Source organism: Lemur catta, chromosome 2 (genome assembly GCF_020740605.2).
Source record: "Lemur catta isolate mLemCat1 chromosome 2, mLemCat1.pri, whole genome shotgun sequence".
Taxonomy (NCBI): Eukaryota; Metazoa; Chordata; class Mammalia; order Primates; family Lemuridae; genus Lemur; species Lemur catta.
This window is the reverse complement of record NC_059129.1, coordinates 52,845,346-52,989,524: the sequence shown is the minus strand read 5'-3', so window position 1 is coordinate 52,989,524 and position 144,179 is coordinate 52,845,346. Positions and strand designations below refer to the sequence as shown.

Here is a 144,179-nt window from a genome sequence, read left to right as displayed (position 1 = left end):
GGCAGGATCTCCGGGACCTGGGTGACAGCCCCAGAGGGCTTGGGGGGGGGCCTTGGCTGCGGATTCCAGCACCCACTAACCCTCTGAAGCTCCGGAGTGCAAGATTCCATCCCTACCTGCCTCCTTGGCCCAAGAGCCTGGACTCTTTGGCGGAGGTGTTGGAATCCTGGCACGGAAGCGACCATCCCCCGACACATCCAAAGGCTTTAGCTGTCCCAGCAACTGCCACTCTCCTGGCGTCGCCCCCACACGGCCATGTGTGGAACTGCAGCCTCTGAGCTAGGAGGGGTGGGAGAGCAGGCTGCCGGGCAGCGGCTTGGCAGGCGCTGGTCAATGCTGCCAGTTCTGACAGCATGGGGCACCCAGGAGACAGGAGGAGGGGAGGCAGGCACAGGTCCCTAGGGGCAGTTGGGGGCCAGAAGTCCCCTGGGGTATGTAGGTCCCTCTTCCCACAGTCCCTGTCGAATTTCACCTCCTTTTAGTGGAACAGGTGTTAAAATGTTTAGCACCTGCCCCTGACTGGCATTAAGAATCCGAATTTAATTAATTAAAATGAGAGCTGACACTTTCGTGGTGATGCTCACTGCTGAGCACCACTTTCAGTGTGTCATACCTCACTAATTGCCATCCCTATCACCATCATCATCATCCTCATTTTCCCAAATGAGGAATCCCAGGACAGAAGTATTTAAAACTGAAGTGCTAGAGCTCAGGGTTCAAAACCAAGCGGCCCGGTGACAGAGCCCAGGCATTTAGCGCCTCCTCTCATCCGCCTGAAAGATTAGACTTGATCTAATTAGACATTTCAAGGAGGGAGTTTCAATGATTTCACCACAGAAGTATAGACTATATGGAAACTTCAGACATTTTTAGGAGGCCTGGAAAATGTTTGATTTAATTGGTGTTAGTTTAGCAGAAGCTAAGTCAACACCATTTACAATATCATGTTCGGAAAGATTTTCCTCTTATTGAGGCTAAAAGTTACCTAATGACTAATGTCACAGGGAAATTGGTGGAAGAGTTTGCCGCCATTTCCTGTATGAAAGCATGACCCAGGCCAGTTCAATGCATCACTGAACTGGAGTCAGCGACCTCCAACAGAAGCTGCCACCAATTCCTAAAAATTAACAAACAATTTGGAAATTATAAGATTTATTTGGTGAATAATTTGTGCTACAATTTAGAGAATAAAAGAGAATATTTTTTAACTTTTGGATGTATTTATTGAATTATGTGATTTACATTATCATTCCTGTTAAATATTTGAGCATCAACTCCTGTCTGTACCCAAGAAAAAAAGTTTTACATGCGGGTTAGATTTTCATAGATACTGTCTTGCCAAATGTATCATTCTGTGTCCTCATTTTTCTCAGTGGTCCTGTTTAACTACTGCACAGCAATTCCTCTTGGGAACATTCTACATTGTATTTATCCTTTCTCTAATGATGGATGCGCACATTGTGTCTAACCTTGTACACTTCTTGTGTACATGCTGAAGAGCTTCTCTTGAATGTAAATGCAGAATTAGAATTGTTGGATCCTAGGATACACACATTTTCTATTGTACTAGATTCTGCCGGGTTACTTTCTCCCACAGTATATGAGATTACATTTTATCCTCATCGATACTTGATATTGTTAGCCTTTAATTTTTTCAATCTGATGAGTGAAAATGGCATCTCAATGTTGTTCTCATTTTTATTTCCCTTGTTACTGGTGTGGCCAAGCATCTTTCCATATGTGTATTAGCCACTGAGACTTCCTCTTCTATAAATTGCCTATTCGTATTTTTTTCTATTAGGCCATTCGTCTTTTCGTTTTCATGCGGTAACTTTCACCATCCTGAAAATGAAATCAAATTTATTATTCTTTCCCTTTGTGGTTAGGGGGCGGTAGGGAGTGGTAATCTTATTTAACAACACCTCTCTACCTGAGATCTCAAAGATAGATTCCTGTTTTTCTAATAGTTTCAGAATTTGCTTTTTATGTTAAGTTCTTAAAGCACATGGAATTTATTCAAGTGAGTGGTGTGAGGTAAGAAGACAAGGCAAGGGGCACACACAGAAGGGAATTTAGGAGCAAGATGGCAGCCACTAAAAATAGTATTTCAGGAAAAACACCTTAATTACACGAAAAGATTTGCCACATATTATTGCATTTTTAAAAATCCAGTCACAAAACTGCATGTCCATTACTAATGTATCTTTATTAAATATATGCATATGTTCAAAGGCCATATCCAGGTCACATTTTGAACTCTCCCCCCATTTCCCATTAGAGTCACTAAATCTCCCCCCACCCCACTTCTTCTCCCAGGGTGGGTCTTCCCTAGTCCCTGAGAAGGGAAGAAGACCTTCTTCCCCCAAGAACAGATTTCCCAATTATTTCTAACACCACCACCCACTCAGCATATTTGATACACAGAGTAAATCATATTTTAACACATCCCACTTTGTACATGTTAAAAAGTTATTGAGCTATCATTTGTGGTTATCAAATAAAAAAGTTACAACTCACAATTTGCACTTGCACTATTTAAATTTTGAATACAAATAAAAATTCCAAGTGGTCCCATCGAATGACAGAATTAAAGTAGCTCAAGTTCAGTTTCTTCATCCTTCTAATAATCATTGTGTTATCATTGCTCATTTCAAATCTGTTGTTTAAACTCAGGAGTACCCCACCAGGGGTGAGAGACGTGAATGGCTCACCAAGCCTGAATGACTTTGAATAGTTATGAACTTATTCTCCAAATAAATGTGTGAAACAGTCCTGCAAGGGTGTACCTTGATTAAAGAACATTTAAATAAATAAAAGTTGGTCTGCTTTCGTATCACCATACACCAGGAATCAGCAGTTCTGAACCATATCAGTGATAACCTACTTCTCCTTAAAAAAAAAATCTTTCGTTGATTTAAGCCCTAAACAATTGCTATGGTTACTGTTGTGATAATATACATGTAAGCTTCAAATTAACTTGTTGTAATTTCTTACCTTTTAACAAATAAATATTATACTTTACATGGCAGTTAATTTGGAAAATACCCAATTATACAGCTGAATATTTGTTTTTGCTTAGATAGGGGCAGGAGGAAGCAAAATGGCCCTTGAGGACAAGTGAGAGAGAAAAGAAGCTTGGATCTATGCAGAGAACAGCAGGTTAAGACTGTGAGGTCTTCTAGGTGGACAGAAAGCTGTCTCCGTGGGACTGCCACCCTGGCCCTGCTTCTCTCCTGTGGGGACATGTGGAAGAAAATGAAGCCTCTTGCACATGACAGCCCTTTGAATGTTGGAAAAGGGCTTGTTACAGGTTGAATGGTGTCTCCTCAAAAAAGATGTTGGGGTCCTTACCCCAATACCTCTGAATATGACCTTTTTGGGAAATAGGGTCATATTTGCAGCTGAGCAAGCTAAAATGCAGTCACCAAGGTGGATCCTAATCCACCACAACTGGTGTCCTTACAAACAGGGAGAATTTGGACACGGAAACCTGCACACACAGGGAGAATGCCACGTGACGATGGAAGCAGAGATGGGGGTGATTCGCCTGCGAGCCGAGGAACACCAAAGATTGTCCCAAACCACCAGAAGCAAGGACAGAGGTGTGGGACAGATTCTCCCTCAGAGCCCTCAGAAAAAGCCAACTCTGGTGACACCTTGATCTTGGACTTTAACCTCCAGAACTGTGAGACAATAAAGGCCTACTGTGTAAGCCACCCAGCGTGCAGCACTTGGTTGCTATAGCCCTAGGAAGCTGGCACAGGGCTCCTAAGTCACTTTCCCCCATATCCCACTGGCTCCTCCCCACCTGGGACTCCCATCTCACCTGTTTGAGTCTGTCCCCCCCCCTCCCCCGCCCCCGACGGTTCTATTTCTCCCCAAGTTCACAATTAAACTCAATTCCCCTTATAGTATTTGGGCCCAAAATCAGGCAAATTCTTCCATTCATCTTCACCTCATTTTTCCTAATGTTACATTTACTTCATCATTCTGTTTGGTCAAAATATTTTTTGTATCGTGTAATATTTTCCAAAATATCAGCTCTCCTGACTGGCTTCGAATCATCCCAGAATGTAGTAAGTATGCGTGTTTAGACTGTCATACAAGTTACTGTTTACCCTGGTAAGCTGACCAAGGTCAAGGTCAGAGCCTGGGGCGCACGGCCAGAAACCACCCTAGGGGATGATGCTGGTCCCCTAACCGCACACTTTATGTGCTGACCTTGGGCCTTTTATTTCTATAAATATCGTCCTATCTTGACCATAGTTAGGTCAAGTTTTAGAAAACAAAGTTTTATAAAAACGAAAGTAGTGATGTCGGGTTTGGCAATCTTGTTCTGTGCTGTCGGTTCTTGGTGTGCTCTTGGCCGAAGGCTGACTGGGCACACCAAAGCAAGGCAAGCACGGAGGGGGAGCAAGATAGGATTACAGAGCAAGATACACACGTCACAGATGACGATCGGACCCCTTGTCATAGCAAAAGAGACCTTGGTTATGGTCTGGGTCTTGTTTTATAGTGTCTGGATAGGGACCTCCCCGTGGTTCAGGTGTCATTGTGGAACCACTTTGACGGACAGTTGGGAGTTATATGACCTGAGTCTTACTGTATATGAGGATGTCCCTTGAGCCCCTCTGAAAACCCATTAGGGGTGGGGGGTGAACTGCAATGTAGGTTTAAGCTAATGACATGATAATTAGCCTTAGCCTTAGGCTGTCCTAAGTCACCTTCCAGACTATGGCACCTATGCCACTTGGCTGGTGGGCTACAGAGTCCTCTGCATTCTTCTGCAGCTGGCGTGCTAAGTTCTGATGGGTAGGTTGGTAGGGCGTTCCCTCCTCCCCTAGGTAGGGCAGTCGCCTGGGACAGGATTAAGGTGGGGCAGCACCAAGACGGGGCCTGGGGCCCGCCCTTGACCTTCTTCCCAGGTGGGGCAATTGCTCAAGGCAGCACCAAGGCAAGACACCCACTTTCATCCGTCGGAGATCCAGAATCCCTCACTTTCTACCTAACAGTAACTAAACGTTTCTCCTGTTTTACTGTTATTTAATTTGTTTAACCTTGGCTGGAGTATTTCCTCTTCCTGTTCCTCTCGGTTATTCACAGCTGGCCCCCTCATCAGGGGCCCCCACAGGCTCATCCTCTCTAGGGGTGTCTTTGCACATTCAGAAAGTCCAGAGGTGTCACCTGGGCTGGTGTGGCACTCCCCAGTGTTGGGGACCTGGGTGCCTTCTGTTCTTGCCCTCCCCCCTGCCGGGCTTCCCTTTGCAGTGTCTCCTTGTGGTGGGCACAGTGGCCGCAGGGCCAGCCATGGCATGAGCATCCCGCAGGCAGAAACGAGGACGGAGGAAGAAGGACGTGGCCTCTCTCACACACATCGTCTCTGCTTCTGTCCTGCTGGCCAGAGCTGGACACACCGCCTTTTCATATAAGCTTTGAACACAGACTGTTCAAAAGTGCGGAGATCGTCCATTGAGAGAGCTATTCTGGAAAAATCCTAAACAGGCTTAGAGGCTAGGCCATGTGTAGGAAGTTTGGGGCTTGTGACTTCGGATTCTTTTCCTAAGAGGAGTGGGGAATTTATTTGTAAAGTAAGCGTATTAGTCGGAATTAAGTTCAGCTGTAACAGAAAACCCCAGACTAGTAGTGGTTTTGTTGTTTCCCGTCTCTGAATGTATTAAGCGACAGCAATGCCTACCGCTGGCTGAGGGCCTGCTGCCTGCCAGGCAGGGCCCTGCGTGCTTCACATGTCGTCTTCACCAGGCCCGATGACGGAGGGCCCTGCTTTACAGGGGAGGAGACTACAGCTCAGAGAGGGGAGGTAACTTGTCCAAGGTCACACAGCTCCTCTCCACTCTTCCGACTGCCCCTCAGGGCGATGACAAATGCCATCCTCACGTCTCCCCCATCAGCACTGAGCAGGGCAGGATGTCACCCAACTAACTGTGCAGATGACAGAGCATGTTTTCCCAGACTGGCTTTCAAAACTATGTGTTAAATGGATGAAAACCAAAACCGAAATGTTTTCACACTCATCACCCCACACTGCTCTTCCTGTTAACTTTTTAAATATCAGAGAGCGACATACTTTGGTTATGCTTCTGGTTCACCAAGTCCACCATAAACCAGATACCAAACACAAACGGATGCCAAGGACGTCTGCGTCAAGACCCCACAGAATAGTGAGTCTCCAGGCGCGCCCGGCCTCCCAGCTAAGGCCCCTTCCTCCACAGGGACCAAGTTTTGGTCAAAACAAGCAAACTAATGACTCTGAATGTGGTGTGGGGCCACGTGCTCGGGTATCTTTCTCCGTGAACTGCAGTCCAGGATCATGAAGGACACGGGTGGTAAAAAGTTTTCCAGGTGCAGGCACGTGGTGGCTCACAGACTAACACCCTGACACGTGACACCCCTTTACTCGAGCAGTCACAGCTGCATTCCACACAGGGGAGTCAAGGTCAGAGACACCAAGTAATTTGTCTCGAGTCACACAGCCGAAAAATAACAGAGTCAGAACTTGAACTTCCAACTCTGAGAACAGGAAGTTCTTCCTCTACGTCTCACCTCTTCCCATTCCCTGCCATTTGGACCAGCAAAAGGAATTGTTTGGTAATTCCCGGAGTTAAGGCTCATGTGCTGGTTGGGTGCTGGGCCATTTGTGGGCCAGAGGTGCCAGGGACAAGTGAGAGAGGCAGAAGAGAGGAGGGAGGCAGAGACAGAGCGAGCGGCAGTCCTCTGTCTGGGCAGGTAAGTAGAAGACACGGTTTCAAGAAGCTTATGACCTAGCCAAGGAGCCAAGACATGACAGGAAGAAACCACAAGCGAGTCTGAAACATGTCACTGTGGGTCACAGCACCGGCGGGCACAGCCCCGCTGGGGGCTGGTGCTGGGACAGAGAGGAGACCAGCAGGAGCAGGGTGGAGGACTCCACCGCCAGGATGCTGCCGCAATGAGTTTAATTCACATTGGTGGACGTTTCTTTTGATAACACAGCACTATAATGAGGGGTTTCCCTTCTGTGGCTGGCGTATCTGTAGGTCAGTCCCTAAATGTGGACTTGCTCCCTCTAAGACTGAGCAGCTGAATTCCGTGTTGCAGGGTTTGAGAGTTTTTTCCTGCCCAGTTCCTCTCTGTCTCCTCAGTGCCAGGACAGCCAGCCCCAGAGCTCTCCTGCTTCTCTGCTGCTCAGTGAGGTGGTCATTTGTGCCCTGGTCATGTATGTGGGGAAATGTAGAGAAATCAAGGCGTACAAGCTTACTTTAACCTCTTCAAATATATGAAGGGGCCAGGGCTGGTTGGTGAACTCTGCATTGACTCTTGAATGCAATGAACAATCTTGCTCTCTCTCTCTCTGTCTTTTATGCACTTTGGGAAAGTGTCCAGGTTTTCAGATATATCATCATTTACAGGGCTTGTTTAAAATGGTGCAGGGAGGACGCTGTACTCAGCCATAACCTCCACACCCCCAGGCACAAGATGACGAAGCAGGTGGCAGACTGAGCACTGGGCGGTCACAGATGCTGAGCTGAATGGGGCTGCCGTCCTAATTTTTCTGAAATTGCTCGCCCTGCCTTAGGCATTCCTTACCTATCTCATTCCTTTCAATGTCTCTCAGAAGTATGTATCTGTGTTCACAGAGTATCTATAAAATGTGATTTCAACTGAGTCTGAAATATACTTTCAAAGACCAATGCAAAAACAGAGTTAACTCTTAGATGCTGTTTTACTTGCATGAGGAGAACCATTCAACAGTGCTGCCTAAACGAGTCAAAAGAAAAGAGCTTTCCCCTCATTGGCAGAAAAAAAACTGCAGGACCAGGGTGCTTTGAACTTCAGACACGAAACCAATAGACACATGTCATATGTGCAAACCCTTCCTTACATAAAATGTGCAGCACTATAAAAATGCAAATACCTTTCTGTTTCAAATATCATTTTGCTGCTCTGCCAAACTAAGATTCTGCATGTAAAACAGCCTGCACTGGAGTTAGTCCCAAATCAGTTAAAATTAAATCTCAAAAGCAATATCAAACTTGTACAACCTCATATTCTGATGCAATGCAGGAGCTGCTTACCTCTGGCACACCCACCCATGAATTTTTTCCTGGAGATAGAAATACACATAGCATCAGAAAGACAGGGAGACAGAAGTGTATTTTTTTGTTGTTGTTTAATTTCAGTGTTGCTGTTTTATTTAACTAAATGAGGATGCATAAATATTTCCATCTTCTAAGCAATTCAAAGCTGCACTGTCTCACTTGCTCGCCAGCACCCCTCTAGCTGGTGACAGACATCATCTTTGTATAAAGAGACCCAGAGTGTTACCAATTGTCCAGCGTGGGGCAAGACAGACAGTGAAGCCAGGACTGCTGGCTTGGGGCTCAGGGCATGGCCCACAGCTCCTTGTCAATTCACCAGAGCAACGGGTGCAGATGCCATTGTTTCAGTAACTGTTTCAAAGCATCGCAGAGTAAAAAAGACACACGTCCCCATCGTGCTTAGGGAGGACCATCCAGACTTTGAGATCCCTCTCAGCATGTGCAGTGAGTTTTCGAACTAGAAATAAATTACTGCAACTTAGTAGCCAATATGTCTTACAGCCCTGTACAACTTTCTAGAATAGTGCTGCCCAACAGAACGTTGGAAAAGTGGCTATGGTGACTGAGGAACTGAATATTTAAGTCTAGTTAATTTAAATTTAAATTTTCATAGCTACATGTACCTAGTGGCTACCATATTGGAGAGCAAAGTTCTGGAAGAACCAGCTCCCTTTTGAACTTTTATTTTTCCTTGGGTTTCTCTGCCTCTTTGTCAAAGCGCAAAAATAGGAACTCTGGATACAGCAGGAGCCCTTGTTCTCCCCTCCCTTGGCCCCAGCCTCCCCCGCCCTTTCTACATTCCCCCCCACCCAACTTCTTTAGAGTCTTCTAGGACCAAATATTATTTCTAATAACAGAGCTTTCTCATTCCAGTTATGATCACAAATCCCTCTGGGAAGAAAGTCTTATAGTGCAACAAATGGCCTATCCAAAGATTTCAGAAAATTGCTTTTTAAAAACTCTTTGGAGTGGACTATGCAGGGAAATTAAATAAGTCTCAGCTTGGCTTGAGGAAGTTATCACATATGCCCCGTGAGCTTCAGGGCATGTTTTGAGAAGGCCTTTTTCACTGGTTCCAAATAACAGACAAATTGTTAATATAATGAGTGATCGAAGGAAGGGCTGGTTGCAGCCTTCAGAGCAGGAAGCCCTCTGCAGGGAGGAGAATATTAATCAAGCCTTCTCAGGAGCAGGGGCCAACGAGAAGAAAAACAGGCTTCTCCTTCCTGTACAAGGCAGCTCCTGGCTGAGGCTCCTGCAGCGTTTCCCAAACTTGACTGTGCGCGCACCCAGGGGGGCAGGGTGGTGCTGGCGCTGGTGTCACAGTGAGGCTCCAGGCCTCAAGGCCCTGAAGTCCACAGAGAGTGTCCACTCAGGACAGCCACCTCTGGCGGCTGGCTGCCAGCACCCTGACTCCCAGGCCCAACCCCGCCTGCCAAAGGCTGGGTTCACTTGAAATGAGCACCTTGGAGCCTGTCTCCTTCTGGGAATTCAGCCCTGCTTTACACACACACCTGCTGCAACCAGCAAGCAACAGGCCTCTGGGAAGCTGCCAGAACCCACCCATACTTACAGGACCGAAGCCCTGGGAGACTAGACTTGGGAGATACATATAGAAAATCTTCCTGTGTTTCCCACGTAGGCAAGAAACCTGGACAGCATCCATGATGCTGCCTGTTCCTGACTGCCCACGACAAGTTGGCCGCCCTCACCGTCACACCTCTCAACCCTGTCAGCTCTCCCTCAGCACCGCTGCCCTCCAGGCCTCTGCTGCCTCTCCACCCGCCCCCAAGGCCGGCCTCCAGCAGTCCTCTGCCCGTGCCAACGCCATCCTCCTCACGCCTCTGCTGGAAACTCTCCTTCTCATCCTCTAAGGAGAGCTTCCCACCACTTTTTTCCCCTCAGTCCTTGATCTTGGCATTAGCTGGAGGGGTTTGGTTCCAAGTAACAGAAACCAACACAAGTTACCTAATGTACAGGGGGTCTTGCAGGGACCAAGGGAGGTCTGCAGCTGGTTTTCAAGAAGATCCTAAAGCCACCAGAGTCCTCCCCAGGTCTCGCCTCTGCCCCTTTCTGGAGACAGCTTTCTTGGTGCTTCATCCCTGTGAGGAAACATGGCAGCCGCCCTTCTGCTCCGGCTTTGCACATCTGTACAGCTGCTGCTGGAGATTCTGACCTTTGTTTCAACTTCAGTGTCCTGGCAGAAAAGATTTTATTTGGCCAGTTCGGGTCAAGACTATCACATCAACAAGGAGGCAGAGGCGTGGGCACATCCACAGCTCTCAGTGTATCATCCCCCTTGGCTCCAACCGCCTCCTGCATGTCCACTCCCTCCCCCATTACTGGCTCCCCACCAGGATTCTTAGTTGCAAGTAACAGAAACCAATTCTACCAGTTTCAGCAGAAAGGGGGTTTATAGCTCACACTATCTCAGGGAGGCCCAGAGAACCAGGCGCGGTGTCTACAGTGCCTGGAGCAACATTGCCGGCAGAATGTTCTGCACCCACAGGGTAGACACCCTGAGGCTCTCCCCACCCCACCCCTGCCGGACATTCCTCGGGTGGCTCCGGCAAGCTGGAAAGAGCGGGTCCCACACAGCCCGTGCTCCTCTGCCTCAGAGTCCAGCAGCCTCTGACTGGGGAGTCTCGCTGCCAGGAAGGAGGGGAGAGCAAGCTTTCAGCTTCCATAGTACAGAGCAAGGGAGAGATGCCACCAACATAGGAAGGGGCTTTATATACTATGAGGCCAAAAGGAATGGCAAGTGTCTCGTCCAGCCCTGAGATCTGCCTCCCTACCGCACTCACCCCTCGCGACCTGCTGTGGCTGTCCACGTTTCCCTCCCCCACTCACCGTCACCTGCAATGAGCCTCTCTCCTCTCTTGCTGGTAAAAGCTGATCCCTCCTTCGGGACAACAAAGGTAACCCCAAGTGGCACGGTCTCCCCCCACTCCCTGTCCAGTCTGCAGCGCCCGCCTTCACCTCCCCATGGCCCTCGGTCCTGAGCTCTACTCTGCGACTCACCACATGAGATCATCCCCAAGTTCCCGCACCTGAGCTCCCCTCCCGCCACCTGCGGACCAGCCTGAGCGCCTCTGGGTGAGGATGCATCTTTTGAATGCAGCGCCTGCATCACGCGTGCCCTCTGCGAGTCCGGATCTTACTGCGAGGGCCCAGAGAACACTCCCTCCCCATCCCTCTGCTTTCTAAGAGAAGGGTTTCCCCTAAATTCTCCTGGCCTCCTGTCCCGAGATGGAGGAGTAACCAGTCCGGTGGGTGACAGCCAAAGTCCTCAAGTCAGGGAATAGGCCTCTTTCTCCTTTTCCTCCTGCTCTGGATGGGGGTGGGGGCTCTGGGAAGCCACTGCCAGCATGAATCCAAGCCCCACGCTCCAGTCTGCTTTTACCCGTAATAATGTTGATTTTTTTCACCTGTTTCTTCTTGTTTCCTCATCTTACTTAATTCAGCCTTAGGTAGGGAGGAAGTGGATATAACTTACCCTTTCAAACCACTTTATCTCCATCTCTAAAGGGAAGACAATAGAGCACTTGCCCCCTGTTCTGTGAGGCTTAAGTTGGGCAGTGCGCAGAGGGGCCGGCAAGGATGCTTACCAAATGCGAGCCGTTAGGCTCCCAGGCACTTAGGAGGTTTGTTCCGTGAAGAAGCGCAGATCAGTCTCCAATAACAACCTTCAGATCCACATTTTCTAACAGCTGCTTGATATTTCTACTAAAAACAAATGTTTCATCTTTTCTCCAAAATCAGTTTCTATTGCCATCTCCATGAGGGGTATCATCATTGACCCTGCGGGAGGCAACTAACCCAAAGCCAGTTTTTACCTCCGTATCCAGGTACCAGCACTTCCAACTCTGCCTTCACAAAGCCTCTCGGACACACCCCTCTTCCTTCCCCGCTGCCCCCAGCCTCAACGTCTGCTCTTAGACCCCTGCAGGAACTTCTCGAAGTCCTCCTGCCTTTCTCCTCGCCAGCCCGGCTGCAGGCGCTGCCCCCGGGTCAGTCTTTCCCGAGCACCTCTGGGGGTATTCAAAACAGTCCCCATAAGCAGCTCCAAAGACTTTTTTCTTTTTGAGCAGTGGCAGAATTATTGAAGTAAGTGCATGGCTTTCTAGGGCACTGCGTGGGAAAAGGCCGCACCCGAATGTTTATGAACTTGCTCTAGAATCAGTCGTGGTACTTTAGAGCCGCACCCCAGTTCCTGTTGGAGGGGGTCCTTCACCCACACCCACGGAGCCCCCACTCGGGCCGGACCCCGAGGCTTCAACAGTGAGTAAGGCAAGCCCCACCCTGCACAAGCTCAGTCCGTTGAGGTAGACTGAAATCCTGGATGGATGAACCTCTGTTTCTCAGAGAACATTGATTTGTTTAGTTTTTTCCTTCTACATATTTGCTGTAGTTTTTGCCACCAAGAAAAATCACTGCTTTTGTTCCTTCATTTATCTGCTAGGGATTTGAGGACCTAGTATTATTTTGGAATTCATCTAGTTCAACATAAAGATTTCAAAAGAGAAAGCAAGTTGCAGGTTTGCTTAAAATGAGTGGTAACACTTGAGAATGAACAGGTAGGTTATCCTCAGATTTGAAGGTCAGTCCTAACCCAGTTGTTGGTTCCTCGGTTAAAAGCAATTCCCCAGTTTTGCCACCAGATGGCACTGGAGCTGTGCGGGGTGGCGGGGGGGGGGTGGTGCGGGACCGAGCTGAGCCAGCCGGCTCCAGGGTTAGGACCACACCCCAGGGGGACCCTGACAGAGAGAGGGATGGCATCTGGAAGAAGTGTGCCACCACCTCCTAACCACCCCTACAGGCATGTCACTTCAGAACCGGTGCTTACTAAAGGCAAGGACACTGCATTACCATCAAAGCAACAGCGGAAAGTAAAACCCAACAGGTGATTTAGTAAATAGTATGCCATGATTCTCCTGCGGTCCACCCGCTAGTTCCCCGCGCCCCTCCCCCTTGGAAAATGACAGCTGCTACAGGAGAAACTGCAAAAAACCAAAAATCCCTCTAGTTTAGTTCCTGTCCCCATAGGCAGGCTCATCACTGCTAAGATCCTGCCCTCCCTCCGAGCTCAGTTGCAAATCCCTTAAGCATTCAGCCCTGCTCATCCGCCTGCGCTCCTCCTAACTCATCAAGCAGAGAAGAGGCGGCTCGCTCAGCCAAGCCTCTCTGTTCCCTGCCAGCCCAGCACGAAAATAAAACACGGTTGCCGTCCTCCTCCTTCCACCAGATTTTCCGAACCAATTAAGAGAACTGTGGGGACAGACACTGGACACTTCTGTCTAAAAATATGCTTAAAACTTGTAGTCTAGATTTCTCAAGCAAGCAAATCCAAAACCTGGGCAGGTTTTCTTTCTTTTTTCTTTTCTTTTTTTCTTTCTTTTTTCTTTTCTTTCTTTCTGTTTTTTTTTTGAGACAGAGTCTCACTCTGTTGCCCAGGCTAGAGTGCTGTGGCGTCAGCCTAGCTCACAGCAACCTCAAACTCCTGGGCTCAAGCGATCCTCCTGCCTCAGCCTCCCGAGTAGCTGGGACTATAGGCATGCGCCACCATGCCCAGCTAATTTTTTCTATATATATTTTTAGTTGTCCATATAATTTCTTTCTATTTTTAGTAGAGATGGGGTCTCGCTCTTGCTCAGGCTGGTCTTGTACTCCTGATCTCGAGCGATCCTCCTGCCTCGGCCTCCCAGAGTGCTAGGATTACAGGCTGAGCCACCATGCCTGGCCAAGGCAGGTTTTCTTGACCTCTCTTTCCTCAGGTAAAGAGTTTTAAAACCAGAACTGTAATTGGCAGACTTTCTTATGGGAGCAGGGAGTTCTCCTTGGAGTGATCAAATACCATCACCCACATATTTTTTTTGTCTTATAAATTTTGTTGTGTATATTTAATGTATACAACATGTAATGAGATCCATATAGATAGTAAAATGGTTACTATAGTCAAGCAAGTTAATATATCCCTCACCTCACAGTTACCATTTTTGTGTGTGGCAAGAACAGTTAAAATCTACTTCATTTAGCAAAAATCCTGAATACAATATTAACTATAATGCTCATGTTGGACATTAGATTTCTAGACTTGTCCATCCTATATATCTGCTACTTTGCATCCTTTAACCTGTCTCCCCATTTCCTACCTCCATCCCTAATAACCACTGTTTTATTCTGTGTATTTGACCTTTTTTTTAGGTTCCACATATAAGTGAGATCATGCAATATTTTTCTTTCTGTGTCTGCCTTAATTCACTTAGCATAACGTCCTCCAAGTCCATCCATGTTGTGGCAAATGGCAGGATGTCCTTTTTTAAGTCAGAACAATATTCCATTGAGAGAGGGATAGAGTGTAATATATATTTCACAGTTTCTTTATCCATTCATCTGTCGGCGGACACATAGGTTGTCTCCATACTGTTGCTATTGTGCATAATGCGGCAATGAACCTGAGAGTGCAAATATCTTTATGAGGTGGGGATTTCATTTCTTTTGTGTATATACTAGGATTGCTGAGGCATATGGTAGTTCTATTTTTTTTTTCTTCAGGAACCTCCATGCTGTTTTCCATAATGGTTGCACCAATCTACATCCCCACCAACACCATACAAGTATTCCCTTTTCTCCACAACCTCACCAGCACTTGTTATCGCTCATCTTTTTAACAGTACCTATCCTAATGGGTGTGAGGTGACAGTGGTTTCGATTTGCATTTCCCTGATGATTAGTGATGTTGAGCACCTTTTCATATGCCCATTGGCCATTTTTATGTCTTCTTTGGAGAAATGTCTATTCAGGTCCTTTGCACATTTTTTAATCAAGTTATTTGTTTTTCTGCTATTGAGTTATTTATAAATTTTGGAGATTAACCCCTAAGCAAAGATATGGTTTAAGTACCTTCTCCTAATCTGTAGGTTTATTTTTATTTTGTTGATAGTTTCCTTTGCATACAGAAGATCTTTAATGTGACATAGCCCCATTTGGTTATTTTTGCTTTTGTGGACTGAGCTTTTGATGTGATATCCAAAAACTCAACACTAAGGCCAAAGTCAAGAAGATTTCCCCTATGTTTTCTTTTAGGAGTTTTATGGTTTCAGGTATTACGTTTAGATCTTTTATCCATTTTAAATTGTTTTTTGCGTATGGTGTAAGAGAAGGGTCCAATTTCATTCTTTTGCATGTGGAAATCCAGTTTTCCCAGCAACATTTACTAAACATACTATCCTTTCCTCAATGTGACTTCTTGGGGCCCTTATTGAAAATTAGTTGACCATATATGTTTGCATTTATTTCTAGGCTCTTGTCTTAGTTTGCTTTGCATTGCTATGACAGAATACCTGAGACTGAGTAATTTATAAAGAACAGAGATTTCTTACAGTCCTGGAGGCTGAAAAGCCCAAGAGCATGGCACCAGCATCTGGCAAGGGTCTTCACACTGCATCACTCATGGTGTAAGGCAGAAGGGCAAGCAAGCACACAAGACAGGAAGGGGCCAAATGTGCCCTTCTTATGAGGAATCCACTCCTGCAATAACTAACCCACTCTCGAGATAATGGCATTAACCCACTAACCCATTCACGAAGGCAAAGCCCTTGTGAACTTGCCACCTCTTAAAGGTCCCACTTCTTGGTACTGTTGCATTAGGGGTTAAGTTTCTAACACATGAACTTTTGGGGGACACGTTCAAACCACAGCAGCTCTCTATTCTGTTCCATTGGTTTATGCGTGTTTGTATGCCTGTACCATACTGTTCTGATTACTACAGCTCTGTAATATTTTAAATCAGGAAGTATGGTGCCTCCAACTTGGCCTTTCTCAGAATTGCTTTAGCTATTTGGGGTCTTTGTGGCTCCACATGAATTTAGGATTTTTGTTCTATTTTTGTGAAGAATAGCTTTGGCATTCTGATAGGGATGGCACTGAATCTGTAGATCACTTTGGGTAGGATGGACATTTTAACAATGTTAATTCTTCTGATCCATGAACACAGAATCTTTCCATTTATTTGTGTCTTCTTCAATTTCTTTCATCAATGTTCTATAGTTTTCAGTGTACAGATCTTTCACTTCCTTGGTTAAGTTTATTCCTAAATTTCTTTTGTTTTTTGATGCTACTGTAAATGGGATTGTTTTCTTGATTTTTTCAGCTAGGTCATTATTTGTCTATAGAAATGCTACTGATTTGTGTGTCAATTTTATATTCTATAACTTTACTGAATTCCTTCATTAGTTCTAACAGGCTTTTTTTGGTGGAGTCTTTAGAGTTTTCTGCATATAGGATCATGGCATCTGCAAATAGAGATAATTTTACTTCTTCCTTTACGATTTGGATGCCTTTTATTTCTTTTTCTTGTCTGATTGATCCTCCTAGTATTTTCAGTACTATGTTGAATAGAAGTGGGGAGAGTGGGCATCCTTTCCTTGTACCCAATCTTAGAGAAAAGGCTTTGAGTTTTTCTCCACTGATTATAATGTTAGCTATGGGTTTTCCATAAACGGCCTTTATGATGTTAAAGAACTTTCCTTCTATACCTAAACTGTTGAGAGTTTTACCATGAAAGGATGCCGAACTTTGTTGAATGTTTTTTGTGTGTCAATTGAGATGATCATGTGGTTTTCATTTTTCAGTCTATTAATGTGACATATCACATTGATTTGCTTATGTTAAACCAGCTTTGCATGCCAGGGATAAATCCCACTTAGTCATTATGTATAATCTTTTTGAAGTGTTGTTGAATTCAGTTTGCTAATATTTCATTGGAGATTTTTGCATCAATGTTCATCAGAGATATTGGCCTGTAGTATTCTTTTCTTGCAGTGTCTTTGTCTGACTTAGGTATCAAGGTGATGCTGGCCTTGTAAAATGTTTGGAAGTATTCTCTTTGGTTTATTTTTTGGGAGAGTTTAATAAGTATTGGTATTAATTCTTTGAGTAATTTGGTAGAATTCAGCTGTGAAGCCATCTGGTACTGAGTTTTTCTTTGTTGGGACCATTTTTTTGTTGTTTATTTTGTTGAGATGGGATCATGCTCTGCCATTTTTTTAATGTTTTGTCTTGCTATGTAGCCCAGGCTGAGCTCAAACTCCTGACCTCAAGGGATCCTCTTACCTCGGCCCCCAACGTGCTGGGATTACAGGCATGAGCCACTGTGCCTGGCCTTTGTTGGAGGTTTTTAATTACCACTTCAGTCTCTGTTCATTACTGGTGTGTTCTGGCTAATTCTTCCAAATTCAATCTTTGTAGGTTGTATTTTTCTAGGAATTATTCATTGTCTTTCAATTATCCAGTTCATTGGCATGTAATTGTTCATAAGAGCCCCTTATAATTCTTTTTATTACTGAGGCTGTTGTCATGTCCCATCTTCATTTCTAATTTTTTTTTGAGTTGTCTTTCTTTTTTTTAGTCTAGCTAAGGGTTTGTCAATTTTATTTTTTCACAAAACCAACTCTTAGTTTTATTAAATTTTTCTATGGTTTTTCTATTCTCTATTTCTGTTCTGGTATTATTTACTTCCTTTTGCTAACTTTGGGTTTAGTTTGTTCTTTTTCTAGTTCCTTTAATTATAATATTAGGCCATTTACTTGGGATCTTCTTTTTAATGTCAGGGTTTATTTATAGCTATAAATGTCCCTCTACTTTTGCTGCATCCCATAGGTTTTGGTATATTGTGTTTCCAGTGTTGTCTCAAAATATTTTTAAATTTCCTCTTTAATTTCTTGCTTGACCCATTGGTTGTTCAGGGGCACATTGTTTAATTTTCCTGTGTTTATGAATTTTCCAAAATTCCTCCTGTTAGTGATCTCTCATTTCATACCATTGTCGTTAGAAATGATCTCCAACTTGATTATTTCAATCTTCTTAAATTTGTAAGACTTGTTTTGTGACTTAACATATGATCTATCCTGGAGAATGTTCCATGTGTGCTAGAGAATGTGTATTCTGCTGCTGCTGGATGGAAAGTTCTATATATGTCTGCTAGGTCCATTTAGTCCCAAGTACAATGCAAGTTCAGTATTTCCTTATTACTTTCTGTCTGGTTGATCAATCTGTTGTTTACAGTAGGGTTTTAAAGTCCTCCACTAGCCTGAGCAACATAGTGAGACCCTGTCTCTACAAAAAATTAAAAAATTAGCTAGGCATGGTAGTGTGCACCTGTAGTCCCAGCTATTTGGGAGGCTGAGGCAGGAGGATCACTTCAGCCCAGGAGTTCGAGGTTGCAGTGAGCTATGATGATGCCACTGCACTCCAGCCTGGACAACAGAGCAAGACCTTGTCATGCCCCCACCACCACCAAAAATGGTCCTCTACTATTATTGTATTGCTATTTCTCCCTTCATATACATTAATATTTGCTTTATATATTTAGGTACACCAATGTTGGGTGCATATATATATTTACAATAGTTATGTCCTCTTGATGACTTGACCCCTTTACATTAAATAATGACCTTTGTCTCTTGTGAGGGTTTTTGACTTAAAGTCTGTTTTATCTAAGTGTAGCCACTCCTTATTTTGAGCAGCTCTATTTTTAGTCAGATATTAAGTTACTCTGCAAGCAAAGAGTAAATTATACTGTCCATGATAAACCTCCAAGAGGCAGGCCATATGCATGGCTTTTAGAATTTGGTCCAAATGCTGTTTTTTAGCCACTTCACTTCATTTTACCACAGACTATATTCAGATGCATTCAGCCAAATATTCTCAGCAGGAAAAGGGGAAGAGAGACATCACGTGACACTTGGTGGGGAAGGAATGACAATTGCTAATTGCTCTTCCATGAATTCAGTTCCAAAGGCCTAAGTACAAGATATACTCCTGAGACAGACTCTCCATAATTATTCATGAATCAAAAGAGTGCATTCCTTTACACCTTCGGTTCATGCTGGTTTTCAGGGTGATAAGCCCCTCGGGTCTATTAGGAGCAGCAAATAAAGGGTTGTTTTATTTAGAGACCTGAAAGCGTTCTGGGGTTGGTCTGGTTTGAGATTTCAGATCCCGCAGCAGCTGGATATAATGGAAAACCAGGGCCTGGACTCTGGGCTCAGCTTGAACATCAACTCCATCATTTGGGAAAATCCTTTCCCCTCATGAGCTTCCAGTCACCTCATCTGCAAATGATATTTTAGTGCAACAACTGCTTCGGGTTTGCTCATGACTCTGTATTTTGAACACCTCTCCAGGATCAAGATAGAAAAAACAGCAATAAAACCAAAACAACAACAAAAATCTAACTGGTCACTTTCGCTGCTTATTCAAGTTGAAAAGCCTCAGAATCAGAGAGTAGGAATAAGAAAAGGACAGTGATTCACTGCACACAGAAGACACAGCTGCCACCACCCCTTCCCAGGGCTGGAAGGGACTTGGAGGGCAGGGCACGCCTTAACACTCCTGATCAGAGACAGAGACAGCTGTGGATTCCCTGGGCAGAAGATGTTACTTTCATCCAGCAAGTTTAATCTAAATTAGTAAGTTTTCAAATTTCTTGGTCTCAGGATACCTTTACATTTTAAAAAATTGAGGACTTCAAAAAGCTTTTGTTTGTATGTCATACTTACTGATATTTACCATATTAGAAATTAAAACTGAGAAAGTTTAAAAACATTTTGCTATAAATTCATTTTAAAGTAACAGGCCAAGCACAGTGGCTCATGCCTGTAATCCCAGCACTTTGGCAGGCCGAGGTAGGAGGATCACTTAAGGCCAGGAGTTCAAGACCAGCCTGGGCAATACAGCGAGACTCCATCTCTACAAAATTTAAAAAGTAGCCAGGCATGGCAGTGTGCACCTGTAGTCCTAGCCACTTAGGTACTTGAGCCCAGGAGTTTGAGATTACAGTAAGCAGGAAGCAGTGATCGTGCCACTGTACTCCAGCCCCAGCAGCAAGAAAAAAATAAAATAATAAGCACTTACTAGAACAGGGATCAGGGATAGGCAAGATTTTTCTGTAAAGAATAAGTTGGCAAATTGGAAGGTGGTCTTACTAATAACCTATCTAACAGAGGAAATAAACTATCAAACAGAAAGTAAGAGAAATAAATTCACAACACAACTACCCTTTGTTTAATTAAAACATGGTGGCCTAACTTGTTATCTCTGAGTTCTTTCTCAGCCTTGAAAAAGTTCCTGAGCGGACAGGACCACGAGCTTCCCCTGCTTCAAGAAGAGACAGTACCAGGTGCCTCCCGCTAGCAAGAGGAAACTAATTTCTGCTATCAACCTGCTGCGTGAGAAATGGAAAAGCCAACACAGTAGCCTCACAGCCGCTTTGGTTATCAATCCTCTCAAGCAGAGGAATAAAAATGTTTTCTACCCTTTAAAAGCACCAAGCAACTTTTCTCAAGACCACCCAACATTTCTTTCCCCGCTCTGTGTGTCGTAGCCAGTCTTTCTCTCTCTTTCTTTCTCAGGAAAATAAACTTTTACTTTTGTATATCCTAATCCCTGTCTGAGAATTCTTTCTCCTCCACTACAAACTTCGCACCCTAACATAAACATTTTAAGTTTGCAGGCTACATGGTCTCTGTTGCAACTACTTAATTCTGTTGTGAAAGCAGCCATAGACAATGCATAACAAATGAGTGTGGGCATGGGACATAGTTTGCTTGAAAACAAGCCTCAGAAGGATGAAGCCCATCTGCAAGTAAATTAACTGTGAATAAAGCCCAGTGTAATTTAAAGGAAGAAAACAACGGCCAGCAAGGTAACATTCACAATGTATACCATCCTTTGTAGGTACTAGACATGCAAAGAACTGGAAAATGACCAAGATCCAGGAGAAAAACCAGTCAACAGAAACACCCAGAAACAACAGATGGTGGAATTAGCAGACAAGGATATTAAAACATCTGTTATAAACATGGTATATTTGCTCAAGGATGTAAAGGAAAATGTGAATATAATGAGGAGAAATGATGTAAAAAAGAACAAAGGGCAAGAAAGAGCTAAAGAAAAATACAGTATCTGAAAAGAAAATTTCACAGGAAAGGATTAACAAATTAGACACTGCAGGAAAAAAGACCAGTAAACTTGAAAAACTGCAATAGAATTTATACAAAATTAAGAACAGAGGAGAAAAGGAATAATAATTTTTAAAATTATTTAAAAAGAACAGAGCCTCAGTGACCTATGGGATATCAAGCAGTCTGATACATGCCTACCACAACCCAACTACATATCTCTAGAAAACCCACTTAAACTATAAAGATACAGAGAGGTTAAAAGGATGAAAGAGAAATATCATGCAAACAGGAGTTACAAGATAACGAGAGTAGCGATATTAGTGTCAGACAAAGCAGGCTTCAGGACAGAGAATGTTGCCAGATATAAAGAAGGACATTTCATAATGACAAAAGGGACAACTCATCAAGACATAATAATCCTAAATGTGCATGCAGACAATAACAAAGCTTCTAAACAGATTAATTAAGCAAACTGACAGAACTGAGGCATATGCAAATCCACAATTACAGCTGGCGTTTGAACACACCTCTCTTGGCAATCTACAGAATGGGGAGAAAAAGCAATTAAGAATATGGAAGACTTGAACTCTATTGGTCAATTTGACCTAATTGGTATTTCTAGAACATTACAGCCTACAGAATACACGTTATTTTCAAGTGAACAAGGAACATTCACCAAGACAGACCGTACGCTGGGCCATAAAACAACTTTCAATAAATTTAAAAGGATTGAAATCATCCAGAGTATGTTCTCAAACCACAGTGGAATTAGAACTCAATCATACACACACACAAATTAGAACAGTGCTGTGCAGCAGAATTAGAATGCAAGCCACATATGTAATTTCAAATTTTCTATTAACCACCAAAGTAAAAAGAAACAGGTGAACTTAATTTCAGCAATACATTTTGTAACTCAACATATCCAAAATACAGTTGACCCTTGAAGAAAGTGGGGATTAAGGCACTGGCCCCCCCATGCAGTTGAAATCTAAGTATAACTTTTGACTCCCCAAATACTTAATTACTAATAGCCTCCTGTTGACTGGAAGCCTTATCAATAATACAAACAGCACATATTTTGTATATTACAGGTTTAAGTACTGTATTCTTACAATAATGTAAGCTTGGGAGAAGAAAATGTTAAGAAAATCATATAGATTTTCAATAGAAAATACATTTACTATTCATTAAGTAGAAGTGGATCATCACAAAAGATCATCCTCATCATCTTCACGTTGAGTACGCTGAAGAGGAGGAGGAAAAAGAGGTTGGTCTTGCTGTCTCAGGGGCAGCAGAGGCCTAAGAAAATCCACAAATAAGTGAACCCACATAGTTCAAACCTGTGCTCAAGGGTCAACTGTACTCGCCTTTCGACATGTAAGCAACCTAAAAAATTACAGAGTTATATTAGATTCTTTTTTCCTACTAAGTCTTCAAACCCCAGTATTATACACCTAAGAGCACAACTCAGTTTGAGCCAGCCATGTTTCAAGTGCTCAACAGTCTCATGTGGCTAGTGGCTACCATACTGGACAGCACAGCTCTACATGGTAAGTTAACCCATGTGTTACAGCTGGTAATTTTAGTACCCATCTATTACTAAGTTATTGTAATTTTTTTCAAAGAGAAATATCTTGCCTTGAGACACAAGGTTTTTGAAATATTTAAGCCCATCTAAAAAAATGTTTAATCTATTAATCAAAGAGATTAGTAACTTGTCTTCAAACTTGTATGCCCTTTCACTTACCCACTACTGGGATGGGCAAAACCCGTACCAGTTGTAGCCACTGTTCTCAAATTGGTCCATCACACGCTCCATGGATACCTGTTGACTACTTCAGGGTTCTCCCAAACCCCAGCTCTGTCGGATGCCCCACTGCTTCCCCCTGCTTTCTCCTGCACAGACACTGACAGCACACAGGTCCTGCGACTGTTGGTTTATCCCCACCCACTCTACTTTGGCGTTCCTGGAGATATACTGTCATCTAGTTATGTTGTACATATTACCCAGGGGGTTTTGGTTGCTTATGTTTTTATGTAAAGTAAAAAAATAAAAAAAAAATTCTAGCTATCGTTATCTTCTTAGAATTTGACTTTGTAAAACATATACATACATTGCTGACAAAAATTAATTTTTTAAAAGAGAGATATAGTAGTCCCCCTTTATCTGCAGGGGATATGTTCCAACACTCCCAGTGGATGCCTGAAACCACAGATAGTACCGTAGCCTACATGTAGAGTCATGCATTACATAAAGTCTTAGTCAACGATGAACAGCATATTATAACGGCGGTCCCATAAGACTATAATGGAACTGATTTATATCTGCTGCCTTAATGATGTTATGGCCATCATAACGTGCAATGCAATTACATGTTAAAAAAATAAACTTAGTGCAGCCTAAGTGTACAGTGTTTTTATAAGTCTACAGTAGCGTAATGTCCTAGGCCTTCACATTTATTCACCACTCATTTACTGACTCATCCAGAGCAACTTCCAGTCCTGCAAGCTCCATTCATGGAGTGCTGTATACAGGTGTACCATTTTTTATCTTTTATACCATATTTTTACCGTACCTTTTCTATGTGTAGATATGTTCAAGGACACAAATAATTACCATTAATGTTATCATTGCCTACTCAGTACAGTAGCATGCTGTACAGGTTTGCAGCCCAGGAGCAATAGGCTGGACCACCTAGGTTTGTGCACTATGATGCTCTCACAATGACAAAATCACCCAATGATGCATTTCTCAGAACACATCCTTCTCATTAAGCAATGCACGACTGTACTATGTTTTTTCCAATCGGGCAACAGACAGCTAATGGGCAGGTATTGTATACAGCATGGACACACTGGACAAGGGGATGATTCACAACAAGGGTGGGATGGAGTGGGATGGCAAAAGACTTCATCATGCTATTCAAAACAGTATGTAATTTGAAACTCATGAATTATTTCTGGAATCTTCCATGTAATATTTACAGCCCCAGTGACCACAAGTAACAAACCTCAGAAAGCAAAACCACAGCTAAAGGAGGACTAATGTAACATCGCCTGAACTTTCCTCCTTGGCCTTATCTCTGGCAGCAAATACGGAATAAACAGGACCTAAAGAAATACCACAGGACTGCAGGAAGGACACACAACCAAGGAAGCACTTCCAACAAATAATCCAAGCCTGAGAGGCTAGGCAGAGAGGAAAAAAGTAGACCCAACCCAATGACTGGCCACTAGGAACAACCAGATAAACAGCCTTGAATAACGAAATAGGACTCACCCCTGCAGATTCCCTACATAAAGTCTTCCAACCACGGCAAAAGGAGCTATTAATGGAATTAAAACTGGTTTCGAACACTGCTTCACCCTTGACTCAGAAGGTCAGAAAACTACAGGCTTGAGTGTGATTTTGAAAAACAATGGTTATCGTGTCAACTCCAAATTCACTTTTTCCCTGCTTTGTGATACTGCAGCCATAATAATCTAAAAAGATTTCCACTTTGCCAGTGGAAAAGGGCTCTGAGGGACAGAGATACTTTATGTGGGAGGGGCTTCACTTCTGGCTCTGGTGCTTTCCCTTCTTGTTCCCACTGCATCACTGTCAGCATGTGGCTTCCCTGCCAGCAGGAGGCTTCTCTGCGAGTGAGATGGGGAGACCCAGTGGTGCACACTTTGCAGGGTTTTGCTGGCGCCCCAGCAAGCAGCTTTCCTCCAAGAATCACCAGCACCCCAGCAAGTGACTTCTGGTGGAGTTTCACTGGCACCCTGCCTGCCTCCCTGGACTGTGGCACCTCAGCAAACTTCTCTACCCACACCCTCTTCAATGAGATGTGAACCTCAGCCTTGGGAGAGGAGGGAAAGGGCTCTTCAAGTCCTTTGTCGGTATTCTCCTTCAGTCACCAGGTAGCCGCTGCCCCCCACATCTGCTATACCTTCAGCGCTATCTCTGTCCCTCCTAGTAGTTCATTCCCTATTACTAGTTAGTAATTCTTCATATTGAATCTTCCTTGTTCAAATTACTGGTGTAGTTCTTTCTCCAGAATGGACCCTACATCCTACATCCTAAATGATACCATAATTATTTGTAAAATTTAAAAGATGATATATATTTTCTAGATCATTAAGAAAATTAATGCCAGGAAATTATAATCCATTCAGGGAAATCAGTGAGAAAGCATAAAACATGATCACAGAAGACCAAAGTCAGTAATTAACATATAAGCAAGTGGATTAGACCCTATTAAAATGCAAAGACTTGGTCCAAATGGGTTAAAATACAAAATCCAACAAGATATGCTGTTTAAGAGATAATTAAATTATATACAAAAGTTAAAAATAAAAAGATAGACAATTTATCAAGCAAATACAAATAAAAAAAGAAGAGAAATATTCTAATAACATTTCATTCAAGGCAAAATGCATAAGCAGGACAAAAAGGGTAACTTTAGTTAGTCTTCCATAGGAATTGTGCACAACACACAAGTATTTATATACTAAATAACAGTTTCAAAATATACAAAGCAAAAGCTCTAGATAAACAAATATAATTGAGAGAAATAACTATAATAGGAGACTTTAACACAACACTATTATTTTATGGTATTTATAGCTAACAATAAGAAAACTGAATTTGAATAATATAATTAAATTGGCTGAGTAAACACACATTCACCTCTGTCCTATACAAACTAAATAAAACTTCATTTAAAATATCCATAGAACACTTTTCAAAGACACTAGGCACCAAAACATCAATAAACAGAAACTACATACACCATGTTTTCTTTCCACAAGGTAAAAATCTTACAAGTAGCAAAAATTTTTTAAAAAGCCAACCACACAGAAATTTTTAAAGATTCTTAATTATTGAACCAAAAATTTAAAACGCAATGGGAAACTACTTAGAAAACAAGACTACTACACATCAAAATGGCTAAGATGTGAACATATTTAAACTTAGAGATAATTCAAAAACCTTCAACATACTCATTTCTATATAAACAAAAATAAGCATCAGATTCAAAAAGTTAGGGGAAAAAACTAGAGAAGACAAAGAAAATAAACATAAAATAAGAAATTAATATATTTTAAGACAAAATCACAATTGATAAATCAAAACACTCGTTTTTTGAAGAGAAAAAAGATATCCCTCACAAGTCTAATCAAGTAAAAAGTGGTAGAACTACAGGAAGGTAAATATCTTAGAACTAGGAGTAGCAAAATTAATAGAAAATAGAGTGTTAAATTCTCTACTAACAAATGTTTAAATTTCAACAAAATGAAAACTTTTCTTAAAAAGTATAAATTATTTAAATTCAGTAAATACCAAACATAAAAGGAGAAATACATTTTAAAACAAATTTTAGAGTTGCTTAAATTTAAAAATAGATAACATACTAATAATCACAAAAGAAACTGAGTTATCAAGAAATTATTTCCAAAAATGGCTCTGAACTCAATTTTATAAGCCCAGTCTTTCAATCTTTCACAGTACAAATCACTCCCATGCTATAATAGCTTACCGCACAAAAAAATATATAGTTATCCTATTTACTTTACAGAGTTAGCAAAATCCCAATGTTAAAATTTGTACAATAGCCCAAAAGACCAATCTTGCTCATGTAAAATTGTAAATTTCCTAAATAAAAGATTAGCAAATCAAATTCTAATGAATTTCTCAGGAGGATGCATGGCTGGCCAACATTAAGTCTGCCATCACCGTAGTGTAGCTTTTCTTTGATAATTGTTTTTTATTATCCCAGCATTATTTCTACTATTTCAAAAAGGACTCTTGCTCATAGTGGTGGTGTTTTTTTTTTTCAGCTCTTTATCACATTTAATTTCTGCTCCAAAGTTACTGAGACTTGAACATGTTTTCAACACTAGTTTTACCACCACCACTTAAGGAATGCCTGTGAGAAAACATGATCAATGTGAATGTTAAAATAGTAACCAAAATTGCTCAGAGTGGTGCTGGGAAAGAACCCTGGGTTTAACAGGATACTAACAAAAGATGATGGCGTGTCTGTTTATCAATTAAAGTGGTACTGCTTTGCGGCAAAAGCATAAGCAGTTTACAATTCACTGAGACTGCCAGGTTTTGAAATTTTGCAATCCTTAGTAATTTTGGGGGCCTACAAGTATGTCTGTTACTTCAAACTCTGAGAACAAAGCGAACCTTTATTATTACTATCATTATTAGATCAAATATTCTAAATCCATATAATTTAAGTCTACATAAAATGTAAGTAATTTTTTTTAATTTTAAAAAAATTAATCTATCTGATTCTAGGAGGACAAAGGTGGTTTAATGTTGGAAATAAGATGTTAACACATCAAATGAGAAAAACTATGTGAACATCTTAACAGATGCCCAAAATTCCAGAGCCATTTCTAATTTAAACTCTTTAAAAACTAAAAATAGACACTATCTTTCTAGATAAAGACTAAAACAGTCAACTTAAAATTAAAATACTATGGACAATGCCATTAAAATGAGAAACAAAACAAGAATGTCTACCACTTATCATTATTTAATATTATTCTAAACATTTCAGCCAACAAAACATGCAATTAAAAATGAAATAAAACTACTACAAGAAACATTATCATTATTCACAGATAGATGATAGTAAAGTTTCCTAGAAAACCCAGGAGAAATTAAAAATATACTAGGATTAAGTGACTAGATATCAGGAAAATACCAATTTATGGTCTGGTAAGACTACAAGAAAATATTACCTCTCAAATCTCTCTAACCTATCTCCAACACCACTGCCTGGACGCTAGTTTGAGCTGCTATTATTGTTTGCCTGGATTACTGCATCAGGCTCCTAAATTAACTGGCTTCCCTGTTTAGACATCACATAGTAAGGCCACAGTGATGTTTCTAAAACCAGATCTGATTGTGTCATTCCTTTGCTTAGAATCTTCTCATAGCTTTCCATGATCTTTAAAATAAAATCCAGATTCCTTACCATGGCCTTATATATGTGGCTCTATACAGCCAGGCCTTATATAAATGCCATTCTTGACACTTTAGCCACACTGTCCTCCTTTTTGTTCCTCAAACACACTAAGGAGGCTTTGTGGTAACTACTCAATCTGCCTGGAATGCTCTTTCCTTGAATCTCACAAGGATGGCTCCTTCTAAAATGTCAATCTCACATTATCTTAAATGTTACTTCTTCAAGAGATTTTTGATCATCCAATCTAAAGTCACCATTCAGTCCCTATCTCGTATCACCCTATTTAAATTTCCTCCATACAATCTAAACCTCATGACCAGATATTTTCCCTGTACATGTTCAGTATCTCCCCCAACTAATGTCACCTCCACGAGAACAAGAACTTTGTCTTAATAACTGCTCATCTCCAACATTTAAGTAAGTGTCTAACATGTAAGAATCACTTTAAACATTTGGATTTTTTGTTTTTTTTTTTTGAGATAGGGCCTCACTCTGTTGTGCAGGCTAGAGTGCAGTGCTGTCATCGCAGTTCACCCCAACCTCAAACTCCTGGGCTCAAGCAATCCTCTGCGTCAGCCTCCTGAATAGCTGGGACTACAGGGGCATGCCACCACACCCCGCTGATTTTTCTATTTTTTGTAGAGACAGGGTCTCTCTATGTTGCTCAGGCCAGTCTTGAACTCTTGGCCTCCCACATCAGCCTCCCAAAGCACTTGGATTACAGGTGTGAGCCATCACACCCAGCCAACATTTGGATTTTAATTGTCTGCCATTCTCAACAGACTATAGGCTCCATAAAACCAAGCCTATTTTATTTGTTGTTCTATCTCCAAGACTCTGGCACAGGGTATACATTCATATAGGATGGATGAATGAACAAACAAGTGAATGAATGAATTCCTCCTTCCCTCCCTTTAATCCCTAAGTATTCTAAGATTGGGCAAACTTTTTTGGTGAGCCCAACACATTGTTGGCCTATATTGAGCTTGTAGCCAACTAATACTGTACTAAATCATTTTATATGAATTGTTATAAAATTAGATCTCCCTACTTCTACCCATTCCCCAAATTCTACATTCGTGAGATTGACTTTTTAAGCTAAATGCAGAGCTTTAATGAAGTTTGATGGCCTTAGTGAAATTAACCTTTACAATGTCTTTGTCAAAAAAAAACACAAGAAAGTAACAGGTTAAGAAAAATTACACCTTTTAAGTCCTAATCCATAAACTGTGTAATAAGTAGCTGGCAGGGAAGAGACCTTCCCTAAAGTGACACTAAAAAAAAATTTGAGTACTAAAAAGTTTATCTTGTCAGTGTATAGAGAAATGACCATTCTGCGCCGAAACTTAACAAAGCCACAAAGGATTGCCTCCTAAGGATTTAAGCTAAGATACCAGAAGGCCATTTGATGACCCGAGTTACTCATTAAATATGACACAAAGTACACAGCTGCTAGTTTACAGGCACTCTAAGCATCTAATTACTTCAAACAAAAGGCTACATTTTAAATTTTTTATATTTTGTTTTTATTCAAGAGTTTACTCACAGGCAGCACTTTAAAATTAGGCTTTTTAAATTAAAGGCCAAAACAAAAAATTTTGCAAATATGACCCTGCTAAAAGAATGATCGTCTTAATAATTTAAATCCTAAAATGTCCGTCCTGTGGAGTTGAAGTCTTTATACATAGCATATGTAAGAGTGACATCTTTTAAAATAAACCAAAAAACCACAGATGGTGGGTAAATTTGTCAATGAAGAGAAACATAGTTTCAGCCTTCCAGAGTATGAAAACCAGCAATAATTCACCCTGTGACAGAATATAAACTATGCTTCAGAATTTTGACTTTAAATCCTCTTTCTCCAGCAGCAAATCAGCATATCTATGTTGAAGTTCCTTTTCTCTTTCTTGTTGTCGCTGAACATCTTCTTTCAGACACTTTGAAGAGACAAAAATATTAAATAATTATTTTATATGTAAGTACACTGAAAAAGTATCTCAGAAACAGCTGAGTTAATTCATGATTCTTGAGAGGTAAATATTCCCCAAAGAGAAACAAATATAGCAAAACCAGTACAGCCATTCTTCGATTTGGTCATGTGATTACCATCTTGATTACAATCTCTGTGGTTACCTCAAATAAACAAGCTATTCTTGTCCTATCAACGCCTACAAATGCTTGTAAATAAGCCCTGACTGCCCATTAGCACGGAGGGGCTCTCATGCACATTTGGTAGATAAATCTAACCCAAACCTGGCCAAAGGAATTTGATGCTTTGGGATAACTAGCTATGCTCCCCACATCCTAAATTACAAAACAAAAAGACACTGGTTTAGTTTCCCCTCATAAAGCTGCATGAATGAGATGCAATCAAGTTTCAGGGAGAAAAATGACAAGGGTTACTTATTCCATCTCAACCGTATATCTCTATACAAAACAGAAAATGAGTAAAGGGAAGATCTTTGTAACCACCACTTGCCTGGTCTATCCATCAACACACAGATAATTCTAGACTAGAAAGTCAAAAACTTTAGGCTCTCACTGAAAAAAGCCTGACAGTATCAACTTCAGAACAGCCTGCACAGGAAAAGAAAAAAAAGGAAAGCTCTGATAATTCTCTGCAGCTCTCTTTCTAAGCAACACTTCAAGGCAATACACAACGTTACCTCTAGCCTCCGGGGAATGGCAGAATCTTCATGTTTCTTAAGTTCTTCAAAAGTACGTAACTCCAAGTGAGCCTGCTCGATTTGGTCCCATAAGTCATTCAACTGTTTCATGAGCCCCATAGCACGAGACTGGTAACCCCCAAGCAAAATTTTCATCTTCTTTTCCATCTTTGCAGCTCTCTTGGCTTCTGTTGTCATGTGGCCCCTGTTTATCTGGAGGACAGGGAAGATCACATCAGCATACATGAGAAAAGCAGGCTATTAAATAACAGGGCTAGAAAGGTACCACTGATTCACTACATGCCCTGAAGCGAAAATACACAAGAACTCCTTATACTTCAACTACCATAACACAATTTAGACTTAGGAGGGATTCATCTTGCCCCTGAAGGGTTTCACAGTTTAGTCCCAGTAATTTATAATCTATTTGTATAATAACTTAACCCATGATTCAATGTCAAAGCAGAACTGAAATTCACAGTATGGGAAAAATTAACATCCATTTTCTGAAAATAGCTTCTGCTGTCATTCATCTGCATTTATTTTGGGACTATCAACAGCCCATCTTCATGATCTATACATCAAAACCGCTCTTCTGGGAGTCTGTCCACACATCAAGCACCCCAACTTTTACAGTTTCCACATGAGGGGCTGCATCCTAGCTCTAGATCACTACACTCCTAGAACAAAGAGCTTGCCTGATTAAGGCATGCAAGGCCAGGCATGGTGGCTCACGGCCTGTAACCCAGGCACTCTGGGAGGCTGAGAAAGGAGGATTCCTTGAGGTCAGGAGTTGGAGATCAGCCTGGGCCAAGAGCGAGACCCCGTCTCTACCAAAAATAGAAACAATTAGCCAGGCATAGTGGTGCTGCCTGTAGTCCCAGCTACTTGGGAGGCTGAGGCAGGAGGATCGCTTGAGCCCAGCAGTTTGAGGTTGCGGTGAGCTGTGATGATGCCACTGCACTCTACCTGGGGCAACACAGTGAGACTCTGTCTCAAAAAAATAAATAAAATCAAAAATTAAAAAATCAGCCATGCAAGTACTTTGAGGGGCTACACTCTTTAACAGCTGTGCACAGAAGGGCCTAAAAAAGTGAAGTTCCACGTTACTACCCAGAAGAGTTTATAGCTTAATTTTCCAGTGGCCACCTGACAGCCTGGCCTCTAACTTAAACTTGCATCCAGAAACAAACAGCAGCCCTCTGGCAACCTGAGCAGGAACTTGGCACATCCCAAGACTTTCCTCCACTCACTCACTGATAAATCCAGGTCTACCCATTATTCCTAAAAGGAGTTTATCCATGTACCAAGTGCCACAATTTCTATAGCTATCACACAAGGGACTATAACATCCTAGCTCTGGAAGTTGGTGAGGTTCTGCATTCCTAACTCTCCCTAGACCACACAAAACAAAAAGGTGGATATACAACAGGACTGCTGCCAGTAACTATCTCCCCAGGATCATGGGGCAGCCTGAACACCAGTATAGGCATGTCACAGAGCCGGGGAATCAAGCACTCAGCTTCAACAATCGGACAGAGGGAATGACATACATCCAATACCTCAACCTTTCCAGGTACATCTAGAGGGCTGGCTTCCACCTTACTGATCACAGAGAACTGACAGGACATGGCACACCCTAATCTCCATGAGGCCACCAAAAATAGAGACAGAAGTCAGGACAAATGGAAAGATTTGAGAGGCACCTTAAAATCTTGGGCTGGATGGATTGGTGAAATCCTTCTCCTACACAAGGCCAGTCTGACAAGACTGGGAGAGGCAGCTGTCTTATCTAATGTACAGAAGTTAACACAGCAAGCTAAAGAAAATGAAGAAAGAGAAAAATAAATTCCAAGTAAAACCAAGCTGAGTGAATTGGAGATATGTGATCTACCCAACAGGGAATTCAAAATAATGGTCACAAAGATGCTCACTGAGGTCAGGAGAGCAATGCAAGAACAAACTGAGAACTTCAACGAAGAGACAGAAACTATAAAAAAGCACCAAACTGAAACATATATCTGAAAAATACTATAAGTGAAATGAGAAATTCAACAGAGGGGTTCAACAGCAGACTAGATCAAATAGAAGAAAAGGATCAGTGAACATGAAGACAAGTCACTGGAAATCATCCAATCCGAGGAACAAAAAGAAAAAAGAGTGAGGCCCAGCACAGTGGCTCACACCTGTAATCCTAGCACTCTGGGAGGCAGAGGCAGGAGGATCACTTGAGCTTAGGAGTTCAAGACCAGCCTGAGCAAGAACGAGACCCTGTCTCCACTAAAAATAGAAAAATTACCCAGGCATCATGGCACACACCTGTAGTCCCAGTTACTCAGGAGGCTAAGGCAAGAGGATTGCTTGAGCCCAGGAGTTTGAGGTTGTAGTGAGCTATAATGACACCACTGTACTCTACCAAGGACAACAGAGTAAGGCTCTGTCTCAAAAAAGAAAGAAAAGAAAAAAGAATGAAAAAGTGTAAAGATAGCTTAAGAGATTTATGGGACACCATCAAGCAGAACAACTTACACATTATTAGCATGCCAGGAGAAGAGAGAGAAAAGGACAGAAAACATACTCAAAAAAATAATGGCAGAAAACTTCCCAAGCCTGGAGAAGGAAATAGAAACCCAGATCTAGGAAGCTCAAAAGACACCAAATAAGATGAATCCAAAGAAACCCACACCAAGACACACCATAATCAAATTGTCAAAAGTTAAAGACAAAGAGAGTGTTGAAAGCAACAAGAGAAAAATGAATCATCATAAATAAGGGAACCTCCATAAGACTATTTGAGCAGATTGCTCAGCAGAAACCTTTCAGGCTGAAGGAGTAGGATGAGATACTTAACACATTAACTGCCATGTGAGTTGTATTTAACTCATGATAGTTGTAAGCCCAGGGCCTCATGAAGCATATGTAACTCACATGTCTCTTCACCTTGGGAGCTGCGAGAACTATTTTTCAAGTTGCATATAACTCACACACAGAAAAAATAAAAAATAACAAATTTTTCATTAAATTAGAAAGGGTCATTTTATTTTTGAAGTTTTTATTCTATTTTCATAATAAAACACCGTGGCCCCAAGGAAATATTTTTTTTTTCTAGTGTGGGAGTCAATGTGTTAAAGCCTAAAGAAGGGCTGCGGAGGGGGGTGCTGTAAACCAAGAATACTATACCCAACACATATCTTTCAAAACCAAAGGGATGACAAAGACTTTCTCAGACAAAACAACTGCTTAGAGAGTTTATCATTATTAGACCTGCCTTACAAGAAATCCTAAAGGGAGTTCAAGCTAAACAAAGAGAATGCTAACTAGTAACATGAAAACATATGAAAGTATAAAACTGATTGATAAAAGAGAGGAAGGATCTACAAAAGAACCAGAAAACAAGTAACAAAATGGCACTAGTAAGTCCTCACCTATCAGTAATTACTTCGACTGTTAAATGGGTTAAACTCCCCAATCAAAAGGCACAGAGTAGCTGAATGAATAAAGAACAAGATACAATTATATGCTGCCTAAAACCGAATCACCTCACCTTGAAGGACACTCAAAAACTGAAAGGGATGGAAAAAGATATCCCATGCAAACAGAAACAAAAAGAGAAAAGGAATAGCTATACATATTTCAGATAAAATAGATTTTAGGTCAAAAACTATAAAAAGAGACAAAAAGGTCATTATATTGTGAAAATGGGGTCAATTCATCAAGAGGAGATAACAATTATAAATATATACGTACCCAATATCAGAGCACCTAAATATATAAAGCAAATGTTAAGAGATCTAAAGAGGGACACCGACTGCAACACAATAATAGTAGGGCATTTTAATATCCCACATTCAACAACAGACAAATCATCCAGACAAAAAAATCAATAAGGAAACACTGGACTTGAACTGTACTTCAGACCAAAGGGACCTAACAGACATGTACAGAACATTTCATCCAACAGCAACAAAATACACATTCTTCTCAAGTGCACAGAGAACATTTTCCAGGATAGATCATATGTTAGGTCACAAAAAGTCTCACCAAATTTAAGATCAAAATCATATCAAGTATCTTTTCCAATGACAGTGGTATGATACTAGAAATCTGTAACAGGAAGAATCAAGGAAAATTAAAAAATATTTTGAGACAAATGAAAATGGAGGCCGGGTGCGGTGGCTCACGCCTGTAATCCTAGCACTCTGGGAGGCCGAGGCGAGAGGATCGCTCGAGGTCAGGAGTTCGAGACCAGCCTGAACAAGAGCAAGATCCCGTCTCTACTAAAAATAGAAAGAAATTATCTGGCCAACTAAAAATATATAGAAAAAATTAGCCGGGCATGGTGGCGCATGCCTGTAGTTCCAGCTGCTCGGGAGGAGGCTGAGGCAGAAGGATTGCTTGAGCCCAGGAGTTTGAGGTTGCTGTGAGCTAGGCTGACACCATGGTACTCACTCTAGCCTGGGCAACAGAGCGAGACTGTCTCAAAAACAAACAAACAAACAAAAAAATGAAAATGGAAACACAACATACCAAAATTTATGGGACGCAACAAAAGCAGTTTTAAGAGGGAAGTTCATAGCACTAAATGCCTATATTGAAAAAGAAAAAAAAAGATCTCAAATCAACCTAACATTATACCTCAAGGAACTATTAAAAGAAGAACTAAGCCCAAAAAGAAGGAAATAACAAAGATCAGAGCAGCAATAAATCAAACAGAAGCTAGAAAAATGATATAAAAAATTAACAAAACTAAATTCGTTTTCTGAAAAGATAAAACTGACAAACCCTTGGCTAAGAGGAAAAGAGAGAATAAAATTAAATCAGAAAGGAAAGAGGAGACATTACAACTGATAACACAGAAATACAGAGGATCACAGGAGACTAACTACTATGAACAATTATATACAAATTGGACAACCTATAAGAAACTCTTTGAAACATATAACCTACAAAAACTGAATCACAAAGAAATAAGAAATTGCGAGCAGACCAATAATGAGCAAGGAGACTGAATCAGTAATTAAAGTCGCCCATGGAGGAAAAGCCCAGGACCAGATGGCTTCATGGCCGAATTCTACCATACATTTAAGGAGCTAGTATCAATCCTTCTCAAAAACTCTTCCAAAAAACTGGAGAGGAGGGAATACTTCCAAATTCATTTTATGAAGCTAGCATTACCTTGATACCAAAGCCAAAGCCAAAGCTACTACCAGAAAATAAAACTACAGGCCAATATCACTAATGAGCACAGATGTAAAAAATCCTCAACAAAATTCTAGCAAAGCACATTCAACATCACATTATTAATAAAAGGACCATGCACCATGATCAAGTGGGATTTATCCTGGGGACGCAAAGATGGTTCAACATATGCAAATCAATAAATGTGATTTACCACATTAACAGAATGAAGGGCAAAAACCATATGATCACCTCAATAGATGCAGAAAAAGCATCTGACAAAACTCAGTATCCTTTCATGATAAAAACTCTTAACAAATTAAGTACAGAAGAAAAGTTCTTCAACATAACAAAGGCCATATATGACAGACCTACAGCTAACATCACACTCAACGGTGAAAAACTGAGGGCTTTTCCTCTAAGATTAAAAATACAAAAAAGATGTCCACTCATACCACTTCTGTTCAATATAGTACTAAAGTGCTAGCAAGAGCAATCAGGCAAGAAAAAGAAAAAGAAAAAAGGCATCCAAATAGGAAAGGAAGAAGTGAAATTGTCTCTGTCTGCTGAACACATTATCTTGTTTACAGAAAACCCTAAAGACTCCATCAAAAAACTGTTAGAACTGATAAATTCAGTAATTTTTTTTTGCAGGATACAAAAAACATCAACATACATAAATCTGTAGCATTTCTGTACACTAACAATATATTACCTGAAAAAGAAATTAAGAAAACAACCCCATTTACAATAGCAGCTGTTGGGACCCAGCTTAGCCTTATGCAAAACGCCATCTTATACAAAGCGCCATCTTAAGCTTACATACTTCTTCTTCCTCCCTCTTGCACAAAGAAAGCGCGCGCAAAGCCTGTGACACCCCTCCCACTCCCTCGTCTCATATCACACCACCACCCTTCCTCCTATCAGCAGCTGCCACGAGTCCTTATTCCTACCCTCCCCCCGCTACAGTGCATATAAGCAGCCACCCAGCAATAAAATTTTGGGGCTTGATCAGAAGCTTGTCTTGCCCCCATTTTGTGTGTCTCTTGTCTCTTTTCTTTCACCAGCAGCAGGTAGTCCTCCTCGCACCCCTGCGTTGTATGCCCCGCTGGTCGGGACATAAACTGGCGCCCAACGTGGGGCCCGAGGCACGGAACAGCGCTGTTGGCACCTACTCGGAAGACGCCCCGGCCGGGCACCCCCTGAGCCCAAGAGCTCGCTTGGAGCCCGTGAGCCATCAGCCCACGGGATAAGACTCCGCGATTGCACCCCCTGAGCCCGAGAGCTCGCTTGGAGCCCGTGAGCCATCAGCCCACGGGATAAGACTCCGCGATTGCACCCCCTGAGCCCGAGAGCTCGCTTGGAGCCCGTGAGCCATCAGCCCACGGGATAAGACTCCGCGTTGATCGTCGCTGGATTGGCCGCCCCAGCAGACATCGGAATGGTGAGTAGGTGATCATAATGGGACAAGAATTGAGCTCGCATGAGCTCTTCCTTAATGGTCTTAAGGATTCCCTCAAGGCACGCAGAATTAAGGCTAAAAAGAAAGATTTACGTAGTTTTTTTAGTTTCCTGGCTGATGTCTGTCCCTGGTTCCCTCAAGAGGGCACCATTGATCAAAAGTGCTGGAGACGGGTTGGTGACTGCCTCAATGACTATTATCGCACCTTTGGCCCTAGCAAGGTCCCTGTGTCTACCTTTTCCTACTGGAACTTAATTAATGATATTTTACAAATTCATTCTCAAGATTCGGACATTAAACATATAATCCAGACGGGCGAAGCGGCTCTTAAAGCCAGCTCTCGCCCCCCCTCGGCTTGCCACTCGGTTACCATAAGTATGCCGGAAGAGCCTAACAACTCCAATATTGAACCCCTCAAAGAAACTCTCAAAAAGGTCCCCAAATTATACCCTCCCCTCACTTCCTCCCCTCCTCACGATGATCAGCTCCCTCCCGAGGACCAGGAAGTCTTAGACGACCAGGCGGCTCATTACCATGATGAGGAGGACCCCTGGCGGCTTACTGCGCCAGTTCTTCATCCGTTACCCTCCGCTCCCCACAACCCCCCCCTTATCACTTCCCTCAACCACTTCCACCGTTTGAAAACCTTTTACGCCCTGCGCCTGAGGCACATCCTCCAAATGACCCCCCGCCACAAATAAATTCTTCTCTAACCCAACAAATTTCCTCCCTTAGGGAAACACTCCGACAAAAACGGGAACACATTAGCGTAGTTAAAGAGCTTAGAGCCCTCGAGAGTGAGCTCGGCTCACTTCTTCTCAGCAACTCTAGTACATCATCCAAGAAACAAAAAATTCCCGATCTGCCATTGCTAGCCTTTCCAGTTACATGAAGTCGCGCCCCCAGACCCCCTGATCAAGACAACATAAATGAGGAAGAGAGAGAGGAACAAGAAAACCCTGACTCCCAGGACCCGCCCTCTGCGGAGGAGGCCTCTGACACAGAGGAGCCTGAGGGTGACTCTTCCCATAATTCAGGACAAAAATATCGCAGACTCAATCTTAAACATCTTAAAGATCTAAAGAGTGCGGTCAGTTTATACGGGCCTACTGCGCCCTACACTTTGGCACTTCTTGAGGGCCTTAGCGACCGATGGCTAACACCAAATGATTGGCTCATGCTAGCTCGTGCCACCCTTTCCGGGGGTGATTTTGTCCTCTGGCGTACAGACTTTGTTGAAAATTGCCGAGAAACAGCACAACGCAATGCAGAAAATAGAACTTCTAGGACCTGGACCAGAGACAAACTTTTAGGAAGACCCCCTTACCAGACTAATGAAATTCAAGCCGCCTTCCCTCCGGGGTTACTAGCCCAAATTCAAAATGCTGGCTTGAAGGCCTGGCGCCGTCTCCCGCCTAAGGGGTCCGCCACCACATCCCTAGCCAAAATCCGCCAGGGCCCAGATGAACCATACTGTGACTTTATCAGTAAACTTACAGATGCAGCAGAACGACTGGTTGGGGAAGGCGAAAACGAAAGTGTTTTTCTTAAACATCTAGCTTACGAGAACGCCAACCCCGCCTGTCAAGAAGCAATTCGCCCACATCGGAACGGCTCTCTTGCTGATTATATCAAATTATGCTCAGGAGTTGGGGCCTCCCACTCCATCAGTGTAGCCATCGGGGCAGCCCTAAAACCTCTTGTCGCCTCCGCACCTATAATTTCTTATCCAATGCCAACCCGATATTCTCAATAAGACTTTAGAAGTATATGTAAATGTCTGTTTTTCATAATTGCTCTTTATATTATGTGTTGTCAGACAAGATAGTTATTTAAGAAACATGGAAAATGCAGAAATGACTATAGACAATGTTTTCACAAAAGTAACTATATAATGGTACAATAGATGAAGGCAATGCATGGCCTTCCAATAAAAAATATTTAAAGATTATATTATATTATATTACATCATGTTATAGTGTGATATAATATGTGACTATAAAATTAATTATATAATTGATATATAATGATATAATGTTTGATAATATTTGATAATGTAATTGATAATTGATGTAATATCATGATCCTGATTGTAATTGTGATATTATATTATATTGTGTTATATTATGAAATAATTATTAAAATAATTATTAATAATAATATAAATAATAAATAATTATTAAAAAGAATTATTTAACATAATTCAGCCAATCCAGGGACAAGTCCCTGAGAAGACTTGTTTTCTTCCTTGCAGGCAATGAAGCTCTGCCTCTTTATCCTCCTCATATGCTCCTCCTGTATATACGCCGGCTTCGGACCCCCGCCAAATCCGCAAGAACTCATAAGACTCCTCTATGGGAACCCCTGTGACTGCGGTGGAGGGAGGAATTTGCTTAGCCTTGCAGGAACGGTGCTGTTTCTATGCCAACAAGTCTGGCATCGTCCGGGACAAGATCAAAAAATTACAAGAAGATCTCATCAAACGAAGAAAAGAATTATTTGAAAACCCACTCTGGACTGGACTTAACGGACTCCTCCCCTACCTTCTCCCTATCTTGGGCCCCCTCCTTTGTCTCCTTCTGCTTATAACCTTTGGACCCTGGGCATTTCGCCATTTTACAGATCTCATAAAAAGACAAATTGATGCTATCCTTGCTAAACCTATCCAAATTCATTACCAACGACTGGCAGTAGAAGATGGTTTTGGTGAAGATTACTACGGCTCCCTCCCTACGGGGACGACATGCTAACCAGAGACATGTCTACCCCCTCCCTTCACAAGAGAGGGGTATGAGTACCGGGATGAGTGCAAAACAAAGTATTGCAAGGGAAGGTCACAAAAATTTCGACTTTCTCTGGGTATCCCTGAGAGCATGCCTGGCTTGCATAGAGGTTGGTATCTACTATTCTCTGGAATAAGTTCGGCTCTGCCTCTCCTCCCCAAAAGATACCAAGAGCCATCACTGGTGGGCACCGACGACCCACGGGAGGAGCCAGGCCCCTGCTCCCTCACCCGGTTAACGCTCACCTTCCTTCTTGTTTTAAAACAGAAAGGGAGGAGATGTTGGGAGCCAGCTTAGCCTTATGCAAAACGCCATCTTATACAAAGCGCCATCTTAAGCTTACATACTTCTTCTTCCTCCCTCTTGCACAAAGAAAGCGCGCGCAAAGCCTGTGACACCCCTCCCACTCCCTCGTCTCATATCACACCACCACCCTTCCTCCTATCAGCAGCTGCCACGAGTCCTTATTCCTACCCTCCCCCCGCTACAGTGCATATAAGCAGCCACCCAGCAATAAAATTTTGGGGCTTGATCAGAAGCTTGTCTTGCCCCCATTTTGTGTGTCTCTTGTCTCTTTTCTTTCACCAGCAGCAGGTAGTCCTCCTCGCACCCCTGCGTTGTATGCCCCGCTGGTCGGGACATAAACTGGCGCCCAACGTGGGGCCCGAGGCACGGAACAGCGCTGTTGGCACCTACTCGGAAGACGCCCCGGCCGGGCACCCCCTGAGCCCAAGAGCTCGCTTGGAGCCCGTGAGCCATCAGCCCACGGGATAAGACTCCGCGATTGCACCCCCTGAGCCCGAGAGCTCGCTTGGAGCCCGTGAGCCATCAGCCCACGGGATAAGACTCCGCGATTGCACCCCCTGAGCCCGAGAGCTCGCTTGGAGCCCGTGAGCCATCAGCCCACGGGATAAGACTCCGCGTTGATCGTCGCTGGATTGGCCGCCCCAGCAGACATCGGAATGGTGAGTAGGTGATCATAATGGGACAAGAATTGAGCTCGCATGAGCTCTTCCTTAATGGTCTTAAGGATTCCCTCAAGGCACGCAGAATTAAGGCTAAAAAGAAAGATTTACGTAGTTTTTTTAGTTTCCTGGCTGATGTCTGTCCCTGGTTCCCTCAAGAGGGCACCATTGATCAAAAGTGCTGGAGACGGGTTGGTGACTGCCTCAATGACTATTATCGCACCTTTGGCCCTAGCAAGGTCCCTGTGTCTACCTTTTCCTACTGGAACTTAATTAATGATATTTTACAAATTCATTCTCAAGATTCGGACATTAAACATATAATCCAGACGGGCGAAGCGGCTCTTAAAGCCAGCTCTCGCCCCCCCTCGGCTTGCCACTCGGTTACCATAAGTATGCCGGAAGAGCCTAACAACTCCAATATTGAACCCCTCAAAGAAACTCTCAAAAAGGTCCCCAAATTATACCCTCCCCTCACTTCCTCCCCTCCTCACGATGATCAGCTCCCTCCCGAGGACCAGGAAGTCTTAGACGACCAGGCGGCTCATTACCATGATGAGGAGGACCCCTGGCGGCTTACTGCGCCAGTTCTTCATCCGTTACCCTCCGCTCCCCACAACCCCCCCCTTATCACTTCCCTCAACCACTTCCACCGTTTGAAAACCTTTTACGCCCTGCGCCTGAGGCACATCCTCCAAATGACCCCCCGCCACAAATAAATTCTTCTCTAACCCAACAAATTTCCTCCCTTAGGGAAACACTCCGACAAAAACGGGAACACATTAGCGTAGTTAAAGAGCTTAGAGCCCTCGAGAGTGAGCTCGGCTCACTTCTTCTCAGCAACTCTAGTACATCATCCAAGAAACAAAAAATTCCCGATCTGCCATTGCTAGCCTTTCCAGTTACATGAAGTCGCGCCCCCAGACCCCCTGATCAAGACAACATAAATGAGGAAGAGAGAGAGGAACAAGAAAACCCTGACTCCCAGGACCCGCCCTCTGCGGAGGAGGCCTCTGACACAGAGGAGCCTGAGGGTGACTCTTCCCATAATTCAGGACAAAAATATCGCAGACTCAATCTTAAACATCTTAAAGATCTAAAGAGTGCGGTCAGTTTATACGGGCCTACTGCGCCCTACACTTTGGCACTTCTTGAGGGCCTTAGCGACCGATGGCTAACACCAAATGATTGGCTCATGCTAGCTCGTGCCACCCTTTCCGGGGGTGATTTTGTCCTCTGGCGTACAGACTTTGTTGAAAATTGCCGAGAAACAGCACAACGCAATGCAGAAAATAGAACTTCTAGGACCTGGACCAGAGACAAACTTTTAGGAAGACCCCCTTACCAGACTAATGAAATTCAAGCCGCCTTCCCTCCGGGGTTACTAGCCCAAATTCAAAATGCTGGCTTGAAGGCCTGGCGCCGTCTCCCGCCTAAGGGGTCCGCCACCACATCCCTAGCCAAAATCCGCCAGGGCCCAGATGAACCATACTGTGACTTTATCAGTAAACTTACAGATGCAGCAGAACGACTGGTTGGGGAAGGCGAAAACGAAAGTGTTTTTCTTAAACATCTAGCTTACGAGAACGCCAACCCCGCCTGTCAAGAAGCAATTCGCCCACATCGGAACGGCTCTCTTGCTGATTATATCAAATTATGCTCAGGAGTTGGGGCCTCCCACTCCATCAGTGTAGCCATCGGGGCAGCCCTAAAACCTCTTGTCGCCTCCGCACCTATAATTTCTTATCCAATGCCAACCCGATATTCTCAATAAGACTTTAGAAGTATATGTAAATGTCTGTTTTTCATAATTGCTCTTTATATTATGTGTTGTCAGACAAGATAGTTATTTAAGAAACATGGAAAATGCAGAAATGACTATAGACAATGTTTTCACAAAAGTAACTATATAATGGTACAATAGATGAAGGCAATGCATGGCCTTCCAATAAAAAATATTTAAAGATTATATTATATTATATTACATCATGTTATAGTGTGATATAATATGTGACTATAAAATTAATTATATAATTGATATATAATGATATAATGTTTGATAATATTTGATAATGTAATTGATAATTGATGTAATATCATGATCCTGATTGTAATTGTGATATTATATTATATTGTGTTATATTATGAAATAATTATTAAAATAATTATTAATAATAATATAAATAATAAATAATTATTAAAAAGAATTATTTAACATAATTCAGCCAATCCAGGGACAAGTCCCTGAGAAGACTTGTTTTCTTCCTTGCAGGCAATGAAGCTCTGCCTCTTTATCCTCCTCATATGCTCCTCCTGTATATACGCCGGCTTCGGACCCCCGCCAAATCCGCAAGAACTCATAAGACTCCTCTATGGGAACCCCTGTGACTGCGGTGGAGGGAGGAATTTGCTTAGCCTTGCAGGAACGGTGCTGTTTCTATGCCAACAAGTCTGGCATCGTCCGGGACAAGATCAAAAAATTACAAGAAGATCTCATCAAACGAAGAAAAGAATTATTTGAAAACCCACTCTGGACTGGACTTAACGGACTCCTCCCCTACCTTCTCCCTATCTTGGGCCCCCTCCTTTGTCTCCTTCTGCTTATAACCTTTGGACCCTGGGCATTTCGCCATTTTACAGATCTCATAAAAAGACAAATTGATGCTATCCTTGCTAAACCTATCCAAATTCATTACCAACGACTGGCAGTAGAAGATGGTTTTGGTGAAGATTACTACGGCTCCCTCCCTACGGGGACGACATGCTAACCAGAGACATGTCTACCCCCTCCCTTCACAAGAGAGGGGTATGAGTACCGGGATGAGTGCAAAACAAAGTATTGCAAGGGAAGGTCACAAAAATTTCGACTTTCTCTGGGTATCCCTGAGAGCATGCCTGGCTTGCATAGAGGTTGGTATCTACTATTCTCTGGAATAAGTTCGGCTCTGCCTCTCCTCCCCAAAAGATACCAAGAGCCATCACTGGTGGGCACCGACGACCCACGGGAGGAGCCAGGCCCCTGCTCCCTCACCCGGTTAACGCTCACCTTCCTTCTTGTTTTAAAACAGAAAGGGAGGAGATGTTGGGAGCCAGCTTAGCCTTATGCAAAACGCCATCTTATACAAAGCGCCATCTTAAGCTTACATACTTCTTCTTCCTCCCTCTTGCACAAAGAAAGCGCGCGCAAAGCCTGTGACACCCCTCCCACTCCCTCGTCTCATATCACACCACCACCCTTCCTCCTATCAGCAGCTGCCACGAGTCCTTATTCCTACCCTCCCCCCGCTACAGTGCATATAAGCAGCCACCCAGCAATAAAATTTTGGGGCTTGATCAGAAGCTTGTCTTGCCCCCATTTTGTGTGTCTCTTGTCTCTTTTCTTTCACCAGCAGCAGGTAGTCCTCCTCGCACCCCTGCGTTGTATGCCCCGCTGGTCGGGACAAGCAGCAAAAAAGTAAAATACTGGTGAATAAATTCAACCAAAGAAGTGAAGATCTGTATACCAAAAACTGAACATGACACAAATAAATGGAAAGATATCGCATGGTCATGGATTAGAAGAATTAATAGTTAAAATGTCCACACTACTCAAAGCAATCTACAGTGTCAATGTGATCCCTATCAAAATTCCAATGTCATTCTTCACAGAAATTTTTTAAAAATCCTAAAATTTGTATGGAACCACCAAAGACCCCAAACAGCCAGAACAATCTTGAGCAAAAAGAGGCATTACACTACTAAATGTACTACAAAGCTACAGTAATCAAAACTGCATGGTACTGGCATTAAAAACAATACACTGACCAATGGAATAGTATAAAGAGCCCAGATTTCAACCCACACACCTCTGGTCAATTGATTTTTGACACAGGTGCCAAGATCTCACAATGGGGAAAAGACCATCTCCTTCAATAAATAGGGTTGAGAAAACCAGATATTCACATGCAGAAGAATGAAAACGGATGTCTGCCCAGCTAGCTCAGTTGGTAGAGCATGAAAAGAATGAAAATGGACCTTTAACTTACCCTTATATAAGAATCAATCCAAAATGGATTAGACTTCAACATAAGAACTGAAACTGTAAAACTACTAGAAGAAAACTCCATGACATTGGAATGGGCAGATATTTCTTGGATATGACCCCAAATGCACAGGCAATGAAAGCAAAAACTGACAAATGGGACTATATCAAACTAAAAAGCTTCTGCACAGCAAAGGATACAATTAATAGAGTGAAGAAAAACCCCACAGATTAGGAGAAAATATTTGCAAATCATACATCAAATAGAGGGCTGATACCTAAAATATACAAGGAACTCAAACTCCTCAATAAAAAGAAAACAAATAATCCTCTTTTAAAAATGGACAAAGGACCTGAATAGACATTTCTCAAAAGAAGACATACAAATAGCCAAGAAACATATGAAAAAAATGCCTAACATCTCTAATCATCAGAGAAATACAAATTAAAACCACAATGATATCACCTCACATCTGTCAGATTGGCCATTATCAAAAAGATGAAAGATAATAAGTATTGGCGAGGATGTGGAGAAAAGGGAACCCTTGTACACTACCGGTGATATGGCAAATTAGTACAGCCATTTTGGAAAACAGTATAAAGTTTCCTCAAAAAAGTAAAAATAGAATTACTATATGATCCAGCAATTCCACTTCTGTGTATATATCCAAAGGACTGAAATCAGTATATCAAAAAGCTGTCTGCGCTCCCACATTCATTGCACCATTATTCACAACAGCCAAGGTATGAAATCAACTGAAATGTCCATCAATGGATGAATGGATTTTTAAAATGTGGTATACATACACAATGGAATACTATTCAGGCTTTAAAAAGCAGGAAATTCTGTCAATTGCAACAATATAGATGGACCTAGAGGACATTATGCTAAGTAAAATAAGCCAGGCATAGAGAGCCAAATGCCCTATGTTCTCACTTAAATGTGCAATCTAAAAATGGCAATCTCACAGAAGTAGAGAGTAAAATGTTGGTTACCAGGGTCTGGGTGGTTTAAGGGGTAGGTAGGGAAAGGTGATATGTTGGTCACAGGGTACAAAGTTCCAATCGGACAGGAGGAATAGGTTCTGGTGATCTATTACGCAGTTTTGTGATACAGTTAATAACAATGTATTCTATATTTCAAAATAGCTAAAAGAATGAATTTTTAAATGTTCTCACTATAAAGAAACCGTAAGTATTCAAGATGATGAATATGTCAATTAGTCTAATTTAATCATTCCACAATGTGTATCAAAAACTCACATTTTCTCCATAAATATATGATTATTTGTCAATTAAAAATAAAATGTAAAAAAATGTACTTCTATATTATACATTTAGTATATTTTTAATAACTGAATGATATTCCATCCAATTAATAAACCACAGCTGTGATCAAAACATAACTCCTTGAAACTACAAAATGACTAGATTATTTTTATAATGTCATATCCTAAATTTGGCATAAAACCCATGAAAGGAAGAGAATACCAATATCACACTTAGCAACAATTTTTTTTTTAAATTTTGAGGAGTGAAAAGATACCATAAAATTAAGAGAAATGACAGTTTTCCTATTAAATATGTTTACTGAACACAGGTAGGCTGCCTTCACAGATAACTCTAAAATTATGGGAAAAGAAATATGTATAAACTCACAAAAAAACAAAAGGGACAACTAACAGAAGGAAAACTGAAACAAAATTCTGGAGCATGTAAACTGACCAACAGGGCAGAGAAAGCCCCAGCTTGGAGAATCCAAGGAGAGGCAGAACAGACGTGAAACGCAGAATCCCATTAGTATAACATCTTATCTAAGTATATATTCTGCATTCCCACAGTATAATCACTTAACATTTTAAAGTGATCTTTAAATGCTTGTTTTCAACGCACAACACTTAAAATTGTGAGATCAAAGCCTTAAGGATTATTAAATCTGTGCTAATTTCTTTGCGTCTGTCTGCTCCTCCCTTCCTCCCTTCTCCCCTCCTTCTGTTCTTCTCTCTCTCCCTCCATTCCTCTCTCTCTCAAACTGATTCTATTAAGTGATTTCTATAAGCAACCCAAACTGGGTAGTTTCAGGATAATGTATACCCAAATGATACTCTCTAATTCAAAATAATGTAACTAAGAACACCCAATAACAAGGAAGACAATGTGATAATGTAAATACTTTTTTTCCTAAGACACTAAATGTGGGGGGGAGGGAATAAATAAGCAGAAATGGTACCATAGAAAAAATACTGTCAAATGCAAAATACTGGTATGAAAGTTGTGTACCTAGGATGTTTTCTAAATGTTTGGAAACAATACCACTCTGTCTGAAAACAAAAACAAATATACAACTCTGAAACATCTACTTCTGATGCATAACATCTGATTTAAAAACACATTTTCAATCTCAATGCTTTATGGTTAGAATATGCAAGGACCCCCAAAGAACCGAAATGTGCCTCAAAATGTAAAGCACAGTACCTCTACTGGAAAAGTAGTACTATTAATATTTCACATCTGTACATCTCCATCTTAGTTTATTAAAAGGCAAAGTCAAATAAGCCTATGGGGGATGACAATCAGGGGTGGCATTGCATGTATGTAATTTACTAATATGAGATGGATCTAAAATTACTTTAAATACCTCAAAAAACTAAAAATAGAACTACCATATAACCCAGCAAACCCACTGCTGGATATATATCTAAAGGAGGGAAATTCAGTATATCAAAAAGATATCTGCACTCCCATGTCTACTGCTGCACTATTCATTAGCCAAGATATGGAATCAACCTGAGTGTCCATCAACGGATGGATAAAGAAACTATAGTACATATACACAATGGAATATTACATAGCCACAAAAGGAATGAAATCCTGCCATTTGCAACAATATGGATGGAACTGGAGAACATTATGTCGAAATAAGCCAAGCACAGAAAGACAAATCTCACATGTTCTTACTCATATGTGGGAGCTAAATGTTAAAAACAATTGATCTCATGGAGACAGAGAGTATAATGATGGGTACCAGAGGCTGGGAAGGATAGCAGGGAGGGGTGATAAGTGGGGATGGTTAATGGGTGCAAATATATAGTTAGATAAAATGAACAATATTTGATAGTACAACAAAGTGACTGTAATCAACAATATGTTAGGGTATACTTTAAAGTAACTAAAAGAATGGAATTGCAATGTCCCTAACACAAAGGCATATTAAACGTCTGAGGTGCTGGGTACCCCAATTTGATTAATTCACATTGTATGCCTGTATCAAAACATCACATGTATCCTACTTAATAAAAATATATATATATAACTATTATGTACCCATAATTAAAAAATTTTTTTAATTAATTTAAATAAAACTCCTTTAAAACTATTCATTTCTTTAGCATTTTATAGAAGTTAAGCTTTCATTCCTCTGCAATTTGCTGATAACAAAGCAAAGTAAGTTCCATGGCAATGCCATGTGCCTTCTAAGAGTCAGGAAATACTGACTGAAGGCAGGCAGCACAGTACAGTGGCAAAAGAGTGAGTCACTCTTACTACGCAGCACTGCCATCCAGGTGCTTTGAGCTGATGCAAGTTATTTAACCTGTGTGTCTCCATTTCTCCACCAGTAAAACTGCTAAAAGTTGTTGTGAAGCTTAAATAAGATCATATGCGTAAAAACCCTCAGCCTTCCAGTGCCTGGCACGGAATAATCAGTCAATAAATGTTAGCTCTGATGACAATTATTATTTTACAGATACTAAGAGTTCAAACGTTTACCTCTCCTCTCTAATAACTAAGGGACTAAGGATAAGGCTTTAAAAGCTTCTTTAAAATTCCAACTTTAATAAAAGACTATGGACCCCTTCCAGGAAACAGATCAAGGAAAAATAGCCCTTTCCTCTTTTAAGTGAGCAGTTTGCCTCTTGAGGACCACGAGACCGAACACCACACTGGACCTCTGTCCTACAACATTATCAGAACATGGAGTCATGGAGTTCCCCAATCCTTTGGGAAGATTTCCTAACCCTGAAGTTCAAATTAGGTGAAGAAAGTATCCAAGTACATTTGACCCAGCAATTTCACTCTTAGTATTTCCTGAGAGAAATGAAAACATAAATCCATACAAAAAGGTGCACACAAATGTTCACAGCAACATTATTCATAATAGCCAAAAGGTAGAAACAACCCAAGTATCCATTAAGTGATGAATGGATAAACAAAATGTGGTATTATCCATACAATGGGATATTACTCAACCATAAAATGAAATGAAGTACAAATACATGCTATAACATGAATGAACATTGAAAACACTACATTAAGTAAAAGAAGCCAGTCACAAAAGACCACATATTATGTTAGTCCACTTATTTCAAATGTCTAGAATAAGCAACCAGACACAAAAAGTAGACAGCTGCCTTACGGTACATTAAGGGCTGGGCAGGTGAGGGGGATGATTGCTAACAGTACAGGGTTTCTTTCTGGGGTGATGAAAATATTCTAATGATGGTTGCACAACTCTGTGACTTTACTGAAAACCAATTAAATTCTAAATGGTTGCCCTGTATGTAATTTTTATCTCAATAGGCGATCATAAAAATAAAGTATCCAAGTAGTAGAAACATTAACTCCACGGGGTGGGGGTGGGGGTCAATTCTTCTGGACATAAAAATCTAAGAATTATTTCCCCCAGAAATCAAAAGCAGTACTTTCTGAGTCTAAGCTCTAGAAAGGTGATGGAGGAAAGAGTGAGATTTTTTTTAAAAAGGCAAAACTTCCATCTTACAAATTTTACAACACAATCAAGGAGAGAAGATAGTAACTTCCATTCACCCTCTCCCACTTCAAATATTCCTGGAGCATGTCTTTTTAAGGCAGTGGCTAAACTTGAGAATTACCTGCGGAGCTTTTAAAATCTACCAGCACCAGTGTCCTAACCCCACAGAATGATTCAAATGGCTTCAGGCTGTTTTATCTTTAAAGCTCCCGGATGATTCTAATAAGCAATCAGGATAGAGAACTCTGTTTCAGACCAACTCATTACGTAAGCTAGTTATCAGCTGTTTTCTCAGCTATACCTACCAAAAAGTTCTCAATCCCCCTAAGAAACGAACAACTAAATTCCTCAAGTTATATCAAGTTCCTTACACCAGTGGCCTCCAACCTTTATGGCACCAGGGACAGGTTTAATGGAAGACAATTTTTCCATGGATGGGGGTGTGGTTTTGGGATGACTCAAGTGCATCACATTTATTGTGCAGTCAAACCTCTCTGCTAATGATAATCTGTATTTGCAGCTGCTCCCCAGTGCTAGCATCACTGCCTCAGCTCCACTTCAGATCATCAGACATTAGATTCTCATAAGGAGCACAACCCAGATCCCTCATATGCGCAGTTTACAGTAGAGTCCCCACTCCTATGAGAATCTAATGCCGCGGCTGATCTGACGGGAGGCGGAGCTAATGTGGTGATGTGAGCAATGAGGAGCGGCTGTAAATACAGATGAAGCTTCACTCACTTGCCGTTGTGCAGCCAGGTTCCTACCACCCAGTTCCTAACACTCCACAGACTGGAACCGGTTGACGGCCTGGGGAGCTGGAGACCACAGCCTTATGCTATAATTCAGCATGTTCTAAGAATACCCACATTAGATAGTCTAATCACATCTGGATTCAAATACACATTCCAAAACCCAAAAAGCAAAGAATTTCAAATTAAGATAAAGTGCTTTTTTAAAATTAGCCATACAAATTAATATTTTCATGTTAAGACAACTCAATTAGATATATATTTCACTTCATGGATATTCAATTTCTAATATGGTGTAACATAGTATGCTCAGAAACTGCTTAATTATTAATAATTATCAAGGTATATTTAGTATTATTAGTACCCTGTATCTGGGAATTATCTTACCTCAGACACTTGAGTCATTTATTATTCCCAAATCACCAGAGGTTTTAAAACTTCAAAGTTGTTAGTTTCCATTGAATACCAACCATTTTATTTCATTTAGCTCAACCTTTATAAAAGTCTTCTGGCTCAAATACTGTGCTAAGATTCCATGCAAATATAGACATAAGTTGTACAAAAATAAATTTAAGTACAGGAAAAAATTAATTTAGCTGAAGAACTCCATGAAGTTAATCATTAAACGTATCTTCTTTATATAGAATACAGCTTTTAATATTCAAGTTTAGCTTAGTTATCTTACACTTGCCACTTTATTATTAAAATATGAAGGAAGGTACCTGCATGTTTTATAAAATGCTCAACCTATGGCTACTCAATATACTTTAAGAGGAAAAATACTTAAACTATAGTTTCTGGTCTTTTTCTTTTCTTTCCTTCATCTTTTTTTTTTTTTTTTTTTGTGAGACAGAGTCTCACTCTGTTCCCCGGGCTAGAGTGCCATGGTGTCAACCTAGCTCACAGCAACCTCAAGCAATCCTCCTGCCTCAGCCTCCCAAGTAGCTGGGACTACAGGCATGCATCACTGTGCCCGGCTAATTTTTCTATATATATTTTAGCTGTCCATATAATTTCCTTCTATTTTGTGTAGAAACGGGGTCTCGCTCTTGCTCAGGCTGGCTGGTCTTTAGCTCAAACAATCCACCCGCCTCGGCCTCCCAGAGTGCTAGGATTACAGGCGTGAGCCACCACACCCGGCCCTCTGGTCTTTTTCAAGCCAATAAATCTCAGGCATGAAATGCACATGCATACACGGGACAGAACTACCTTAAATCAGCCCCAATGCCCCCGGCCTCCACACCCACACACAAAGAAATAACACTGAAGTGCAAGAGAGTATAAAAACCTTATTGTTTTATACTTGAGGTTGCTATGAGCTAGGCTGATGCCACGGCACTCTAGCCTGGGTGACAGAGTGAGACTCTGTCCCCCTGGCCCCCACAAAAAACCTTTATTGGTTTTTTTTTTTTTTTGAGGCAGAGTCTCACTCTGTTGCCCGGGCTAGAGTGCCGTGGCATCAGCCTAGCTCACAGCAACCTCAAACTCCTGGGATTAAGTGATCCTCCTGCCTCAGCCTCCCGAGTAGCTGGGACTACAGGCATGTGCCACCATGCCTGGCTAATTTTTTACATATATATATTTTTTTAGCTGTCCAGATAATTTCTATTTTTTTTTTTTTATTAAGTGGAGACGGAGTCTCACTCTTGCTCAGGGTGGTCTCGAACTCCTGACCCCAAGCGATCCTCCCACCTCGGCCTCCCAGAGTGCTAGGATTATAGGCGTGAGCCACCACGCCCAGCCCTTTATTGTTTTAAATACAAAGAATGGGGGGGAGGGGGAATATCAGACTCTGATTTAATCAGATTCATATTTCTAAGTCCTTTAAAAAAAAGTAAGCATTAGCAACTACCCCGATGGATAACAATTTTGAAGAAAACAATACTGGCTTAAGGAGTTTGTACTGCATCTTATAGCTGATTTACCACAAGTTCTCAAAAAAAAAAAAAAAAAAAAAGAGGCTTTTCAACTCACTCCATCTTAGAGTTTATTTACCAAAAGTTTTCAAAAAATGCTTTTCAAATCTTTATATGTACTTACAGACATACTTTAGAATCTTCTTAAAACATCTAAGTTAGCACTGGAACTAAGATTACTTTATTCTAATTACCAGAGAAACCTCTCAAACATGGTTATAATGGAAGTTTAGAAGCCACTACTGTGATTTAAATATGAATTGGCAGAAAATTTCCAATAATCTTAAAAAAATGAAGTACACTACCACTATTAAGAATTTAAAGTAGACCAACACTTGATACAATTAAGGCTGACTTTATCCAATATGAAAGGGTAAAATTCAATTCAAAGCAGGAGATGAATGAGAATATATCCACATATAAATGTGTAGGGAGACCCAACTGACAAATTTCATGCACTAAAACTCTATTTTATAATATGATATCTGGAATTTGCTTCAAATAATCACGGAAAGGGGGATAACAGGTGAAATAAGAGTGGCTATGATTTGATGATCATACCATAGCTGGGTGATGATACATGAGGATTCATTATACCAGTCTGCTTTTGAGTATGTTTGAAAATTCCCATAACAAAAGATTTTTTAAAAGTCAAATTCATTACTACATGTACTCTAAAGCTAATTATTTTCTTAAGACTGTATACATACCATTAACCATGGAACATCAAGATAATATAACGGAGACATTAAAATTTACGAGTATGTCACCTGTTTCAACACACCAAAATGTACACATGAAATGTTAAATTAAAATCCAATGATGTAAAATCCATTTACGCAAACCAAAATCTGAGTTTTAAGCCTCATTGTAACAATCTCTCTCTCAAAATCAGCCCATGCTTCAAATTTCAGGTATTAATCAAAATTTACAGAATATAAAAACTTAGTCACCCTGTTGTTCAAGGTGAAGTTACTTGTTAATACTTCATAGTATCAAACCAAGCATAATCCAATTTAGGTAACCAAGAGTGATGCACACTTGAAGAGACATGGAGGAGAATTGCAATTTACTAAAACTTGCTATTTGCTAGGCACACAGTATCGCATTTAACCTTACATTATCTTATATTTCCATTAAATAAAAACTATTACCCACACAAATTTTATAGGTAAGGATTTATGAGACCCAGAGAGGTTAAGTAACTTGCACTAGGCCACACAGCCACTAAATGATGCTATACAGTTGTGTCTTACTTGAAAGTCCAACACATTGCCATTTCACTGCTAATAAACCAAATGTCCTTCCTGCCTCAGCCCCTGAAATACAAACATGCCTGACGAAATTCAAGCTGTGGGACTGAATGGCTTAATGCCACCAGACCCAAACTGCTCCCTGAAAAACAAATTATTCTGGACACACGTAAACAAGACCTTAATGAATGGATATGCCCATCATTCTTTCCCTGATTTAGACATTTACCTGTACATACCTGCTTATAAGAATTTTATTTGATACCTGAGAAAAGATTTTACTTTTCCCAGTTTATTATTTTGAAATTCCAAATTCTTTTATTCTTAACAAGCTATAAAGCTATAGGAAAACAAACACCTCTCAGAAAAATTTTACGGGGGAAAAAAAGCGGTAACATTTAACAACTTTTTAAGGACAGAATATAACTAGCATTTAATTATTTGGAGATTTCACCAAAGTCAATCTTTGCCAAAGACTTTAAATGATAGCAAATGATAATGTTTCTCTGCTTTTTAAAATCATATTTACAATATTATACTATTAAATGAAAAGTGTAGTATATGATGATCCCAGTATAATTTTACACCTTCCTCCCTTCATCCACACATAGAAATAAAAAAACGTTATATGGGGGAGGGGGAAGGTGGGTTGGGGCGTGTGTGTGTGTGTGTGTGTGTGCGTGTGCATACACCAAAATGTTTGAGGTGATTATGCCTGGATAGTAGGCTCCTTTTCTTCTTTATTTTTTCTATTTCTTTTAAATCTTCCATAAAACACAAGTATTATTTTTAGAAAGACGCCTACAAATGTTATTTTTTTTAATGCATAGAAGAGAAACTGTCTAAAAAAGACTGGCCAGAGACCAATGGAAAACTGATGGTCCCCAGGAGATGAATCAGTAGAACTGTAAGTGTTTCCTCGGGTCATTACAAAACGGAGCTCTATGGGACTTATAAAAGTGTAATTGTTACTTTCAAGCTAAGTTTGTTAAGGTTACTAAGCTTAAGTAATTCCAAAATAAACATATTATTCTTGAGTCTCCAATACCGTCTTCAGTTAAAGTCTGCTACAGTGAGGTTTAGAAACATTAAGAGCATCCCTCACTGAAACTCTTGCTTGGGGAACCAGAATATAACCTTACACCACTGGAAAAACAGGTTTAAGGATACCCCAAATAAGTAGTCAATGGTAGCTTCACTTCCTAGTCCATCATTCAGCAGTATGATGCTCTAACAGTAAAGATGTGGTTCAAGCACCAAAAAGTTTGCAAACGAAAGAGTCCATGAATGACTCTCCTTTAATCTCCAGACTTCTCACTAACATCAAGTTTTATCAGTGAACCCTCTTATACTGATAAGATGCAGGTCCCAGTAAGTGATTACTGCCATTATCTATGAGTTAGCAGCTATCAGATTGCATCCCTGCAAAAGAAACTAAACAATAAGGCAAAACCTTATGAAAATCCTTTCCAAGGACAGTAATATACTAACAAAAGCAATGCAAAAGCACTTTACATCCGTATACATTAGAAGTGAAACACATAAAATGCATGAAATAAATTCAGCTCAGGTTGAGGCATAACAGGAGCAACACAGCTGGTACTAAGGTGATCTCTGGTATGGCTCTTAGAGTTCTTGCTAGATACAACTATGAAATATTTCAGTGCCTTTAAGGGTCATGGAAAAAGAGTATTTCAAAGTACTAGAAACTACTCCTGCACCACAAGCCATCTCCCGGCCACCCACTCCCACAAAAGAGAACATAACCATAAACCTGCTGAGATACTACAACATACAGCCCTGTACCCAGAATTGCCCACTAATTTAATCCTTACCTTAAGTTTTCACTCTTTAAAGTAGTAAGCAAATTTTTTCCTATGTAAAAATATCTGACTTTATAATGAAAATCACTCAGAAAATGGGATACATTGTGCAGCCAATTTCTCTGAAATATAACCTTCAGTTAAGTTAGGGGTCCTCATAAGAGTTCTACAAATACACTGAGAAGGATTTTAAATGTGTTATCTATGTTCTTTAAGTTACTTTATTTCCAAGAAGTCAAGGTTACATAATAATTCTTGACTAGAGTTGACTGCGCCAGTAAATTACAGAGAGAAGCAGTATTACTTCTGGACCTAGTTTCTACCTCTAAGGAAAGCCTTTCCATTTTTATAGCTAACATGACAAAATCTACTTTTCAGCCAAACTGCCTCAACACAGCAGTTTAGATACTATTTCAAATACTATTAAATTTAATGGCAGGCCTAAATTCAGACTTCTTATTTCACTTTTGCACCTACTGGAAATTATTTCACTCAAAATAATTATGTCTTCAGATGATTTCCTATTTCCACTTAAAGTAGAAACAAATTAGAACACTTCAAATTCTATTTGCACTTCCTAAATACAGTAATGACTCATTTATCTGGCATCGTCAAAAAATGAAGTTCTCCACAGTAAGCATTTTCCAGATAACTGAAGCCCACAAGAGCAGAGAATTTGTCTGCCTTGTTCCTGCTATAACCTCAGGACCTAGAACAGTGTCTGGTACATAGTAAATGTTCAGTAATAGTCACCAAACGTGTGAATAAATAAAAGTACTAAAGCTCTTTTATTTTTAACCATTTGATAAACATTTTCCTACAAGAATTATGCCATCTCTCTTTTTTTAAAAAAAGCATGGCACTGAACAGAAACTAAGCTATATTATTAATTTGGGTTATTACTATAAACAGCAATCACTCTACTCTCCTACCATACATCCGTAATGCCCCCAGACACTATTGAAATACACAGGGCTTTTTGCCACTCTGTTAAAATGGCCTCAGCATGCTATGCTTTCACAGCTTTTTCTTTTCTGATATTAGCTGTCATTGCTATGTTTGCTGTTGCTGTCTTATTTTACACACAAATATTTGGCAAGGTTCTAAGTTAATTCTGCCTCAAAAGCAGAATAAAATACAAGGACTGGCCGGGCGCGGTGGCTCACGCCTGTAATCCTAGCACTCTGGGAGGCCAAGGTGGGCGGATCGTTTGAGCTCAGGAGTTCGAGACCAGCCTGAGCAAGAGCGAGACCCCGTCTCTACTAAAAATAGAAAGAAATTATCTGGCCAACTAAAAATATATAGAAAAAATTAGCCAGGCATGGTGGCGCATGCCTGTAGTCCCAGCTACTCGGGAGGCTGAGGCAGTAGGATCGCTTAAGCCCAGGAGTTTGAGGTTGCTGTGAGCTAGGCTGACGCCACAGCACTCTAGCCCGGGCAACAAAGCAAGACTCTGTTTCAAAAAAAAAAAAAATACAAGGACTTGGTTACAATTCAGAAGTCTTTTCCACTTACTTCTGATCTGTAACTACATTCTGATTCTATTTATTTAACAGACTCCTCCCATACACATACCCCCTACCACATTCTACATAAAATCTGAGATGGTTCTATTAGTTTTAAACAATTATCTTAAGGATTTTCATTTAAGCGCTAAGTTTCAAATATTAATCATGAGTAATGGCTTAAAGACTAGCTCCAATATAAACCTCAGGGCATACTTTTTTAATCTATTTAGGAGACACCAGCCACGACAAAGCTGGATTTCATCTTGCTTGATAGGCTGTGATAGGGCCATAATTTAGATTCACTGTTCCAAAGTTCATGGCAGCAAAAATCAAACACACTGGCAGCCACAGTGTACTGTGCTTGTACAGAAAGGCACATCTCCCTAAACCTAAGATGGAAAGGATAATTTAAGTATAACATTTAGTTTATACAATATAACTGGAGTTCCTTCCCCACAACAAACTTTGAATAATGTTTATAATTTAGCAATCAACTGAAATGATGAAAGAATTACCACAATTGAAATAAAATATTTATGTATTTCAAACCAGTAGAACTGTATCTTCAAAAACTAAAATAAGCTAAAAGAAACCTAGTTTTGATTTAGGGATGGATACAAATAAAATGGAGGTTTTGTTTATTTGGGTCTTCGAGATGCTTTTCTTCTTTTTAAAGACTTAATGAACTCCCATTTAAAATAAGCACGGCTTACTAAATTAAAGGACTTGATTAAGTATTCTTTAAAAGAAACTAGCTGGGTAAACAATAAAGTAAGTTATCCAGGAGTCAAGAAGAGAAAAATTACTTCAGACTGTTTTATGAATATTCTTCCAAAATCACCAATCCTTCAACAAAAACAGTTCAACGGAAGATTTCAGTTCCTGGTACTGAACTGAACAAAGAGAACCACATGTTTTTAATGGTTGCTCATAAACGACCCAAATAAATCTCCACAAGAACAGCAGTGGTTCTTCTGAATTTTTCCCTTCAAAACTCACAAGACCAATTCAAGATAGAAATAAAAATTACTGTACTTTATGGCACTACTCACTTTGTGACACATTTATTTGCTGTCATGAAAGTTAGAGCCTCAACAAAGTAAATGAGATTTAAGGAAAAAAATTTTTTTAACATTTTAAACAGCACAAAATGTCCTTGCCATTCGCAGCAGAGTTTACCCTACCTCAAATGAGAAGATTTTCAAACTAAGTGAGAGACTTCAGTATTCATATATAAATGTTACAAGGAAGCTTCCCAAATAGCTTTCCAATCAATTATGATGCTGACCTTAGATCAGAATTACACTTCTAACTACCATTTATAAGAAATGAAGCCTACACAACATAAAACATAACAGAATTTAACCACTGACATTCTACTTTCCCTGACTTTAACTTTGAATTCAAACACAGAGCAACAGCACACCCTGCTGGAAGTCAGTAATACAACTAATCAGCAGTACTGAACTGAAGATTTCACCTAAGATGAGAATTACTTCGGAACCAGTAATTTCCCACTAACTGAAAAAAAAGGGGGGGGCGGCTCACAGGCATCAACTACCAGGTGACTATACATGTGATCTTAAAGGTTAAAGTTGAAAATAACTCAAATTAAAAAATACTGCCTTTTCCTGCTGATTTCCCCAGCCCCACACAGCCCCAACCAACCCAAATGATTTTACTATTTCTGGTCTTAACCCTAAATAAAAATATTTGCAAATCTGCTTTGTGTAAAGAGAAACTGATGATCACATAAGAGGAAACTAAAGCCATTTTCTGCATATGACTGCCTGAAGTACCCTTTCTCTTCCTCAACCCATCTTGGCCTTAGTCCCCGAGGACCACCATTAAGAATTCGTAAGGCAGCCTGATGATCTATGAACCATAATTTACATGCCACTGGTAAAATGCCTGCATAGATTCTAGAATTCAAAATATGCAGACTATATTAACTATATGCCATGAAACTGCATCTAGTATGTTTCAACATTTTCATAGACATGGAAAATCACGGAAGCCATTGTCTAGGTAATCCAGCTCTGCCTTCTCTAACTCAAACTTACAGGAATCACAGGATGTACACAATCATATTCAAGTTTTATAAATGTGCTCTCTTGGCTATAGAAAAAAACTCCTTGGTACCACTGAGATTCCTCCTTAGAGAAACCAGGCTATTTTAATATTGATCTATATTGTTCTGAGTGACTAGCGGTGACTTCTTGGTTCCTTGCTCTCAGATCTAAAAGGTTCTGAATGATCTGTGGTCAACTTGCAGGGTACTCTTCAGTCATGAAAGCCAACAATTAACTGCGAAAAACCAACCAACGTGGCCAAGGAAGATCAAACACTTCAGTGTAGTTTTCTTCAATACTTGCAAAGATAACAAACACCTTAAGTCTATTCTTCTGAGGTTGTCTCCAGTGGTATTATGGTTCATTATTGTAATTAACGTACATTTAAAATTAGAATTTTAAAAAGATTACCAACCTCAAGTCTCTTTTCAAGAGATTCAATTCTGTCCTTTTTGCTAGCTAGATTAGCCCGTGTGTAGCGGCTCTGCCCAGGAAGATACAAAACTTGACTGTAGCATTCTTCCCACACTTGGTTATAAGCTTCACTTGAGAGTTCTCCATGGCTCATTCCTTGTTTTACCACTTCCATCTCCTGCACCAGAACATCTTGGGCCTGTTTACAATAATAATTTAACAAGTTTAAGTACTACAAATACTTGCCATCACCAGGAAGCTCAAAAAGACTAGTTTTGTTTCCTTCCTTCCTTGCACCAAAGGCAAAGAGTTTTGGTTGGTTGTTTTTTGGAAAAGTGCGGAGGGGACAATACCTAATAAAAATGGATTAAAAAGCCTAAAAGTCAAGGCAGACTAATCTTAAAAAAGTCAAGAATCCACATTTCCCCAATAATATAAACATCCTTGCTTTCACTAATTATAAGAGCAACTACCATTTCTCAGGTATCTACTATGTGTCAGAAGCTAGGTTTAAAAGTTTTACCTACATTATCTCCAAAGATCACAATCATCTTACCAAGTAACCAATATTAACCTCATTTTAAAGTTGATGAAAGTAAGGTTCAGAGAGATTAAACAACTCATTCAAAACCACATCATGGCCAGGCACGGTGACTCATGCCTATAATCCAAGCACTCTGGGAGGCTTAAGTGGGAAGATCGCTTAGGCCAGAAGTTTGAGACCAGCCTGGACAACATAGCAAGACCCTATCTCTAAAAAAATTTTTTTAAATTAGCCAGGCACAGTGGCACTCACCTACAGTCCTAGCTACTCAGGAAGCTGAGACAGGACTGCATTGGGCCCAAGAGTTTGAGGTTACAATAAGCCATGGTTATGCCACTGCACTCCAGCCTGGGCAACAGAACAAGATCCTGTCTCTAAAATAAGTAAATAAATAACTATATATTTTAAACCCACATTGATAGTAAGCAGATGAGGCAGGATCCAAGCCAAATGGCACCAATGCATGAGTGTGTTCCTTCCACTCCACCATTCTACTGACACTCAGGACCTCACAGGACAATGAAGGGGAACCAGGCATCTTTTTTTCACAACTTTCTTCTCATTCTGAAGGAATGCCCCTGACATTGCCAGAGAATGAGACTGGGGCACAAATCAGATAATGACAGACCATAAGCCAGCTTTAAGTTCACCACTAAAGAACAAATTTAAGATGACAGAATGAGAGGGATGGTTGGGCAGATCTGGGTTCAAATCACAGCTTTACAACTAAAGTAGCTGTCTGAACTTGCTTAACTTTATGATGCTGACCTTAGATCAGATATGTTTGCTATTAGGATTAAGTGAACAATATGTTAAAAAGCCTAGTCCAATGCCAGACACACAGAATTCTATGAGCATATCTCATGAACTTTTTCCAACCCTCTGCTTCATGGCTTATGAAAAACTGGTAACCACCTTCTTTACCTTATAGAAGGCTTTCAATCTTCCCACTAATATTGGAAAATAAACACACATCAAAATATATAAAATCAAGAGAAATGATCAATAAATCAAAAATTTTAACAAAAAAAAAAAAGGAAAATCCTGTCTATAGACAATAAGGAATGGATACTTTAAAACAAGTCCCAGCTACTCGGGAGGCTGAGGCAGGAAGATTGCTTGAGCCCAGGAGTTTGAGATTGCTGTGAGCTAGGCTGACGCCACAGCACTCTAGCCCAGGCAACAGAGTCAGACTCTGTTTCAAAAAAACAAACAAAAAAAAAAAACAATACCTCTTAAGGGAAATAATGGTAACAAACCAATTTTGACATGCTTAATGAAACACTAATACTTTATTAAAAGAGAAATGTAATTTCACTCTGAAACTGTACACAATAAATATTTATAAGTTTGGCTCTTGTAAACATTAGGAAAGAATATGGCTAAGGTATCTTTAAACTATCCATAAATAATCTGCTAATTAAATAGCTGCTTCAGATTCTTTTTGGAACAAAGAGAAACATAAACGGGTATATAAAATATGACAGAATAAACTACTTTGTTCCAAATAATTCCAAAACCATACTTTGAATTATTATTTCCAAAAACTGTATTAGAATTTATCCTCTATAGAACCTCTAAAAGCAACAATGTGATCCTTGTTTCAGGTTTCCATACATATAATAAATTGAGGAAAATTTATTTCCTAAATTCCTTTTTCCCCTCATATTTTCATTCTAAAAAAAGGAAACCGTGCAAGTATCAATTTCGCAGCCTGATTCTCAACCCCAGTTCAATGATTAAATGTGCTCACCACAGAGCAGGCACTCAACGGATGTCAGTTTCCCTATCGCACCTACCAAAAAATGAGTAAGGAGTTACTCAGAAATCAGGGAAAAGCTGTTGAAATATAAATCTAAGCCCTCCTTCCTTTCTCTATTTTCTAAAAAAGCCTATAATAAATATGTACTACTTATGCAATGAGGAAAACAGGAAGTAAAAAACTGAGGAGTTGGGGAGAGAGGAAAAGTGCAGAAGAGAAGACAAAGAATCTTGCTTGCTTTCTCCCAAGTGTGCAGCCGCTCATCCCAAATCAATGGATCTATCACTGCTGCTCAAGGCTGAAGGCTAAAGGAAAAAGGCTTTTAAGCTAACGACCACTCTGCTTCCAACTACGAAATCCACTATATTTTTTATACCATTGTAAAGATTTCTATTCACAATCGCAGCTATTTGCTCTGTCAAAGCAGAAAAAGAATAGAATGCATATGGAAAACGGCAGGACACAGACTTTACGTTAAGAAACTGTTTCTTCTTGTCCTTATCCAAAAGAGTAGGGGGAAATCATGTGAAGGGAATAAATTCAGTAAAAATTATTTCCTTCCTTTGAATAGGTAAAAGGTTTAATTTGTAAACATTTTTATTATATTCCTGTCTTTTCACATTAGTCTAAATAAGTGAGCTTTAAGTATTAAAGGCATTCATATCTATTTAGACACAGCAGAACACAGAAAATGATAACTACAGCAAAACACCACCCATGAAACAAAAATACTTTGCCACCAAAGCCAGTGTTTATCTGATAAAGGCTGACCGCTGAACATGGGGGATGCAGGTATTTAAAGCATGTCCTTTTCATAACGTAATATAAATATTTATCTCCTAACCATGTGTCAGTTGTTTATGAATACCAATGTGGCAAAATAAGCTCATATTTGTCCATGGTACACAGCATCAAACAAATACTTAAATCTCAACATAGAAATATGCCTGCTCAATCATACCTTTTTGAGCTCCTCTTTGGAGAACTTTTCATAAGGATTATGTTCCAGATAGGTAATGTGCTCTGAATTATTGGTACCAAATCCTACAGTTTTTCCTTTTTTATTTCCAGATGGTTCATAAGGGTGATACAGAAGGTCATAATGAAGCATTGTGATCATTTCTTTCTTGATTAGTTCTTCACTTTTCTGTAAATCTGTTAGAGGTGGTTCTACATTTAAGGGTCTTAGAATAGTTTCATTCACCTAAAATTTTAAAACAAGTACAATTACCAAACTATCACTGCAATAGGCTAATGTTATTACTTGTTACAACATGGATTAAATAGCAGTTTTACATTTTCGAAAACAATTTCTTTTATTTCCCTTCTAAATTCTTACTGGTACCAGTGAAACATTTTAAAGATTAGATTAGGGAACTACTTCACTGTATTCCAGAAAGTAAGATGACATTTTGTTTTACAGTCTTTATGAATGATGTAAAAAGCACCAATATATATAAAAAGAAACTTAAAACTTCCTAAGCTAAGCATAAGAAATTCTAACACTTACTTCTGATGGTCTTGGCAGATCTTTCTGGACAGCTTTGTGCATTCGTTTCATTTCCTTTACACGCTCTGCTTCTCGTATGGCCTAAAAAATGATTTTTATATCCATTATTGCAGCTTTACAGTATTTGACACCTCTCAGGAAAGTGGAAAAGACTTTGGTCTGTAAGATCATGTATATTTGAGAGCTAAAGCTGTAGAAATCTGTTCAAGTTTGTAGAAAGGTAATATTAAAGCCAAAGAAATTAATCAGTCTATTCATTCTCACTACAATAGAAACTAAGAACTTCCAATGTCTACTAGAGTGTACTCCAACTTTGCATGTACTTTTATTGTCTGAATAGGAATCCTACACTTAGACTCCTGCAACACAACTCTTTTCTTTTACCCCAAAGCTTCTGACTTTTAATTCAAAAAGCCAGCCAACAAATGTATTCTTTACTGATTTTTAAATTATGAATAATGTGGGGTATAATAAAATCTCATGCCATTTCTGAGAGTAAATATAACTCCAAAGTAGGTGACAACTAAACAGAAAAAGAATCAACCTCTGTTCCCCACCAAATCACATTCACATGGTTTCCCTCTACAATACGACTTCCACTGATGTCATTCTCACTCCAATCCCAGGATTAAAGCTTCCTAAAATCATCCAGAAATGGAGTGTAGCAAGACTTACTGAAAAGGGTCACATAATTTCAGTGCTAGTTCAAAATTTACCATTTACCAGTCATGAGACCTAGGAAAGTTAGCTGAATTCATCTGAGCCTGTTTCCTCATTTCTAAAATGGAGCTATAGGTTGAGTATCCCTTATCTGAAATACTTGGGACCAGAATTATTTGGAATTTTGGATTTTTTTCAGATTTTGAAACAGTTGTATTATACTTACTGGTCGGGCACCCTGAATCTGAAAATCTGAAATCCAAAATGCCCCAGTGAACATTTCCTTTGAGCATCATGATGACACTCAACAAGTTTCAGATTTTGGAGTCCCTATGTCAAATTTCAGATTTTTGGATTAGGGATGCTCAACCTGTAATATCTATTCCTATTTACAGCATTGGGCTGTTATGTGCAAATGAGAAAGTAATTTGACTGTAAGATATATTAGTACAAGATGTTACTAATATTATTGTGACACACTCTCTGAATTTCCATATTTACAGTTTTTACTAGTTTACACTGACTTAAAACCACTTATTCAACCAATCCAAGGTGTACTTGTTTTTAAGACTGACCAATAATGTCTTTTCTTTGCTAGACTGAAGCAATGTCTAAAAAAAATTTCATGTGTGTATTTTCGAGAAGCATAATAAATTTAACAGAATATTTAAATTCTCATATATATACAGATTTTAAGAATGCTCATCAAGATATTATGAGTTTATTGTTAATTATGGGAGTATATATTATTAGTGATGTAGTAATTTACTAGGGTAATTTTTTTTTAAATATTGAAAAATCTTATAAGTGGAGCTCTTGAGACATTTAATAGCTGTTCTTTATTTTTTAAGTCTACAGGCACATTCAGCCAAACTCACACTTCTTTCTGGCACAGATACCCACCTGCTTTCGAGCATCCACATCAGCAGCATCTTCAACATAAGTATCATCTGCTTCACGGTCTTCCAGCTCCTTCTCAGCATTTTCTGGTAGAACAATTTCAAAATCATTCTTAGGGGCAGGAAGGCCCAACAACCCTAAACGGAGATGTTCACGAGATTCTCTTTCCTGTAGAAAAGAATTGGTCCTTCTCAATTCACACACATTAAAATATTCAACCAATATTATGAGAGTCTCTAAAAAATAAATAGCCTCATATTAATTCTAGAAATATGATCCCTGACTTCAGAGCTAAGTCAAGTTTTTTGTTTATTTTCTATCTCCCTTTCTTCCCTACATTAAGACCAATCATGAACTTTGACTAGTGATCAATGAAGATACTCTGGGATATTCCAATAGAAGGTTTGGGGCAGGGGCAGAAAAAAGACCACTAGGATTTTCATTTGAAGGCATACATTTCTGACACTGAAATTTAAAAACACATGAAAAGAATAGGTTCAACAGTTAGTCTGTCCTTTGATTAATAAGCCTTAATCTGAAAGATGCCCAAATTTATGTGTTTATTTTTAATGGAAATACTAAAGTATATATAGATAAAAGAAAAAGAGTCTGTATGTCCCAAAGAAACTGCCTGGTACCCAGAGTTTTCCCCAATACATCTACGGCTCACCTTTCCTGCCTCATTTCCCACTACTCCTTACACCATGATAGGTGCGAGAACCAGAAGAGTTGCTATGTCCAAAACATCTTCATGCTGATTCACACTGTGGCTTCCATCTGGGACAGCCCCCACCCTCCTTCTGAGTATACCTCTTCAGTGAAGGCTTTCCTGATACCCACAAAAGAGATTATTCCTTTCTTTAATCACCCCAAGCATGCTGGTATTACTCAAAAGGCTCACTCTGTTCTGTTACTACAGTGATTTTCGGTCTTAGCTTAGTACTGCCAATCTCCCCAGAATGTAAACTTCTTTAGGACAAAGGGCATCTTTATTCAATTTTAGATTCCCTAAATTGTTTAGATGTATGCTTTGCATACATTAGGTTCTTAAGAGTTGGCATTAGTTGATATCAATTTGGGCATTAAAAATATATATAAATTAACCAAATCAATACATGAAGTTAAAATTAATTTGTAAACTGAAGACAAGTCAATTATCATTGAAACTTCATTTAAAAAAATGCACGATTTCTGTGTCATCAGATAATAAGGCCCAATAGTGAAGTAATAAAAATAACAGGGGCAGAAGCAAGAACTGTAACTTTTATAATCAGCTTTCTGCATCACCCAGCAAAATATACAAAAGAAAGCTTCACTGAAATCAGCAACATCAAATTAACTTGGCTTTGAGATCTAGACTGTCCTTCTAAATGTATGAAGCAGAGTAATTCAAGTCTCAAAATCTAATTTATAATGCACCTGAAACTCAAAATTATATTTACAGAAATGGAAAGAAAAAATTAAATGTATCAATTCAAGAAAGGAAAGTGTTAATAAATGATAAAAATTAAAATCAAAAGAGATACAAGTAGCATTACTTTCAGCATCAATATTCACAAACATATTAAGCATAAGAAAAAGTAAGTTTTTTGAGACGAAAAGGTTCCCCCTTCTCATCAAGTCTTACAAATACTTTTCCTTTTCTGGCATCCACTGGTGTACAGATTCTTAAAGGATATGTGATATGCACTGACAGGGGAGAAAATTTTGACACCCAGGGGATATAAAAAAATTTTTTTTAGTATGAAAAGGGAACTGACACTTACCATCTGCTTCACATAAGTGGGATCGCTGTAGTCTGCCATTCCATCCTCAGGATTAATGTTTAACTTGTCTCGAAGAGGAGTTCTACCCGGGGTGGAGTTAGTAACTGGTTTGGGAGTTGTTCCACTCCGGGGTGTCAGCCCTTCAGCTCCATTAGAAGGAGTCCTGGAAAAACAGAAATCCCAATTAATAAAAGTGCCACTTACATTCGGATTGTACTTTCAAATGTTTTTCACATAAATTATTTTACAGGAAATATAGAAAATAAGAAAGAAATAAAGATTCCAGAAATTCTGTCTAGTTGGTTTTAAGTTAGCGCTCTAGGTAAAAATAAAGGTTTGGTCTAGCTAGCCTAATATTTACACACAGTATTTTTATTTTATTGACTTCTAATAATCGTTACATTTAATATTTTCTTACATTTCTAAATTAGGTCCACCGAACATTATTTCGAGCTTTTCTTAATGCATTAGAGTGACTAGGAACAAGCAGCAGGCCGGGAGGTTGGCTGCCATATTCAGTGACCCTAGATGACACTTTTTGAGTTCAGTGTCTTCATCTTATCGTTTGTCTCTTCCCTATCAAGCTGTTGGTATCACATCATTATTGTTGTCAGCATCAGTGTGCACACTTTAAGTAGTTCCTCCCTTTACATTTTGTTTAGAAACCAAACACCACACACTTTTAGAATCACATCTAAATATGAGTAAGTTCTGAGTGAGGACTAAGAGACTCTCCTAGGAATAAAATCTATACACTTTGCAGCAGCCCATATTTTAATTATTCAAAGTCCTTTTTGGGGGGGTAGGGGAGAGTTGCTTACTTCGTATACCTTCGTGTGTTCCAGACTAGTGGTGCTACCAGAAAGCTACTCCCAATAGGTGAGGTGTTACCGTGTGAGACACAGTCCCTGCCCCCAAGGAGCTTACAATCTAGTTGAGAGACAAGACATATAGTCACCCCTCAGGTATCCGTGGGGGATTGGTTCCAGGAGCCACCTTGGATACCAAAATCTGCAGATGCTCAAGCTCCTTATATAAAATGGCATAGTATTTGCATATAACTTATACACAACCTCCCATATACTTTAAAACATTGCCACACTAGAAAAAAAATTTTTTCCTTGGGGCCATGGTTTTATTACACAAGTAGAATAAAAACTTCAAAAACAAAATGATCCTTTCTAATTTAATGAAAAATCTGTTATTTTTGTTTGTTAGTTTTCCATGTGCAAGTTATATGCAACTTGAAAAATAGGTGAAGTGATGTGAGTTACATATGCTTCACAAGGCCCCACGCTTAAAATTAGCGTGAGTTAAATACAACTCACCAGGCAGTTAATGTGTTAAATCATCTCTAGATTACTTACAGTATCCAACACAATGTAAATGCTATGTAAAGAGTTGTTATACTGTATTTTTATTTGTATTTTTTATTGCTGTACTGTTATTTTTTATTTTTTTAGTATTTCTAAACTGCAGTTAGGTTGAATCCACTGATGCAAAACCAGAAGATATGGAGGTCCAAATGAACACAGGAAAAGAGGGATTAGGCTCTCTTACAAGCTTCACAAGAAATGTTAAATGTTACATAAAGACTGGATGCCAATGGTTCTTGATTCTGCTATCAAGTACAGCTGTAATAGTCTGAGATGCTTTCTACACTAAACAACCAGTAAGAGGATATATCCTAACACTTAAAAGCAAATCCCAAATATTCCAACCCTTAAGAATTCAAATTCCATTTTAACAGGACTGTTTGTTTTTTGTTTTTTTTTTCTTTTTGGAGACAGAGTTTCGCTCTGCTGCCCAGGCTAGAGTGCCGTGGCGTCAGCCTAGCTCACAGCAACCTCAAACTCCTGGGCTCAAGCAATCCTCCTGCCTCAGCCTCCCAAGTAGCTGGGACTACAGGCATGTGCCACCATGCCCAGCTAATTTTTTCTATATATTTTTAGCTGTCCAGATAATTTCTTTCTATTTTTAGTAGAGACAGGGTCTAGCTCTTGCTCAGGCTGGTCTCGAACTCCTGACCTCAAGTGATCCTCCCGCATTGGCCTCCCAGAGTGCTACGAATTACAGGCGTGAGCCACCGTGCCTGGCCTTTAACATGACTTTTTATAGCATGTGTATTTTAAAAATTCTTCTTAAAAGACAGTAGCTTTAAAAAAACCAAAAAAATTGTGAATAAATACTGAATTCTACTTAACGATATGCATGTGTAAGTGCTTAGAGATGAAATGGACTTATACATACAACTTACTTTGAAATGCATTAAAAATAAAATGGATTAATAGATGGATGGATATATGACAAAGCAAAAACCAATAACAATCATAGAAACTAGGTGGTGGGTAGATGGATGGTCACTTTACCATTTGTCAACTTAAATGACTGAGAGACTGGCTCTCTAAAACAAAGAGTTTATTTGGGAATAGTAAGAGATTGCAATTCAGGATATGCATGCTATGGCAGACCATAGCTATATCCAAGGGGGCTGGGGCTGGGGCAAGGGGAAGCTTTTAAAGACAAAAGGAAGAATCCATGCAAGCTGTTTTGAAATGAAGACCACTGGTTACAGGGGCTTAGCACAGGAGGTGGCATTTGCTCATCACTGATACAGGTTGAGTATCCCGTATTTGAAATGTTGTAACCAGAAGAGTTTTGGATTTTGGAATATGTGCATTATACTCACTGGTTGAGCACCCCAAATCCAAAAATTCAAAATCATGTTGGTGCTTAAAAAGTTTTGGATTTTGGATTGTATAAAAATGTTTACAATTTTTATAAAATTCACCTAGTGATCATTAAAAATGGATCAGGATCTACTCTTTAAAATCAAATACAAAGTATTCAGAAACAAGGTGACAGCATCTGAAACTTTGGAAAAACGGAAGCTCCAAAATATTAAAAACCATGTTGCATTATCTGTTTTAAGACATACCATGTTCAGAGTTCTGTGTAAGGTGGGTTTTATTTTTCTTTTTATGGATAGTCTGTAATAATAACAACTGTCCCTTATGTTAGTGAATTACATATGTACAAATTGAAACTATAAATTGTGAACACTGGAAAGCACCACTGTGACACAGAATAAACATCTTCTTAATATATTAAAATGAATGTAAATGGAGGTTAAAATCACCTTACTGTGAAACTCATCTTCCAACTCTAAAGCTGTGGAAATCTGTATTCATGAAACTGTTAAGAGCTTTGAAAACACTGAACATTTTTGTACAAGCCAGAATTATTATACCTTTGTAGCTTATTATTCAGCTTGGCAATTGCTTTTTATTTGTTGAATTTTATAACCTGGTATAACATATTTACTCAGTTTGAAACTATTCATTTCTACACACTATTTTTTAAATAACCTCCTACATGAAACATACAATAAAACTACCTGTGCTGAAATTTGGGGGAAGTTTAGGTCTTTTTAAAAAAAGTATTAATAATCATTGACTACAACTCTGATAAAAGGGCTTATTTTGGTTTACTTAGATAATGCTGCAGTTGGTGGAAATGATAAGCATTAAAGTGTTAACATCCTATGAATGCACTGGATTTAAGAGAATAAACATTTTATAAAAATAAAAATTAAAAAAAAAAAAAAGGGAAGCCCCAAAGAGTTTAACCATTTCTTGGATACTACTATGTTATTTATTACTACGAGTAAGGAGAAATCCAAAAGGCAAGTTGAACACTTAACTCCATTCTCTGCCAATGTTACTAAAGCAAACATGCTGTGCAAGTCCTTGGATTCAAGTTTTTCTAAAATACAAAACATGTCTTTTTATAATACCTGAATGGGGTAGAAAGAACTGTGTTTGGAGTCTGCACAACCTGCCGCTGTGGAGTCACACCTGAGAAGTCACTCTCATGCAATGGGGTATTAAGTCCACCTTTTAATGGGGTGTCCACATTGGTCAAGGCCATGAGGTTCTGGGCTTCCTGATTAACGAGAAGGCAAAGAAGCACATTTAACAGTATAGACAGGCTAGCAGAATCCTCTCTTCTGGTCCTACTATACAAATCTTAAAGCAGGCAGAATTCTTACACATTTTCTCAATGAAAACCAAGAGAGAAAATGAATACTGGGCCATGGCAGATTTCAATACTTCCATTCCTTCTGTCAACCTAAAACATCACATACCAGATGTTTGGAATAAAGTTTTATGTCAAGATAGCATTTGTGGCCTCACATATGATACTGCCATTACCCAAAAGCTTCTCCTATTACCTGTGCCAAACCTCTTTATAATCCAAGCAGGGGTGGAACCTGTGGTCTCAAGGCCACATGTGGCTCTCCAGATCCCCAAGTGCAGCCCCTCAACCTATATTAAAAGGATTTATTCTGTAAAATTTGGATTCAGTCAAAAGGCCACACTCAAGGATCCAGAAGGCCACAGGTTCCCCACCCCTGCACAGTGTTCATGAGCATCTCTGAGTCTGTTTCTTCTACTGGGAAGTTTAAGATCTTCCCAAGTGACCTATCCACTTCAATAGAAAACAACTCACGGGGTCAGGTTCCTTTCAGAAGTCTTGCCTGATCTCTTTAGCCAGAATTAACTATGTTCTCTTTAGTCCCTCCACTCTAACCTTGCCCTCATTGCTATCTTCACACCTATAAATTTCTTAATCCCCAACCTAGGCCCTGTGGCAGATTTTATTGTCCAGAGATGGTCACTACCATATCTTCCATGCTGCATATTCTTCTTACAATCCAACCTTTACACTCCTTCCATCAAGAGGTAGGGTCTGTGTCCCCTCCCCTTGGGTCCAGGTGGGCTTTTGATTCACTTGGAACCAAAAGAATGCAGCAAAAGTGACACTGCTTGACTTCCAAGACTAGTTTAAAAATAGATGCAGCTTCCCACCACACTCACCACACTCACATTGGAGCCCTGAAATACCATGTGAGAAGTTCAACTGTTCTGAGGCCACCATGTTGTGAGAAAGTCTATGTCACATGAAGAGGCCACATGCAGATTCACTCTACATTCCCAGCTGAGGACCACCCAACCAACAGCCAGCAGCAACCACCAGACATGGAAAGATGATACCTCCAGGTGATTGTAGCCTGTACCTGTCAAGTCACCCCTAACTGCTGAGTCTTCCTACTGAGGCCCTAGATATCATGGAGCACAGACAGGCCACTTCTTCCGTGCCCTGTCTGAATTCCTGACCCACTGCAATCAGGAGCATAGTAAAATGTGTTAAACCACTGTTTTGAGGCAAATGAAAATAAACAGAGCAAGACTTATTCCATTATTCTATCTTTATTTGTGAAAAAAAATCTTGAATTTCACATTATCAAAGTTCTGTGTATGTTCCTTTTGCTATTCTAAATATAAAGTACTTCCTGGAAAGAAATGTATGTGGGCTTAACTCCTGCATAAGAAAAAAAAATAAGGATCAAAGGGTAAAGCATATACTCCCAGAAGAGTGGCAGTAATATGACAAATCATATGTGCCAATATTACAAACAGGCAAAGGTATAAAATACAGTATTCTTAAAGACCCCTCAGAAATAATCTGGCCAAGGAGTGGGGGAGTTTAGCCCAGCACAGTGCTGGTGCATCTGAGAGCTGTCTCCTACACAGTGGAGTTGCTCTTGTCAACTTGGTTACCCTGGAATGTTTCCCAGAATCCCCTTTCCTACATGGTGTTGGGTTAGAGTTCATCAAAAGTGAAACATAAGTAGAGGAAGGGGCAGAAGTAGAGGTGACAGAGGTGAAACAGCAACCACTACGTTCTGAAGGCTGCCGTTTGTTGGAGGCAGTGAGAGACCTGCAGAGGCGCTGGCAAGTTTCGGTGTGTCCTTTGTCAGCTCCACGTCCACTTCTCCTTTACAGCCAGCCCTGGGGACCAACAGCAACCCCACATCCAGCACCAGACTTCCAGCTTCAAACTCACAGAAACAATAGCCACAACGAGCCAATAACCATCCACAGACTTCTACACCAACCCCTGCTTTGTGCCTCGCTTCCAGGTTTCCCTCTGACCTCTGACTCACCCACACGAGGGCTAGTGACCTTTCCTGATCCTTTGACTTACCTTTTCAGATCTTTACTTCCCTAGCTTTCCTCACAATTATGTAAGGGACTAATTTATATAACAAATTCCTTATTCTATGGTATTCATAGTGGTTCTGGTCCCCTAAATGAACCTTGACTGATGCACCCTAGGACTAGATCAGAGGCCAAGAGACAACAGCAGACTCCTCATATCCCTAGCTACACACAACAGCAGCCAGAGGCATGACCTGTCACACAGAAAAGAGATACCCAACCAAAAAAAGTTCAGAAAGCAAAGACCAATTTATCAAATTTTGCATAAAAATAACTTAAAATATATTAAAATATATCACCATTAACCAGGTTAAATTCTCAACTTCTGTCAGTTCATCTTAGAGGTTCCAAAGGGCTTCACCCAGCTGTGATCATTTTCTAATACCTCACTGAGGTAGAGACTTCTGTTTGTCACCAAAAACCCATTCTCTTCTTCCATAGTAAAAGCAGCCTCAATTCTTACGCACACATCTGGCTGCCCAGGACAAAAACTATATGCCCCAGAAGTTAGGTGTGGCTGTGTGTCTAAGTTCTGGCCAGTGGAACAGAAGCAGAAATGATGTACTGGAGAGACATATTCTTAAGAAGGGAGAGAGTGTGTCCTTCTTCCCTCTTCCTCCTTTTCTGCCCACCAAATGCAAACATGACAGCTGGCCCTGTAGACACTGAACCTATGACAAGAAGAAGCTGAGAAAGGAAGCTGGGCATGGGGGGGGGACAAAAGAGAAGGCGCCTAGGTCTCCCCAACACCAGAGAGCACCACACCAGCCCCAGTCTATTTCTCTCTCAACATTTAGAACACGAAACAGATATAAACCTCTGTTCTATTTAGGCCGCTGTTAGGAGTTTTTTGTTACAACTAAACTTAATTCCAACAAATATACTTACTTTACAGATAACTTTTCCACATCTTTTAGGAGAAGAATCCAAAGTTACAAGCTCTAAACTTACTGCATATGGCCCAGCCTCCAAACCTGTTTGGTATTTTTTCAAAATAACTCCTACTCTCTTAATTAACATTCTCTCATTACCTCAATACTGTTTAACAATCAGTTTTCAAAGCCTGTATTAAAAACATAAAAGGATACTTGTACAAAGCTATGGGAATCAAGACAGTGTGGTGCTAGCAAAGGATGGGTGTATAGATCAGTGGAACAGAATTGAGAATCCAGAAATAATCCCTTACATTCATGGTCAATTGATTTTTTTAAAGGATGCCAAGACCCTAGAATAGGGAAAGAGCAGTATTTTCAACAACTTGTGCTAAGAAAACTGGATATTCACATTTAAAGAATGAAGGTGGACCTTTACCTCACAGTACATACAAAAATTAACTCAAATTGGATCACAGACCTAAATGTAAGAGCTGGAACTATTTAAAACTCGTAGGAAAAAACATAGGAGTAATTCTTCATGACCTTGGGTTGGGAAAAGTCTTTTTAGATAAAGCTGAATGCATAAGCAACAAAATAAAAAAATAAACTATACTTCATAAAAATTGAAGCCTCTACAAATGAGAACATCAAGAAAGTGAAAAGATAACCCACAAAATGGAAAAAAATATTTGCAAATTTTAGGTCAGACAAGGAACTTATATCCAGAATACATAAAGAACTCTTAAAATTCAACAACAAAAAGATAACCCAATTTAAAAATGGGCAAAGGATATGAATAGCCATTTCTCAGAAAATAGCCAACAAGCTCATGAAAAGATGCTCAGTATCATTAGCTATCAGGGAAATGCAAATCAAAAACAACATGATACCACTTCACAACTACTCACAGGACAACTATAATCAAAAACACAGGTAACAAGTGTTGGTGAGGATGTAAGAAATTGGAACCCTCACACATTCACATTCCTGACAGAAAAGTAAAATGGTGCTTTAGAAAACAGTCTGGCAGTTTCTCAGTAAGTGAGCTACCACAGGACGCACTAATTCCACTCCTAAGTACATATCCAAGAGAAACGAAAAACGTAGGTCCACACAAACACCTGTTCAAAGCGCATTATCCCTAACAGTCAAAAGGCAGAAACAACTCAAGTGTCCATTAGCTGATGAATGAATAAACAAAATGTAGTATACTCATATTATAGAAGATCATTCAACAATAAAAAGGAATGGAGTACTGATACAACATGGGTAAACCTTGAAAACCTGCCAAGTGAAAGAAGCCAGTCACAAAAGATCACATATTATATAATTCCATTTATACAAATGTGCACAATAAGGAACTCTAGAGAGAAAGTAGACTGATGGTTGCCTAGGGCTTGGGAGGTTGGAGGGAATGAGGAATGACTGTTAATGGGTATGGGATTCCTTTCTAGGAGATGAAAATATTCTAAAATTGATTGTGGTGATGGTTACCTAACTCTGTGAATATATTAAAATAGGTGAGTTTTATGTTATATGAATTACATCTAAAAAAAATTGTCTAAAAACCACACAAAAGGATTTCCATTGAATGATTATTATATTCATCATATACCAAGATGTAATTTTTTTCCCAAAATGAAAAAAATCTTTATTATTATTATTTTTAAAATTTTCAAGTGCTAATAATCACACTTGCAAACTTTCCCAAATAGGATTACTGAAAACACTGGGGGTGAGGGGGTGTGGCATGATATTTCTATCTGTCAGAGAAGAGGAGAGAGGCTGAGGTGTGAATAAAGTGACAGAACCAGGAAAGCATGCCCTGCTAGGCTCTGCACTTTAATGAAAGTGCTGGAGAAGTGCTGCACATATGCAAGCCACTCTGAGCCACATCAACACTGACAGAGCCTCTATCAGAAGCATCTACATCACTCCAGGGCCACCAGAAAAGGTTGGCTAACAGGATTCTTACAATACTCACTGTCTCACACTCATTACTGTCCCATATTATTAATAGGCTTATTTAGTTTATGTGGATTCCTGCCTGTATTCTGGACTGTTTGGGTCCCTCCAAGTTTCCTCTCTGGGTGGTTAGCTTTACTCTTTCCCAATCTGCCTGAGCAGGCTTACCTGACACTTTACCTGGCCGTGAACACCCTAGAACACATTCCTTACTTGTATTTCAGGTCCTAGAGAATAAATGCAAAATCACAATATTGTTTTTAAAGCTTCTGATATGCTAGCCATTTTACTTATTGACTTGTGAAATCGTGTGTCCAGACCTCCTCAAAGCCTTGAGTTGGCTGATGAGATAACTAACAGGCAATGATTTAGTGAACTTTCATGAAACAACAAAATAAGAAAAAAAGAGGAGAAAATATAAAGCAAAATCTACAGGATGGTTAGTTAACACATGAACATACACACATACACACACGCACACATGCACACAAAAAGGAGTTACAAAAGACAGAAGGGCTTTATTCTCTGAAAAGAGCACAACAAAGGGAATACCAGGAAGAGTTAAGAGCAAAATCATCATTGTGAAAAAGGGAAATGAAGTGAGAGTTTTTATTTTAAATTGGAGACATCTACCCTTTCCCCCAGTTAGGTCCCCAGAGGATGGCCGGCTTTATACCCTCTAGGCAGGAGATTGGAAGTTACTTCTCTGAGGAACCTTACTAAGCTAAAAGAAAAGACCTAGAAATACTGACACCAAGAATTCCCCAGTGAAACACCCCAGCCAGATCAGCCTCCAGGGAGGCCAGCAGTCAAGGAACCTCACCCACATCCAAGGAGCTTCCAGTCAGCTTTTATCTGCTCCCCCACCCCCACCCCTAGATATATAGGCCAAGAGCCAAAGATCACCAGACATTTCAGGAAATATCCAATAGGAAAGACAGAACAACAACAACAAAACAAAAAACTTAGAGACTGTGCAAGGAAAAGAAAATTTGTAAAAACAAAACAAAACTATCATTAATAGCCTCAGGGAAGTAAGAGAAGATATTTACAAAGGAAAAATAAGATGTTAAAAAAAATACTGAACACGTTTTAAAAAGAGCTCTAAAAAATTCAATATATGACAGCAGAAATTTAAAACCTGAATAAAGTTGAGAAAATCTACAAATGAATCAAAACATTTGTAGTATTAACTCCCAAGTATTAACTCCCAAGAAAAACAAAATACTTCATAGCAAAGTACACTATTATGCTCTATATTATAAATGTTACATATTTTTATAATTTTTACAAATTATAAAGTACTTCATGGCTCAGCAATGAACAGGATTTAGTCATAAGGTAAACCATGCATATAAAGCTAACCAAAAATATGATACAATCATAATGGAAGATGGAGGAATAGACAAAGTGTCTGATAGAGACAGAGGGTATGAGAGAACCAAATGACAAATTCGATGTGGAAAAACAACAGATAATGTCTGAAACTGAAAGCAATCAACAAGTAACAAGCATATCCACAATAAGAGTAAAGAGTTATAACTGGTGCCTCTGAGGGGCACAACTGTTTTTCTTACTAAGAACAACTATTGACTCTTGAATCAAGGCTTTAAATTTATACTCTTGACTATTAAATAAGAGGAAATCAGATGTAAAGGCACTAAATGATTCCACAGTGTTTCGTAGGCTTGAGTAGTCTCCGGTATGCAGACACCCTGGGAACACATATACCCCATGTGTTAAAGAGAGGGAAGAAAGTGGCACTGCTGACATACTATGCCAAGCTAAGTATAGAAATGCAAGGAAGTTCTAAAAATTGCTAACTACACACATCTGATATCTTTCTAGGATTGCTAGGCAACGTGAAATTTTGAAATGCCATGCTTTACTAACAGATACAAAAGACCAATGGAGGTAGAAGGGCTGGCTTCAAAAAGCTGTGAACTAATAAATGTAGAATTAAAACCACCTAAGTACTGAATCTACTGATTTAGCTTCTCTACTACAGAAATGCTCTAGAATCTATGCATTTAGAACTCAGTTTCAAACTGTTTACCCTAAAAGAAATACAACCAAACCACTTAATATTCTCTTTCACAATACTTTTAAGGACAAGAAACAAAGTGAAAGGCTCACTCTACTATGACACTTTACCTGCAGAATTCTGTCCTGGGAAGCTGGCGTTCGTGGTGTTCTAAGAGCGATGCTGTTGTTGGTGACATTGTACTCAGACAAGAGAGTACTGGAAGCAGAGTTTGTTATGCCAGATTCTTCAGCAGTTTGACGTGCAATTTCACTTGCTTGGCCTACTTTTACAACTTCCTGGAGTTCTGCATCTGAAATCTAAAAGGACACAATTATCATAGTAAGCAACATTTTAACTGAGAACCAACATAACTTCCTATTTCCATATTCCAGAAAGATGAAGCTGTGTGACGAGTACTAAGGGGCTCACTGTACTTAACTACTCTCATTTTTCATGGCTTTGAAAGTTTCCACAATAAAGTTTTTCAAAGCTTTCCCTATATAATGTGGGGGAGAAAAAAAATCACATGATATAGAATCAAGCTGCAAAGGTTGTCTCTCTGAACCGAAATTCTTTCAAACCAACATATTAATGTACAAACAACATAACAGTGCTTGTACAAAACTATTTATCAAGATGCAAGGAAACCAATTAAAATATCACACGAGTCCAATAAGCCACAAGATCCCAAAGAAAATCTAAAGGTATGTTAGTAATTTTACCAAATAAATACCCTAAGGAATACTAAGAAAAAAATTACAGGCAAAATTTCAATTTAAGAAATATCACTAGTAGGAATAGCAGCATGACAAAATTAGTTTATGTTTATGCCTAAGAACTTTGTGTTGATGCAGCCAATGCACTTGGGGAAAGAAGCTCTTCTGGTCTCCTAAGTTCTTTCTTCTGCTCCATTAAACTTGTCCAATTTTACAGAGCTGTACTACTCAAAACAAAAGGTTATTCAAAGTCCCCATGTTTCTGACCAACCATAATTAAGTCAAAGGAATAGAGCCCGTAATAAGCTGAATGAAGGAATGTATTTATCTCACTTTTCCCCAACTCCCACATTGATTTTCACAGCTGTTTTCTCAAAAAGAGAAGCATGACACAACAAAACATACCCTGAAAGGTGGCAGCTTAAAGTCCACAAAGCCAAATCACACCTCTGTCCCAGTCAAATTCAAAAAAAGAGCCCTGGCACCCTAACCTGCTGTTGAATTGTTAAGATCTGACAATTATTTACTATACCATCATATAAGCACTTTCAAGACCTGATATAATAATTTATACAGAGAAGTTACTTATTTATCATACTATATTAAAATGACTTATTTTTATGTGTGGCTCACACATTAGACTATGAATTTTTTGGGGGACAGGGTCTCACCCTATTGCCAGGGCTAGAGCACAGTAGCATCATCATAGTGCATCAGCCTCCAACTCCTGGGCTCAAGCGATCCTCCTGCCTCAGACTCCCAAGTAACTGGGACTACAGGTACATACTACCACGCCCCACTAATTTTTTTAATTTTTGTGGAGACAGGGGTCTCATTATTGCCCAGGTTGGTCTCGAATTCCTGGGCTCAAACGGTCCTCCCACTTCAGCCTCCCAAAGCACTAGGATTACGGGCAAGAGCCCCCATGCCCAGCCTAGACTATGAATTTCTCAAGGGCACCCAGCACAAGCCTGATACACAAACATCTGCTAAATAAATGCTATAAGCATATAAATCCACATAATGAAAAAACTGCTTTTATTAGATTACCTGAGGGGCAGGAAGTACTAGTTTGCTTCTCTTTTTAGTAAATTCAGAAACACCACTAGTCTGAAGAATAGCTGATGGTAAATCAGATTCTTTTTTCCTTTTCAAATGCTGTTTGTCTTTTTTTCTATCTCTTCCTTCTTTTTCACTGTCACGGATCAAAGTAGAGAAGAGGAGATTTTAACTTACATACAGGCAATAACACCAAAAGCTATATAAATACTCATGCTCTTTGAACAAACAATTCTATTTCTAAGAAAATAACAAAAAAAGAGAGAGAAAACGATTCACATTAAGTTGTTCCCTACACCATTACTTACTTACCATATGCAAGATGAATGCAAAGAATAGCAATAGAATTAACAAAATAGGGAACACTAACTGAAGTACTAAATATTAAAATATGTAAGTAGAAAGATTGTAATAAAACATTACATATAATGTCAAAAGAAAAACATAAAACTATTCCTACATTATGATTTATTCAATAAAAATGTGTGGGTACATAGGAAAAAAGATAAAGATGAGTATGCAAAAAGGGAAGCAAGTATATGAAGGATCAATAAATGAGTGAATTATTTTCCTGGAAAGAGTTGGAACCCATTCTACTAAGTGTAGTATCCCAAGAATGGAAAAATAAGCACCACATGTACTCGCCATCAAACTGGTACTAACTGATCAACACTAAGGTGCTCACATGGCAGTAATACTCACTGGATGCCAGTCAGGTAGGGGGAGTGAAGGGTAGAGGGGGTGGGGTGGGTGAACCCACAGCTAATGGAAATGGGGCACACTGTATGGGAGAAGGACATGTTTGTAGCCCTGGCTTGAGCAAGGCAAATGCATTTCATGTAACCAGAATGTACCCCCATAATATCCTGAATTAAAAAATTAATTAATTAATTAATGCAAGTACTTTCAAAAATAACATTGTGAATTTTTTAGTTTCCCTTTAAAATTGTTATTAAACTGTGATGATTTTTAAAATTCACAAATTTTTGAAAAATTTTTTGTGTACTGACAAATGATACCTAAAGGTGGTTAGGAAGCCTAAAGCCAGGCTCAAGGTGGTCTTTCAAAGCTCTGGAATACCTCCTTCCTTTCCCCCTACCTGGTCTACTCCTGAAGGATTACTTTTCCTCTTCAATCGCTTTATTTGCAGAGCATACCTAAAGCAAGGTCCTAATTTGAGAAATAAAAACAATGGAGTACACCCAAGAAAATCCTGTTTTACACTGGCTGGTATCTACTGTTTGTGACAATTCACGTCAACAGAAATGAAAGGTCAACAGAGTAGGAAACTAAAAAGTTCTTGACGGCCGGGCGCGGTGGCTCACGCCTGTAATTCTAGCACTCTGGGAGGTCGAGGCAGGTGGATTGCTCGAGGTCAGGAGTTCGAGACCAGCCTGAGCAAGAGCGAGACCCCGTCTCTACTAAAAATAGCAAGAAATTATATGGCCAACTAAAAATCTATATAGAAAAAAATTAGCCGGGCATGGTGGCACATGCCTGTAGTCCCAGCTACTCGGGAGGCTGAGGCAGTAGGATCGCTTAAGCCCAGGAGTTTGAGGTTGTTGTGAGCTAGGCTGACGCCACGGCACTCACTCTAGCCAGGCAACAGAGTGAGACTCTGTCTCAAAAAAAAAAAAAAAAAAAAAGTTCTTGATAACCATAAAATGTTCTCCCTCTAATATTCAGACATAAGATTTAAAGAAACTCTAAAAATCTCTAGAAATAAGCAAAATCCTCTACACTCTAAAACAAAAACATCTGATAAATATACCTACCTATCCCCATCAAGTGAAAAGATTTAAGAATTCATCAGTAAGTTTTTTCTTTTAATTTCATTTTAATTAAAAATAAGGTAAAATATTTCACTAGAAAAGGCAAATAGAACCAGACTTCCTAACCTGTTCATAAATGTACGTAAATGTTAAGATGTGATTCAGTGAGCAAACAGTCCACTAAGAGCCATGCACTATTATTCAAGAGCTGCAAACAGCGCTCTGTCCTAAAAACATGACAGCCAAAGTCACTGGTTTTCTCAGAAAAGCGAACCCATTAAATAAATTTTTAAAAATGTAGGCCATGCTGTGCTAAATAATGAAAAGCTGGCTCTGACAAGGATAATACTTGGCCCTTCATCTAAGTCCTACTGTACCATTCCCGTTCCAAAATCAGAAAGGCAACTTACGATCTTAGCTCCCCATCAAGATCCTGTTGTCTTAATTTCCTAAAATCTGCATCAAGAGCCTGGTAGTTTTCCTCAGAAGTATCATAAAAACCAAGAGCAGGCTTTTTTTCAAATGGAATTTCAGCATTATAATCAACTCCTCTCTTCCTTTTTCTTTTCTTCTGAATTTCTATGCCAGCTGCTCGAAGTTCTCTTCTTTTTTGGAGGGCAGCAAGACGCCTGAAAAAGAGAATGCAAAGTCACTTTGAAAATTACCAACTATAGGGCAGAGATGGATCATCCAATAGAGTTAAAAACATCATGTGGGCTAGGTGTGGTGACTCATGTCTGTAATTCCAGCACTTTGGGAGGCCAAGCAGGGAGGATCTCTTGAGGCCTTGGAGACCAACCTGGGCAACACAGTGAGACCCTCCCTGTCTCTACAAAAAAATTTTAAAAAATTAGCCAGGCATGGTGACACATGTTTGTAGTCCCAGCTACCCAGGAGGCTGAGGCAGGAAGATCCCTTGAGCCCAGGAGTTCAGGCTGCAGTGAATTATGATCATGCCACTGCACTCCAGCCTGTGTTAAGCCCAAGAGTTTGAGGTTGCTGTGAGCCAGGCTGACGCCACGGCACTCAACTCTAGCCCAGGCAACAGAGCGAGACTCTGTCTCAAAAAAAAAAAAGAATAGTGGATAACTGAACACAATCTAAACATCTATCAATAAGAAATTAAATGAATTTATAACAGAGCTATAAAATATTAAATAGCCATCAATATAATCTTTAAAAAGGCTGTAAATCTACCCTAACATGGAAAGAGGCCCAAGACATACTGCTATATAAAAAATGTTATATGAAGTTTACATGTTACAGAGGAATATGTAAAAATTTTATACATATCTATCAGTGAATATATGCCTGGGGAGAGGTGAAGAATGTCTACCAAAATATTAACAATGATAACCACTGAAGGGGGGAATTCCATTTAATTTTTGCTTTTTTTTTTTTGTTGTTTTCTCATGATGCTATAATTTTTTTTTTTTGAGACAGGGTCTTCTCTGTTGCCCAGGCTAGAGTGCAGCAGCATCATCATAGTTCACTGCAGCTTCCAACTCCTGGGCTCAAGTGCCTCCTGCCTCAGCCTCCCCTGGGACTATAGGCGCATGCCACCATGACCAGCTAATTTTTGTATTTTTTGTAGTGACAGGATTTTGCTCTTGCTCAGGCTGGTTATTTTTATTTTTTTCTTTGTATTTTCTAATGATGCTATAATTTTAATGATTTCATGATAAGAAAAGTTATTCACAATATTAAGGAGGAAAAACAAGTTACAAAACAGTATATGTAAGTGACTGCCAGCATGACAGAAGGAACTCCATAAACTCACTCCCCAGAGAAACTCATACAAATTATATATATTAAATAAACAAATTAAAGTCTCTAGAAAGGATCCAAAAGGGATACATCAAACATATAAACATTAATTCAAGAAAATCTACTTAAACTCAGTCAGAAAAGCAAGAGTGTACTATCTGATTCAAGACTCACTCCCTCTCTCCCCCCAGGTCAGGGAGAAGGAGACTCCACTCCACACAGGTGCAGCCAAGAGCACAGGGCTCCTTCTCCCCACCTGCTCCCGGTCACAGGGCTTTCATTCCAGGAGAGGCAGGACATCAGTATTTCTCATGCTGCCACCAGATACCCACTGGAGAGGCTAAGTTCCATCAAGAGTGGCTGAGAAGTGAGGCTCCCTTCTTCCATCCAAACAGAGGTCCTACCTCGGGCTCAGTGCTGCTGCAAATACTGGAGTCCTAACAGTCCTTGCCCCAGCTTGTGGATGAGGGTTCCACGCTGGGAGAGGCAAGACAAGGAGACCTGAGGATGCTGATGACCCTCCCCCACCCCCCACCAAGCACTCAGCTCATAAAGCAGGAACAGAGCTCCAAATCTCTCCCCAAAGGAACTGACTTCATTTGCAACAGAATGTAGAGAAGTTCAAACCTAAGGGCACTCTAGAACACAGTGGAAGTTGTGGTAAAAGACAACTGGGAAGAAACTGGATAGATTCTTTGGAGATACAGGTGAAACTGTGGGCCCACCAGTTTTGTCAGAGAGAAACAGGGAAAGAGATAGCAGGGAGAAGCCCCTCCCAGGGTCAGAACAAATTTCAAACATGAATCTTAGGAACTATCCCTTCAAAGGAGCCCAGATTTGATTGGATCCATTTGTAGAGCAATTTATGCCCCAGAGCACTGCTGAAAATACACCAGGCTGGGCGTGGTGGCTCATGCCTGTAGTCCTAGCACTCTGGGAGGCCGAGCAGAGCAGATCGTTTGAGCTCAGGAGTTCCAGACCAGCCTGACAAGAGCGAGACCCTGTCTCTACTAAAAATAGAAAGAAATTAACCGCACAACTAAAAATATATAGAAAAAATCAGCCGGGCATGGTGGCGCATGCCTGTAGTCCCAGCTACTCGGGAGGCTGAGGCAGGAGGATTGCTTGAGCCCAGGAGTTGGAGGTTGCTGTGAGCTAGGCTGACGCCTCAGCACTCTAGCCTGGGCAACAGAGTGAGACTCTGTCTCAAAAAAAAAAAAGACTTCAAATCACACTAGAAAACCTTTACAACCTAATGCCAAGTGAATACAATGAAGCCACATACCATTGTATCAACCATGTCCCCAAATGAATACTGAAAGTATATTACTTTTATAGTCAATTAAAAAATGATTTAAGTTGTAAGACAGATTGTAATTTAACATTTAAAGTAAATAGCGCTGCACTGCACTTCACATACAGGCCAATCCAGCCTGTTACAAGATGCATGTGTAACAAAATTTATAAAGATATGTAGATTCTACAAGAAAATTTACAGGAAATTGTAGAGCAAATTAAAATCTGCAAAAATTTATTTAAAGCAATCAATGCTAGCCACATTTAGGAGATTTTTCACATATGCATTTGCTATATAACTGGCCCAATCCACATGGCTCTAACAATTTGGTCCCCAAACAACTATGGACAAAAATGGAAAAAAAAATTTTTTTTCAACCTTACATTAAATAGTGCACAGAAGTGAAAGGTGGCTAAGAATGTTAGAAAACTTAGGATGTCCTCTTGGTTTCTATTTATGATCCCAGGCTGATCATACTCCCACATAAGTTAATTATTCTAGGCTAGTGATGGGCCAGCTATGCCAAGAAGCATCCTCAGGCATGAAAGCCTCCTCCATCCCAGGATCTGGCACTTTAAAACTACACTGGGGAAACCACCAACACAATATTAGTCATCAGATCACAAAGCACTTCCAACCTAGCCTGGGGACCACAAAAGGCACTGTGTAAAGCTAGGGAGGTTATTCCAATGTCTTTATCCTAAAAGCTAATAAGCTGTTATACAGGTCCAATTTGCCTTTTACCTACTTCATCTTGGTTTCTGGGCCATTAGGAATAATATCAATCATGAACTTAACTAAAATGAAAAAAGAAGGAGAATGTAAAGAGAATCCGGGGTAAAAGAAAATGCCTAATATACATCACTTTTTAAATGAAGATTTCTAAAAAAGCCTAAAATTTGGTTTTACTCACTAACTCTGTTTAGCCAAGTTTCCTGTTTCATAGCCAGTGCCTGCCCAATACCCATCAAGGAGAGTAACTAAATGGTAGCCATGCAAAAGTCACATAACCTTGTGTGTCCTCCAGCCACCTGACTCCAAGATGACTACAACAAATGAAGCTCCCCATGCTAACAGAACAAACCCAACACACCGGGTAAACTGGGCATTACTTCTGCCATGGCTTACAAAATTTTTTAAAGTATTTATTTTTTCTATAACTATTCAGAAATGGTTAGATGGAAAAAATACAAGATTTTTTTCAGACTAATAAATACACTAAGACATATTAGCAAAGTGGGAATTGGACAATTCTGGTGATTATTCACCCAGCAGAGTTGACCAATCATACAGTTTTACTGGTTCTAGGGATGCATACACTAATTCTTGAACTATGGTGGAAGATAACCATATTGTAACATTGTGAAATATATATTTGTTTTTCATCCCTGTTTCCTAGCATATATCTCTTAAAAACCTTGGAATCTACAGAGTGTTTAAGTGTCTTTTTGTATGATAATAAATTGACTGATGGCTGGCAGCCCCTAGGTAGCTTCAGGATTAGAGTTGGTCACCAGAAAGACCAAGGCGATTAGGTTGGGACTTTCAGCTCCCTACTCCGGGCAGGGGAGAGGGGCTGAAGGTAAAGTTGATCACCAACACCCAATGCTTTAATCAGTCATGCCTACAGAATGAAGATCCCATAAAAACTCAAGAGGACAGAGTTTGGAGAACTTGCAGACAGCCAAACATACAGAGGCTTCCAGGAAGGTAAACACCACCTTCACTTCCTAGGAGGGGGTACACCTGAACTCCACAGGGACAGAAGCTTCTGTGTGCAGGACCCTTCCAGACCTCACCCTATGTATATCTTCATCTGGCTGTTTATTTGTATCCTTTAAAATATCCTTTGTAATAAAATGGTAAACATGAGTAAGTTTCCCTGAGTTCTGGGAGCCATTCTAGCAAATTAATGGAACCCAAATAAGTGGCTGTAAGAACCCGGATTTATAGCCACTTGGTCAGAAGCACAGGCAAAACCACCTGGGGCTTCAACCTGTGTGATCCGGCACTATCTCAAGATAGATAGTGTCAGAACTGAATTGAATTACAGGGCACCCAGCTAGTGTCTGCTGCAGAATCGACTGCTTGCTTGCCACACATCTGCTTACAGAAGTATTCTGTATTGATTAAGTGAGAGAACAGGAAAAATACCTTTTTCCCCTATATCCACACATACCTTGCTTCTTCCAACTGTTTCTCTCTTGCTTTCCTCTTGGCCTTTTTTCCCTGAGTATTAGCTAGACGGGCTCTAGCTTCAGAAAGCATCTCAAGTTCATCTGCAAAAAAAAAAAAAGAAGAAAAATTAAGCTCTTCTCCAACAGAAACAAGGTATGTAAGATACACCCTAATACTGAAAATGAGAAAAAACATAAATATAATCATTATGTGCAGTAATATAATGGAAATAGCTTGAGTTTTGGGTCAAAGAACCTGGGTTAAAAACCAGGCACATCACTTGCTACCTATGTGATCTCAGTCACTTATTTATCCTTCCTGAGTGCATTTCCCTATAAAATTGGATCAATAATTCCTACTTCACAGAGATGTTGACAAGAGCTAAATAAAATGAAGTATGTATCACATCCAGCAAGTGTTCACTATATAGTAACCACATTATCATATCCTTCATTATCATCAACTGGCACAGCACAAATTGTGAAATACTATAAAGACTATTATGAGGAAATCACCGTCATTAGATATAGTTTTTTGCTGAGAACTACTTCTCTCCTCCAACACATTTTTCATGGCTCTCCAAAACAGAGTAATAAATGCCACTACTGACGCCTCAGAACAATTTCTACACAAGGCTGTCCAATGAAATCACATGGGAACTTTTAAAAAACTCAGATTCCAGGATCACTACCCTCCCTCTACCCCATCCTCCCACCCCAGGATTAACTGACTCAGCATCCCCGGGGGAAGCCACGGTACTTGTATTTTTAAAAGTCCCCCATGTCAAAAAGATGCAGCCAACCTAGCTAGTTTGCCTTTGGGAACCACTACCTTCAAACTTTTACATTTTAAAAACTCAAGTATTTATTGAGTGCTTCACAACAACCCTGTAAGGAAAAGTAGATACTATTCTTCTCCACCTAGCAGGAAAGGGACTCAAAGCTCAGTTAGACCTTGTCTAAGGCCAAATAGCTAATAAGTAGCAGGTGTGGGTCTAAAATCCAATTCCTCATTCTTGATTCAATGCCTCACAAAATCATCGTGAGTCTCATCACAGTCTCACAAGTGTTACCTTCTCACACAGATTAATGACCTGCCTATAGTCAAAGAAGTAATTAATAGGACTGAGGTCTAACATCCTGACTTGTTGGCTCTCTCCCTACAGTGGGAATGAGAAACAGGAAACTCAAGGGCTCACCTCTAGCCTCTGGGAAATCTGCCCAGCGGTATTACATTACTTAATTTTTGTTTTGTTTTATTTGTTTGATTAAGAGACAGGGTCCTGCTATATTGCTCAGGCTGGCCTCAAACTCCTAGGCTCAAGTGATCCTCCACCTCAGCCTCCCAAGATGAGTAGCTAGGACTATAGCAACATTGCTTAATTAATTAAGTGAATTGAAGAAATGGAAGATAAAGGTGCACTGTCCAAAAAGACCAACTACTCTATAACAGAAAAGACCAAATACATTTGGAAAGATACTTAGAATTAACAACTGCTTATAAAATTGGAATTCTAAAAGGTCAGAGGAGTTCAGAAAAGAACTAAAGAGTTAAAAAGAAGCCTGAGTAATTTACAGTTACCAAAGAAAGACACTGCTCACAAGCAAACACTTACCCTCATCCATATCAATTGGATCAGGCCGTGCTGGTTTTGTTTCTGGATTTGGATCTATTTCCCCAGGTTTAAGTTTTCGTGGATCATCTGTTGTTTCCTCTTCATTGTCTCTTTGGGCAGCTTTATCCCTAGATAAAAGCCCAGATGGGTTAGTCACACTGTCATACCATTTAGTATTAGAATTACCAGGGTTCTTGCTCTGACACTCTTTTTTCCCCCAAAAAACCCCAATGTACAGGCTTCAACAAAAAAAAGCATTTCGACTATCACTTCATCTGAAAGAGATGGTATTAAAATTCTCTAATTTCAGTGTTTCCAATCATTATCAAATAGGATCCAAGCAGCCCCTAATCACAAATGCATACTAAAGAAAAAAAAAACTATTAGTAAAGAATCAAGATGTTCCAATAGTTAATTCTCAGCAGTGTGATTATGGGTGACTTTTATTTGCTCTTTTACTATTTTTTCCCAGATTCCTATAATTAACCTGTGTTACTTGTATAATTTTTTTAATTCTTTTAAAAGTATATAATATATATTATAATTATGATTAGTCGTATGAGATTTGGAATATATAATCCAATAGCTTTAGCTCCTTTGGTTTTATTCACATCTGTAATGATTAATAAAAGTTTAAAGACAGAAAATGCTAAAAGTATGTTCAGGCCCATTCAGAACATATACACACACTTTATGCAGCTTTTGAAGATTCACTTACAGAAGAAATTCATAGTGTTCCAAGCACTGGGCTGCTGTTCTTCCAATGATGGGAGCAATGGTCCTCCACTGAGTTGGCATCAACTTGGCCAAGTGCAAGAGTTTTTCCTCTTCTTCTCTGGACCACTCTGTTTTCTTAATGCTTGGATCCAGCCATTCATACCTATTAAAATGATATCATTTTATGTATTAGTCACCTAGCATAAATACTCAATTTACATATTAGTTATACTGACTTCTAGTGTCTGAAAAACACACATTCTCATCCTTCAATTACTAAAGCTGTTCTTTTTGACAATAGAATATTCACTGTGTGGTTAAACTTATCCCACTCAATATTCCCCATCTCACCACATTCTACTGTATTTTAATTATGCAAGATTAGTAACGCTTAAAAAAGGTACTTGGCTGAATCATGACATGCCTTCTTTCTCAAGTATCATTTGTTTTTATCTATTTTATAGTTTATTAGAGGTTTTGAAATTATTCGGAAATAAGACATCACCTCATATTTTTACACTTTCTCTAATTTTCATAGTACTTTCGCATGCTTTGACTCTCACAACACCTTGGCTTACTTCTTTAAGCATTTGACTTACACTCACTAAATGTCTTTCAACATTGTATGCTTTCATTTGGTATGGTTTGAAATTTAAGTAAAACTACTATAGCACCCTCTGTCTTTCCTAATGGCCCACCCACCTCACCTCTTCCATCCAGTCTACTTAGCTGGAGGAGAGGCTGGCAAACAAGATGTAAGTCCTACCAAATATTAGAGAAGGAGCGTAGTGCCACACTAAGAGAAACAGAAATCAGAAACACTTCTTCAGCCTAAGAACCATCTTCCTCTTTGGAGTCCAATTTCTACATTCTGATCTTTTCCCTATCCATGTGCCTAGGAAATTAGGCCACTTTTACACAATCCAAAGTATATTCCTAGGCCCACATGGGTTGTGACTGGGGCCAGATCCTCATGCCAAGAACACACGTAAAAAGCTTAGTATATTCACTGTTCTGTGATTTAAAAGATGATACCATAGGTGTACTGTTGGATTACAGTATGTTTTAGGGTAGCAAATATACAATATTTTGACTCTGAGTAAACTCAACTACTATGGGCTTTCCTAGAAAATTAGCCATTATTTACCATTTATATTTAGTCTTTTTTTTGGAGACAGAGTCTCGCTCTGTTGCCCAGGCTAGAGTGCCATGGCATCAGCCTAGCTCACAGCAACCTCTAATTCCTAGGCTTAAGCAATCCTTCTGCCTCAGCCTCCCGGGTAGCTGGGACTACAGGCATCCACCATCATAGCCAGCTAATTTTTTCTATATATATTTTTAGTTGTCCAGATAATTTCTATTTTTTTAGTAGAGACAGGGTCTCGCTCTTGCTCAGGCTGGTCTCAAACTCCTGACCTCGAGCGATCCTCCCGCCTCGGCCTCCCAGAGTGGTAGGATTACAGGCATGAGCCACCGTGCCTGGCCTATCATTTGTATTTAGGAAAGTAAGTTCTAACACAGCCACCTTGCCCAGGCATAGTGGCTCATGCCTGTAACCTCAGCACTTTGGAAGGCCAAGGCAGGGAGGATCGCTTGAGGCCAGGAATCCATCCGAGACCAGCCTGAGCAATAAGCAAGACCCTGTCTTTAAAAAAATAAAAATAAAAAAATAAGCTGGGGCTCATGGTATGTGCCTGTAGTCCCAGCTACTTGGGAGGCTGAGGTAGGAGGATCACTTGAGCTTAGGAGTTCAAGGTTACAGTGAGCTATGACAGCGCCACTGTGATCCAGCCTGGGTGACACAGCAAGCCCCTGTCTCTAAAAAAAATCAAAAAACAACAAAAAAACCCAGCCACCTTATAAACTTTAGGAACACAATCCATCTATAAGCCAGAGACCATGTGTCCCTAAAAGTAGACTCTATTCTTCACAAAGCACTCTCAAATATATTAACTCATTCAGATGGAGTCCCACATCTCCATCAGTTAAGGCCAAGTATTATTATCCCTAATTGGGAGAAAACAAGGGCAGGGAAAAGGGGATAGAAAAACGGCTTGTCTAAGATCACATAAGCAGCAACTGACAGCTAAATCAAACACCAAATCTCCATCTCCCACTTCACACTTTCTGTAATATCATGATGTCTGCTTTCCTTTATAAGGTTCAAAGAACTGACATTTTCCTCATCACAATTAAGGTAATTTTCTGTTTTCCACTTGTTAATCAGTACATACCATCTGGCTTTGCACTGCTTTGCTGATTTTCTGTGCAGCAGTGAGGCAATCCTAGACCACTGGTTTTTCCCATATTTCATTACCGCTGCTTTCAGAATTTCATCCTAAAGAAAAAGTACATTCAATCACAAAACTCCAAGTGAGAAAAGACAAAATTTAAATTAACTCTGATAGGACTGCTGGGGGGAGAGAAAGAGAGAGAGAAAGAAATGGACATACACACTCCCTGGGATTAAAAAAAAAGTAGGAAAACATCATTAACTATAATGATAAACAGCAAGCATGAATTAGCAAAATGCAAGAAATTAAGAAATCCCTTAGAAGGACATCTTACCCTCCCTTTACATCACAAATGCCAATAAATTGGGAGTAGGAACAGCCCAATCTAAGAAACCCTACTTTATGATAGAGATTAAGAAAAAGTATTCTTTAATGTGTGGCTGTCCTCTTCAAAAAGGTATAGCTTTTTAAACTATAACTCTCGTTCATTTATACATTCACTTAAAAAACACTTCCTGAACACCTACCTTGAATCAGGTCTTGAAGAAAAAGAATCAAAATAGGACACACCCAGGCCTCAAGAAGCAAGTTGGGACTTTGCTAAATCCAAGCCTCCAGCTCTTTAATCCCAACAATGACCCAAGAATCTACATCTCAGGTCTAACCTGAGAATTAAATATTTCTTGCCTACTCCATTAATCAGCTTTGCCTCTGGTTTCCTCCAGTCTCTAGATACCATTTTACCAGGGTACCCACCACAATATGGAATGCACCAATCTCAGGGCAGCCTGAGAAACTAAACTACAGACATTAGTGCTGATGGAGCCACAGATGAATGCACTTGAAGGATTTTACTTTCAGACTTTCTTCCACACTGGACTTGAGCCACATGCCTCATACTTGAGCCACCCCACCCCTTACTCAGAGATTTAAAAAAAAAAAAAAAGAAAGAAAAGAAAGAAAGACTGCAGGGCTTTGACCACTGCATAGGAATCCTGCTGTTAATTGATTCTGTATATCTGTCTCTCCTTCAGAAGTCACCTCTTCTACAACTTAAACAGCCTGTTTCCCTCAGTGGAAAGCTGAAGCAGTTTTCACTGTCTGTATTTGTAACTTTGTTGCAGTACTATACCTAAACACATCTTCGACTGAGTATATGAAGCGGGTATCCATCTACTAGATTCATTCATTAACAGATGCCAAGCAACCTAATTCATGTTGGTTACTATCCTAGGTTCTAGAGATACCAAGACCTGATCCTCTTGCAGTGCTGTCTCGTGAAGGGAAAAACCAACTAGCATTTACTGAAAGACTACACTCTGTTCTAAACATATTGATTCATTTTAATCCCCAAGAGAGGTTAAGTATCATCTCCATTTATAAAAATGAGGAAACTGAGGCTCTGAGAGGTTAAGAAACTACCTAGCATCACACAGAAAAACGTGGACTTGCAAAAGGACAAAGCAAGCTATAACACATGGAAGACAAAGGTACTTTGAGACCACTGGGGGTGCAACTAATTCTTACATGGTGAATGCACAAAGATTCCAAGAAGTGTTTCTGAACTACGTTTAAAGGATGGTCAGAAAGATGCCAAGCAGTAGGAAGATATTCCGAGAAGGCACAAGAGGTTTAAAAAAAAAAAAAAAGAGCATAAAAAGATAAGACGTGCTCCAGAAACTGATAAATTCAGTGCGCTCTGTACACAAAATGCACTAAAATCTAATCTCTATTTACTCTCTCTCTACTCTCCTTTGGCTCACTAATGGCATTATCCACTACATTTCTGGGAGCAGAGACTACCTAGGCAGTTTGTCCTAACAGGCTTTTAGCCAGGCAAAGACGGAGTGACATGAAAAGAGAGACAGACCTTGGGATCTGTCGGGAGGACAGACAGGTTATGCCCTGATAACAGATAACCAGAGAGGTGCGGGCATAAACGGGCTATTTGAACCTGGCACTCAAGCTGCTTCCCCTCTCTGCATGCAAGTCAATGAAGAAACAAAGTGTAGCCAGAACAACTTCTGTATTTTTAAGTATCAGAGACATTGCGGTGCCTGGGCCGAGAGAGGGTGGTGGCCCAGAGGACCAACTTTAGCTGATGTCCTCAGCTTCCTAACCAGAGTGAAATCTTCTAGGGAAACGGGGTGGCGCGTCCTCAATTCAACAAATGCTCGCTAAGGGCCTAACAAATGCCTGGCAGTGAGTACGGAGCTCATTAGTCAGGTGGTTAAATCATGGTCCCTGTCCTTGAGGCGCTCACACAACCCGGGTCAGGGCACACAGTAGAGGCCCCGACGGCCCGCCCCGGCGCAGCCCCCTGTGCAGAGCAGACCCCCGCAGGGCATCCTCCTCGCCTCCCCGACCTCCGCGCGCGTGCGCACAAGCTGCTGGAGGGAGGCGGAGGGCAGCGGACGGCGGGAAAAGGGGACTCACCTCGGTATTCCTCCACACGCCCCCCTTGATCATAATTCGAGGCATCTTGGTGGCAGGAGTCTCGGCAAGCGGCCGAGAGGAGCTTCAGAGAAGTAGTAGCGGCGACTCGGCCTCGGGACCCAAAGCCACCACTTCCTCCAAGCGCGACCTTCTGCTTTTAAGAGCTTTGCGCAGGCGTAAGGTGGGTCGGGGGCGGGGGGGGAGCAGAATTGCAAGTCTCGCGAGATCTTGGGTGGCCTAAAGGAAAGAGGTACCTCGTTAAAGCTCCACTGCAGGGAGACTGACAGAAAACCATCAAACCACTCTGGCCAAAGCGCAGTATGCTGCGCGCATGTCCAAGACAGGCTGCAGGAAGCCACGGCTCTCGCGAGATCTCGGCGTTCTTGGCTAGGAACCATGCGGTGGGATTGGTCGTGACGTCGCCTAGTGGCAGGGGGTGGGAACGTCAGGCGTGTAGAATTTCAACCCAGTGGGTCCAGAGAGAGCTTTTATTAATGTAACATTTTATTAAGCATTTCACTGATGGGAATTTATTCACAGAATACTCAGGAAAATGCAATAGCTTGTTTGAGGTTTAGTTTCCTAACCTGTCAAATACAGACAGTAACAGTACCAACGTCATAGGATGGTCCTAAGGATTAAAGGAGAGCATAAACGCGGCATAGTACCCGGTACATAAATGCTCCCCCAAAGTGGCAGCTATTACTGCAAGGAAGGCAACGCCAATTTCACCCCACCTCCAGGTGATCAGTGTTTGTCCCAGAAACCCGCAGAAATGTCACGTCAGAGTTTTTCATTCATCACTGTCAGTCTGCGTGGATTAATAATGAGTTACCATTGATAGGCACTGGTATGAGACAATCTCGGGCTGGGTCGAAATCTTGGCGCTCTCTCATCAGCTTGGGTAATAACCTTAGTGAATGTCAGTGTCCTCATCTGAAAAGTGGAGCTAAAAATACCTACCTCATAATTTTGGAGGGGGAGAGGACAGAGTAATTGAAACATAACTACAACCCACGGAGATAGGGATTGTCAAACCCTCTGCCATCCCACCTCCCAATTACTCACACAGTGTCCTTTTTCACTGTTTCAGAACATTTCTTTGGCTCCAGCCCTGGAAGGTATGAAAATATTTAGTGGACCAGGAAATAGTGCCTTTCTCTTTATATTTCTTCATTTCTCCACTCGCCTCTTCTAGAAAAGCTAAATAATTTTCTGATTATAGTTTTGTTATTTTTTTTTACCTTGAAGTGGGAAATTGTATCAATAAAATCACATTCAGTTGAGAGGGAGGCAGTGTAGGATTATGAAGAGCATGCAGACTTAACCATCAACTCGTTCACTCTTACCTCTACTGTCAACTGTCTTTGTGACTGGTGACAAGCCATTTTCTGTCTCTGGACCACTGCTGGCAATGCTTCCCTGCCCACATCACCCTCAATATCCACTCAGTTGCCACGGTTACAGTGACACACACACACACACACACACACACACCATTTGATTGATCTGAACCAATTAAGTTTCCTCCTCAGAAATTTTAACACTGGGACTTGGATAAGGTCAGTCTACCTGCTGACTGCTAAACCTCTAACATGTGACACCCAGGAGTTGTCTGCCACCGTGTTTTGGACCATGCAGACTAAGAAAGAAAGCAAGCAGGTGGCAGGTGCATTTGAGGAGCAGAAAGGAAAGTTCAGAGAGACAGGTAGGTCCTGGTGGTGTCAGAGTCCCTGAATCCCTGAATCCAATATGTTCGAGTCCCAGCTGCATCTTGTTCTTGTGTTCTGATTAATTCCACTTTTGGCTTGTGCCATTTGGAGTTGGGTTTCTATTATTTGTAAGCAAGAGTCCTGACAAATCCAGAGTTGGACCAGTACCCTCTCAGAGCCCTTTCAGATCTAGCATTCCAAGAGTTCATGATGATGGCTTTTCCTTTCCCCTCAGGGCCACCTCTGTATCATATGTCACCTTTGTGCCAACTAGAAAAAGATTCCCCTTCCTCCACTTTCTGCCACCTGCTGGAAAATTGTCACAAAAATACTTATGTTCTGAGAACAGGACACTCTAAACTACAAGAAAATTAGGTCTAACATGTCTGCTATGGGAATTGTGCCCCCTAGCGGCATGCATTGTACAACCCACCCGTACAGGCAGAGCAGCCCTGTCAACTGTCCCCCAAGTCACCTTTGAACAAGCTGACACTATGTCCCCTTTCAGAATTCAGGAAATGCAACATCATGCAAGTTCCAGGATGTCTGAAACCAGAGTGCCACGTTAGCCATAAACACCAGAACACGAACATGCTGTCCTCGAGGATGGCCTGAGTTGGCCAGTCTCCCCCACTGTATCACCCCGGCCTCACCAGCTACGTCTGGAGACCCGTACGAAGAGGCCCCAGGGACTGCCAGGGATCTCTGGTGGGACATCCATAATAAACAGCCACCAACAGGCAACCAGACGGTACAGTCATTGTGAACCTTTAGCAATGGTTTAGTGGCCACTTCTAAGTAGAGACTTAATAAGAAAGAGACTACACTTTTTCCTTACTTGCCCAAGGCATTTTTTCCTAAACGTGATCCTCAGAACACCAGTTGCATGGGATATTCTATTTAAAAAAATTTTTTTTCATGATTACATGAATTTGAAAAAAGCAACATGCTCTGTCTTCCTCTCTTTCACAGTCACCAAAATTAAAGCCTATAGGGAGCTGTAAGATAAAGAAATTTGTTCCTCCCTTTTGTGGGGTTGAATTGTGTCCCTGAAAATAGATATGTTCGAGTCCTACCCCCTGTCACCTGTAAATGTGACCTTATTTGGAAATAGAGTCTTTGCATACGTAATCAAGCTAAGATGAGGTCATACTGGAGCAGGGCCATCCCTAAATCCAATGACTAGTGTCCTTATGAGAAGAGAAGAGATACGGACACACGGAGAACAAACACCATGTGAAGCAGGAGGCAAAAATTGGAATGACGCATCTACAAGCCAAGGAATGCCAAGCATTGCTGGCAGCCACCAGAAGCTGAGAGAGAGGCATGGAACATGTTCTCCCTGTGAGCCCGCAAGAAGGAGCCAGCCTGCTGACACCTCGATGTCAGACTCCTAGCCTCTAGAACTGGGAGCGAATAAATTTCTCTTGTTTTTAAACCACCCGGTTTTGGGTACTTTGTTACAGATGCCCCAGGAAGCTAATACACTCCTTTTCTAATACAGCAGATCCTCAAATAACAGTTTCATTCCACGTCGTTTTGTTATAATGTTGATGAGGAAAAAAATCAATTCTCAGCTGGGGCCACTGTCTGTATAAAGTTGGCACATTCTCCCCCTGTCTACAGGGATTTTCTCCAGATACTCCGGTTTCCTCCCACGTCCCCAAGATATACGTGTTAGGTTCATTGGCGTGCCTACATGGTCCCAGTCTGAGTGAGTGTGGGGGTGTGTACGAATGTGCCCTGCGATGAGATGGCATCCTGTCCAGGGCTGGTTGCTGCCTGGCACCCTGAGCTGCTAGGATAGACTCCAGCCACCTGAAACCCTGAACTGGAATAAATGGGTAAATCATTATCTTACTTACATTTATTAATCTTTCTTAAATGTATGTAAAAGCTCACATTCATTTCAGTGTTTAATTTTAGAAGGGTTTTGGTCTTTATTTAGAAGTTCGGTGATGTTTTTGTGACCTGAAACTTAACTCCTGTTTGTATCAATTAGCCTGTGGTAAAGTTGGTTTCCTTATACGCGTTTCCCTTAAAGTCTCAGTTCCCAAGAACCTACCAACGAATGGCCTTAAGTGAGGACTTACTGTGTAGCATTTCCAAACTAATTTGACCTCGAAAACTTTTTTCTTATAATACCTATTGACACTCAGGAAGCACAATTTGGGAAACCCTGGCTCAGGAAAAAGGTTGGAGGTCCATCCAACTTTAAAGGGGGTGACCAGAGATGGTAGCAGGATTTTTAGGTTGCACTGTGCCCCATTTCCTCACCTGTCACCCCTCTCTGGGGAGCTGGTTCTGACTGGACTTAGCCAAGAAAACAATAAAAATTCTAGTTTCTCTCTTGTTCAGTTTTTACCAACAAGACACTATGCAGGAAAGCTAAAATTAGGGGCGGAAGCCTATGGTAACACCAAGGCATGGTTCGGGGCCAGGGTTAATCACCGCACAATCTTCATCATCTCCCCAAATAAACGTATAATTTCAGTAAAGATGCTGTCTTGCTTTGCAAATGCACTCATGTGTCGCTTAATGACAGGGATACGTTCTGAGAAACGCACCATCGTTAGGCAGTTTCATCATTGTGCGAACACCATGAGGTGTACTTACACAAACCTAGATGGCATAGCCTACTGCATACCCAGGCTATAGGTAGCCTATTGCTCCTGCGTCACCAACCTGTACAGCATGTTATTGTACTGAGTATTGCAGGCAACTGCAACACGATAGTATCTGTGTATCTAAACATATCTAAACATAAAAAAGGAACAGTAAAAAATGGTATTATAATCTCATGGGACCACCATCATATATGCAGTCCATTGTTGACCAAAACATGTTTATGCAGTTTGTGACTGTACAATTTCAAGACAAGTCCTCTAGCCCCACCCCATCTACCAGATAGCCACTCCTAAGCCCCTCCTTCCCACTTAGAAATTTCTCTGCCAACGTGTCCTGATGTCACGTTATTACAAAATGGAATTGCAAGCATCCTAAATCCTGATAATTCATATTGTATTGCTAAACATGCTTAATCACCTAAATTGGCTTGATTTCATCTACTGACACTCCTTTGTGCTGAATCCAAGTGTACTTTGTAATTTTTTTCTCAGGAGACCATCTTCGTTGGTGTTATTTCTAGGGAGTCCCCTGTCCCCTGAGGTGGGGAAGTGTTCCCAAAGAGAGTTTGCCTCTTCTCATGGCCCAGAGGCTTGAGAGTCTTTTTGAGCTCTTTACTCCTTTGGGGCTGGATATTTCTATTGTGTCATTTGCATCTGTACCCTGCACCCACATGGCACAGGCTTGGGATATACATTTCTCACAGGAGACTTTTTTTTCACGTGCATATACCTGGACCTGAGACTTAGATGCCCAACAACATCCTAGACTAGGCTAGGAACGGTCAGACAGTTCCAGCTGTGTGTCACAGGTTCCTCAAAGTCAACTTGCCCGACATTGACCTCCTCCCAGAAAACCTATACTTCCCCAGCATTGCTTATTTCAGTGGCTAGCACGGGGCTGCCGTGTGTGCTGTGTAAAAAGTTCTCTGCACAACAAGTAAATGGAGGTTGAATTCCAGCTTGCACACAGCTCACCGAGCTGTGTATCCACAGGGCTGTGTCCACTGAAAGGGCATCTTTCTCCATTGTACACATGCCACATGGAATAGAGGGGTCCCAGCAACAGTGCCACCATCCATCCTGTTGCCACTTCTTCTCCTGTACCTGTCCCCCACCTGCAGCCAAGCGAACCCAGCCAGGGTCCTACCAACTGTACCACCTGCCTAGTCCTTAAATCCATCTCCTTTGTGCCCCCTTCACTGTAAGTTGCCAGATCTGGCAAATAAAAATACAGAGATCCTAGTTAAATTTAAATTTCAGATAAAGAACAAATAATTTTTAGCATAACCATACCCCACGCATCCATTCTGTCTAACAGAATCCCAATTTTTACTCCAGCCCACACGTGCCCAGCCAAAAGAACACATTTCCAGCCATAGGATCATACCCACGCTCACACCCTCGCCACTGGAAGCTGGGTCCGTGTGCTGCTCCCACACCACATTTGGTGGAGGCAGACACATTTCCTCAGAAAACAAGGCATTGGGATACTTTGGCTGCTTATAGGACGTGAGGCTGGTACCCTTCATGCACACCAAGGATGTTTACTTTTCATGTCAGGATTCTTACAAAGTCCAGATTTGGGAGCCTCAGTGTTGCTCCCAAGTCAGCAGTGGCCTCCTCATTCCTGACTGGGATCAGGCCACGGTCCCTCCTGGAGCTCCCAGCGTTGGAAGGACACCAGTCATCTCAAATGGGCTCCCATGTCCTTTCCCAGAGTCCACTGGGAACTTGGCCCACAGATGCCCTAAAAGATGCACCATCACTTGTCAGGCGCAGTGCTCAGTCCCGGGTGGAGGTGTTTATGTATCCAGGTACTCTCTCCTGAAACAGACACCTCTCTAGGCCCGGGGCTTGATCTTGAGTGGCTCCAACTCTAATATACTTCACCAAGTGAAGTCCAATAAACAATGCTTTTACCTACCTAGCTTTTGAGGGCCAAATGCCTAAGAGAAAGAAAACAGATTAACCAAATTGAATACCTCCACTAAAAATGTGGACAATTAGTGAAATCCTACAGAATTTTCATAAATCCTTTCTGGAATTTTAGAATGTCTTAGTATTTTGGTAACATAGAGTGCAGAGACTGCAGAAAAACTCTTGGAGTTGTCTTCCATGCTCCCTCCTTCACAGATGCCACTTTTCATTTATCCCAGGATCTGAAATTAGAATACCTATGTGCAAAGTAAAGTTGTTATTCTAATGAATTCACTTGTAAATAGTCATGTACAGGCTGTTCCTATTAGACTTCAGTTATGGAAAGTAAGAAATGAACACACACAAACCCTGCAAACACACGTGTTTTTATTTACCATAGAACCTAAAAGGAGATGAAAGGGATCCTTACATCTAACAGGTTCAAGCTCTTTGTATCTAGAAAGAAGAGGTGGAACAGCTATAACGTGCACATATCCTTCCTATATGGCCTTTCTTTATGCCTTCGTCTCTGCAGCACACACAGACACACACACAGCCTGCCCAGAGTTGGCGGTGGAACTCTTAACCTGCCCGCTGCTGAGGTGTCGTGGAATAAGGCCTGGCCACTGAGATGTGCCCACAGAGAACACCAAATCCAGTGAAAACTGCTCTGATTTCCAGGGAATGGAATGTAGTCCTACAACTCCAGAAGTCCAATAATTTAACGGTTGTTTGGTTTTTTGTTTTTTGGTTTTTTTTTTTGAGACAGAGTCTCACTCTGTTGCCCAGGCTAGAGTGCCGTGGCATCAGCCTAGCTCACAGCAACCTCGAAATCCTGGGCTCAAGCGATCCTCCTGCCTCAGCCTCCCAAGTAGCTGGGACTACAGGCATGTGCCACCATGCCTGGCTAATTATATATTTTTAGTTGTCCAGATAATTTCTATTTTTTTTTTTTTAGTAGAGATAGGGTCTCACTCTTGCTCAGGCTGGTCTTGAACTCCTGAGCTCAAAGGATCTGCCCGCCTCGGCCTCCCAGAGTGCTAGGATTACAGGCACGAGCCACCACGCCAGGCCAACCGTTGTTTTTAAAAATCACATCTACTCATGATATCTGTGGTCTGGAAAAGAAAGAAAGAAGAGAGAGAGAGAGGAGAGAGGGGAGAGAGAGAGAGAAAGAAGGAAATCAGGGCAGGTGTGGTGGCTCATGCTCATAATCCTAGCACTTTGGGAGGCCGAAGTGGGAGGTTCACTTGAGGTCAGGAGTACAAGACCAGTGTGAGCAAAAGCGAGACCCCGTCTCTACAAAAAAATAGAAAAATTAGCCAGGTGTCATGGCATGCGCCTGTAGTCCTAGCTATTACTCAGGAGGCTGAGGCAGGAGGATCACTCAAGCCCAGGAGTTTGAGATTGCAGTGAGATGCCACTGCACTGTAGACCCTGTGACAGAGCAAGACCCTGCCTCCTCCCGCCAAAATTCATATCTACTCAGGTTTAGAGCAGCATCTAGGAATTACATAGACCTCTTTGAAACCTAGAGACTGCAACAAACCTTCTGAAACTGTATTTTGGTTGTTTTTCTTAATAACTTTACTGTGTAGGACTCCTTCATTCCAAAACACCGGAATACCTTCTGAGAGCAGTTTCCTATTTCACCTAGATAATCCCATCAGGAAATTCCTATAGAATGCTTTTTTGTGCTGTATTGTGTCTTCCATTATCCATCCACCAGGTGGTTGCAGTTAATTTTATATTTAAGTAATAAAGCCCCCAAAATATTAATTTTTCAGAAGTTAATGTATTCCAGAAAATCTCTTGGTGACCTCTCTTTTTAAAAATTATTTGGTTTTCTTTTCTTTTCTGGATTTTTTTTGGAGTGGGATGGCCCTTGTGTCCCAGGGGGCAGAGAATTAGCACAGATGTATGCTGATGTTAACCCCAGCAGCTGTCGGCACAGGTGCTGGTAGGAGGCACCTTGTTCTCTGCTAGTTAGCCTACAGGCACATGGGAAGGTGGCATGAATGCACTGTGTTCTAAATCTGCTTCGTTCACTTTGGCTGTGTCTGGAGACAACAGATGTTTCGACAGGGAAAGAAATCTTGCTCATGTCATAGGCACTCTGAGTCTCAACATGGGCTCCAATCTCCCTTTCTACTTTAAGGTTTTGGAGAAACTCGATCTGCAGCCTTCGTTAGCCAAAAATGCAGGCTCCTCAGTGGAGAAGGAGACAGGCTACGAAAATGCTAAGTCGTTAGTTTGATTGTGTCACTGTGTGGCCTCACTGTATAGGGGTGGGGTGGCTTTTGTTCCCACCTTTTCCTCCAAATGTTTGCTTCTTGTCTGATTGATGGGACACCCTAAAACTCATGATCGGTGGCCACTGAGCTGTCACCCTGCTTGGCCGTGTAGGCAGGCATTACTGAAGCAAGGAATGGAACTACAAGGCAGTAGTATTAATTACCTGGTGTAGATCCAGCCTTCATGTTTTTCTGACACGTACCAAGTTAATATTAGATAAAATTCCAAAAAGTATTAATAAATGAGAAGTTTTATCGAAAATAATGCAAGATCACTGCTATGATCTGAATGTTTGTGGCCCCCCCCTCCGCCCCCCCATTCATATGTTGAAACCTAATCCCCAAGGTGATAGTATTAGGAGGTGAGGCCTTTGGGAGGTGATTAGGGCACAGGGGCAAGGCACTCATGAATGGCATTAGTGCCCTTGTAAAAGAGACCCCAGGGCTAGCTCACCCCTTCCACCATATGAGGACACAGAGAGAAGGTGCTGTCTGTGAACCAGAAAGCAGGCCCTCACCAGAGACCGAATCTGCTTGGACTTCATCCTAAGTATGAGAAATAAATTCCTGTTGTTTATAAGCCACTCAGTTTATGTATTTTGTCACAACAGCCTGAATAGACTAAGATACTCATAAAATGTCTGCATTTTACCATGGATTTGAGGGCATCCTTAGAAAACTAAATATAATTGAACCAAACTGAATGTGGACTGTATATTAGTGGTATTGCATCAGTGTTAATTCCCTGAATTTGATATTTATATTGTGGTTGTTACAGAATGCCCTTGACCTTAGGAGATACGTGCTTTGGTATAAAGGGTTACAGTGTCTGCCACTCACTCTCAAATAGTTCAGCAAAATAATAATGTAATAATGTGTGAAAGAGAAAACTTGGAAAAATATTAACAATTGTAGAATCTAGGTGAAGGATGTGCAGGTGTTTGTTGTAAGATTCTTGCAACTTTTCTGTAAGTTTGAAAGTTTTCAAAATGTAAAATTAAAAAAAGCAAAGCACAATGCTTTCTCATGAGAGTCAAACATTTGATTTAGAATAGTCACACTGTCAAAACCCATCAACTGGAAGAGGCTTGCCAGAGTGCAGTCAGTGCATGCTTTATGGGCCTGTTTCTGCTCAGGATTGTCTTGGAAAGTCCAAAGCACCTGTGGATAGAGGAATGGAGTTAAAGGTTGTGCTCCACAACAAGACTAACAGTTCTCAACCAACACACTAGACTCTCGATGCACAGCCATGACATCTGCCCAAGGGACGACCTTGGGGCAGAAGACACATCCGCTCCCGGAGAGGCTTTGCCTGCCCTCCTTTCCACCGTGAAGCCTCTCAAAAGCCTGCTCTTCTGTACTCCTCCAGTTTTTATGCTATTCTTTGAAGTTTCTTTAACCCACCAGAAGGGAATAAGCTGTGTGTTAAGGGCACTGCTGGCTGCCAATCGTCAAGCTCCTCGACTTCTCTTATCTCATTCTTCAAACTGTTGGCCTTCTCCTTCACCCAGAAAGGCAAGCTGTGGGAAGAAGACAACAGCCTGAGTTGGAGTCTGATGCAAAATTTACAAACACCATCCGCGGATAAGGCACTACCTGCTCCAAAAGTAAAAAGACCTCGTTTAGGAGACCGCTTTAAAATGAAATATCATGTTAGTTGTTCACCATTTGCCCTTGCCACAAACCCAGCTCTCTCTCTCTCTCTCTCTCTTTTTTTTTTTTTTTTGGGAGACTGAGTCTCGCTCTGTTGCCCAGACTAGAGTGCCGTGGCATCAGCCTAACTCACAGCAACCTCAAACTCCTGGGCTCAAGCAATCCTCCAGCCTTGGCCTCCCAGAGTGCTAGGATTACAGGTGTGAGCCACCGCGCCCAGCCCCAAATCCAGCTCTCTTTTCGGCTCTTCTCTGCCAGGAGGCTGACCCCTGCAGCTGGCATCGCCTTGGCTCTCCATGCTCCTACCTTTGAGCTGGCCGTGGCTAAGGAGGCACCAACAGGAGTTCAAAAGGTAGGAAGAGAGAGGGTGGGGTATTTTTTTACCTACCTCCTCCCCTCATGCCCTATCTCCCAAGGGACCCCAGTTCTGACAGTGGCTGCATTTGGCAATGCCACAACTTCTGGTGGGCAGCCCTTGTTCCAGGGCTGAAGCTTTCACTGTTCCACAAACCATGATCCCTCTCCTTGCTGCTCAGACCTGGGAGCAGTAGAGCTTCCCACTGCCATGAGCCTCTGGGTGCTTTGCCTTCCCACGTGGGTTCCCCCAACTCTGCCCACACACCTGTAAATAGTCCCTTTCATTAGGTGGTCTTCAGAATCCCAGCTCAGTGCCCTTTCTGTGGTCTGCTGGGGCCTTGGCCAATGCAGACACCCAGGGTCCTCCCAGGTCCACTGAGACGTGAAAGGGCATATGCTGGGCGGCACAGAGTGTGTTCAAAGAGCTAGTAGGAAGTGTGACTCTGGGATGAGTTGGAGCAGGGAGATGGAGAATATTTTTATCTTTTGGAAGCTGGAATTCTTGTACTTTTAGAGAGAAATATACCACGATTGCAAAAATGCCCTGATAAAACTGCTGGGGGTAGGGAAGTCCCTGCAAGAAGGAAGAAGAGGGTTACCACATAGGTAACAGGTGGGAGTCAAGGTTTATCATTTAAAGCTGATGAAGCAAATAGTAGAAGCCCAAGAAAGAAAAGCAGAACTGAGAGCAATATATATAAATATGTTAGTGTAAAGAACCACCAGAGCAAAAACACAAGCATTCCTAAATATCAAAAAGATTTCTTATAATAACTTTTGTTGAAGCAATTAAAGAAAACAGTGAAAGACTTACAGCAAATACACTATAATACACATAATAAAAGTAACAAAACAATATGATAGAACTGAAATCAAATATATCAGTCAAATCAATAAATGCAAATGGCCTTAATTCACCTATCAAAGAAAAATATTTTCAGAAAGCAAAATCTAATTGTATATCTGAAAGACCTAAAAGCAAAGGTGATTCAAAAGAAAAAGCCTGGGCAAAAGTATATTAATGAAATGCAACCAAAATAAAGTAAGAATTGGAATCTTAATATCTGGCTAGGTATAATTTAGGACAAAAAACATTAGATGAGAAAAACAAAGATATTTTTATAATGCTAAAAGACAATTAACAACAAAGATAATTAGAAACACACTAATATCTAGACACTTTAACAAAGCAACTCTCAGTCCAAACTAGGGCAAATGGACAAAAATAACTAAGGAAATACAGAGACTAAATAATACAGCCCACTAAGCATGATGGTGCACACTTGTAATGCTAGCAATTTTGGAAGCTGAGGCGGGAGGCTCACTTGAGGCCAAGAGTTCAAGACCAGCCTAGACAACACAGTGAGACCTCATCACTTAAAAAAAAATTGTTTTTAATTTTTTAAAATTAGCTGGGCACAGTGGCATGCATCTGTAGTCCCAGCTACTTGGGAGGCTTAGGCAGGAAGGCCGCTTGAGCCCAGGAATTTGAGGCTGTAGTGAGCTATGATGACACCACTGCACTCCAGCCGGGCTGCAGCAAGAGGCTCTGTCTCAAAAAAGCAAACAAAATATAACCAATAAAGTCAGTCTTCTGGGTATGTACCTAACTTCGCATCTTGATTAAATAGAATACACTTCCTTTTCAAGTACACATAGAAACATCTCATTAACTAAAGACAACTGCCCTACATTGATTGTAAGATGAATCCTCATTCAAAAGTGTTAAAATGTGTGAAAATAAATTTTAAGTGTCCTAATGTAGATGTATACCATAATACTTTTTCAGTGGAGGACACACTAATTGGAATGGCCTGCTTTCTGTTCTTTGCTGGCAGACTTATCACCTAGGACCCAGATTAAATATCACCTCCTCTACAACACATTCCCAACCTCCCCACGTGTACTTCCTCTACGTGCACATTGTACCATATTCACTTTCAATTGTTTTATGTCGATTCATCTACTGGTCTCTGTCCCTCACTAGACAATGAGCCTTGAAACGAGAATCATATCTTACTCATCTTTGTGACCCCTGCCTCCATTACCTCACCACTTTCCCAGTTCTCCTGTAGGCCAAGTGCATAAATTGTGTTCTATGGATATCTGTGGAGTTGATTAAATAATTCCTGTAGACGTGTTACAAATTATAGGGATCTTCTCAATGAGTGATCTAATCTCCCCTCCCTAATTTTTATTCTAATTCTGGCTCTGTCACTAACTAGTTAGGGAAGACTTGGATAAGTCATATAAGACATCTGTTTATCAGGTTTTGTCCTTACCTTTTCTTTTTTTTTTTTTTTTTGAGACAGGGTCTCACTCTGTCACCCCAGCTAGAGTATAGTGTCATCATCATAGCTCACTGCAACCTCCAACTCCTGGGTTCAAGCAGTCCTCCTGCCTTAGCCTCTCAAGTATTAATAGCTGGGACTATAGGCCTATACCACCACCATGCCTGGCTGATTTTTCTACTTTTCTTGGAAACTGGGTCTTGCTATGTTGCCCAGGCTGGTCTCAAATTCCTGAACTCAAGCAATCCTCCTACCTCAGCCTCTCAAAGTGCTAAGATTATAGATGTCCTTACCTTAAAGTTGGATTGTTGCATTTGCAAAGTTAACATTTTTAAATTTCCAAGCACCAGTGGTACCATTTTTTTTTATTTTTTTATTTCAGCATATCAGGGGTACAAATGTTTAGGTTACATATATTGCCTTTGCCCTGCCTAAGTCAGAGCTTCAAGTGTGTCCATCCCCCAGAGAGTGTGCACTGCACCCATTGGGTGTGAATATACCCATCCCCTCCCACCTTTTCCCCCACAATTAGTACAATATTTAAAGACATGAATAAATTTAATGAGAGTAACACAATTGTACAAAACTGATTCACAAAATAACTTGGGAAAGAAAAAAACCTACAATTTTTATTCAAAGGAACAAGGAGTCTTGTTTCCAGCCATAACGAAGTAGCAGGGATCATATTTACTCTCCTGATTTAAACAGCTATAAAACTGGACAAAATGTATGAAGCATCTGCTTTCACATATGAGACAACAGACAGCACAGGACTGTGATCCTGGAGAAAAGGAAAACAAAGCAGGAGAGCCCTATGATCACCCAGATTTTGCCTGGAGGCACATTTGAGAGCACATAATAGGGATGGGTAATCCCAAGCACAGCACAGTGTTCTCTCTGAGTTTGAGGAGCCAAGATCAGAGTTCAGAAAGTCTTAGATGTCTGGAAGCTGGAAGACAGAGTTCTGCAGAAGGAACTATACAAAAAATGAGCTTCAGAGATTTGCATAGGACTCCCTTTGAGTCTTAGCTAAATATTAAGGCATAAATGTGTAGGATGGAACTCCACAAGATTGGACAACAGAGTGACCGGGAAACCATGAACTGAATGGTTCCAAGGACTCACAAAGGTCTAAAAATCATCTGAGTTCCAACCAACTAAAGTGAAGCCTCTTCATTGATCAATCAAGACATAGTAAAGACCCTAAAAGGGCCATACCTCACTTAGTAGTGGGGTTAAACTACCCCTAAAGTAAAGGCTGCTTTAGACATGACCTAACAAAGCTTGAAAACAAGGCTCAAAAGGATCAAACCAAATTGCAAGTGACTTAACTGCCTGCTAGAACAAAGCCTGGCACTCTTCAAAAGAATAGAACAAAATCCAGACACTCAACAACATAAAATTATAATTTCCAGTATCCAAACAAAAATTATTAGACATGCCAAGAAGCAGAAAAATGTGATCCAGACCAGGAGAAAAATCAGTCAGTGGAAACACCCAGAAATGACAAAGATCATAGAGTTAGAAAACAAAAATGTTAATATAATTATTAATATTAATATTATGACTATATTCAAGTATTTAAGGAAAACATGAAAATAGCAAGGAAAGAAATAAAAGGTAAAAAAAGAATCAGGGTGAGTGCAGTGGCTCACACCTGTAATCCTGGCACTCTCAGGAGGCTGAGGCAGGAGGATCACTTGAGGTCAGGAGTTCAAGACTTGCCTGAGCAAGAGTGAGACCCCATCTCTACCAAATTTAGAAAAAAATTAGCCAGGCATGGTGGCACCCACCTGTGGTCTCAGCTACTCAGGTGACTGAGACAGAAGGATCGCTTGAGCCCAGGAGTTGGAGGTTACAGTGAGCTATGATGACACCACTGCACTCTAGCTCAGGCAACAGAGTGAGACTCTTGTCTCAAAACAAAAAAATTCAAATTGAATTTCTAATGATTAAAAATACAATAGTCACTAGATGGGATTAACAGCAAATTAGACATTGCAGAAGAAAATAGTGAATCTAGGAAACAATAAATGGTAAATCTAGCACCAGAAACTGAAACCGGAGCCTTTGTCTCTCCTGCCATGACTAACTGGTTAGTGGACTTTTTCATTAGGGTTACTGTCCCCTAAGGAAAGCACCCAAGTCTCCCAATTCTCTTATTGGCCACAGCACAAAAGGATATGCTGATATACAATGTTTTGTACTTCTTTAAAAAAATTTTACCTTTTTTTTTTTTTTAAGGAAAACCAGACTTATTGGTATTCTATGACTTATACATGTAAAAACATATTTGCAGCTGGGCGCAGTGGCTCACGCCTGTAATCCTAGCACTCTGGGAGGCCCAGCAGGAGGATTGTTTGAGCTCAGGAGTTTGAGACCAGCCTGAGCAAGAGTGAGATCCTGTCTCTACTAAAAATAGAAAGAAATTATATGGACAGCTAAAAATATATATAGAGAGAAAAATTAGCCGGGCATGGTGGCGCATGTCTGTAGTCCCAGCTACTTGGGAGGCTGAGGCAGTAGGATTGCTTGAGCCCAGGAGTTTGAGGTTGCTGTGAGCTAGGCTGACGCCACGGCACTCTAGCCTGGGCAACAGAGTGAGACTCTGTCTCAAAAAAACAAAAAATATTTGCATATGAAAGGCAATGTACAAAAACTAAAATAGTTGGGTAGGGTGATGGAGTTTAGGCAATTGCTATTATTTTGAATATTCTACAGTAGTGTTTATAAAAAATGTATAGTACAGATATGAGAAGCCCCAATTGTGTGTCATAAGGTTTCAAGTTTGGAATAAAAGGCTTTTATTCTCACTGAGCTCCAGGGTGGATCAGACTTGGGGACACTTTCCCACTCTATCCATACTTATATGAGACTGTTTTGTATTAGAAAGTAAAAGAAAATAAAAATGTATCTTTGTAGGTCAGAAACCCACTTAGGGTAAATAAGTAAGGTTCAGAATGGAGCCGAGAAATAGTATGAAATTAGAGGAATGATACCTCCCTCAAATACAGGAGCGCTCTGTTGGCTTTCTCTCTGACTCTTGAAGCTAACCATTCTCCCTGGTTTCAATCATTTAAGTATGTGTCTTTGTTTTTCAACAAACTTATGTTCTGGAAAGCCATGACCCTGTCTTTTTGCTCTGTGTAAACTCTCCTATAGTGCATACCTAGCATAATACATGGCATCTGGTAGTTCGTCATTCACATCTGTTGATATGTGACCATCCCAACTGCCGACTTCACAGACGCTTGACTCCAAATACCCACCTTACATACTGTCCCGCCTTCCTGCAGGGATTCAAAAGGGTCCCATGTGTTGGTTGTCTATGGGCTCCTCCACAGGAGGAAATAATAAATAATTGATATTTCATGAAGATGGGATAATATAAAACACACTAAGAGAACTCACTTGGGAATTTGTGGAAGAGGCTCAAGTGGAATAAATGTATCGAATTTCTTTTCATAAGGCACTCTGAAAAACAGAAAAGGCAAGAATAAAATTGGGATGGCATCTAGAACAGAGATCAATACATCGTTGTGTTCAATAGAATATCTTATTTTCTTGTTTTAATTTTCAAGTATGGGCTTCAAACCCATAAGGACCATAATTTTTATTACTTTTTATCATTTTTAATTAACATCACTATATCCCACATGGTTAATTTTTTGAATCATATTTTAAATGTAATACACCAACTATTTTTCCTTTAATTTAATGACCCTCCTATTCTTCTCAAGCACTTTAGTCTAACTGTAGCTCCAAGTTTAGATCAAGCCATATAGTAGTCACTAATCAACTATCTGATTTGGTATGAAAATTCAAACTTGTGGAAATAGAAATAGGAACAAAATTAACAACCACTCTTTTGCAGTCAAGATTCTGCATATAATTTCAATTATACACATGCATATGTGCATATACTAATTAAAGATGAGCTTTTTAAGAATTTTCATCCAATCATGTCTTCTTGTGGTCTACTCCTTTTAAAATATAATTTATATGTTATAGAAAGAGACATAATTCCTTTAAAGTAACTAAGTAACTCTAGGATTAACATACACTTACACTGAAAAATTCACTGGTGGGAGGGTTGCTCCTGCTTTGTAGAAGCCTTTACTCTGCTCTGGGTGCATGTATGGATTATCCCCTGGAGTTAACTTTGGGATTCCATTCCTGGGATCAATATCTGTGGAAAATGTTTAAAACAAAATCATACAGTGGGCTGAAGATGATCCACAGATTTGTTGTATCAACATGACGATGGAAATAGGACATTTTAGTGTTTTATTATGAGTCCCATAGAGATTTTTTAAAATTCCGTTGTGATTATCTTGCCTTTCGGTGATGAACATAAAAGTATGAGTCTACGTTTGGGACATTTTCCAAAAGGTGTTGTTATGATTACCTGGCCCTGGGAAAGAATTATCAGGTTCAGATGGAGTGTTTTGGTTTAAAATGTGTAGTAAACCAGAGGTATCTTTGCAACAATCCAAGGATCTTTTCATTCCTGAGCATTAGTGCACTTGAGTCCCTGAGTCCTAGAAAGCTCAAGAAGCAAGCACACTTGGGGCTCTGCCTCTCTGGCTGGGTCCCAGGAGGAAATCAGCTAGTGAGTACACTGTTCCCCCTTCTGCTTCAAGGACTGGGGCTGTGAAGCACGGCAGGTGGCTTCTTGGTGACAAGAAATTCCACCGCTGCTACGCACACTCTGCTTACTCAGCTGAGGCTCTGACACCAAGCTCAGCCCCTTCTAAAGCCCTGGGAACAAGAAACTAATCACGGGAGCAGGAGAGGAGTCAGCCTGGTACTGGATAGTTATTTAACCTGCACACCTGATACCAGATACATCTCCTAAGAGAACAAGCCTGGACTGAGGGCTCAGAAGCAGAGGTACCTGGCTGGAAGCACAGACTCCTTCTTTGTCACACTCCCAGTGAACAGGCCTCTCCTCCCTCCCTTCCTCCCTCTCTCTCTCCCTCTCTCTCTTATATTATTTAACTCAACTGTACCCACAAGATGCAAGCTAAAGGAAAACCTGGAGAAGATTTTTTTTTTAACAACTGGTAATCAATTTATTAAAACAGTTGACTTAAGCATCTGCAATGGCGACTTCAACCTCAACTCCTGGCTCAATACTGATACAAATAATCTGCTTAACAATCTCAGAGGGACTGTGCAAGTCAATAAGTCGCCTGTAGATTCTCATGTGGAAGTGAGAACCTTCTAACTAAGGTTAGAAGGCTGCACCTGCCACCAAGTCTTCCTCAAAAAACCTAAGGAAGATTTCTGATAAGCTGTATCCTACCTACCCAAATTCCTCTAGCTAACTGGGAAAAGCCATCTGCACCATGGATGGGAGTTTTGAGTTATGAGAGTATTTAATTCTTTACCTTTCTCTTTCCAAAGTCTTTTCATCAGCTAAGAGTTTGTATTAAACTTTTCATTAACTGTTACATGTACTGAAATAGCATCAACTACACTCACACATTTGAGTGCCTGCTGGCATGTGGTGCTGAGGATTCAAAGCAGGGACAGTTGAGTGACCATATCTTTTGAATCCCAAACCAGGGAACTTATAAGTAAGAGTTAGGTGACAGCAAGAGGTGAGGAGAAGGGTTTGGACTTTGGAGTCAGTACACTTGAGTTCAAATTCAATTCTGCAATTTCTAGTTCTGTGCCCTTGATGTATTTATGTAACCTCCCTAAGCCTCAGTAACCTCATTTATAAACCTTTATTTCCAATGGCTACTTTGCAGAGTTACCATGTGTACTAATGAGATTGGAGGCCAAGGTGGCAGACTAGACACAGCCTGCACAACGCAGCTCTCACGGAGAGTCCTGAAAATGGTGAAGAGACACCCAACTCTGATGGATCATGAGAGTGAGAGCACTGGGAATTCACAGAGAGGAGGCGGGAGTGAAGTAGGAGCTGGTCAGCAAGACCAGTGGTAATTAGCGAAGGTGCCCACACATGGGAAAGGGAAAGAGAAAAAAAAAATCCCGGACTCCACGATTCCCCTGAGGATATTGCAACCAGAGCAGTGGGAGGGCCCCTCCACGGCAGCAGGCCTGGGGCTGAGACAGAGAGGTGACTGCAGGCCATGCAGCTGCAGCTCCAGGGAGAAGGGGAGGCTGACTTGCAGGGCCTGGGCGTTGTGGCTGGTGCCATTGTAACATCCCAACCCCAGAACTTACTTTTGCCCAGGGGCCAGATCTGTGACTGCATCCTCCCCCTTGCCCCTTCCAAGCGGGGAGAGAGCGGGAAATCGCAGTGCTCAAGAGCGCCCCATGGGCAGATAGCATGCACCCCTGCCACTGTCAATGCCCCCAGGGGTGAGAGGAGCTGGAGACCAAGGGCCTGGCACCTCCTGCTGTGGCCTGGGTAATCCTGCTCAACTGCACTTCCTGCAGGACCAGGTAGAGCTCGCGCCCATGGCCCTCAGTGCTCACTGCCCACTGCCAGGACAGTTGGACCAAGGCTTCCTCTGCCACTGCTTGAAAGGCCCCAAGCAGGATGAAAGCCAGCACAGCCATGGCTTTTGGATCTGGGCAGTTTACACACCACATACTGCACCATCCTGCACAGGCACCACCTGAGCACCCTGCCTACCCCAGCCCATGCACCATGAGTGACCCTGGACCTGCTCCTTCCCAAGGAGGTGCCCTGCCCCTCTTTGTGAAGGGTCCACACCACCCCCTGTAGTGAGCTATGAGCCACTCCACCTCATTCCCGGTAGGTCTGCGGGCTGCTACTCCCTGAGCAGCTGCTATGCCCTGCATAGCACCCTATGAGGACCTAACCTAGCCCATAGCACCTTGGCTGCCCAGGCCTCACACATGCATGCCATGACCAGTGAACCTCCTCCATCCCACATGCCCCGTCCTGCCAGCCAGTTCCACCTCGTGTGCACAGCTGGCACCAGAGGCCAGGCTTGCCACAGCTGCCAGGTGACAACCACAGGGGAGACCCAGCAGTGCATCAGCATTAAAGGCTCACAGTGTAGCCACTCCTCTCCTGCCTGGTCAAGCTTCCAGAGTAGGACCCAAGCATGCCATACAGGGACCCATCCCTACCTTCACCTAGCAACAGAGGTCTCAGCAGAGAGCAGGCATACCATATCTGCTATCTGTTTTGAGCTGAGAGAAGTGGCTCCAGATAAGAAGGCACCAGCATAAAAACTCTAGCGACATGAAAAAACAGGCTGTCTCAACACCCCCAAAGGATCACAATAGCTCTCCAGTAATGAACTCCAACCAAAAGGAAATTGTTGAAATGACAGATACGGAATTCAGATTATGGATGGCAAGTAAGATAAATGCAATTAGGGAGATGGTAGGAAACCACCTCAAAGAAATAAAAAAAATAATTCAGGACATGAATGAAAAATTCACTAAAGAGATAGCTAACTTAGAAAAGAGATAAAGAAATGAAAGAGTCATTTAGGGTATTCCAGAATACATCAGAAAGCTTTGACAACAGACTAGACCAAGCAGAAGAAAGAATTTCAGAGCTTGAAGACAAGGATTTTGAAGTATGCTAGTTAGTAAATAATACAGAAAAAAAAAAGAACAAAGAAGAATGAATAATCACTGAGAAAAATATGGGATTATGTATAGCAAACTGATACAAAAATTATAGGTATCCCTGAGGGAGAAGAAGAAAAGACAATAAGCATGGAAAACCTATTTGAGAGAATAATACAGGAAAATTTCCCTGATATCGCTAGAGGTTTAGATATTGAGATACAAGATCATCATCAAACACCTGGAAGATTCATAGCAAATAGGACGTCACCAGGACATACAATCATCAGCCTGACCAAAGTCAAAGTGAAAGAGAAAATCCTAAAAGCTGCAAGATGAAAGCAACAAGTTACTTACAAAGAAAAACCCATCAGACTAATAGCAGACCTCTCAGCAGACACCTTTCAAGCTAGATGGGATTGAGGTCCTGTTTTTAGTCTTCTTAAACAGAATAACTGCCAGCCAAGAATATTGTATCCTGAAAAGCTAAGTTTCATAAATCAAGGAAAAATAAAGTCTTTCCCAGATTATTAAACACTAAGGGAATTTGTCACCACTAGACCTTCCCTATAGGAAATGCTTTAAAGTGCTCTATACATGGAAAAGAACAATCAATACCCACCAATATGAAATCATCCAAAACTTAAAGCTCACAACCCTTATAAGGCAATAAAACAGTGGAGAAAACAAAGTAGGTACCATTCAATATGATGAACAAAACAATATCCCACATTTCAATACTAATATTGAACATAAACAGTCTCAATGCTCCTTTAAAAAGATAGACTGGCTGAATGGATGAGAAAACACACCCCAAGTATCTGCTGTCTCCAAGAAATGCATCTAACTTGCAAGGATACTCATAGAGTCAAGGTAAAGGGATGGAAAAAAATATTCCAAAAAGCAAGCAGGAGTAGTTATTTTCATATCAGAGAAAATAGACTTTAAATTAACAATGGTTAAAAAAGAGAAAGATAGTCATTATATGATAATAAAGGGAGCAATCCAGCAAGAAGATATAACAATCCTAAATATATATGAACCTAACACAGGAGCTCCCAGATTCAAAAATAAAATACTACTACATCTAATCAAAGAAATAAAAAAGCAACACCATAATTGCTCTTCATCACTCAACTGATGGAACTGAACAGATCATAGAGGCAGAAGATCAACAAAGAAACACTGGACTTAAAAAGGACTCCAGAACAAATGGACCTAACAGACACCTACAGAACAATTCTACCCCAAAACTGAAGAATATACATTCTTCTTATCAGCATATGAGACATTTTTCAAGATAGATCGTAAGTTAGCCCACAAAACAAGTCTCAGAAAATTCAGAAAAATCAAAATCATTCCATGTATCTTCTCATATCCCAGTGGAATAAAACTATAAATCAACTCCAAGAGGAACTTTCAAATCTACACAAAGTCATGAAAATTAAACAACCAGCAATCCTTGGGTCAATGATGAAATTAAGATGGATATTAAAAGATTCTGAACAATCATGACACAAGAATCCAAAAATCTATAGAATATAGCAAAAGCAGTTTTAAGAGGGAAATTCATAGCCTTAAATGCTTACAAAAAAGACAGAAAGATCACAAATTAACAACCTAATGTCATGCCTCATGGAACTAGAGAAGGAAGAACAAACCAAAACCAAAGCTAGCAAAAGAAAAGAAATAACAAAGCTCAGGGAGGAACTAAAGGAAATGGAAACAAAAAAAATACAAAAGATCAATGAAACAAAAAGTTGGTTCTTTGAAAAGATAAACAAAATTGATAGACTTCTAGCTAGATTAGCCAGGAATAGAAGACAAAGGACCCAAATATGCTCAATCAGAAATGAAAAAGGAAGCATTATAACTGATACCACAGAAATACAAGTTATCATGAGTACTAAATGAGAATGATCTGAGCAAATAACTGGCATTCAGGAAATGGTAGCATAAGTTACCGTAATATCTGCAGAGAAAGAATTTTTTTAAAAAATAAATGGTAGCAGTTGTTATTATTATTTGAAATCAGGGTGGGACTAACACCCCCTCATCCCAATTATTTTTTGATCTGAAAAATACAATTGCTATATAGCTAAGGTATGAACCTCTCCCTAGGGAATCTTACCTACTTGGGGAGACAAGAAGACAAGATATGTAAATAAGGAGATAATACTATAAGGCAGTAAATGCCATACACTATAGAACAGTGGTTCTATAATTTTAGTACACCTGAAAATTACCTAGGAAGCTTGTTAAAAATGCAGCAACCCAAGAAATTCTGTTTCAGAAGATCTGGAGTGGTTCCCAGAACAAGCATTTTTTTTTATAAACTCTCTAGTTGATTATGATGCAGGTGGTCTAAGGACAACACTTAGAAATATACTATCATAGCTGGGCCTATAATAGTAATAGTACATATTACTATTACTATATTATAGACTCATGCCTGTAATCTTAGCACTCTGGGAAGCCAAGGTAGGAGGCTAGCTTGAGCTCAGGAGTTTGAGACCAACCTGAGCAAGAGCGAGACCCTGTCTCTACTAAACATGGAAAAATTACCTAGGTGTCATGGTACATGCCTGTAGTCCCAGCTACTTGGGAGGCTGAGGCAGGAGGATCACTTAAGCCCAGGAGTTTGAGGTTGCTGTGAGCTACAGTGACGCCACTGCATTCTACCTGGGGTGACAGAGCAAGACTCTGTCTCAAAACAAACAAATAAACAAACAAAAAAGATATATACTATTGTAAAAGATATCACAAAAATAACAAGGAAGTAGAAAAATAACCAGTGGCATGTCACTTACTTTCAGGGAAGATGTCCCAAACAACACTTCTGAGATAATATGTTTGTCGAAGCTATTAGTCATAATGTTGGACCTTGGTATAATTTCTGAGCATTCCACAAAAAAAACAGTATCAGTTCAAAGGGCTGGCCACTATGTATCAATAGCTGATAGACTCATACTGCTTCATGATCAGTTCTAATGCTTGTTTATGCCTTTAGAAAGACCATCCAATCTCCTGGATGTAAAGATGTTCAGGAGGTAGAAAATGGGACATACACATTAAATGACAAATAACCAGACCAGGTGCAGTGGCTCACACCTGTAATCCCAGCACTTTGGGAGGCTGAGGTAGGAGGATGGCTTGAGCCCAGGTGTCAAAGACCAGCCTGGGCAACACAATGACACTACATCTCTATAAAGATTTTTTTTGAAAAAAAAATGGTGGTGCATGCTGTAGTCCTAGTTGCTACTCAGGAGGATCACCTGAGCCCAGGAGTTGCAGGCTGCCATGAGCAATGATTGTGCCACTGCACTCCATCCTAGGTACAGAGTGAGACCATGTCTCAAAAAAAAAAAAAAAGACAAATAACCATACAGAGGAGCAAACTGTTCACCAAATAACTTATTCTGCCTCACATTTCTGTGCCCCAACGCACTTAGGTAGAGCCATGTTCTGACCAATGGGCTGAGAGGAGATAGGATATGTGCCACTTTCAAGAAGAGGCATTTAAGGAGCCAATGTGTGACCTTCCAGCACTTTCTCTTTCCCCTGCTATGGCAACCTTAGAAGCCACAGGATGAGATGGAAAAGTCACAAGGTAAAGGAAGAAAGGATCCTTGGAGGGGAGCTGCTCTGGAGAGCTGCTGGATCCACAGTGGACTTTACAAGAGAAAGAAGCAAACTGTAATGGTTAAGCTGCTGAGATTTCAGGGATTCTTTGTTACTGCAGCAGAATGTGTCCTATTCTGACTAATGCAATATGCTATACTGTAGGAAGAGCTACACAATGGAAAAATTATATTTTAGGCCTATGTCCCTACAGCCTATAACCATAGACAGCATGTTCTTTTTTTCTCTGGCAGCAATTAGGCCTTTAGGGAACTCCACCAATGGCCTGGTGATTGTGGCTGATGGATGAGAGTCAATCATTATTTAAACATATTTTGATTGATTTTTTTCTATAATAAATGTGTTGCATCCCAGTTCAAAATGACAACTCCTGGCAGTCCCTGATCCTGCCTCTTCATCTCATCCAAGAAATGATAAGGGAGGAGAGAATGTCACAAAAAAAGACGTGTCCTGTGTCAAGCTTAACAGTACCAAGTGCTGCAGTGAGATCCAGGCAGAGCAGATGGAAAAAGACCATTGCATGTGATGTTTAAAGAAGTCATTGTACAACATCACCTAAGAAGTAATCATACTAAAATGAATCAAGCCTGTAGATCCAGCCACCAGTTTACAGAAAAGATGTAGGAAAGAGGAACCTGTTAAATGGTACCAAGGGATGTAATCAGCAAAATCCTGATTGTGGTAAACACTACAGGACAAATGACCTAGTTTTTTTTCCCCAAATTAATTGTAAGAGAAAAGGAGGCAGGGACCTATATGTTAAAAGACTTAAGAGACATACCAACAAATTTCAATGTCTGGGCTTTTTTTTTTTTTTTTTTTTTTGAGACGGAGTCTCACTCTGTTGCCCTGGCTAGAGTGCCGTAGCGTCAGCCTAGCTCACAGCAACTTCAAACTCCTGGGCTCAAGGGATCTTTCTGCCTCAGCATACCCAGTAGCTGGGACTACAGGCATGTGCCACCATGCTCGGCTAATTTTTTCTATATATTTTTAGTTGTGCGGTTAATTTCTTTCCTTTTTTTTTAGTAGAGACGGGGGTCTCGCTGTTGCTCAGGCTGGGAATGTGTGGGCTTAATTGGATCCTGATTTAAACAAATTAATACTCTTAAATTATGGCATTTATGAGGCAATTGGATACTTGAACACTGAATGTTTGATGATATTAAGAAGTTATTGTTAATTTTTAAGATATGATATTGTGATATGGAATTGTAGTTATGTTAATAAAAATAATCCTTATCTATTGGAGGTACATGACATATTTACAGATGAAATTATATGGTGCCTGGAATTTGCTTTAAAATAATCCCTGGGGGAGGGGTAAAGACGATACAAGACTAGCCACATGTTGATAATTATTGAAGCTAAGTGGATGAGTCCCTTGGGTGTCATTATGCTATTCCCTCTACTTTGGCACATGTTTGAAAATTTACCTAATAAAAAGTTTTTCACTTTAAAAAATGTAAAATAGGGGTTACCTCTGGAGTGGGAGGAAGAAAGATGTAGTATTCAGGGAAAGGCATATCGGAGGCTTCAAATGTAAAGATGGTATTCTATTTCTTAAATGGGGTAAGAAGCACACAAGTATTTGTGGTATTTTATTCTGTATATTCAACAAATATTTCATAAATATACCTTTGCATTTACTCGGTATTTATAAAACCACAAAGGAAGGAAGGGAGGGAGGGAGGAAAGAAGGAAAGAAGGGAGAGAGAGAGAGGGATGAAGGAAGGAAGGAAGGAAGAGAGGAAGGGAGGAAGGAAGGAAGGGAAGGAGGGAGGGAGGGAAGGAGGAGGAGGGAAGATTGGAATAGAAAGGTATAATAAACACAAAATTCAGCAAAAGATTTACTTTTGAGTTAGGAGGAGAGTAATGGGTGAGGGTTATGTTAATGCCATTTACTTGTGATACGTACTAGCAGCTCAGGAATGCAGGGCACAGGACTCCTCAAAGACCCCCATAGCAGTGACCACTCTCCCAGCTCCTCTAGAATGGCTTTTCATGTATTCTCCATCCAAATAAATAACAACTTCTATTCTCAAAACTATTTGTCTCTGCTATGAGTTTAAAACTCAAAAATGGAACGTTCTACTTGTTCCTCTTTGTAGTCCTGCCACAGCAATCCTATTCATCGCTGAAGCAATTGCCTCCTACACAGATATTTCCACAGAAGAGCATGCCATAAATGGTCCATCAGTACTCAGCAACTTTTTAGGGCCTTTCAATAAATCTATTCTGGGTAGGTTCGGGCAGAGAACTCACCAACCTACAAACCAAAGGGAAAGACAGATAGACATATATTCATCTCAATAGCCTTTAATTAAATAAGCTATAAAATAACAACACGCACTTCAGGATAAGGTTTGTGGGATGTTTTCCTTGTGGAGAATATAAAATACAATTTAAATGCATATGCCAGGCAGCATCTAATTGAAACAGAAATTATTTTCCTCAGACTTCAATAAGGGTTTCTATTAATAAGTATCTGAGAAAACTTATCTGATGACTTAAATGTCACATTAGCATTTTATGAAATTCAGAGAAAAATGAAAATGTGGATCAACATATGTTGTGAGTTCTTTGCCAAAACTTGTAGCATGGCAACTGTCCCCTTCACTTGCCTATCTTCCTGGCTGCTCTAGGTGACATGGTGACTTCGCACGGCTGCCCCCAGCTACAGCACACGGGACCTGCAGAATCACGACTCAAGGGTTTTTCAGACATTGCACAGTCAAGGCCCAGGAGGAAAACATTACCGTATTTCTTTCTCCCCAAGCTCTTGTCCACCGTACTCTCTGACAGAGACCTCCTGTTGCCGAGGAAGATCCCATTAAAGAAGCACTGCTTTCCAATATGGTAGGTGTGGATACTGCTGCTAAACCTCGGGTAAAACGTCCACTCCGGACGCTGCCCATCTTCTGCAAGGCATGAGAAATTCTTCCATTAGTGCCACTCCCAGACTCATAATGCAATTGGATGACAAAAAGCTGTAAAAACTCCCCAGGCGCTATTTGGCTGTACCATGTTTAATCAACCTGTATAATTTCTTGGTTCTACATCGGGACAGTGTCAACCTCTGTGGGTCTAGGCACAAAAGGAAGAGAAGTCGGGGGAAAGGCACCTAAGAGGCTGCATTTTTCCGCCTCTTTAATCTCTCCTTCAAAAATAAAGCCCATTTTATGTTTGGAAGTTATGTATGGGTTGGGAAGCTCAGAGACAGTCTTGCAAACATCTATGATCCAACCTTCACTCTGATAACTGTGTAGAAAAAATAGAATGCCCATCAACCAGGGAATGGCTAGCCACCAATGGCATCTCAAGTAGATGGAACACAGTGTCAGCTGCAACAATAGCACGTACATGTGCTACAGTGACACCGGGAAATGTACACACATGGTAACATCAGATGAGAAAAGCTGCTGTCAGACCTCAGGCTAGTTACTGGACCTCTTAGTTCCTCTGTTTCATCATTTGATACTTGTCCTCTAAGATTGTTAATGGTGATTTTAAACAATAAAAGATCCCCTGGCAGCTCTAGGATTGCTTGAGAAGCATTTGGGCTCTGGGGTAGCCAAGAAAGAACACAAGCTTTGGAGGCAGGCAAGTTTGGGTTCTAATCACATTATTGCTCTGCTTCCTGGCTATGTGGTTGTATGGGTGACTGAATCTCTCCAAGCCTCAGTTTCCTTCTCTGTAAAATGGGTAGGTCTGTATTAGCCAGATAGATCTATATGTATTGACACAGAAGAAGTCCATGATCTATTTACTGCTGATTGAAAACAGTCTGTATACGAAGACCCATCTATTTTATATTGGTATATATATACATGTGTATATAGATACACATACATAACATTTCAAAACTCTGGAAAAATATATATCAACTCTTCACAGCTATAGAGCAGAATAGGGATATTGTTGGAGAATATTGAGGAATGGGTTTTATATTCTATATACTTCTATATTATTTTAATATTTTGCTGCAGTATTTTAACAGGTTTTATATAAAGGCATTTCATTTTTGACAAACATAACAAGAGCTCCCCTGCAGAGTTGCTGGGAGAAGTAGAGATAAAGCATGTCAAATGCCTGGCACTTGGGGGTCTTCAGTGACTGTGGCCACAGTGTGGCAGACTTCTGAAATGGCCCTGGGCACAGAGGCAGGTGGAGGAGAATCTATGACTTACTTGTCTGCAACCTAAGCAGGCTGAATTCCTTGGGATATTTATCCTTTTGGACTTCAGGCAATGAGGTTTCAGAGGAGAGATCAGAATGTGAGGAGGAGGATTTCTGATCCAAATCTGCAGCAGTGCTGGAAAGAAAAGAAGAATTAGATTTTCCCACATGCTTAAACCGGTAGTTAGAAACTAATCTTACATATCTTATGTTAGAATTGCTCTCTCTCATGAGAACTGGGACTACTCCCCTATGAAAGTCCCTGAGCATATCATTTATTTTTCCACAATTTGAGGGGATTGAAATACATTTTTAAAAATACATGTTTAAAAACAACTTGGTGGTTCAAAAAGTTGAACATACAATTACCATATAGACCCAGCAATTCTACTCTGAGGTATATACCCAAAAGAATTGAAAACAGAGGTTCAAAGAGATATTTGTAAGCGAATGTTCATTGCAGCATTATTCATAATAACCAAAAAGTGAAAACAACCCAAGTGTCCATCAACAGACAAATGGATAAGCAAAATATGGTGTACACATATAATATAATATCATTCAGCATAAAAGGGAATGAAGTTCAAAGACATGCTACAGCATGGATGACCCTTGAAAACATTATGCTCAGCAAAATAAGACAGATACAAAAGAACAAATATTGTATGCTTCCACTTAAACGAAGTATCTAGAATAGGTAAATTCATAGAGACAGAAAGTAGATTAGAGGTTACCAGGGGCTGGGGAGAGGGGAGAATGTTGAGTTATTGCTTAATGGGTAGAGAATTTCTGTTTGGAGTGATGAAAATGTTCTGAAAATAGATAGTGGTGATGGTTGCACAATATTATGAGTGCAATTAATGCCACAGAATTGTACACTTAAAAATGGATAACATGGCAAATATTATGCTATATATATTTTACCACAATTATTAAAAAGGAATGATATACTGATATTTGTTACAACATGGATAAACCTTGAAAGCACTATGGCAGGCGAAAGAAGCCAGACACCAAAGACTGCGTATTGATAAGTCCATGAATATGAAATGTCCATAACAGGCACATCTATAGAGACAAAAAGTAGATTAATGGTTGTCTCAGGCTAAGGGAGCAAGGGAGATGGGGAGTGATTGCTAAAGGCTATGGATTTCTTCCTGTGGTGATGAAAATGTCCTAAAATTGATCGTGATGATAGTTGCACAACTCTGTGAATACACTAAAAGTCATGGAGTTGCACACTTTAAATGGGTGAACTATATCATATGTGAATTAATTTTCAATAAATCTGTTGCCAAAAATAGATACATGTTTAATAAAATCATTAAATGCAAATAAAAAGTCAGTAAGAATATAGGGAATAGAAAGCAAGACTCAAAAACAAACCGAGACTGAAACGGTTATAATGTGTTTCGTGCTGCATTTCCTAGCAGTTAAAAAGGCTACAACAAACTGCTGTGGGTGTCAGCAGAAAAAGCAATCACTTCTGGTTTCAATGGCTTTGCATTTGATAGAGGGCCTTGGGCAATGTTTTCGGGTATAGTTATTTGTTATCAAGCCATAGGATCTTCTTTTCATAATGTTGCATCACTCTTATATTTGAATAGTTTCAAAGCAATTTCATACTGTTTGTCTTGATTGTTCCCTAACAATTCTGTTATGTAGGTAGGGCCAATAATCATCATTTCCATTTGAAAAGGAAATGGGATCTCAGGGAACTTGACTTTCTATTACAAAACACACCTACACAGGGTCAGAGAGGGATCTGCAGCCCAGATCTCCTAACTCTAGACTATGTGGCCTAAAAATCAAAAAGAACCCTAGCTCAATAATTCAGCACCCGCCGCATTCAGAATATATGATCATTTTGACATTGGAATAAAATATGTTCCCCCTCTCCTAAATATGAGGGGGAAAAGGCTTTGCTGAACAAACTATGTAGAAAGATCGAAAGGATAAAGGAAATTTTCCAAAAGAACTTTAGAAGTATCCACCTACTTCATTTATTCAACAAACATTCATACGAGTACATTTTGTGGCAGGCACTGTTCTAGACATTGAGGACCCAAAGATGATTCAACACAGTCCCTGCCCTCGAGGGTCTAGGAGGAGAGAAGATGGAAACATACACAGATGACTCTGGAAGAGTGGGTAACTGTAGTGATAGCAACATTTTAGGAAATACGGGGAACGCCCAGAAAGGACACCTGATGCAATTAGGCTTGAGGGGGTATGTTTGAAAAGACTTTATGGAGGAGGCTCGCCTGAGCTGAGTCTCAGGAGATGGATATAAATTTTTCACGGTATTAATCAAGGTGGAAGTGACAGAAATCCAACTCAAACCATGTTTAAACAATTACAGGGATGTATTGGTTCCCATGACAAGGATATAGCTGGGGACAACTGGAATCAGAGCTCAACATCTCCAGAACTGTCGCTCTCCCCTTGGTCCTTGCCTGTCTTGACATCTTGGCTTTGCTTTTACCAATTGCAGATGAGCTTCTTCACAAGAGCAATAAGGCCACTGACCATCTCAGATTCAAATTTTCACAGTCTTCCAACCAATCTTAACCCCTATCTTCAAGGTGAAAGATCTCAGGGAAGGCTCTCATTGGTTCAGCTTAGATTATGTGCCCGCCCTGAAATCAATCACACTCAAAAAGTGGAGTCATGTAAGAAGATGGCAGCTCCCATTCAGAACACTCATTAACACTGAATAGGGAAGGTGAGAAAAACAGTTCCCCAGAAAAGAGGGCATAACAGAGACGAGGCCACTAGGGAAGTCAGTGGGAGCTGAGTAGCTCCTACAACATGTGAACACAAGCAAGGGCATTAGGGGAAGCCACTTCAGGCAAAAAAAGACAGCATGAGCTTCCTTCCATAGAAAGAAGAAACAGCAGGGAAATGAAGAATTTGATGGGGTTGTGGCGGGAGTACTGCAGCAAAGGCTGGAGAAGAGAAGGAAGAGAGATCTGGAGAACTTGTAGTGTGAGGGGGCTTGGACTCTTCTTTATCACGCTTTCATGAGGTAGCCTTAAATAATGGTAGGCAAGGACATGACTTGCTCACATAGGGTCCAATTTCTGTTTTAGAAAACTCTAGAAACTGTGTGAGGAATGGACTTTAAGAATATAAGACTTAATCCTATGGGCAGCACGTATTTTTAAAATAAATAAATAAAAGTTTTAAAAAAGAATATAAGACATAAGTCAGAGAGCCCAGTTAGGAGAGTATAGTAGGCAGCCTCTGACGTGGCTGCCAATGATCCCTGCCTCTTGGTATTTATTCCCTCTGTAATCTCTTCCCAGTGTGCGTGGACAGGACCTAGTGACTCTAACAAACATGTGCCACACTGCTAACAAACAGAATAAGCAAAAGTGATGGGATGTCACTTCTAAGATTACAAAGAGACTGCGGCTTTATCTTGTGTGCACTCTTCCTTGCTTGCTGGGGAGAGCCAGGTGCCCCATCGTGAGATGCCCTACCTGGAGGCAAGGAACTGAAGGAAGCCTGTGGGCAGCAGCCAGTGTGGAACTGAGCTGTCAGCCCCACCCAGCCTATGAGGACCTGAATCCTGCCACCAACCATGTGAGTGAGATTGGAAATGGATCCTCCTCCAATTGAACCTTCAGATGAGCTCACAGCCCTGGCCAACACCTTGACTGTAATCTCACAGTAGCGATAGGAACCCGCCTAAGTTACACCCAAATTCCTGACTCACAGAAAATGTGAGTTAATAAATGTTTGTTGTTTTAAGCCACTCAGTTCTGGGGGATTTGCAGCAGTGGATAACTAATATAGAGGGTATTACAGGGGACCAGGCAAGAGATGATCAGACCCTAGAAGGGGACTGTGCTAATACAGGTAGAGTGGAAGAGATGGACTTCTAAGATATTTTAGAACTTGATCCTCAACTGGATGAATGGGAGGAGATGAGTATGACCCAGGGTCTACACCCTTGGGACTACATTAACACCGAGACCATCAACTGAGACAAGGGATACAGGAGGACCTAGTTTGTGGGGAGTCGTAATGATAAGTTCAGTCAAGGCATGCTGAGTCTGAGGGGCGTGTGGGACATCCAGATGGAGATATCTAGAAAGCAGTTAAATATATCAATTTGAAGCTTGGGGCTATGTATAGGCTGGAGTTTTATATTCAGATATATACACAAAGTATTATCACCATTTGATAGATAAGAACACTGAGGCCCAGGGAGGTGAAGTAATCTGCTCAAGTTCACACAGATACTAAGTAGCAGAGCTGGAATTTGAACCCAGGCAATATAGTCCATAATCCGTGCTCTTGCCAAGTATATCATGCTACCTCTCAGACTATTGTCTTCTTGGTCAGAATTTCCCCCCACAGTGACAGCTCTTCAGCAGAAGCTTACTTACTCTAGGTGAGCAGACAGGCTGGGCAGGCCTAGAGGCTCACTGACACCTGGACCCGTTTCAACAGGAGATGAGAAACTGATCCTTCTGCCGAAGGATGTTGTATTGGCAAAGCATCCTTTAGATTCCAGAAAATCTCTGTGTTTAGCACCTGCAATGCATAGACATTACCATTTAATTACAATATTGAAAATACCTTTCTCTCTATCTTGCTTCTTAGATTATAAACATATTTTTTCTAAAAGGAGCTAACATTTGTTGAGCATTTACTGAGTGCTGGGGATTATGTCAACACTTTACACCCATTATCCCTTTTAATCTCTATAACAACCCACAGACATAGATACTACTTATCATCCCTACTTTACAGGCAAGGAAACGGAAGCTCAGAAGGTTAGCAACATGCCTATGATCACACAGAAAATAAACATAGGCTCATATTCAGTCACAGTTCTTGTGACACCAAAGCTTGAGATCCTAACCACTATGCTAGCCTGCTTACCCATAGACACAGTTCACCTGCTCCGAACTAAGTGGAAGACGTAAGGTTTGAATCAAGCTATATTTCACATTGTACCGAGCATCTCAATACAATTTTCCAGATGATTTGTTCATAGAAAGACTGATGAATATAGCTGGTGATCACAACCCAAAAAACTGCCTTCAGAAACTTCCATGTGTTCTCCTCACACTTCTATTCATCTTAGTAGCATTCACAACAGTGACTGGCACAAAGTAGGTGCTCAATAAATGTTTGAGCGCCTATTATAACTCCCAACCACCCACAATTACAAATAAGGGAGTCCTGAAATCCAGTGAATGTCAGATGAAGAATTGTACCCATTTTCTTCACTCTGTTATACAGTTAATACTTTGCAAAAGTCAATCTGTTCTCATTATTTTGTAGAGTTGTGTGCCTTGTCCGGCCACACAAAAAAATACATCAGTTGAATAGATACTGAATTTCTTTATGCATAACTTCATAGAGCACTGACACTCAATAGACACAATGTAACCTCTGGTTATAAGAAAATTATAAGAAATAACAGTCAGACTTCTATGACTTTTGAGTACATTTTTAGACTGACCACTATTCCACCTACATAGTATCTTGACCCACAGCTGGCCCTCAGTATCTGCAGGGGATTGGTTCCAAGACCCCCTAAATACCAAAATCTGCAGATGCTCAATTCCCTTATATAAAACAGAGCAGTATTTGCATATAGCCTACACACATCCTCCTGTGTACTGTACTTTAAATCATCTCTAGATTACTGATAATACCTGATACAATGTAAATGATATATAAATAGTTGTTACATTGTTTTTAATTTGTATTTTTATTGTTGTATTGTTATTTTTTAGTGTTGTTTTCTTTTCAGATATTTTCCATCGATGGTTGGTTGAATCTGTTGTCACAGAACTGATGGATATGACTGAACAGTGAAAGCCATGTGCCCTCTGCAAATCCCCACCATCTGTCAGCAGGACTGCCACTTAGACAGTTTTGTATTCGTTTCCTCCCAAATTCATATGGCAAATGAATCATATCTTTTCCACTCTTGTCAAGTCCCAATCTTTTTTCCAAACTCTTCACTTTCTTTTTCTTTTTTTTTTTTTTTTTTTGAGAGACGGGGTCTCATTCTTCCATTCTTCACCCAGGCTAGAGTGTAGTAGTTCAGTCATAGCTCACTGCAGCAGCCTAGAACTCCTGGGCTCAAGTAATCCTCCTGCCTCAGCCTCCCAAGTAGCTGGCATTACAAGTATGCACTATCACACCTGGCTAATTTTTGCTGTTGTTTGTAGAGAAAGGGTCTCGCTATGTTGCCCAAGCTGGTCTTGAACACCTGGCCTCAAGAGATCCTCCCAGCTCAGCCTCCCAAAGTGCTGGGATTAAAGGCATGGGCCACCGCTCCTGGCCCAAACTCTCCACTCTTGAAAGGACTTTACCTGTGACTCTACGAAGCTTAAAGTTGAGCTGAGCTACTTCCTCCCTTTGAAATCCTCCCTTTATGGGGTTTCTCAGGGCATGGCACAAGGACTGTAGGCATCAAAATTACCTGGAGCCCTGTTAGAAATACAGATTCTCAAATTCCATCTCAGACTTATTGGATTAGAATCTCTCTAAGTGAGGCCTAGGAATCTGTATTTTTCATAAGTCCCCTCTCCCGGTAGTTCTTGGGCTCACACTTGGCAGTGATCTTCCTCAAGTCTAGTTCCATCACTGCACTGCATTTACCCCATTCCACTTGGGTTCCCAACTGTGCAGAATTTCCTGTATTTGTCCAGTCTTGAGAATCACCTCAGGGGCACTTGTTCAGCATGAAGTTTCCAGGATTCTGACCCAGACGTATAGGCTGGAAACCAGTGTGTTTAAGAAGCACTTCAGGTGGTTCTTAGAGTCAGCCAAGTGTGGGAAGTGCTGTCTGGGAATATGCCCCCAAGCCAAGAGCAGCACATGGCTGGGATGGAGTCCAGCCCAGCAGAGCTGTGAGGAGGAGAGGACAGGTCCCCAGCAGCCAAAGGAGGAACCACTCATATACTAAGCCACAAAAGAAGTTTCAACACAAGTATAACATAGACCACACTCTCTGACCACAATGCAATACAATTAGAAATCAATAATAAAAAGACAGCCAAAAAACACCCATAAGCTTGGAAACTCAAACCACACTTCTAAATAATTCATATAAAAGAAGAAATCATAATGGAAATCATGAAGTGCATAATGATCAATGAACATAAGTACTATATATCAAAACTTGTGGCATTCAACTAAAGTAGTAATTAGAAACTTGGAGCCTTAAATGCAGATACTGTATTTCACTGAACATGACACCATCAATTATAATAACATTATTATTTTATATACCACAAAGAACAAAAGCTGCCAATTAAACTATGATGCAATACTTTATCACTTATAATTTTGTTTATACTTACTGAAGCGTTCCTTTAGACTTACTTAGATACAGATTTTAATCACATATCACTCATATGCATATATAATGAAGGAAAATATAAGCAAAATAAATTGGTTAAGGTATTCTAAAACCGTATTCACATTCAAAAGTCTGACTACCAAATTACTTTTCAACTCAATCATTGATATCTGCATTTCCCACCTAATGTTGACATCAGTGCAACAAGAACATGAGTGATGCACCATTTCTTAAATGAGTGCTTCTCTCTTGCCTCTGGAATTTTCTTCTAAGCTATGGACACGCATTCTGCATGCTTCAGTGCTCACACAGGAAGACTATGACAAATACTTCACACCTGCTACGGGGCCCACAGCACTGGTAACACCCAGCCCAACTTGAAAGAGGCATACTGTACAAAGTGTCCACTCAGAATTGGTGGGTTACAGTGTTCAAAAACAAAGATTCTAAAACTAATGAGGTAACCTTTCAATTTAAGAAATAAAGAGGCCAGGCTCACGCCTGTAATCCCAGCAATCTGGGAGGCCAAAACAGCAGGACTGCTTGAGGCCAGGAGTTTGAGAGCAGTCTGGGCAACACAGCAAGACCTTGTCTCTACAAAGAATTAAAAAATTAGCCAGACAGGCATGCATCTGTAGTCTTAGCTACTCAGGAGGATCCCTTGAGTCCGGGAGTTCAAGGTTGCAATGAGCTATGATCACACCACTGGGTTCCAGCCTGAGTAACAGAATGACAGGTCTCAAAAAAAAAAAGTAAAGAAAAGAAATGAAAAGGAGGCCATCCATCATTACAAATAAAATAGAAACAACTTTACAGGTAAGGAAATCGAGTCCCACAAATGTCACATAACTCATTCAGGGTTACATAGCTATAAAGTATAATTTATGAAATGTAGTCTAATAGTACAATAATCAAGATGGTACTGATGCAAACCCTAACAGATAAATCAATAGAACAAAATAGTTGGGTGCAATGGCTCATGCCTGTAATCTCAGCATGTTGGGAGGCTGAGATGGGAGGATCACTTGAGACCAGGAGTTTGAGACCAGCCTGGGCAACATAGCAAGACCTCATCTCTAAATAAATAATAATAATAATTTTAAAATATGGAACACAATAGAAAACATACATAGAATAAAATATTATATGATAATAGTGGCATTTTATCTCAGTGAAGAAAGGATGAATTATTCAAAAAATATTACAACTAATTAATTACAACTAATTACAACTAATTAATCATTTGGAATAAAAATAAAATTAAATATCTTACCCCAAAATGGAATAATCAAGATGCATTATAGAGATACGTGTAAAAATTAAAATAAAGTGAAAAAATTAGTGAAAGTTCATATAACTTTAGAGTCAAGAAATTATTGCTAAGAAAGATATCAAATACAGGCAAAATAAAGAAAAAGAGGCATAAATGTGACCATATATATATATATATACATTAAAAATTTCCATAGCAAACCACAAACTGGGGGAAAATTTGTAACTTACATGATAGAAAAAAGAGTTGGTAGTCATGACAAATTATGAGCTTTTATAAGTATATAAGATGAAAATAAATGCCCAAAGAGAAAATAATGGACAAAAGACATGATCGGGTAACTCAACAACAACAAACTTGCCTTCCGTGAAAGAGGGTTAAAAACAACAACAACAACAAAACACACATACCAACAGGAATTTGGGGAAAAGTTCACCCATCCTAATAATTAAAGAGCTGAATTTAAAATGAGATACCATTATTTGCTATCAGTTTGCAAATACCCAGGTTTGGCAGAGCTTGGAGGAATGGCATTCCTGTACATTGCTGGTGGGACTGTCCCCATCTTACTGAAGAGCAATTTGGCCATAAGCATCCTCCAAGGCCTATGAGCAGTGCGTACTATTTGGCTCAATGGTTCTACTTCCAGAAATGTATCTATGGAAAAGGTATGAAATGTATGTATAGGGATGTGAAGAAAAAAATGAAACTAGGGCTAGAGATGTCTTCTAGGTTGATACTTGTATGCTGAGTTCTGAGGTCTTTATTATATCATTTACTTATGATAATTTTCCCCCTTTAGTCTTAACAGTGGCTGCCTTTTTATAATATATAAACATTTTAATTGTGTATTTGCCATTACAGGACTTGAGAGTTCACCAAAGCAAGAACTGATTGGCTCTATGGATATATCAGAGAGGGCCCTTCACAAGTTTTTTTGTTTATTGTTATTGTGTTTTCTAGGAGCAAAATTTAAATGTATTGCATGACACTGAGCAGCAAGCAGTGAAATGACACCTAAAACTTTAGCATATTTCCTTGCTTGCTTAACAAGTTTAATGGTGGCAACACTCCAGAAGGTGGCCTGTGGCTGCTGTAACGGAGAAGCCTTGTCTTACCGGCAAGGACGGGAAGAGCAATCTCTTTGCTAAACTGGCAACAGCACACTCTCCAGATCAAGCTGACTACAGGATCTTTATAGAAGTGACTCAAACATGAGCTGCAGACACTTAAACATAGCCTCAAGATGCCTCCCTGCCTCTCCCCAGGTGGGAGAAGAGTGTTGCAACTGCAAGTCTGAATCCTTCCATTTGGATACTGATGCTGCCTTTGCCTGGGGTACCATCTTGTTACTCTGAGCAAGTCAATTACCTCTGCACACCCAGCTCCCAGGGCTGCCCCTCTCCCTCATCTGGCTCACAAGGTTGTGGGGAGAAACAAACACACTAAGGAGGAACACCCTTCTGGGAAGTTTCATCATTTATCATGCAAATTATTATTCAAATGAAATAAATGTCAAGTAAGCCATAAGCCAGGAAATTCTAATAAGTCTCTAAAACACCATGACATAAAAAAAGATGATGCAATCAAAAAGACCAAGAAAAGTTTCCGGTGACCAGAAAGCAATTCAGGGGGAAAAGGAGAGTTTGGAAGAAAGTCTGTTTCTTTGATACCATCTGTGGAATTCAGGATAATTATTTCCATTTCTTTAGGCAGGAATAACACCTTACATAACCATAGCACTCGTCATCTCAGCTGATTTTCACAATAGCTCTGTCTGGCAGACAAAAATAATACATCAAGCCATATTAATTTTATGTGGATACCCTTTTAACCAAACACTCAGTTTCCCTCCCCTGCTTATGTGCTCAACAAGCAGCCTAAGGCTCCAGGACAGTGGTTTTTAACCTTTTTTTGGATTACACTCCTCTCCCCCATGAGAAGTAATGAAAGCAATGGGCCGTCTCTGCTGGAAAATGAACACACACACACACACACACACACACACACACGTGCGTGTTAATCTTCAACCAGTTTATGGAGCCCCTTCCTTCTTTAAACTCATGGACTCTGTGTTAAACTGAATCCAGATGTAGTCTCCCGCCCGAGACACCTGCAGAACAGAAAAGGGAACCTAACTCAGAAACGTGGAAGCTCCCTAGCACACCCTTAAAACAGCAGTTTCCTCCTTTACCCCAAACCAAACTGGAAACTGCAGAAAGATCTGGACCTTAAAATTAGAATCCCAGAACTCTTTTGTCCTTGCTGTGCAGACACATGTGGACAATTAATATCAATAGTTCTACCTCCTCGAAATCCTCCTCCTCCATTAGTGCCAGCTCATAGCTGAGCGGGGTGAGTTGTACCTCCCTCCCTTCTCCCCACTCTGAAGGAGAATGAGGAGATCATGCTGGGACCAAGCTAAGATCTGATGAGGCAAAGACAGAACATTCTATAGCTCCCTTTTTACAGCATGCAGGCCACTCACCTATAACAGGTAAATGACACCTTGAGTATGGACTCACCCAGAGGTTTTCTGGGACACTGTGGCCGTTCTGCTTCATGACACTGTTCCCTAAAGGCAAATGTGACCTCAAACATCCTCCTCAGCCTTAACCAGTTATGGAGCTATCAACCATTATTTAACTTAAACCTTTCCTTACACTGTTCATAATTTCCACCTGAACTGTCCCATCCAACAAACAGTGTTACACATCTACTAATATCTGAGCGAAGGAAAAAACAAAGGACACAGGCTCTGGGAACAGCCGACTCATGTCAAATCCCAGACTCTCCGCCTACTAACCAAAGCCCTGGGCAGGTCAAACCTCTGGCCCCTTTATTCGTTTATAACACTCTTCTCAAGCTGCTACGAGACCCAGTGAGGTAATTTACGAGACTCTCTGCCTAATCCAGATGTTGGGTTAATACAGAAACGAGCAGTTCTTTCTCTATGCCCTCAAACTAGTCTTGTAAACGTCAATGGTTGTTCCCCGGCTCCAGTATACTTGGATATACCGGAGACCAAATCCACACTCATCCACCCAGATTTCTTAGAAGTCAACTGTATCTGCTCTCCGCCTTGGCCTTACCAGAGTCTCCTTTCTCTGGAACATTTTCCAGCTCTCTACCGCAGGTCGCGCTCGCGATGGAGGGGAGATGGCAGCCCGGTGGACCGTTTCCAGTGTACATGATCTCGTCTATGCACGTGTCGATTTTACACATTAAAAGCAACCCGGAGATAAAGAGAAGACCCTTGTAAGCACGGTATCAGTCAAAACAAACTCCAAAAGCCATTGAAAGTCTAGAGCCTCTGGCCTCTAAAGCCGCGCTTCCCTCCCCCTGGCTTTCCCGGTTTGGATGCCCCCAGCACTCCAGCCAGTACTCGCCCCAAGCCCAAGCGGGGGTCTCTGTCCCGCCCACCTGGGACCTCGCTCCTTCTTTTCCACCTCTGGGTCTCCCTAACCCCTTCCCCGGGGGAGTCCCGGGTCTGCTCTCGGAGGCCTCCGTGGAGCATGCGGCCGAGATCAACGCACCAACTGGCAACGTCATTGCCGAGGAACCGAGAGCCCAGGGCGAGAGGGACGCGGCCGCCTGCTGCTCCGCGGACGCGCGTTCCGGGGTTGCCAGGACACGGCCCCAGCGGAGCGCGGCCTCGCAGCCTCCTAGGGCCCGGCCTCCCGGTCCGCGTCTGTCGCTGCTCTCCGGGCTCGCTGGACACCGGGACGGGACGGGGCCTCCTGACACGCGCAAAACTAGAGGCTCCAATCCTGGCCGGGGGTCGTAGGCAAGGATCGTTGAAAAGCCACTTAGTGGGTTTGGTTGGGGGGGGCTTATTATTATTTTTAAAGAGTTGTGTTTCTTTTCCAAGCAATTTGCATTATTACAACTGTAGCCTCCTGTGGCAATGAAGGACGCGCCCTCCCCTAAGCTTGCAGAGATGCCCGCTTATAATTGGCATTGATTAGACAGGATCCACCTACCACTTACAGAGCGCCGTTTCTGGACCAGGCGCCCTGGTGGGTGTTATCTTCCTTAAGCAGCCAGCTGGGTTTTTCAAAATAGAAAACTGAATTTGAGCAAGGGCTTGCTCAAGGTCACCCAGAAAAACTGAGATTCATTTCCAAGTTTTCTCATTCCAAATCCACCACTTTCCATCATACGGATTTAAATTTATCTTCCTAACCCTCTCCAGTATCTAATAAATCTTGCATAGAAAGCTTTTTCTCCAAGTCTAGTTGAAATCCCTAAATTCATGTTTAGACCCAATTTTCCCTTGGTAAAGTGAAAAAATATTAGACCGTGTTACTACTTTTAATGAATTTTTTTCTGATTATGAAAGAAATAAATGATCATTGTAGAAATATTGGGAACCATGGTAAAGTATTGTTAATAACCATAATCCCACAATCCAGAAATTAAATATTTTTTCTGGATATCTGTTGCTGTATAACAAATCACCCCCAAACTCTGTTGCTTTAAACAACAATCATTTTTATCTTCTGATTTGGGGGGCCTGGCTAGGCTAAGCTAGGCTGCTTGTGCTTGGGGGTCTCTCATACAGTTGCAGTCAGTGGTGGCTGGAGCTTCCTCACTCTTATGTCTGCTGACTGCTGTTGTCTGTCAGCTGAGGCCTCAGCTGGGGCTTTTGCCAGCTCACCTCTGTGTGGTGTTTCCATGGGCTTCCTCACAGCAGTGTCTGCGATGGGAACGTGAGCATCCCAGGAGGAGTAGGCAGAAGTCATATTGCCTCCACAGTCACACGTTCATGGACAGGGAACTTAGACCCCACCTCCCAATGGGAGGATCAAGGTCACTGTGCATGGAAAGCATAGGGGATGGGGGATCTTGTTGTGGCCATCCTGGAAAATACAAGTCGCCCTGATAATATTTAGGAGCTATTTCCTCTCTGCCCCTTGTCTGTGCAAATGTATGTTAACATAATTGGAATCATGTTACATATATACACAATTTTGCATTAGGCTTTTTAAAATTTAACATTACAGTCAGATCTCCTTATCTGTGAGTTCTGGATCCATAAATTTGACCAATCATAGATTGAAAATATTCAAAATATATACATAAATAACAATAAAACAATAAAACATAATACAAATAAAAATACAGTATAATAACAATTTACATAGCATTTACATTGTAATAGGTATTATAAGAAATCTAGAGGCTGCAAGTACTGTAGGGAGGATTGCATAGGTTGTATGCAAACACCATGCCATTTCCTAACAGGGACTTGAGCATCTGGGGACTTTGGTATGGGAGGAGGGTCCTGGAACCAATCCCCTGGGGATAAAAAGGGATGATTGTATATCTTGAGCATTTCCCCTTAATAGAGTTAAAAAAATTTTCACCTATTTAATTATCCCATGGTGGAAGATGGGACACCTTTGTATTAGAAATGTTATCTGGGCAACAGCTTAGTAATTAATGGTTTGACTCAAGATGCTGCCTCACCAGGAAGGCAGAGATTTTTTTGTTTTGTCCACTGCTATATGCCAAGCACCTAGCACAACACCTGGCACATATAGATGTTCAATAACCATTTGTTTAAGGAATGAATAAATGAATGGGTGGGTGGATGGATGATTAAAATGGTCTGAACTGAGCCCCTCCCTCTCTAGTTTGCATCCTCTTGGGAAGACAGAGAACAGGTCCCTAACCTGCACCACCAGGTTCCAAGATATCAAGACCTTTCTGTTGGTCCGGTGATTGCAAGGCAGACGAGTGAATCCCAGATGGGAAACTTTCTCGTCCTCTATGAGTCCTGTGAATTGTGACTCATAAACCTTCCCTTACTCTGCCGCTTAACACCTCCCAGGCCACTTTGCCTTCATCCCTTGGGCAAGTTTTAGGTCTTGCTATACCAGGCCTACATGGGTGGCTGTCTCCGAGGTTTGTCAGGGCACCAGAGCCACATAAAGAGTTCTTGGGGCTGCACAGCTGCCGCTGCCAGGCTTGGTCCCCCACGCAGCCCATGGGTGCCCAGGACTGGGCCCAGAAGCTTCCCACACACAAGAGCCCCAGCAGTCGGGGTTCGGCAGCAGAGACAAGGGTGGCAGATGCTGGATGTGCCCAGAAGCTCGAGGCCTCCTGAAGTTCCCAGAGAATCTTGGCCATGTAGCTGGAAGTGTTAAGCACCGTCAGTGGAGAAGGGCTACTCCCTGGTTCCCTCTTCCCTCGCAGGCCCCTGACTTCGTGCTCCACACCAAGCCCAGCCCGAAAGTCACCACAAAAATCTGCTCAGGGGCTGGGGGCCTGATGCAGGGAAGGTGGTCGGTCCCAGGTCCTTGAAGTCAATTAAACCATCTCTCCAGCTTTAGGGCCCTCCTTCCAGCTCTAGGGTCTGGGATGTGCCATGAGCCTGGCTTTCCTGGATCTGAATGAGCTCAGGAAGCCTGGGACTCCAGCCACCACAAGCACACGCAGGATTTACCTGTGAAATACTACACTGAACCACATGAAATTGCCATTTTGTAGGTTAAACACGTTGTATATTGGCAATTTCATGTGGCTCAACTTAATCTGGAAAGGTGGACGCTTCTGCCAGGTTTCATGGTGAGGTCAAGGAAGGTAGACTGAACTTTAACCCCTACTTTCCCCCTTCACCCCTTCTCCCTATGGGACCCCACTTTGCTTTCAGTGACCTAGCGTGGCTCTGGGAAGGGAAGACAGACAGCCAAGGCAGGGTTGGGGAAGCTGGGGGACAGAGCAGGCTGTTGCAGGCACTGGATAAGTACGGTTGGTTCTGGTTCTCCCCTGGCTGGGACACCTCCTGCCACCCCAGACCCTTGAGAGCAGCTGAGGCAGAATTAGAATTAGATGCCCATAAGAATTAGATGCCCAGGGATTAGAGGAAACAAGACAGCAGTGGGGAAGGATATTGAATAAACTTTACCCCATTCCTCTTGGGTCTTGGTAAAACTAAAAGTGCCTGCAGTAAAGAGAAACTTGAGCCCAGAAGGATGGCATTTAATGGCTGAGGGTTCAGAGACCTTGGTAAAAAGCCTCTGTGTTTGGTCATCCTCAAGCACTGTAATCTAAATTGGGGGGTGGGTATGTCTTAAACACTACTCCTCCCCCCAAAAGCACTGCAAACAGACCATACAGGAGAGCATCCTCAGTGTCCATCCCCAATGTCAAGGAAAGGTCACCCACCACAAACCCTCATTTAATGCGCTTGTCCCATGAGTGTGCACCAGAGGGCAGTGTAAACCCAGATATGGGAAATAAAATGTAATTGGAGATTCTCTACCGTTGACTTCAGGCTAAGGCATCACAGACCCTTATGCAAAGAGGGTGCTGGGGAAATCGGTGTTGAGTGGATTGCTGACGCACAGTCCCCTCCAAAACCCTTCAGTGGTAGGCAGAGGGAGCCTGGCAAAGACGGAGGTGAGAGAGCATTAGCCACCTCAGAACTGGACACCACCACCAGCTCCCACATCTTCTAAGGGGCCATCAGTTCAGGCCAGGAAACAATCGCCAAGCACCTACTACGTTCCAGGAACTGCATTGGGTGAGAGATTTAAAGGTGAGTAAAACACCCCCCTTCCCCAGGTGAGTACCTGTGGAGATGTGCCCATATCTTTACATTCATCATCTCACTGAATCCTTCCCGCAGTAAAGTTCTGTTAGGATTATCCCCATTTTACAAATGAGGACAGACAGACTCAAAGGGCAGAAGTAACTAGTCTAGTCAGTCTGGAGTTAAAACCCAGCTGGAGTTTAAACCTAGTCTCTCTAGATTCAGAGCCTGCGCTCTCACCATTGCACCAGAGCCTTCTTAGTTTGTGCCCTCGGCAATGAGAGGGTCCATTTGTCACCTCAGAACCAGCCAGGCTGTGGTGGCTCCCAGCATAGGCTGCCAACTGGCAGGCTGCCAAGTGCCCAGGAGAGGCCTGGGAGGATGCCTGTCCCCAGAACCATGAAAGTCCCTCTGGACTTGGATTTCTGAGTAACACAAATCAATGACTCAGATTTTAAAATATGTGCAACATATACAGTATATAAAACAGATGTGAGGGGTTAGGTACCAGCTCAGGTGAGTGGAATGCCTACTCTTTATTGAATAGGAAGGGAAAAGGCTGAATCAGGTTGAGTTGTGGAATTTCTTGAATACCAGGTTTAACCCAATATAGAATAGGAAGTCACTGCAGATTTCTCATCAGAGGAATGACAAGGCAAAAGTGGCGTATGCTGCATATCCTCATATCCTCGTTTGCTCCTGTGAGTCCATTCCCCGCTGTCCCCGCCCTCCTCTGTGCCTGGGAGTTGACCTATATGGACTGCACCCCCAGCTCCCAAGATGGCATTGGAGGGAGGTGGGGAGAAAAGTGAAGTCAGGGTATTTATCCCCCCAGCTCCTTCCCTATTGGCTTCAGTTGTCTATGACCCTCTCCCAAGGCCACAGCTCCTGTCAGAGGCCATCTCCACTCACCTCTTTTGGGAGTCTAGTGACTGCTTCCTCCCCTGGACCCTGCAGGCCTAGGGGTAGCAGTGACTCCTCCTTGTGACAGTCCTTGGGCATTGCCCCATTCCTTGCTGCTTTTCCTAAACACCCCCTACAGCTTTGTGAATAGTGCCTTATATTACACTCTGCGGTGGGCCAGCTTGAATGGGCCATCTCTTCCTGCTGGAACCCTAGAGCTCGAGGGGGATTAGTCTGATAAGGGAGAAAGGCCAGTGGGAAGGCCGCTGTCTGAGGAGAAGGGCCAGGCCAGACGGAACTTTTGGATATGAGAAGCTAACCAAACAGAGGAGGCAAAGGCAACTTTGTAGCCTGAGAATACCAGGTCTTGGAAAATTGATCTAATTGTACATTAGTTTTTGTGTGAGTTGGAGAGGAAAGAGGGGTGGCTAGGGAAATGGTTAAGTTGGTTTCAGCCAGGCTGAGAGTGGGAGAGGTTGGCAGACTAATAAGAAGTTGAATGACTTTTCTTGTTGCCTAAAATTGGTACCTGGGGCTCCAAGCTGGGGACAAAGAGATATTAAGTTATAAAAAGAACATTCACCAATGGAAAGCCAGGCTATTCCTGGAGCCTATTAAGAGACTGCCAAATCTCTGAACATTGCTGAATATTTGTTATTTTTCCAGAAAAAAATAAGTAAATAAATGTCACTGTGGCCTTCAGTCTATCCAATACTGTGAAAATAAGCTATATTTTATTATAAATATATAACATGGTGGGTATAAGTGCAGTCTTCAGAGCCAGACTCTCTGAGTACAGATCTTGCCCCTCCTGCTTACCAGCTATCCACCCCAGGCAGGTCGCTCAGCCTCTACTAAAAGAAAACACTGGGGAAATGTTTCAGGACATTATCCCCAAAGCACAGGCAACCAAAGCAAAATTGGACAAATGGGATCACATCAAGCTAAAAAGCCTCTACACAGCAAAGGAAACAATCAACAAAGGAAAGAGACAACCCACAGAATGGGAGAAAATATTTGCAAACTACCCGTCTGATAAGGGATTAATAACTAGAATATGTTAGGAAGGAGTTTCAACAACTCAATAGGAAAAAATCAAATAGTCTGATTTAAAAATAGACAAAGGATCTGAATAGACACTTTTCAAAAGAGGACATACAAATGGCTAACAGGTGTATGAAAAAATGCTCAATATCTTTAGTCATCAGAGAAATGCAAATCGAAACTACAATGAGATATCATCTCACCCCAGTTAAAATGGCTTTTATCAAAAAGGCAGCCTGAGCAAGAGTGAGACCCCACCTCTACTAAAAATAGAAAAAATTAGCTGGGCGTGGTAGTGCACACCTGTAGTCCCAACTATTCAGGAGGCTGAGGCAGGAGAATCACTTGAGCCCAGGAATTTAAGGTTGCAGTGAGCTATGATGACGCCACTGCACTCCAGCCCAGGCAACAGAGTGAGACATTGTCTCAAAAAAAAAAAAAAAAGACAGGCAATAACGCTGGAGAGGATGTGGAGAAAGGGGAACCTTTGTATACTGTTGACGGGAATGTAAATTAGTGCAACCACTATGGAAAACAGTACTGAAGTTCCTCAAAAAACTAAAATAGAACTACCATATGACCCAGTAATCCCACTGCTGGGTATATATCCAAAGGAGGGGAAATCAGTATATCAAAAAGATACCTGCACTCCCAAGTTTATTGCAGCACTATTCACAATAGCCAAGATTTGGAATCAACCTAAGTGTCCATCAGCAGATGGATGGATAAAGAAACTATAGTACATATATACAATGGAATGTCACATAGCCACAAAATGAATGAAGTCCTGCCATTTGCAGCAACATGGATCGAACTGAAGAACATTATGTTAAGTGAAATAAACCAAGCACAGAAAGACAAATCTCACATGTTCTCATTCATATGTGGGAGCTAAATATTAAAAACAATTGATCTCATGGAGACAGAGTAGAGTGATGGTTACCAGAGGCTGGGAAGGGTCTTGGAGAAGGGGTATAAAGTGGGGACAGTTAATGGGTGCAAAAATATAGTTAGATAGATGGAATGAACAATATTTGATAGCACAACAAAGTGACTATAATCAACAATAAGTTAGGGTATATTTTAAAACAACTAAAAGAGTGGAACTGAGTTTCTAACACAAAGAAATGATAAGTGCCTGAGGTGTTGGATACCTCAATTACCCCGACTTGATTAATTCACGCTGTATGCCTGTATCAAAGCATCACATATACCCTATAAAGATACACAGCTATTATATACCCATAATAATTTTTAAAAAATTTTAATCACATAAAAATAAAAAGTGACTCGGCCTCTGGGAATCTCAGTTTCTTCATCTGTAAAAGGGGATACTAATAGTACCTACCTCACAAGTTGTTGAGAGGATTCATGTCAGTCCCTGAGAATGGCATGCACATGGTAGGGAGTTACTGACTATGTGCTTTTGTGGTTAAAAGCATTTCCTTCTAGGACTGATTTCTATAATAAAGAAGCCCAAACTCAAATCTGATGCAAGAGGAACCCAACAGCGTTTGGCCTGTTCTCTTGGGGAAGGGTGGAGGAGAGAAAACAATAGAAACGATTTCGTTTTTGCAAGTTGCCTAAGAGCACAAGGCCTTTCGGGAAGAAGTTAGGTCATCCTCTTACCCTGCTCGCCAGGCACTCTGTGAGGGAGCTGCTACCTCCTCCTGCACTTCCACTCGGGTTTGAACCAGGGCCAGACAAAGAGCCTCCAGAAGGGCTGGCTTTAGGAATGGACGGGTCTGCCTCTTGGGACACATGGGCTTCTCCACACAAACTGTGGGAAACATGGAGGAACGGCTGGGAAAGGAGCTCACTGGTCTGGGAAATGCTTCCTTGGAAAAGAAGTGTGCGAGATAGAACCGGGGCAAACTTCTACAGCAGATTAGGAGAATCAGTGCAAGTTGGTGTGAAGGGATTTGTCTAGCTAAAAATTCCCCAGCTGATATGAATAAAGGTCATATGAGGCCAGGTGCGGTGGCTCATGCCTGTAATCCTAGCACTCTGGGAGGCTGAGGCAGGTGGATTGTTTGAGCTCAGGAGTTTGAGACCAGCCTGAGCAAGAGTGAGACCCCGTCTCTACTAAAGATAGAAAGAAATTATATGGACAGCTAAAATACATACAGAAAAATTAGCCAGGCATGGTGGCGCATGCCTGTAGTCCCAGCTACTCGGGAGGCTGAGGCAGTAGGATCGCTTAAGCCCAGGAGTTTGAGGTTGCTGTGAGCTAGGCTGACGCCACGGCACTCACTCTAGCCTGGGTAACAAAGTCACATGGCGCAGAGAGTGGATACATAGTCCTATTAAATAATACAGGGAGGGTGTGAGCAGTTGAGAAAGATGACTTAATCTGATGAATTTTATCCATCCTCAACAGTCCCACTGAGACACCCATGGGGATAGGAGGCCATTGGTCCTTGTTACTTTACAAGCAGAGGGAAAAATACCTTCCTCTTCAGTCTTCTCCAACTCCTGAAATGAACTTGTGGTCCAGATTTATGAAGACTGGACTGCTCACTGGTTTGCTGTGGGGCTTTGGAGATGAGAAAGGCCCCAGCTGCAGGACCACGCACATCCTCCAAACCAAATGTCTTCGTGACTCTCATGCTCTGGAATAAGAAGACATGGACATGTTCTCCCAGCACACTTCGGTCTTTTCAGATTCCCTTTCTGCTTTTGCATTTTCCAGAAATACTCTAAACCAGATGTGCCCTTCTCTCAGAAGAAACAGGCCTTGAAAAGTCCCAGATGTTTCTTGATCAGCTAAACAAGATTCAGATTTAGGGGAAGGGTAATGGCAGGAAAGAAGCAGAACTGCATACTTAACACATTTTTTTAAAAAACAGACACTGTTTTGGGTACAAAACCTACATATTTAAGAAGAACTCTTTCAGAGCAGATGAAGAAGGAAAATTCAGAAATCATCACTAGTAGAAACAGCATCCTTCAAACATGGCTTCAGTTTATTCTGAGAGATGGTGCTCACAGCACCACTGAGCACTTCACCGAATCCACTTAAAGGGAGGGAGTCTACTTATTATTGTGACAGGCAGGAGAAGTTAACTGTGCCTGTGGCAGCTCCTATTGCCCACGCTGGAGACCGTGCTCTGACACTGACACGTTAGCCTCATAGCAGCTTCCCACAGTGATGGCAGCAAATGAGAGAAAAATCCCTGAGAACAGTCTTCCAGGCTCCAGAGCTGGCTGGGGACTGTCGTCACACAGCTGAACACTGATAAACTTACACCAAAGAGAGAGAAGCAGGAGGCACGTGCCATCCGTGCTCAGGGTCTCAGCCAGTCCACTTTATATCAAAAGCCCGGGACCACATATGAAGTATCTGGAATAGTCAAATTCAGAGAGAGAGAAGCAGAATGCTGGCCACCGGGGGCTGGGGGCAGGGGAACGGGGCATTAGTGTTTAATAAGTGCAGAGCTTCAGCGTGGGGTGATGAAAAGTTCTGAAGATGAGTAGTGGTGACGGCTGCACAACAATGTGAATCTATTTGATGCTACTGAATCATACACTTAAAATGGTTAAAATGGTAAATATTGTGTTATGTCTATTTTACAATGAAATAAATAAATAAAATTTTTGAAAGTCCACAACCCCTGGAAAATCCATCCATCCAGCAGTTCACCTATGTGCACCTATGTCATCCTTCAATGGCAAGTGTTTAAATGGCAGAGAAATAAGCATGAAAATGAGAGAGAGGGATAAGTACGGTGAAGAAAATGAACGGACTGGGGGCGTGTCGAGTGCAGGCGGCAGAGGCAGGGCTCAGGGCTTGGTGCTCGGGCCGGCTCTGCTATGGGCTTAATTCTCTCTCCTAAGAACACCAGGAGGCAATTTTATACATTTTTGGTTTTTGTAGAGAGAGATTAGATTAAAATTAAAGCACTTAGTACAATGTATCAGATAGTCACCTCTCAACATATTTGTCTGCTATGTCAAAGAAGACAATGGTAACTCATTCAGGGTTAAATTCAGGTCCGATAGAGGTCTTCTCATTTATAATTAAAAATTCTTTTCAGCAAGGGCTTTTTGTTTTGTCATTTTATTTGTTTCATTTTATTATTTTTTTAACCTGGTCACAAAATTGTGCATGAAAGACAAATGTGACAAACACATTTTTGTTGAAAATCAAGTGAAAAATATTGGTATGTATATGTACATATATGTGTATATACATATACACATACATATATGTGCGTATATACATACATTTTTTATGTGAAAGAAAGCACTTTTCCTTAAAATAAAATTATAGGCAATTTTCTTGAAAGTCCATGACCATGTGCTGCTGATTTTGGCTTTGACTTAGGGCTCAGCCAAAATCAGACTTGGGTCTTAACTTTGGAGCGTGGAGAGGTCAGGAGAAAGTTGTGGTGAGACTCCAAGGAAGCC

The 144,179-nt window shown here is 41.0% G+C and overlaps 2 protein-coding genes across 4 annotated transcripts; both read right to left on the bottom strand.

Moving 5' to 3' along the window:
• Positions 1-29,539: 29,539 nt before the first annotated feature.
• Positions 29,540-93,843, bottom strand: CDC5L (cell division cycle 5 like). The gene is made up of 16 exons (XM_045542080.1): positions 93,478-93,843; positions 91,042-91,145; positions 88,809-88,970; positions 88,091-88,218; positions 86,477-86,576; positions 81,644-81,862; positions 79,453-79,597; positions 77,815-78,003; positions 70,552-70,700; positions 66,756-66,918; positions 64,993-65,157; positions 63,430-63,510; positions 62,881-63,123; positions 59,615-59,812; positions 30,699-30,911; positions 29,540-29,969 (listed from the first exon to the last, which is right to left on the bottom strand). The coding sequence occupies exons 1-16, from the start codon at positions 93,520-93,522 to the stop codon at positions 29,865-29,867; spliced, it is 2,409 nt and encodes an 802-aa protein (XP_045398036.1). The 5' UTR covers positions 93,523-93,843; the 3' UTR covers positions 29,540-29,864.
• A 9,213-nt stretch (positions 93,844-103,056) lies between these two features.
• Positions 103,057-133,884, bottom strand: SPATS1 (spermatogenesis associated serine rich 1). 3 transcript variants are annotated; one of them, XM_045542078.1, is made up of 9 exons: positions 133,706-133,834; positions 133,375-133,482; positions 126,071-126,218; positions 121,685-121,809; positions 120,254-120,415; positions 110,397-110,517; positions 109,740-109,802; positions 103,432-103,547; positions 103,057-103,188 (listed from the first exon to the last, which is right to left on the bottom strand). In XM_045542078.1, exons 1-9 carry the CDS (start codon positions 133,797-133,799, stop codon positions 103,160-103,162), a joined length of 966 nt encoding a protein of 321 aa, XP_045398034.1. In that variant the 5' UTR covers positions 133,800-133,834; the 3' UTR covers positions 103,057-103,159. The 3 variants fall into 3 exon arrangements, with proteins under 3 accessions (XP_045398034.1, XP_045398035.1, XP_045398033.1); XM_045542079.1 differs by lacking the exon at positions 103,057-103,188 and having other exon boundaries at positions 103,295-103,547; positions 133,819-133,884; XM_045542077.1 differs by lacking the exon at positions 103,057-103,188 and having other exon boundaries at positions 103,295-103,547.
• Positions 133,885-144,179: the final 10,295 nt, after the last annotated feature.

Coding starts and splice junctions, on each gene's coding strand:
- CDC5L (XM_045542080.1), bottom strand. CDS start 93,522: ATGCCTCGAATTATGATCAAGGGGGGCGTGTGGAGGAATACCGAG. Junction 86,577..88,090: donor TCCAATTGATATGGATGAGG/GTAAGTGTTTGC, acceptor TTTTTTTTGCAG/ATGAACTTGAGATGCTTTCT. Junction 70,701..77,814: donor CCCAGGACAGAATTCTGCAG/GTAAAGTGTCAT, acceptor CTCGTTAATCAG/GAAGCCCAGAACCTCATGGC.
- SPATS1 (XM_045542077.1), bottom strand. CDS start 133,799: ATGCTCCACGGAGGCCTCCGAGAGCAGACCCGGGACTCCCCCGGGGAA. Junction 126,219..133,374: donor TCCAGAGAAAGGAGACTCTG/GTAAGGCCAAGG, acceptor TATGCATTGCAG/GTGCTAAACACAGAGATTTT. Junction 103,548..109,739: donor CCTCTTCCACAAATTCCCAA/GTGAGTTCTCTT, acceptor TTCTTCCCACAG/CTTGCCTTTCTGGGTGAAGG.